The 121,896-nt window shown below is 39.7% G+C and overlaps 1 protein-coding gene across 2 annotated transcripts; it reads left to right on the forward strand.

Annotated features, from left to right (window-relative positions):
- The first annotated feature begins 2,955 nt into the window (after nt 1-2,955).
- Nucleotides 2,956-115,318, forward strand: MET (MET proto-oncogene, receptor tyrosine kinase). Of its 2 annotated transcripts, XM_014838330.3 has the most exons (21): nt 2,956-3,286; nt 29,484-30,697; nt 57,387-57,578; nt 68,056-68,190; nt 68,939-69,112; nt 73,719-73,879; nt 76,020-76,122; nt 76,234-76,370; nt 77,362-77,523; nt 78,296-78,395; nt 82,064-82,282; nt 88,606-88,752; nt 90,432-90,588; nt 90,788-90,928; nt 94,084-94,314; nt 96,245-96,325; nt 98,414-98,595; nt 101,548-101,657; nt 103,152-103,317; nt 112,832-112,968; nt 113,077-115,318. In XM_014838330.3, exons 2-21 carry the CDS (start codon nt 29,498-29,500, stop codon nt 113,285-113,287), a joined length of 4,146 nt encoding a protein of 1,381 aa, XP_014693816.3. In that variant the 5' UTR covers nt 2,956-3,286; nt 29,484-29,497; the 3' UTR covers nt 113,288-115,318. The 2 variants fall into 2 exon arrangements, with proteins under 2 accessions (XP_014693816.3, XP_070368338.1); XM_070512237.1 differs by lacking the exon at nt 90,788-90,928.
- The last annotated feature ends 6,578 nt before the right edge of the window (nt 115,319-121,896 follow it).

A 121,896-nucleotide genomic window follows, 5' to 3' on the forward strand; every position in this document is an offset into this window, starting at 1 on the left:
TAAAGACGGGGTCTTGTTTATAGCTGGGCACTACGTTATCCGTAAGTATGTGGACAAGGATAGCTCACGTCTTTCGAGCACTTATATTTTACCAGACATTATTCCATGTGCTTTCCTTGTAGCTCCTCATTTCACCCTCACAATAATCCTTTTATTATCTTCATTTTACAGATAAGGCACAGAGAATTTAAGCCACTGGCCTATAGTTACCTAGCTGGCAAGCAGCAGAACCTGGATTGAAATCCAGGCTGTCTGGTTCTAAAACCCACATTTTTAACTACTATGCTAAACTTGGAGATGTCTTGCTCCCCATTTGAGGGGTGTATTAGGTTTGAATGCTTTTGGCCAGAGGAGACAGAAACTCTGGCTAACTGTCTGTCATAAGTATTTTTCCACAAAACAAGAAATCTGGGAGCAGGTGTCTACTGGCATTGGTGCTGTATCTCAGCAATATCAGAGACCTGCTTCTCTCCTCAGGTCGTAAGAAGGCTAGCTCTTTGCTGGGCATTATATATGAAATGAAGAAAGCAAGAAGTGAGAAGGGGTGGTACCAGCTTATTAGGGAAACTAAACTCTTTCCCAGAAGTCCCCAACAGACTTCAGCTTAACTCCTCACCAGAATGACGTCACATGGTCATGTCTGGTTGCAAAGGTGTTTGGGAAAGCAAGTATTTCTCCTTTCCAGCCACAAGAGTGGAGGTAGGCAAGAGAATATCTATCTGGTTGGGAACAGGTGTTGGCTTAGACTGCCAACAGTGTTGGCCACAGGGGTTTGGTTTGGTTAGGAAAATACCAACAGAACTTCATCATACAGTGTGTCACCCATGCCATGGATCCAAGGAAAGTTAAACAGCAACAATTAAAGTTGGCCACAAAACCAAAATTGAATTGTAGAACTCCTATTAACTTTTTTTCTTCTTCTTTCCATTTCCAAATACGTGAATTTACTTTTAACTCTTTTTATGGTCAAATCTATCTAGGCAGTAAGTAAAAACTAACTATTTGATGTGCACACACATACTTTCAGTTATGCTATTCTTAGTTATGTTATTTTTATAAAATGTGATCTCCTTATTTAAAATTAATAAATCAAAATGATAACTTTTAATACAGTTTCAAAGCTGGATTCAAATTTGTCAGTAACTAGTAACTAGGAAACTTCAGAGCTAAAAATACATAATAGATTATTTGGATTTATAATCTATTTTATTTTCCAGTTTACACTGGCTTTTCTGGATCTTTCTACCACTTTAATTTTTTTCTTTTATATTTGTATCATGACACACAAACTCAGAAAACCTGTTAAGGCAACTACATAATGCAATCTAAAAATCCAGTTAACACATTGCTATGGAAACCAGGAAATAGAAACAGCACTCTAATCATGCCTTTGGACAACTATGGCTAATTGTGTGTGTGTGCGTGTGTGTGTGTGTAAATTCATTGGTTTATTCACCTTCTGTTGAAGTTGGTACTGAACCCCAAATCTATAATCGATTTGCCCATAAATAGACCCAGTGCCCTCCAACCAGTAAATCAGCCTTTTACTATGAACTGTAGTCATTGTTAAATCATGCCAGGTGATGTCAGGAAAACTTCGGTAGGACTGCGTTGTCTGTTTACCCGGGACAGACTGTGGCCTCTTGGCCCGGTGTGAAGAACACCTGACTGGGACTTGAGGGCTGGGTTCTAACGTCTCCTCTTTTACTAACCAGCTATGGGACCCTCTCAGGCACTCAGTTTCCCCATCTGCAAAACGGTTCAAGGCAGAGTTCTAGTACAATATTATGTAACAGGAACTTTCCTTTTCCATAAAATTGGGGAATTATGAGGTAATCTCTCTTGAAAATTGTAATTGTTCTATGTAGTCCCCAGTAAAGTGCCTGGCATATAATAAGATCTCAGGAAAACCGTAACTACTCCTACTGTATTTCCTTATTTTTCATTCTCTACTAAATAATTCCTGAACCTGCACAATGTCGTTTTGTCCTGCGACAGTCGATAACTACCAGATGCCCGCATGTGTCAGGGCCTTCTGAGAGTCAAACGGGACAATGACACGTCCTAGCAGGCAATGCTCTTCCTTAGATCCTGTTACCTTTGAGTGTCTGTTTTCTCCAGAAGGTTTATGTCAATTTCTATATTCAGACATGTGAGATATAAAAAGTTATCCTAATACAATGCACTAAGCCACTAAAACCCTTTTTTCACAAAGCATCATAAGATTTCAACATTCAAGAATTAAACTTTTGTTCTGTTTTGCTTGTTCATTGCTGTTTGCCTAGTTATTTAATCAGCCTGTTTCCTGCTACGGAAAAAAAAAAAAAAGAAAGAAAACGTTAAGAAACTGAAGTTTCCTCAGGGTTAAACTCCCGTGTTGTTCTTCCTTCCAGAAATTCGAGTTATGATAGTACGGGATCATGGTTACGCAAGGAAATCCTGGGGACAATTCGTGCATCCACTCCTACCTCCGCCCCGACAATGCACGCCTTGTTTCAGCCCTGCCCGGATCCCTCGGTCCCGGGGCAGCGCCCGGCGGCCGCCGAGCCTCGCGCCTGTCCCGCCGGCGGCGCGCGGGCAGCGCGGAGTGCGCGCCGGGGACGCTCGCCGCGCGAGCACCAGGAGGGGGAGACTCGGTCGCGCCGCTCTGCGGCGGGGCTCCCAGCAAACTGCCCGAGCTCGGAGAGGCGAGAGCGCGCAGCCAAGCGAGAAACTTCTCCCCCGAGAAAGTTTCACCTTGCGGGGGCCGGGGCGGGGGCGGGGCAGGGAGGAAACGCGACCCCCGCGGGGCCAGGCGCGGCGCGCGGGCGGCAGGAAGGGCGGGGGCCGATTTCCCCCTCGGGGTGGTGCTGGTCCGCACCTCAGCGGTCCTTGGACCCGCGGACCAAGCAGGCGGGCGGACGGACGGTGCGCCGGACAGACAGACACGTGCTGCGGCGGGCGGGCGGCGCGCTGGGGCGCCTGGCCGTGCCTCCAGCCTGGACGCGCCCGGGCCCGCGCCGATGCCCGGCTGAGTCACGGGCCGGGCAGCTCGCGGGTGGGAAGGGGCGGGGGGAGCGGCCGGAGAGCCGACGGGGCGCTCGGCTGGGCCCGGCGGCAGGTGACCCGGAGGTTCTCGCCGCCCGCAGCGCCCCGAGCGCTCTGTGAGCAGATGCGGAGCCCAGCGCAGGGCGCGAGCCAGATGCGGGGCGACAGCTGACTTGCTGCGAGGAGGCGGGGAGCGCGGAGCGCGCGGGTGGTCCCGGCGCGGCTGACTTCTCGCCCGGCCGGGTCCTGGCACTGCAAGGTAAAACTACAGCCCCTTCGGATCCCGTACCCACCCCTCGCCCCAGCGCTTCTGCTCTCTTTGTTCCCTTAAGAGACCCGACTACTGCTCCAGAGGACAAGACCAGGGAGGTGGGCGAGAGTTTAGGGGCTTCAGCAACTGAAGGATTGTGCCCAGGGGGGAGGTCGAAGCTAGAATGGGGCTTTTCGTTTTGGGGGGTCGCTTCTGATGGCCGCCTGTATGACTGGAGAGAGAGGGGCGCTGGGGTAGAGGGGGTTGTATGACTGTTATGGCCGGGCAAGTTTCAAGGCTGTGATCTGACTCAGCCCTTACAAAAGGGATCCGGTCACCCAGTCCCAGGGTGATGCAGCCGGCAAGGTTCGGGCCGCCGAGCGGTTTCCTTTTCCCAGCTCTCCTTTATCTGTATTACATGGGGGTTCTTCTAAGGGGCAGGTGTTTCTGTGAAGTTCTGAATTCTTCATTTCTAGCAAATACACAGGCTTGTGATTCATCGTTTTCACTCGTACCTTCTCTCTCTGCTGGGGCTCTGTGAACGACATCTGTCTTACTGGGTGAAGTAGATTATAACCAGAGGTCAGCAGTCTGGCTTGTACTGGTACTGACCCAATAATTAAAGCACCAGCGAGAGTATTTTCACCAACCATTGCCAATGCAGAATTTACTCCGAAGTAAGGTTTCCCATTTCATACCTTTTATGTTTTAAGAGTCATTTACTCGTGTGACAGTTGGAGAGGATTGCAGTGGCTCACACATGAATAGTTGCCCAGTGTATTTTGCCTTATCACCGTTTTATGTTCAAAGGAGCCCTGGGGCAGAATGAAATATTGTCAACTCTCTTAGGCAAAATAATCGGGATACTTTAATTGCCAAGTTAAGATGGTCGATGAATACGAGAGGATTGTAAAAACTGACATTGGAGAGAATATGGACTATCTGGACCCTCTCCTGAATGTTAAGAAGACTGTTCACATTTTGTAGAGTTTATGCTGTGGTGGAGGTTTATGCTGTCATTTTCATCAGCCAGACACATGCGCATTGCCATGCAAATGGATTCAGAAAAACATTATTTTCCTTTATAGCTAAACTATTATAGCTGACTAATGAATTTTGTCTGCATGAGGATGATCTGAAAATGATGTACATCATGTTTCTCTGTGCTACTGGGGCATAAATTGTGCTTTTATGTAAACTGTAAGTGATGCTTGGATTATTTACAGGTACAGAGCTTCCCTTTCTGGCTCTAAGCTTATTGGGCTTTGTTTTAACATGTAAACTTCCATAGTGGAACAGAAGTGAGGTGCTTTGGTTCCAATCATAGACTGCAAGTCTGTGGTGTATTCACTGTTCATTCTTTTTGAATGGCTGAATAAGACAGGTAAAATTTACGTCACTCATAAGAAATTTTTGTAGTACCAAAAATGTGTCTGATTGCTTATAAAATATACTGGTGTTTAAAAAATTCTGTTCAGGTTTCAGACTTAACAGTGCATAAGCCTATAGTTATTAACCTAAGTATATTTTGATTTTAGTATGATGGAATTTATGGCATATAAAAGATGATCTGCTGACTACTGCTTTTTCAAAGATGGCTTTGTTCTTAATACATCGCAGTAGAGGTTTACATTAGATGTGCACTCAGTGCCTTCAGAATTAGTGGATAAGGTTTATCTGAATGATAAAGATGTACAAGGTTAACCACAGCCAGTCAATATGAAAGCTCATAAGTAGTATTTTCATGACTTTTAAACCTACAATAAAAGAAAAATGACACTTTTCTAAGCATGAAAAATACCCTTATCTTATAAATTCCTTTTAAAATTATATAAGCATATGTCCCACTATAATCTTGAAATTTTTAAAAATTTATTTCAATGAGTTAGACTAAGAAATACATTTCAAACATCAATTTCTTTATCTGTTGATTAAAAAAATAGTCCAAAATAGCATTAGTCTAATTTTCCTTTGACAAATGTATATAATATCCTCAAATAAACTTTTTCTCAAACGTGGTCATCTCAGAACAAAGTGAATAACTCAAGCGGGCTAACAGGACACACCCCTTTCTGTAAGTGGCTGCGCCAGTGCCTATGGTGACACATCCATGATGTGTACACAGCTCCCTGCACATTCAGAGCTGCTCCCAACTCTCTGCCCCTTTCTTCCTCATCCCTTTCCCTTGGTTTGGTCAGAGCTGCTCCTAAGCCCTTCTATGCTTTTCTCCATTCCAATTTCATGGTTTCTTCTTCACTGTCATTAGGCTTAATGCTTCTCACCAGAACCATTTATGCTTTGTTTTCCCACCATCCATAATATTCTCTGTGGTTGTTCATGGAATAGCAAATTTCCTAATTGTGCCACCTTAAGGGGAGAAAATATGCAGAAACTCCAGGGCTGGGCAGGTAACCTCCTTTACTTCCATAGTGTGTGTTGAAACTGGTGTCTTTGACTCTGAGCCTTCAGGGCAGAGTTTCTTCAAGGGCTTTGCTCATTGGAAGATAGTCACCTCTTAGTAATAAATGGTAGATATACTGACTGTTGTCAACTCAGGATCACTTTAATTCCCTGTTCTTAACAGACGCTGAGTTGCTGCCAGGCCCACATTCGCCTCGCCGAAAATAGCTGAGGATTGTATGTTGAGCATCATATCTGTTTGGTACTAGGGGAACTTTTTTTTTTTTTGAGGAAGATTAGCCCTGAGCTAACTACTGCCAATCCTCCTCTTTTTGCTGAGGAAGACTGGCCCTGAGCTAACATTCGTGTCCATCTTCCTCGACTTTATACATGGGACGCCTACCACAGCATGGCTTTTGCCAAGCGGTGCCGTGTCCTCACCTGGGATCCGAACTGGCAAGCCCCGGGCCGCCGAGAAGTGGAACATACGAACTTAACCGCTGCGCCACCGGGCTGGCCCCTAGGGGAACATTTTTAAAAAGAAAGAAATGAAATCTCTGCCCTTGAAGAGTTTACAATCTACATATACAGATAAATGTCACACGTAGACACTAGAACCAAGATCCATAATTATTAAGGGGACATCACACAAGAATGACAATGTTAGAAGTCATCCTGTTTGCTGTTAAATAATAGACATTTTTTAGAAATCAAAAATTTCGAACTTAGAGACCTCTTAAAATTTTCAAGCTGTTTCTGAGTATATCATCTTTCTGATTGTACAACAACCTTACAAGATAGACAAGGCTGATATCAAAATCTTGACCTCCCCGTGTTATAGCCAAGGAAACTGTGTCCCTGAGCCTGGCCCTCATAATTCAACAGCACCACACAGCCTCTGCCCAGACATCAGTGAAGGTTGGCTATCTGATGCATTTTCCACTGAGAAATAGGTTGGGATTCTTAGGTTAGTGATAAATGATGACTAGAACATTTCTAGTCTCTGGGGTTTTTCTCACCTTCTCTTTCTCCAGTTCTCTTTTTCTCTCTTTCTCATTGTAGTAAAGCATACCAAGAAAGGCTCCATTCATATGTGGGGGACATTCTCCCATTATCAGATTAAGAGCTGTGAGTAATTTTGTAATCTATTCCTCTATCAGAAGGCCCATTCTCACATATCTCTCCAGCTGTGTTTAACAGTTTAGTATATTCCCCTTGGGATTCGTTTCAATAAAAACATTCAGTAAAATCAGACTGCTTTGCTTCTCAAGGGACAAAATAAAGTGTTTTTATAAGCTATAAAACGTAATTGAGAGAAAAATCACATGTGTGGCATTTATAGAAGGAAGTGTAAGCACAGTGACATAAAAAAACAGCTAACTGGCTAATCGCATACCTGGGTATACATATTTCTTCTGTGATTGTATAAATTTGTGCAAGTATGTTTATGCAGGTTACTCCTGTTGTTTTAATTTCTGTAATAAATTATGTAGCTGTAGGGCCCCTAGAAACTATGTAAAAGCTTATGAGCCGCAGAAATTATGTAATGGTCCGTAAGATTTGAAAATGTGTTTCTCCTAATATAAGGAAGAGCAATTATGAAATGTGGTCAGAGAATCACGGGTTCTAGTGAAAGCCTGGTTGCTGTACTCTAAGAATGTGATTGTGGATTTAGCCAATCAGCATAATTTGTTGTGCACCTACCAGGCATAATTCTAGACTCCGGCAGTGCAGCAGAGAATAAAACAGACAAAAGTCTCCAACCTCATGATGCTCTGTCCTGTGTTGAGGAAGGCAAACAAACAAAATACATAAATAAAACGTGATGTATGTGAGGTGGTGGTAAGAGCTACAAGGAAGCATGAAGTGGTGAAGGGGAGTAGGGACTGTCAAGGATAAGAAGGGGTCGGGTGGAGATTGAAAAATTCAGTAGTGGAGTCAGAGAAAGCCTCTCTGCAAAGGTGGCCTTTGAGCTAGAACCTGAAGGAGACAAGAGAAAGAGCCATGTGGATATCTGGAGCAGGGCTTCTATTTTGCATTCCTCAGGAGTGCCACTCTCATTTTGTTTTCTCTAGAATTGTGCAGTGCACAGCCTGCACAGCTGTATATGGAGTCCCTGTTTTTTATGAGAAGGACCTAGACAATGCCTGTCAAAGTTCACTGGGAAGGAGAGAACACATGATATTTTCCTGCAGTTCCCTGGTCCCATCCCCACACCCTATCTCTGATTGGGGATATTGCTCCACTCAGACAGTTTTCCTTCTTATTTTCTATACTGTGAGCCTGACCCACTGGGATTTGTTGAGAATAATACCCATAGGTTTTGTCATGGATCCCTTCCATAGTATAAATCTGGAGACAGCAAAGGAGGCAATTGCTGATGATATACAGCTTCTGTCTGCTGTGCACTTCTTTCTTTCCTTCTCTCTCTCCTTTCCTTTCCCTCTCCAGTGTTAAACTACTGTGTTGGATTTTCTTCATCTTTTTTTCTTTCCCCTTTATGCCCTGTCTATATCCTGTATCAGATTTGCAAACAGGTACCTAAATGGGTAAAACTAACCCTTTCACTAGGGACTGACGGTCTGCTCAGAAAAAGCCCTGCCTAAGAGGAGCAGCCACCACTTGGCATCATCGAAGTTGCCATGAGGTCCAGTGTGTGGCATGGGCCCATGTGGTGTTGTCTTTCAAATCTTCAGGAGAAGCTAGACTCTCTCAATTTTAAAATATTGACTCAGCATCTTTAAAACAGTGTGCAAGCTAGAGAGACAAAATGTCTGCAGGCCAAATTTGGCTCCTGGTGGTTCTCCTTTGCAATCTTGGCCCTGACCATACCTGCCAAGTGGTCCCCTGTGTCACCTTTAGGTGCTGTTGAATTTATCAGTATGCATGGCCAAAGGCCCCAGGACCGCTTCTGCAAAGTATTCTATCTTCTTGAGTTCTTAGATATTTTTCCTCTCTGGAAAATTAGCTTAGCAATTTAAAAAAGAAAAAGATGTTTTATAATTCATCATCTGTTGGCATATACTTATTTTTCTAAACTCATCAGCCCACAGTCTTTCTATCAAACTATGTATATTTCTAAACTAAAGGGTAATCTAGTTATCTCGTTCTTAAACTGAAGCAATGATTTTCTGAAACCTAAATTCATCATAACTTTATATGTAGATTTCATATTTCATTTCCAAGTTCTCATTCAGAATGAACTCTCTTTTTGCAATACTGGTGCTTTCCTTGTTTTGTTTTGTTTTTTTAGATCTGCCTGAACTTCATCAGTTGTTATTCCTTGACCATTGAAATTCAAAACGTTCACTGTGTTGGTTTCCAGTGCCCTTTAAAAGCCATCAGATCAGTGTTGCAATCTATTTTTCCAAAGGAATGAAACCTCACAGGTTGTGCACTAACTTGTTCCCTTTAATCCTAAAAACTCAGTGAAAAGCCCAGGCTAGCGGCCTTCTGGAAGGCCGATGTGTTAGAATGGAAGATTATGTACTGTATTTCTTCCTACTATTTTAAATGCAAATATAATGATATATCATGAAACACTGCACGTATTAAGATCAGTGGCCTTTTCCTGCTTTGAAATGATCTCGTGTTCCCCAATAATTGGAAATCTGCGGCAGCACCTAACATCCCATTTTGAAATTGTGTGTAAAAACAATAATAATAATAGAGAAATTAAAAAGTACTCTAATTGTTCTCTAAGACCACAGGATGTTTCTGATTTTTAATATTTTATTGAAAATATCAAGAAGAGCACTGAAAGCTGGAGACCTTTGAAATAATGTAGGCTTCACAGGCAGAGAAAGAGAGAGGTGGAGTGAATTTGTTTAGCGGAAGCAGGTTGCCTCCTTTGAGGCCAGATCATGTGGGAAGGCAAAATCCAGCCAAGTTCTGGGTCCATTAGACAACGCCAACTATCTTTAAAAAGAAGTTTTGGCTTTGCTTGGGACTAACATATGTGTAGACCAACTTTTTAGCTTTTAAAATTTAAACCTAGGGGTCTTTTAAAGGAAATTTAATCCATGTGTTTTTGATTCTCTAAATCCTAAATCATTACCCATAAACTGTATGTCTCTCTAAGCTCTTTGATGTCTAAGAAATCTTTGAAACCGTGGAAGGCCCTTTTTGTTCCAGAAAAATAGGAAGTTGGTTTTCACTAAGGGTCAGTAAACAGCATCTTCAAAAATCGAAGTTAGTTCTAAAATCCTGCAACCATGACAGAATGGATGTTTGAATGAGTGCTAATGCATTCTTCTGATGCATTGTGGAAAATATAAGTATTTTTGAAGACCTTGCTTACCAATAGTATTCAATTGTAATCTTTACTAACCCCAAGGAAATTATTTTGGCATCACTCCTCTTTCTACTGTAATGTAAATATAAAGTCCAAATATTTATCATTTTGTCTTGGCACACAGTAGGTACTCAGTAAATATTTTGTTGAATGATGAATGACTTTTTCTTCTTCCCGGAACCTTTCAGCTAATGTCAGTCTTTCCATTCAATATCAATATCCATCTGTCATGTCTTGCAATGAGATCTATTCCGAGTCAGTGACCTGGTTCGACAAATTTTAAAAATAAGCCACCTAAGGAAATATATGACATTTATTGAAATTCATCCTGTACCATGAAGCAACTGCCTTGCAAAGAGTGCTGAAAATAAGAAGGAATTTCTAGGCTAATTTGATTAAATATGCAGTTGTTACCATATGCTTTCTCAAAATTGATTTTTTTTTCCATTAAATGTTCTTGCCATTCTTCCTCGCACCTTGACTTGCTTACTGATTGAAAGCTATACACAGAAAAGGGCAGGTTGTTTGTATCTATAAGCAGGTTCACACAGGCTTAGAAAACATAATGCTGTAATCATAAGTTGCCATAATATAAGAGGGGAGAGAGAGAGGTACTCAACAATGAGTCGTGTTGGGTTTTACTCCAAATTACACAGATGACACATCTTTGACTCTATTATGTGGAGAAAAACACCTTCTTACTGTAGTTAGATTTCCTGTTTGTGAGTGTGTATTTTCTGCTAACTAGACTTCCCATGTGGACTGGCACAAATAGGTAGCTTGAAGTACAGTTGAAATGCATGTGATTAGAGTCCCAACTGCCATGGAGGTAGCAACTCTTCTCTAAAAGAAAGAAAGTGGTAATAGAAGAAGGCATAGTCCTGAAACATGCGAATTGAGATCTTTCTTGATACCATGCTGTGAATTTCTAACTGCTCATCACATTTTGTCCTCAGAAAACCTTCCTAATCAAAAGTGTATTGTTTCCATGTGACATCAGGAGGCCAGAATTTGGCAATTTCTTACGTCTTGGTGTGGAGAAGAAGGAAAGTTGTCTTATTATGGGCTTGAAATAGAGATTCTCTTAGGTGAACCTGGAGGTGTACTGAGTATGTATACCATCATTAAAGCTTGTTTTGAAATTTAATTTTAGATAGCTCTGTATGGGGAGTAATTTACTTATATAATTTTGACATGCTTAATTTTTATTTCAATGGTTGACCAAACCATTAGTAATAATCATGTATCAGTGTGTTTGTACACGTTCCTACTTAGATGATTTTCTAAACTTCAATTAATAGGTCTCACGCTTTGATAAATGAGCAGTCAGATGCCTCTATATTTTTACATTTTGAAAAATGTAGTTCAACTTCAATTTTTCATGATAACTCTCATGTCACAGATATAGAAAATAGATAATGAAGGAGAAGACCTGGAGGTTTTGATGGGGTATTGGATCCGTGAGGTTACGGGAGGGGAGAGGTAGGTGGACATGCTGGAGAGTCGTGGGCTTGGGTGCATTGCAAGTCGTGAAGAGAATGTCCCATTAGGAACCAGGCTGCCACCTTCCAAGTAGGAAGAAGGCTGGTCAAAACTGGGTGGGGATCAAGGGACATCCACAGGAAGATGGCAGAGCTTGTGATAAGCAAAGCCTAAACTTCCTCCATCTCTGTCACATGTGGTTTGATATGGGGAGACCCTAGACTGTCATCTCTTCATTCCTAAATCAGACCTCTTAGTCTGTCCTTCCCTCAGCTACCAGGAGGAATGCAGGATTCTGGAGCAGGAGCAGAAAGAGTGTCGGAGTCATGCCCTAAGCACTCTATTAGCTTCTCGCAAACACTCAAATGAAATTTCATTTTCTCAAAGGAAATCATAGTATTAAAAGAAAAACCACACAATCTTACAAATGTTTTACACTATTATCATGACTGTATTCATTTTCTAGTGGATCAGAGCATTCTAATGCATTTATCACTGTTGGGACCAAAAGTCATGACCCTAAAAACTATAATCCATAATTACTTTCCATTAGAATATCATCTAGTGTAGATGTGTATTAGTTTTTCTTGCAGATATTATCTTGAGGCCGTTTCTTTGGACCTTCATTATACAGAGTTCATGCTGGCGTGTGCATTGGAGTTGCATTTTTCATGTTCTAAACACAAACTCAGACAGTGGTCTGAAGATTCGTGGAAAGCTCATATCAGGGCCTGCCTTCCCTTCGTGTCTTTTTCTCCTCTGAGGGTCTTAGGTGGCCTGTCATCTCACTGGCCTCACGTTCAGGCAGAATCCCTCCAGCTCCTAAAGGGGCTACACTGTCCAAAGTGAGCCTATGGTCCAGCCACTATCTAGTTAACACAAAGACACCAGACAAATAGAGTCATTTAGGGCCTGTGGGAACCTTTGGGCTTAACATATTACCCTAGCTGTTTTTCTTTAATTGAGTGTAAAATAGTACAACAAATATTTTAAGTTCTATTGAAGTGTATAAAGAAGCAGCCAAGGCAAAGTTTGTTGACAGGAAAAAGGTTCCTCCTAACAGAAATCGATACGCACTTTGGACTTTTCAAAAATTCACTTTCTATCATGGCAAAGTTAAGATACTTCTAAATTTTATTTCACTCTCATTAACACACGCTGGGATTGTTCATTGAAATCTGTATGTCAAGGTCCAATGATTTTAAACATTCTTCTGGTCTTCATAGAGCTTACCCAAAAAAAATTGTTCTTTAAATCATCAGAAAAGTGCAGATAAAACCCCGGACAGTTTCATTAACGACAATGAAAGGCGACAGCCCTTGAGTCTATGTCATAAGTTGATTAATTACTTTCCAAATGTTATTAAAGATTCTGAATGAATAACTAGACGGGTGTTTAGGATCAAGGCTCGCTCACAATTCCTAAGTGGGTTTTAATTTTCAGAGTTAGATGATCATTATGTATGATTCATTTCTTTAACATCTTTGGACTGTTGGTTTTATTGGAAAGAAAAGAGAGTATCTACTTCAGTGTTTTTCTTTTTCCTGAAATTATTCCTTGCAGATTTCAATAAAACTGATTTTGAAATAAAATAATCAAATGCTGGCATTTCCTCTTAATAAAGGCCCACAGATCTGATGAATTATGTAAAAATTAGAAGGAATTCACTACACAGGTCATGATTATGGAATTATTTAATTCCCACATCTGCCTTGCTGACTGCTTGGACACTCAATGAGAACAAGCATTGTATGTTAGGATGAGTATTACCTCGAGCAAACTTTTATTCTTGTTTTGTTCATTTCCCATTTTCCCCATCCCCATTACAGTGATTTCAAATTTCCACCATTCTGTCAAGCTCTTGAATCTCTTTGGCTCCCCTCATTCTTAGTGTAATATGTTTTTGTAGTTTAGACAGTAAACAGAAGCCCATATGGTTTCCATGTCACCCATTGTTATCTCCCTGCTTCTGTCTCAAATGATAAAGTGGACTTTTCAACCTATGGTCTTGATCCCATCCTTCCCCACCAAATCGAGCACCCTGCTCCATCTATCCCATCCTCCCTACCCACCCCTCCTATCTTTTGAAATCTCCCTTACCTTTTTTCATTCAGCCCTTACTCAACTGGCTGTTTCTTCTAGAAAGAAATAAAACACATATGTTAGACGTTCTGATAGGTCTTTAATACACAGTTATCTTAAGTATTCACTCCTATTTCTACCTTAGCCTTTAAATAAAGAATTCTTCAAAATGAGTTTCTAAGTCATTTTCTCTATTCCCATTCATTCCTTAACTCATTCAACTCAAGCAGTGTGTTCCACACTCGCAAGAAAGTGTCCTCACTCTGATCACCGGTAGCCTCCTCTTTGCCACATCTGATGGATTTGTTTTAATCCCACTTGATCCCTCTGTGAAATTTGGCAGTACACATACATCTTGCTCCTCCTTTCTTGAAATTTCTTCTTTAGCTTCTGAAGTACCACTCAAACTCTTCCTTTTACCTTTAAAGTTTAGATTCTGGTCTTTATGGATCCATCTGAATGCCTCCTTTCTACTTACTGAACGTGTCCATGGGGAGGTCTCACTTACCTCCATAACTTCAGATACACTGATGGACGGGTGGTTCACACATTGCTCTCTCTGATTCCCTTTTTGCTCTATACCCTCATGCCCATGTTGTTAACTACCTTATAGACACTTCCACTTGATTGACCAACAGATACCTCACAGTTATTATCTGAAGTATTATTTTGGCCCCAAAACTTTTCTCTGCCTGTTTTCCTTAGCTTTGTTTATGACACCCAAGATAGACATTTGTGTAGCAATCCTTGACTTCTCATTCTTTCCTATGATCAAAATCTATGTTAAATCATTGTCACATAAATTTTCTCTCTTTAATATCTTTCTAGTGTTGTCCTTTCTTTCTATCATATCCATACCGCCAGAGTCTTTGTTCAGGATTATTCTTTCATGTGTTAATTCATTCCATTATCCATTCTTCGACAAATCTTTACCAGGTGCCATGCGATGGCATTATGCCAGGGGCTAAAAGTAGAGCTTACAGTCTACTGAGAGATACAGGTTAAGTAAATTACAACACAACATGATAAAGTCTATACAAGGGGAAGGCAGGTTTGATGTATTAGCACATAGGAGAGTTCCTAATCTCTTACTAGAGGGTGAGAGAAGCATCAGAGAATGCTTCCTAAAAGAAGTCTTACCTAAGATGAGGTTTGAAGAGAGAGTTTGAATTAACCAGGTGAAGATCAGGGCAAAGTGTTCCATAAAGAGGGGTCCACTTGTGCTGAGACCCAGAGTGGGAGAATACATAGCTTGCTGCAACAACTTGGAGAAGGGCAGGGTGGCTAGTGCCTAGATTTCTAGGGTGGCAATGGCAAGAGGCAAGGGTGGAGAGTTAGGCAAAAGCCAAATTATGCATGGGTTTTAAGCTGTGCTAAGGAGTCGAACTGTTTTTAAACGGAAAAGTAACATAATCAGTTTGTCATTTAAGAAAGATATCTCTGGTACGTTGGTGAATGGATGATCGGGGCAAGAATAGAGAGGGAAGGGCAGCTAGGAACCTGTTGTAATCCAGGCAAGAAGTGACACTGTCCTGACACTGCCAGTGGGGATGGAAGAAGATGGACATATTTAAAACACCTGTAGGTGGGAGTCAAGGGTGTTGTCCTGGAAATATGGGAAGTGTTAAGCACTGAGATAGGATACTGAGTGGGAGAGCAAGTTTCATGGGAGTAAATGGAGGTGCCAGAGGGAAATCCAACTGCTCCTTCTTAGTCTCTGTGTCATTCACCCTCTTCTCCCCAGCCTCTGAGCTCTGGTGTGCCCCAGCGCACAGGCCTCCTCCTCTCTTCATTCTCTACACTCCTTTCCTGGGTGGTCTCATCCAATCTCATGGCTTTTCATACCATCGATATGCAGACAACTTCCTAATTTACATCTCTTGTCCAGACCAACTCCAAGACTCAAATATTCAACTGCATACTCAACAGCCCCACTTGGATGCCTAAAAAGCATCTCAAACATAACAAAACTGAACTCCTGATCTTCTCACATCCCTGCCAGACTTGCTCCACCCACCAGCTTCTCCATGTCAGTAACTGGCAAAGCCATTCTCCCAGTTACAAAAGCCAAAATCTTTGGAGCGTTCTTGACTCCTTTTTTTCTCACACATCTCATATCCAAATCCATCAGCAAATCCTGTTAGCTCTGTCTTCAAAATATAACCAGAGTTCAGCCCCCTCCCATCACTCACTCCTTCCTCTCTGACCCATCGCTCACCTGGACTAAGGCAGCAGCCTCTCAACCACCCTCACTTCTCCATTTTTGCCCTGTCCTACCCCGTGCCACGAGCAGTCTTCTCCCACGTGCGGTCAAGGTGATGCCAATTCCAACATAATCACTCCCTTGCTCAACAATTCCCCATTTCACACCAATAAAAGCCCAAGCCTCACAGTGGGGCACAGGCCCTGTGTGCTCTGATTCTTTCTCCTCTTTGATTTCATCTTCTGGTCACTAAGGTCCAGGCTTACTGGCCCCTTTGCTGTGCCTCAGACACACCAGGCATGCTCTCAGTTTGGTCCTTCTTGCCTCTGACCAGAAATCTCTTTTCACATCTCAGATGGCTAAGTTCTCTCCTCCTTCAACTCGTTCCTCAAAAGCCACCTTCTCGATTTTTCAAAGCTACTGATCTCTCCCACCACCTTCCTTCTGGGTACTCCTGATGCCCCAACCCCTCTCTCTTTTTTTTTTTCACCTGTAACACTCATCAACTTCTAACATACAACATGATCAACTTAATTGTTATGTGTATAATTTGTTGTCTGGATCACCCTCCGAGAAACTAAGTTCTGTAAGAGCAGGAATGTTTGTTTTGTTTACTGGTGCACTCCAAGAACCTGGCACATAGTAGGGCCTCCATAAACATTTGTCAAGTTTAGTCGTAAATAGCTGTTGGACATACAAAACTGATGCTTGAGAGATGGGTTTCTGGACTTTCTGGAGATCTGGGAGTCTTCATTCTATCATTAATCTTCATTCCCTATTGCCTGAACAGATGCAGTGGCCTTTTGGCATGTCTTCTGGCCTCCAGTCCACTCTCTACATTGTCACCAAAATTATCTAATATGGTATGCTGATTTCCATCTTCTCCTTGAAACCTCCCAATGACTCTCCACTATAGATAAGGTGCAGGCCCCTCAACAGGACATAGAAAGGTTGCTGTGATGTGGCCCCAGCCTAACCTTCCAGCTTCACCCACACTCGGCCCAGCCCACACAGCCTCTATGCCAGTTACAGCATTCCGAACAGCCCTGCACATTCTCCCTGAGGTGCCTGTGTGTGGGTCCTCTGTCCCAAGTGTCTGTCCCCTGCCTCAGCCATGCCTGAGCAACTCCAATTTATCCTACAATGCCCAGCTCTAGTAATATCTCCACTCTGAAATACTCCTCAGTCCCACCTCTGCCTGCCGTAGTCAGCTCTTCTCCCCTCTGTGTTCCTCCAGGGATGTGCACCTGTCCTTGCAGCACCGCCTGGAGTGCAGCGGGCTGGGGTGCTGGGACTGCCAGCCAGTGAGCAGCACCTACATGGTTGAAAAGGGTTTTTTTCTTTTTGTGTCTTGCCCTCTCTTCTCTCTTTCTGTTTCTCTCTCTCCCTCTCTCTCCCTCAAACACACATACCCTCCACACACGCACAAACTGCCCCGATTTTTCCTTGAATTGATCAGTTACATAAACAGAGTTGTTTTTAAGTTGCCCTAACCTTTTGATTTATTGATTTTGTAAGATTCAGAGTGTTTACTGAGTTTTAGAAATTGGATTCTGTACTCACGTACTTATTTTTCTGTACTGTTCTATTTTTACTAGGATAGCTTTGCTTCACATTCTCTATTCGTTTAAAAGTAGTTAAGATTTTGGTAGAAAGTTTTGGCTGCTTTTTTTGTTGTTGAGGTAATGTGGATTTATAACATTATAGAGATTTCAGGTTTACATCATTATAATTTGACTTCTGTATAAACTATATCATGATCACCACCAAAATTCTAGTTTCCATCCATCACTGTGCAAGTGACCCCCTTTACCCATATCACCCTCCCCCACCCCTGTTCCCTTCTAGTAACCCCATATCTGCTCTCTGTATCTATGTGTTTGTTTATTGTTGTATTTTTATCTTCCACATATATGTTCTTTATTCTCTGATTACATATTGAACTCAACATAGTGTTATTTATATGCTTTTGATTTTTCTCCCAACACTGTTAGAATTGCATTATGTTCACCGAAGGAATCCACATCTGTACAAAATATGGCCAGGCTTGGCTGTTCCTTCCATTCACAGTGTTTTCATGATTTCTAGAACTTTTTTTCTACTTCGCCTGAAAAAGGAAATGTCATATACTAACAAAATTCACCTTGAAAAAGATCCCTAGTTCATTCCACTGCCAGAGAGTCCATTTGCCGAACTGATTTCCAAAAACAGTTCTCAGGTGTGAGCAAAATGGAATCCAGACATACCCTAAGAACTAAGTGAAAATAGTCAACGCCCACCTCGTTTGACCACTCCCCATTTCAGGGCCAGCGCAGGGCCTCTGGCACCCTTGTGCCTCTCCCTTTTGTCTCTTTGCCTTGATGTTGATTTCTCTTTCTTTGCGTGACAGCCACCGTGACAAGAATGGGGTCCATTCACCACCATTCCTCTGCAGCCGTTTGATTTCTGCTTTAGGTAACACCAGAGGAGATGGATTCGTTTTATAATCCCATCCTAAGCACAGTTCCCCTCATTTGGAATTTACCATGCCCTATGCCGAGAACATTTTCAAACACTGAGGGAGGGAAATGTCTGATTCATTAGTGAGTAATGTACCGGCTTCCTCTCCAACTTGTCTCCTTTCTGGGGTTCACATTCTGACTGTTCAGTCAGGTTTATCCTATTCAAATTCTGTATTTGAATGCAACTGGAAAAGGTTACTAGACTTATTTTATTTTAACTTACGCACTTAGAAAGATGTTTCTCAAATGTGGTTTGTGGATTCATGTTATTCAGTATTCCTGGATTAGTTGAACAAAATCTGGTAGCACTTCTGCACACTCTGAGCTACAAAATTACAACTATCCGTTAGGCTGAAAAATATTTTTCAGTGCTTTTATAGGATTTCAAGCATCTTAGCACTTTCTTAATGTTGGGGGAGTTCAACCTTCACATTTTCAAGGACAATGAAACATTCTTGTCTGACCTACAACTTATTAATGGAACAAAAGCCTATCCATCAATCAGGATTTTGACAGTTCAATGTATTTTCTGAACAGGACTCTTTACAATATGCACAATGAGATAAAACAAATGTCCTTTTATTCTTCTTTCCCAGAAGTTGAATACTTTCAGCCATTCTTAAAAGGACAAAGATGTTTACTAACAGATTATGAATGTATGAGGGATAATCTTGAGAATATAATGCAGTTCAATTCTTTTTATCTTTATTCTTACCATATCAGAGTTGGACAATGATCCCAATCATATATTACAACTAGAAAATACACAGTTGGCTTTTTCTTATGCTATGATTCAGTCATTTTCAACTTTTAAAATGTTTTTTGGAAGAGAAGGGATGCAGTATTGGATAAGAATCTGAATAAAAGCACTATTTAGGTCTCTTTCAAAGAAACAACATTTTTGTAACAATCAAGAATTAGTGTTTAGAGGAGCCCCCAAAACATTAATTATAACACGTGAAAATTATTCTTGTACTATGTTTAACTTTTTTTCTCTTATTGCTGCCTACATATGAATTTTTAATAAAGCTTGCTTATTATAAATTAAGTATGCAGTTCAATCTAAGAATACTTTTTCTGTTTCAGAAATTCATGTCAGTGACAGGCTGCCATATACACAAATCTACAAGCACACAAATCCTTGATTTTTAGTAGAAAAAAGTCTTTACTCCCTTTCATAGTTATACCTTCCCATGATATTTAAAACCACCTGGTAGGAACAGGTTACCCTGATCTCTTTGAAAACACCATGTTTTAGATACACAGGAGCAAAACAACAACAAAAACAAAAAAAATTGTATGCAGTGTTGCAACATGTATGTGCTACAGAAACCTTGAAAATACTATTATACCCCAACAGATAGGTTCAGTCAAAATCTTTTCAATCTAAGTTCTGTTAGTAAAAACAGTGATTATGCTGTTTTTATTTTTCTTCATTTGCTTACAACTAGGATTGTAAATAGATTTATGGGACATACTTACACTAAAAAATTATTCATTGCTTACCTGTAATTCAGGTTTAATTGGGCATCCTGTATCTTTATCTGCCAGACCTCAGTGGAGGTATGGGTTCGCTCTTTAACGAGGTAAAGTAATAGTTCTTTATTTGTTGTTCTTCCTTAGTGTAGAAAGCTCTTACCGTGGCCTTTGTCCTGGAGGACTACTTAAGAAGGACCTAAAGAACTTAAAATGAGTTTAGAGGAAAACTACAAGATAGCCAAAGCGTGGGAAAATAAGAAATAACACTATTTAAACTGTAGATGAGAGGACTAAGGTAATTACAGAGTCACCAAGTATTTGGAGTGGGCTCACCCGGTGGACTGTGCCAAGTTCCTCATTTTTGATGAGGGCAGGCTAAAACACAACTTAGGATGGTAAGCATAGTAGCTGTGTTTACTGAATGCCAGTATATGTTGCATAATTGAATCCCAGTATCTCTCATTATCTCTAATCCTCATGGCCCACCCACAAGACATGTACCATTATCCTCAGGTTTTAGCTGAAGAAACTGACACTCAAAGACAGAGGTACGTAAATGGTAAAGCCCAGATTTACATCACATTGAAATTGGTCTGACTATACTCTCTCCACTGTACCCCACCTCTTCTCCAGAAGGTTTTATGAGCTGTTAGGAAGAATGTTGTCACGCAAACCAGTCTGTAAATATTAGACATAAGATTGACTCATGGGTATTTTGGATCATTTCAGTGTGGTCATATAAAAGAGCAGTTGGATGGGCTGAAAACTGCTGAAGAGTTCTTCTGTCCTTCAACTTACTGTTACAAATCATCGTCAAGGCCTGGCTGCATTAGAAGGGATTTTTGACGTGGTGTATTGTTTTACCTTTCTAAAGTCAGTTTAGGCTTTTTTGATGATCGTAACACTGTGTTAAGTCTTTAGACATAAGAATCAAATGTCCAGCAAAGCATGTTTTAAAATTTGCTTTCTCAGCGGCCCAGTAGATCCATTCACTTTTCAACTTAGGTTACACATTTAGATTTTTGGTGTTTATCTTGCTATCTTCAAGTCCTTGGACTGTACACTTTTTGAGGGTGGAATTCTCAGTATCTAGACAACAGTGTGGTATGCAATGGGTGCTCACAAATATTTGATTAGTATTGTGTGATATAATATAACATGACTCTTTATAACCAGTGAGTGTTTATAAATACAGTATTTTAAATGTCATCAGGAATCTCCTATCGGAATCTTCTTTCCTTAACTTTGTTTTTATGGGCTCACTTTTAGAGTTAATGGGAATAATATAAATGTAGAAAGGGCTAAGAATTTTCCTTAGGATTTCACTCTGGCAAGTCCTCCTGGAGATTTACCCGTGACTGTTTTTATGACTGCAATTTCCTTAATATGGAGTCTCGGCAATTTCCATCATCATAAATCCCTTTTATACACTTAAAAGCAGAATTGAAATGTTTTCTAGTTTTTATACCTTGACTCTTCACTTAGATATGTTATTTCTATCTTGAGATTATGTTAAGTAACTATTATAGAAGAATTTGAAATTATATAGTAGGAAAAAGCTAGTATACCACCTCAGAAATTTTAACTAATATATATAATTCCAAATGCAAAGTGAAATATTTAAAGTAATTATTCAAGTGAATAAAGAAACCATCTTTTTCCAATTACTTGAGTATTTTACATAAAGTTGCTTTTATGCGCTTGACTTTGTGTTTGAATTTGCAGGTTTTTAGTATCTTCAAGTGGATCTTATTTGGTCAGGACTTTTTCAGGAGCAAGGAATAAAAGAATCACAGTGAAACTGCTGATTACAAAAAAAGAAAAAGGAAGAAAGGAAGGACAAAAAATTATACTGGTTCCCATTAGCTTAAGACTTGGTGGATACAGATGCTCGAACAATAACGTCAGTAACCTGCCTTTCTCCATGCCCGGGATCTCCTGCCCCTTGGGTCAGTGTCATGCTCAGGCAGGCTTTCTTCACGTAGTGGCAACTGCGCTAATCAGACACTCCAAATAACATCATCTTTAGTGCTCGTGATCTTTGAAGGAGAGAGGTCTTCTCCCAGTAACTATATTAAATCCCAAAAAAGACTCTGATTGACCTTACTTTGGTCACATGCTCCCTCCTGATGAAGCTCTGAGTCAAAGGAATAGAGTTCACTGAAAGGCCAGCCTGGTTTGCAAGCTCACCTTGTGGTAAGGGAGGTGGGCCATGTGATTGACAGCCCCATTCGATAGAGGAGGGAGAATTTTCAAAAGCGTCACTAATAGTAGAGACAGTGGGGGCTGGGCAGGTAAAAACAGATGTTTATTAAAATATTACACTTTTTGAATAAAAATCTTTTCCAAGAAATGCAAATAATTTGAAACAGTTCAAATAAGCAACATACTTAAACAAAAGGCATTAGAAATATACTCAGAACTAGATTGCATCATTATCACATTTAAGATAATATTTTATCCTCTTTGAATCTCAGTTTTGTTATCTGAAAACGTGGGAATTATCCTTAACCTTCTAAGAAATCATGCAGATTAGAAGAGATGATACTTGACAGTGTCTTGTAAACAATAAAGTACTATCTATATAGTTATCAAATATTATGATTTCTGAGAAAATCAATAAGAAAGCAAAGTTACCTGTGTTAAAGTTTGGAAAGTCTCTGTCTTAGAAAATGTATTTCATTACACCTGTTTTGTTTTTTCCTGAGGAATCAATACTTGAATACAACACATGTAGATGCTTTGCAACAGGTTCTTGCTGATGATGAGGACCGTGATGGTGACAGTAATGGTGGTGATAGCCATAGATAGCTATTCAATGAATTCTTAGAGAATTAAATGTATTGCTAGATTTCGAGGAGATGAAAAGACCAGTGTAAGCTAGTTTAGTGAGAAAAATAGAGGCAGAGAGATGGCAGACAGAGTTGAATAGCTGGTCTTAAGTTTAGGCTGAGCTGCTGCTCAGCAGCTAACAGAGCAGTACTCTTTAAAGGAAGTACTCCTAAATACCAATGGTTTAATGACCACGGTGCCATTGAGATAATCACTCCCAGGAAATGTTTTGCCAGTGAGATTATCTTAACTATCAACTGAAAAGAAAGAAAGAAATGTTTTATGGATGATTCAGTTTCACCTGCTATGTGCACATTTTAAGAGAATGAATTAGTCTGTTTGAATCATCTTTACGTGTTCCTTTTAGTAAGGAACTCAAAGTTGGCTAAGTGGCCAGCACTGTTACAGGAAGAAAGGAAGAAAAAACAGAAACAGTAAAAAGACATTCTATATTGACAGGCTGTTTCAGGCACATCACAGGAATAAAGGTATCGAGACAAAAATATACGAAAAGTGAAAGTATTTTTGGAGTCACTATCAATATACATATTAAAATTGCTCACCCAGCACGATCTGGCAGATTATAGAGATAGAGAAGAGAGAGCAGTACGTGCCAACCCAGTGGCATTGAAGTAAAATCTAATTGTACAAAAACAGTCTCAGAGCTGAAAATTATGAGAGTTCGAAAATACTTTGGAGTTCATTAGTTTAACCCAGGAATATGCTTATAAATATTTAATAACCATCCCTCCAGGGGAGGAAAAAAGCCCTGATTTGTGCAGTGTTTTCCATTTTCTTTCATGTCAATACTCCCACCATGGCTGATTTCAAGTTACCGAGACGAGGTCACTGAACGCAAGTTGGGAAAAGATAGGGCACAATAGGCTGTCATGAGCCAGTGTCAGAGGCTCCAGCACACAACTGGCTCAACAGTACAATTTCACAAATTGGAAGGCAGCTGAGGCCAAAGGAGTTGAGTGACTGGCTTTGAGTCATGCGACCATTTAGCTAAACTGCTGCAGCTAAAACTCAGGTTCTCCCCCACGCCGCCCCTCAGTATTGTGAACAGATGATGAAGAAAGGACCATGGCTGATTGATCGGTGAACCCGCCTGGCTCCCCACCCTCGTTAAGTTCCCCTTTAGGGGCCCCTATAGACCTTTCCACATTGAGTTTAAACTGTGGTCTGTCTGTCTGCCTTCCCTACTAGTCTGAGATCTCACTGACAATTGAAAAATATTTTATTTTTGTGTCTTCAGCACTCTGCACAGTATCTAGAACAGCAAATGCTCAAAAAAATATTTATTGAGGGCATGAACAAACAATAATAATAGAGAACATTTATTGGCCTACTCTGTGCCAAGCCCTGCTCTTAATGGCTTTTATGCATTAACGTATTGAATCCTCAGAGTGACCATCACATCAAGGTAGGTACTATAATCACTCCCATATTTCAGATGAGAAAATAGAGGCTCAGAGAAGTTATTTGCCCAAGGTCACACAGACAGTGAATGGATTCAGAGCCTGCAGTCTGTCTCTAGAGGCTGTGCACTTGACCACTCAGCTGTCACTCAGTTAACTGGCATTGTTATCAGGGTGCACAGCTCAGTAACAAACACTCCCAAAAGCATTCCTCCATTTCTTATGAAGGACACACACAGTTCCTGGAGAAGGTCTCATCTGACCAACACACACCATTGCTGATGGGGAAGAGCCTTAATTGGAATGATCAAGGAAATAGGATGTATAAGTTTTCTTATTATCTGAGGATTAAACGGAAACTCATATTGTAATTAAAAATCCTGTTGTTGACAATGGGCCCTAGTCCTATTTTTTTGCTTTAATAAAAAAATTACCCTGTCTTTGATTTCTCCATCTGAAAAATGGCATCATCGTTTGCTAGCAAGAGACTATAAAGAAGGTGTGGGAGACTGGGTTGCCAACTCCAGGGGTATTCTGCAAGTTTCTTTGCTTAAATAAAAAAAGTCTCCTCCTTCCCTACTGATTTTCTTATGATTTTCCATCTCATCAAATGAAATAACAAAAAAGCCCGTTAGTACGTTTGTACATTTTCTTGGATTCCAGTTAATTGACGTCAGTACCATGAATGACTTATGTACCAACCTTAAGATAAGAACCTTATTTTTAAAACATAGTATAATACCTCAGATTTTTTAAAAAACAAGATAATTTTGAAGGCTCTTTCAAGAAGCTTAGAAGAAAAAAAAGTCATTCACTCTCCACGCTACGTTAATGGGCATCAAGTAAGATGCAAATTGGCTACAATGCTTTTTTTTTCTTTTGGCAGTAATGGTTCATTTATTTTCTTCCTTTATTGTTTTTCCTAGAGAAAAATATGGTGATAAATTATTTATTAGGCTAATGTTCCCAATTTTAGAAGATACGCTGATACTATCGAGAAGTACATTTAATTTTTCCACATAATACATTCTAGAAGGCTTCAACGTGTATTTGCAGTTTATTTACAGTTTGTATTTGTCTTCTCATAGGACAGCTTGTCCCAAATCCTTTTCTTCTACTCCTTGTCATTCCCTCTACCAGCACCCAAAATTTTCTAGTACATTTCAAAACAATGAGGATTATATATAAAAATAGCAAGTACAACACCCTACGTTTATGTTTATATACGCTAAGTAATCAAGTGCTTTCAAAGATGAAATCTGTTTTTGATACTTAAAACAGCCATGTGAGGATGCTGGACCCTGGGTCTCAGAAGTGGGTGAATTGCCTGAAGTACACAGGCGGAGAGGGAAAGGGCCAGATAATTAGGCTTAGAGACCAGAGTTCCAACTGTCTAGCTTCTGCTCCAGTCCATGCTCCCTCTTAGCTCAGGAAGCTGCTTCAGTGTGAGTGAAGCCCTTAAGAGCCCAGACGGATTCCTGTCAGCCAGACGTGGGACTGAATCTGGTTCTGTGTGACTTTTGGCAAGTTTGTTCGTCTGGAAATGGAGAATAATACTACTTCCTACTGCACAGGGTATTAATGAAGAGTAAATCAGAGGGTTCAGCAGAATGCCTGGCACCTGGTATGTGCTCAATGCATGTTACTGTTATTTTTATTATTATATGGTTTGAACCTCTTCCAATTCTTTACCTTAATGAAGCTTTGCTTTGCCCTCTGGTCCAACTATAATTTTCTAGCCTTTAAAGCCTGTATCCCCAATCAGATGCCTTCACTTGGACCCTGAAATTCATGGTGTCCTTGACCTTCTGCCTTGGGTTTCTTCCATACCTCACAATGTGAAGAGGAAGTCATAATACATTGTGCCTTATCTTAAAGGAGCCCTCAGAGCTACTGTGCAATCCTTTCTTTCATTCCTTGCTGACCTCAGTCTGCCTGCCCTGCTGTAGGTATTCTGAACCTCCTCCACCCTGAAGTCCCTCCTCTGGAACCATCAATTTCAGCAGATGGTCATATACCCTAATTTGTTTTTAGAACATTGAGATCATATGCCCTGAACTCCTTCAGTGTCCCTGTATCTTTATCTGACTTCTCCTCCTCTCCTGCTGTCTCAGAAAGAATGACCTCTCGGGGGCTGGCCCCATGGCCAAGTGGTTAAGTTCACGCTCTCCGCTGCAGGCGGCCCAGTGTTTCATTGGTTCGAATCCTTGGTGTGGACATGGCACTGCTCATCAAACCATGCTGAGGCAGCGTCCCACATGCCACAACTAGAAGGACCCACAACGAAGAATATACAACTATGTACCAGGGGGCTTTGGGGAGAAAAAGGAAAAAAATAAAATCTTTGGGGAAAAAAAAAGAAAGAAAGAAAGAATGACCTCTCTTATGTTCAGGCCTCTTGGAAATGCCTCTTTTTGCTCCTTTGGAATGTTGCTCCAGCAATTTTTATCTCCCTCATTTGCCCTCTTTGGTTTCCCCGCTTCTCTAGGCTCACCTACTTGCAGTTCTCCTGACCATGCCATGAGCTCTCTCCTGCCTCTATGTCTTTGCACGAACTGTTCTGCCACTAGGAATTCCCATTCCTCATCCTCCTTCAAGGCTCAGCTCTAGCGTCATTTCCAGTCTGGTTGGCTGCCCTTCCAGCACACTCCCATAACTATCTGTCAACCACTATGCCTCCACCAAGCGACTGCGAGCTTCTAGAGGAAAGGAACCATGTCTCTGTATTCCCAGCACCTGCCACAGTGCCTGGCCCTTAGTACATGCCCAATAAGTGTTAGTAGAAGACAAGGAGATCTACAAATAAGCATATATCTTTTGTACAATTTAAGAATAAACTCCTCTTGACCTTGATATTGCCTTCTGTTTGTCCTTCCTTTGACAAACACTACTTCTTCACCACACATTCCTTTGCAATTTAGCATACCACTACTGAATCTGCTGAAATTACTCTCGTGAAGGTCAACAAAGAGCTCCTTGTGGACCATGTCCTCCTTCTTGAGCTCCTTGCCTCACTTCTGTGACACACTGCAATATTGGCTCTCCTGACACCTTACTGAACTTACCTTCCTTGACTCCTTCACTGGTTTCTCCATTGTGAGTATTCCCTAAGATTTGGTTCATTTATTTGCCTTCTCTTCCTTCACCTTGTCTGTCCACGAACATACTCTTCGTTTTAACTGTCACCTCTGTTCAGATAACATGTAAAGTTTGTCTGTTTCAACTAGAATCCCAATTGCTCCGCCAACCCAATTTCCGAATTTTCATTCCTTCTAGTGCAGAGATGGCAAATACTTGGCACTCATGCTTCCACTTGCTGCTGTCTCATCCAGGATGCATATTGTCTCACCCAAGACCGATCGTGCCACTTTCCCAGTTAAGGGTAGGCTTCTCCTCTGTTGCTTGGCACAAATGCTCTGTCTGCTTGGAATCTTCATTCTTCACTTATTCCAGACACCTGCTTCCTAGTGAATAATGTAACACCTGCTAATCATCCACGCAGGAGAACATTTTCACTCATTTCTCAGTAACACATCAAACTCACAGTGTTTAAAACCAACTTATCATATTCCGCAGTCTTTAGCCTGACTTCTCCTACCGACTACTCTAGTTTTGTAACTTGTTCCACTGTTTCCCAGATGACTGCTAATCATTGTTGCCTTCTCCTTTGTGAGCCACCAATTTAAGTGTCAAATCTTATTTGTTCAAATACGTCTCTCCTTCATCCCTTCCTTTCTATGGGCCACCATCTTGGTTCTGGCCCTTACTACTTTGTTAAGGGCTATAATAATAGCCTTCATATGGTCTTCCCATTACCAGATTCCCCCTGCTCTAAGCCACTTTGCCTCCAGCTTAATCTTTCTAGAGTAAAACCTTGGTTATATGTCTCTCCAGCTCAAAACCCTACAATGACTTTCTGTTAGCTCTTAAATAATGTCTGCAATTCCTATCAATTTAGTAAACTAAAATTGTCTTTGATTTTCGAGTCAAAAAGATTTGGATTCAAGTTCTGACTGATATACTTATCTGTTCTGTGATTTTGAACTTATTGCTTCATTTTTATTCACTCATTTATTCAACATATATTTGTTTAACACCTACTGTGTCCTAGGCTCCATGTCAGGTACTTGGGATAGAGTGATGAGCCAGCAGGCGTTGTCCTTGCTCTCCTGGACCTCACATATTTCTGATAATCATAGTAATCCTAAGCACAGGCCATGCCTCCTTCTCTTGATGCTTTTGGCTTCTGGTTTGTGCTATGTGAGGTATTATAATACTGTGTATCAAAGTTATTTGCATGTGGATGTTATCTCTTGACCTCATTGTAGGTTTACTCAAGGGTAGGCGCCATGTCATATTTCCCATAGTGCAAACACAGAGCCGTGTACATACTGGTTGCTAAGTGAATTCTGTTGTAATTTTGTAGACCCAGGGTTAGTCTTTGGCATAGTTATAATGCCCAGTATGTTTCTAGAGCCTCCCACTGTCCTGTCAGAATTTTGCATTAAAAAAAACATGTAATAGCTATTTGGTTTCTTTTCCTTCTAAGGCCTCTCCTTTCCAACCTACCACCCTGCCTATAGCTATTATACGTAGAACTCACAGTGTTTATAACTTGTGCACTTTAAGTTTTTAAAAACTGCATAACATCCACTCATGCTTCCTAGTAGAAATATTGTTCATGTGCATACAACGGAATGTTCAAATAATGTTCTTTTTATTGTTTAGTAGCTTTTGACCTGGTAAGAACAATATATTGTTTTTCCCTGAGAAATAATTCTAGGACTTTAGTCCTGAAGGTTATATTTTATTTTATACGTTTTCGGCTTGCTGTTTTTATGTTCCCAGTGATCTTACATTAAGTTAAGCATTTGTCTATCCAAAACAATAAGTCAACTATAGCCAAATTATAACCGTACCTTTCCTCTGCACACAAAATCCTATAAACAGCATGTGATCATATTGCTTCTAGAATTTATGATTGTTTTCTTCCAAAAGGAAGCTAAATTTAGCCTAGCAATTCTACATGCTCCCAAGAAAACAATGCCTGCTGTGATTTCTAGAATAAATGAATCTGAACCACAATTCCTTTACTTGACTAACTGAGAAAGTTTCAATATCAGCCTAGTCATTAACCACAGATATTAAACCACTTTAAACAACCAGCAAGGGGTTAAGAAAGGAATTTGCTGTGTTTCTGACTTCGTTGCTGAATGAGTCTAACTTAGTTGTTGTATCGTCCTTAGTACAGAACATTGTTTGCATCTCATAATGGTTCTCTAAAATTACTTGTTCATGGCTTGAGTTCTAAAATTAAACTATGTAGAGTCATGTCCAACCACACAATGCATCTTTATGTGAAACCAGCTAGAGTTTTTTGTTTTCACTCAATGTAAAAATTCCTGTTAGGAAGCTTTGTTTGTAATACTTTAACTGGTGTAGTCCTTTCAGTTTCTTCTTCTTTGTTTCTAATGGCAACTAAACTGCTCTTGCCTTGAACATGTTTTGGCAGATAAACATCTCACCATGAAGGCACCTGCTGTGCTTGCACCTGGCATCCTTGTGCTTCTGTTTACCTTGGTGCAGAAGAGCAATGGGGAGTGTAAAGAGGCGCTAGTAAAGTCCGAGATGAATGTGAACATGAAGTATCAGCTTCCCAACTTCACTGCAGAAACACCCATCCAGAACGTCGTTTTACACAAGCATCACATTTACCTCGGGGCCACTAACTACATTTATGTTTTAAATGACAAAGATCTTCAGAAAGTTGCTGAGTACAAGACTGGGCCCGTGCTGGAACACCCAGATTGTTTCCCATGTCAGGACTGCAGCCGCAAAGCCAATTTATCAGGTGGCGCTTGGAAAGATAACATCAACATGGCTCTGCTTGTTGACACATACTATGACGATCAACTCATTAGTTGCGGCAGCGTCCACAGAGGGACCTGCCAGCGGCACGTCCTTCCACTCAACAATGTTGCTGACATACAGTCAGAAGTTTATTGCATGTACTCTCCACAAGCAGAAGAGCCCCACCAGTGTCCTGACTGTGTGGTGAGTGCCCTGGGAACCAAAGTCCTGCTGTCTGAAAAGGACCGATTTGTCACCTTCTTCGTGGGCAATACCATAAATTCTTCTTACCTTCCAGATCATTCATTGCATTCGATATCGGTGAGAAGGCTAAAGGAAACGCAAGATGGTTTTAAGTTTTTGACAGATCAGTCCTATATTGATGTTCTACCTGAGTTCCGAGATTCTTACCCCATTAAGTATATCCACGCCTTTGAAAGCAACCATTTTATTTACTTTTTAACGGTCCAACGGGAAACTCTAGATGCTCAGACTTTTCACACAAGAATAATCAGGTTCTGTTCCGTGGACTCTGGATTGCATTCCTACATGGAAATGCCTCTGGAGTGTATTCTCACAGAAAAGAGAAGAAAGAGATCCACAAGTGAGGAAGTGTTTAATATCCTCCAAGCTGCGTATGTCAGTAAGCCTGGGGCTCATCTTGCTAAGCAAATAGGTGCCAACCTGAATGATGACATTCTCTATGGGGTGTTTGCACAGAGCAAGCCAGATTCTGCTGAACCAATGAATCGCTCTGCCGTCTGTGCATTCCCTGTCAAATATGTCAATGAATTCTTCAACAAGATTGTCAACAAAAACAACGTGAGATGTCTCCAGCATTTTTATGGACCCCACCATGAACACTGCTTCAATAGGGTAAGCCACACAGGTTCCTCACTTGGCAATTATGAGGTATAAATCAGAATAAGTATCAACGTAGAAAAGAATATCACGGACTTTTTAGTGCTTGGTAAACAGTCTTTGTCCAAAATATTTGCTAATTCTTTCCAAGAAGATTTAGGAGTTGAATCTTCATTTAAAAGTAAAATCATAGCTTGAGAAAAAGTTAATGTGGTAAGTAAAAGAAAATATAAAATATTTTGACAATTTGGGTTTGCATGTTTGCCAACACTTTTCAGATTATTAAACTTATTTCTCATATAACCTTTAGTAGTTCTGGTCAGATTTACACAAAATTTAACATAACAGCAATTACTGTAAAAAATAGTTATTGAGATCCCGATGCAAACTTTACAACCTTTAAGCTAAGACATTCGAGTTAATTGTGAGTTTTGAAGGCTTGTTGCTTATGAGGCCTCATTTGCTTACTGATATATAGAAAAATGATCTATATTCTTGGCATTACTTAAAGAAACTTAAAACAAAACAAAAAATATCTTCTAAAATGTTGGTAAATAAAACATTTTTAAATGTGCTAATATACCTCTCGGAATAAATTAGAAAACTAGAGAGGAAATTTTTGCTCCCACATCCCTCCTTTGGATCTTGACTTCAATCATGGACTTCCTACTTGCATAGCCATGTGTTTACCAAGTTCTAGTTTGGTGCTTTTTACCTGGTTGGTATTTGATATTTATAGATATAAATATTTTTGATTGATGATTATTTGTACTTACATGAAATGGTATTTTCACAGGAGATTTTAGGGAAATTCTTTGTTGATTTGATTTAGATATAGTAAAAACTGCCAGCTCTACCCAGAGGATTTATCCTGCTAGTTATCAGATCGCTTGGTGCCAGAGGAAGAACACCAAATTGTGAGACCATTGTGGTGTTGGGCTTTCTTGGTGTGAACCCAGATTTGAACATAAGGACCTGGCTCTGCCTCCTAACATAATGACCATTAGTGATCATAATTGGATGAGTAAATAGTATAGCTTTTCTAAAGATGATTTAACTTTGGAAGTGTACATCTTACTTACTCTAGGAGTTTTCAGTCTAGGTAATAAAGGTTATAATTGCAAGCAGGAAAGACATTAAACATGTCCTTGATAAGAGGAAGTATATAATTTGCTGAGGAGTACCAAGGGCATATGAATTCAGAAATATTTGCTTCACTTTGCTGAAATGTCTAGGATACTTCGTCAGATGGAAACTCCATGTAATTTTTTTATAAAGCTGAAAAAATATTGTCAAGAAAAGGAATTCATCTTTTAGTGAACTAAAGACATAACTTCCTTCCCTCTCTTGTCTATAAATATACATAATATACATACATATGTATCCCAACTAAGATTATTTTCCCGTGAGTATGTTTAACATGTGTTGCAAACTCTATAAGAAGCAATGGAATTTGTCACCAGGCTGCCCCTTTGTCTTCACTAGAAAATACAAAAGAATGAAAGGAAACAAAAGGACATTTAGAAACTTGGAATTAGGAAATAAAAGTGTAATATTAATAGCATTTCAGAGAAACCGCTTTTCCTGCATCCAAGAAATTGCTTCAGAAACACAAGTTTAAAGAGTCTATTAGGAATTCCTCCAGGGCCTCCAGAGCACATGACTTTGCTAGTTAAATCTTGTTCTGTTAAAAATTAAAAAGAGACTTTACCTTAGGAGGGTTTGTTGATATCTTATCTCATTATTTTATTTTACATTTCAGCCCCCAGATGTACAAGGACTTAGCAATTCTAGAAATTCTCAAAACACGTCTGAACTTTATCCTCCTCCTTTGACCTTTCTAGTGTTCCAGGGGGAACAGAAGGGTGGGAGTATCCAGTGAAATTCAGGTCAGTTTTATCACCCCCGAAAAATGCCCAAAATGCAGCAGCCACATCTGAAACCATTATCGCTCCCATCGCAAAAATTCTTGTGGGAATCGAGATGGAACTTGCCAACATAGTCTTCTTACAAGGGAAGCCAATTTTTGAACTAGTGAAAGTCCATAAAGACAAATAACCTCCAAACCTCCTCTATTTATTTGCATGTTCATCTCTTCTGGTTACTAAAGATCAAGATCTTCTGAGAATGAGACTACCTACATTCCCGGTTTTCACATACCGGTTCCACTGAAGGCCCTCAGATGGTTCCAGTAATCAACAGACAGTCATTGCCCAGCTTCATCTTAAAATGAAGGCACCTAGAGCCATTGCTTACGCAAAAACAAAATGATTTGCAAGATCAGACCAGTTGGGAAAGACTCTAAGCAGTAGGAAAGTCCATTTTGTCTTGGCATATTTACTTGGCAAGGCTATCAGGTGACTTAATAATTTCTTGGAACTGAGTTTTGGGTTGGCATAAAGTTTGGTGAGTAAACACATGTATTGTAGTTTTGTTATTAACATCTCTTATCCACGAGATCTTGACTGGGCACAGCCTCGGCGGGGGTTTTCTGGCCTTCCTTGAGCTTCCACCATGAGCAAAAAGGGTTTCTATCAGAGGATCAGACAGAGTCCCAGGAAACGGTCTTTTAAATTCTAGGGATCCAGCAGGTGTATCAGGCCTGATTGCTTATTTAAAATCACATAGTAGGTTGCTTTTCCCACTCTCACAGTTTATGAAATGTATCTGTGCAAATTCTTGTTATACATTTTCTCATATGATGACATCACTGAAGCCCTCTTTTGAGTCATCCCATAGTTTCCAAAGCACATCATCCTCACCTCTAAGTTACGTGTGCTTCAGAATTCTTTGATTCCACATGTAATGCTGTTTCTAAAAACTTATTTCAACACATGGGTACCCATTCATGTAATATTAGTGTTGATTATATTGGTTGTTCTATAAGAATAAGCTCTTCATCTTCACAATGAAACCATTTTCTGTTACTTTTTGTTGATGGTGGTAGTGGTGAGGAAGATTGGCCCTGAGCTAACATCTGTTGCCAATCTTCCTCTTTTTTCTTTTTCTCCCCAAAGCCCCATTACATAGTTGTATATCCTAGTTGTAAGTCCTTCTGGTTCTTCTATGTGGGATGCTGCCACAGCCTGGCTTGATGAGCTGTGTGTAGGTCCGCACCCAGGATCCAAACCGGTGAACCATGGGCCACTGAAGCAGAGCATGTGAACTTAACCACTAGCCACTGGACTGGCCCCACTATGTTACTTTTTTTTTTTTTTTGAGGAAGACTAGCCCTGAGCTAACATCTGCTCCCGATCCTCTTTTTTTTCTTGCTGAGGAAGACTGGCTCTGAGCTAACATCTGTGCCCATCTTCCTCTATTTTATATGTGGGACACCTGCCACAGCATGGCTTGATGAGCAGGGTGTAGGTCTGTGCCTGGGATCCAAACCGCAAACCCTAGGCTACCAAAGCAGAGCGTGTGAACTTAACCACTATGCAACCGGGCCAGCCCTCACTATGTTAGTTTTGAAAGGGATTCTTAAAGGGTTTGTTTACAATGATTTCCAACACTTCGAATTATGAGATTATACACCTACAAAGAATTGCTAAATCTTTAGTCTTAAATATCTTTGCTGCCTTTTTTACTCATTCATCATTCGACCTCTATAAGCATCCTAAATTAGTATTGACTGAAGTTGTTTTAGGCTAATGTGTATTCCCTAAACAGCACATTATTATTCAAAATAAAGTAATTAAGAAAATACCCCCATAATATGGAGATTGTACATCCCCAAATTTGGGGAGGAAAAAATCCTCACCTTTTATTTGGGGATAAGCAGTATTAAAAATTCTGTTCGTTATGGGGGCCAACCATATGGGGGCCTAGTGGTAAGTTCAGCATGCTCCACTTCAGCGGCCCAGGTTTGGTTCCCGGTGCCAACCTACACCACTCGCTGGCGGCCATGCTGTGGTGGCGACCCACATGCAAAATAGAGGAGGACTGGCACAGATGTTAGCTCAAGGCACATCCTCCTCAGCAAAAAAAAATCAGTTCATTTTAAACACATTAACCAGAATCTCCAACAGTATCATATAAGGAATCTATTAATATGGCAGTTATTCCAGGAAAAACTAGAATCAATACACATTGGCCCAATTTCCTACAACTGAGAATCAATATTAAATAAGGGAATTCTTTTAAATCCTAAATCAGCAAAGATCCTGTTCCCTGAATTATGATATACTTACTAAGAGAAGTGGAATAATACATTTTAGAAAGATCTTTAATCAAAATTGAAATAAAAAAAGAGTTCTTGAAATATCTCTCACCTACCCAGAAAATACAGTTATCACATTATACTTTTTCTTGCAATCCCATTATTAAAGTTTTGCTCTCTATATAAGCATTTAAAAGAATAAAAGTAGACTTGTAGCAAATATTTTCACCAACATCTTGGTCATCTTAATGACCAATGACTGATCAATTGAAGGCAAAAATCATGCAATTTGGTACCAGACATATGTGGATGGAAGTGCTGGCTTACTGCATACCAGTTGTGTGACTTCTGCCACATTGCTTAAATTCTTAGAGCCTTGGTCTCCTCATTTGTAATGTTCAGATAATAGTACCTACTTCACAGGGTTTTGTGAAAATTTGGAATGATGTATAGAAGAGTACCTGGCACAATAAGATAGCCATAAATTTAGCTTTTTGGGAGGCAACTTGGCCTAATGGAATGTGACTGAAGTCAAAGATGTCTGGATTCAAATCTGGACCCCATCATTTTCTACCTGTCTGACCATGAAAGCATTATTTAACCTCTCTGAACCCATTTTCCTCTGTGCAGGACTATTGTGTAGACAAGTGCAATAGTGTTTGTAGAAGTCCCTAACTTAGTCCTTGGCATATAATAAACAGCAGTTATTATTGTAAGAATACTTGTATAGGGTCGGCCCTGTGGCCTAGTGGTTAAGTTCGGCACACTCTGCTTTGGCTGCCCAGGTTCAGTTCCTAGGTGCAGACCTGCACCACTTGGCAGCAGCCATGCTATGGTGGCAACCCACATACAAGATAGAGGAAGAGTGGCACAGATATTAGCTCAGGGCAAGTCCTCCTTAGCTAAAAAAAAAAAAAAAAAAAGGAATACGTGTGTAAAGAAAGGAAAATTCAAATTTTTAGATTGTCTCCTGAAAGAGTCCTGGTCTGGTTCAATTGCTTATGAAGGTCTTTCACTTCTCTCCCTACCTGTTATGAGTGACCTATCTCCAAAATGCTTAATTTACATAAATCCTTTTTTTTTTCTTCTGCTGAGGAAGAATCTCCCTGAGTTAACATCTGTTGCCAATCCTCCTCTTATTTTGCTTGAGGAAGATTAGCCCTGAGCTAACATCTTTGCCAATCTTTCTCTATTTCTTTGTGTGTGGCACACCTCAACGGCGTGACTGGTGAGTGGAGCAGGTCTGCACCTGGGATCCAAACCTGTGAACCAGGCTGCCGAAGCGGAGCATACAGAACTTGATCCACTCGGCCACGGGGCTGGGCCCCATAAGTCCTTCTTAAAAAAGGAGAGGTGGGGAATGGTGGTGGTTTGGGGGTAGTGAAAATGACGATTGAATCAGAATTGTACTGTAGTCAAGCTAGAAGGTATAAGGTGTGCTCCTTTTCCAAACTTTCAATTCTAACTACCCATGCTACTATAAGATATTATGCTTGTGTAATTTGTTATACTCCGCATTCCAGAATTTGCAGATAATGCAGTTTTAGAAAAAAGTCAACCTCACAGGTTGTTTGTATCAAGCTTCCTTGTTTTTAAATATCATTTATACTCACATTCAAAGAGTAGCCAACTGCTTCCCAAAATAAAGGAAACTTAAAGTAGTAATTTTCCATCTCCGTTTCAATGAGTGCCAAAGTTAAAGGGTCACCACTCAGAGCCATCAAAGGAAGAAAGCAAAGTGATTAGAACAATTTTGAATGAAAACAAAATCAAAACAAGATGCAAACAAGGAATAATAGGAATAGGCAGAAAAATAAACATATAGTGATGTTTCTTTATTACTATTATGAAGATGATAGATGAGTAAAATTGGGTTACATTTAAGTTGTAATGGAAGAAAATAATTGCAGCCTTCCATCAGGAAACCACAAGGACCATTATTGATCTGTCATCCTCAGGGCATGTCTCCTAATATTTAATAAAAAAAAACCAAAGATTTATAACTCTTTATAAGCCATATATCTATAATCTCCCACACCACACCATTTGAACTGAGAATGTGGAGTCAATGTTACAAATAACATCCATGTAATTATACTGGTTTGGCATGTCTTATTTAAACAATCTAGCACTCTCCAGAGAACGCATTATGTTTTAGGGATGAAAAATGTGAAGTCAGATTTCAGGGTTTTTTTTTTTCACTTCCTATGCTCAGAAATAAGAGACTGTTATCCTATATGAAAAATGTTATTGAGGATTCTTCATTCTAAACACTAAATATCTTGGCCATATGCCAACTGTAATAGCTACCAAAGCAAAATCTTGCAGGAAAGAAAATCCTTAAAGTATAAGGATTCAGTATACGTTTTTAAAAAACCTAAGTACACCTTTATTAATTTTACACTTGACTCCTTTCTTTCTGTAAACTCTTCTTTATTCTCTCTCGGGCTCGGGGCCTCTCTGCTCCCTAACTTGTGTATTTGAATTCTCCATGCTACCCGTCCCAAGAAAAGTGGCATGTGGCCTTATTCTATTGAAAGGAATTTAAAATTATTTTCTTTCTAGAATTTTGTAACACTTTTTGAGATCACTGGGCACACCCTGAGGGTATTAGAAAATGTGTAACAGAGTGAACCATTAATTCCTTTTGCTTTTTTCCTCTCCCTCTTGCTGACCTTTATTTAAACCATTTCCTAGCTTATTCACAAGTCCACCCCAGGAAAGAATGAAAAAGCAAAGGCAAGACGTTTTTATAAGCTAACAGCAAAGAAACATAGGTAATGCTGAAACTGTCACCAAAAACGTAGTTGGGCTTTACCTGTGGATGATGTTGATTCATGATTGATGGATAGCATTTCCCACGTGGGGTGGGTATTTAAGCATTAACTGTGCCGAATGCATTTTAATTTTATTCTCCGTTGTTCTTAATGTTTTTTGAAGCAGGTGGTGTGATCTGTGTTTTATTTAAGTAGTTGATTTTTACACGAAGATTCATTTGGTAAAATAAGTGTAGTAAACAAAAGGAGTTCATGCAGAAAAGTTAACCTTAAAGTTGGTTTTTGAAAAGCTGAAGTGTTAATAGAACTTTGAAGACACGTCTCTAATACGTGATATTTCCATTGCCATACTACACACGATTAGAGACTTCTGAAAGCATGTGGGATCCTGCATTTTTATAAGAATATTCCTGGAGTAATAATGGATTTTCTCACTCGGAATAATATGTCAAATTTGGAGTGTTACACCCTTATTTCAGACTTCTATCTTATCCGCCACCGTCCCACCCTGCATTCTCACCTCCTCACTCTAATAAGAAAAATGAGGATCTGTCAGAATTTGGCTAGAAGACCCACTGGGAATTTCTGCCATTGCTTATTCATGGATTGGCACAGATACTGAGTCAGTGGGCACACGGAGTCCAGAATGACTCAGTGCCCAGATGTGCGGTGTAAGTGGCCTCTCCAGCAGCCAGGGAGGGCTGTAAAGGGCGCGTTTATCAGAGAAATAAAACCAAGGGCTCAGCTACTCTTGAAATTGTTAAAACTCCCTTGATTTTTTTTTTTTTTTAATAATAGTGAATGAAGTAAGTGATTTTAGGATCCTGGATACATTCCAGTCTGCTAATTATATATTTTTTTCTAAGTAAAATGTTCCAGGCAGGTTCATTTGCATGTGAATGACTTGCAGAGCAATGCTGACTTCCTATCCTCAAAGCTTGGGGAGGAGGTTTACTGCTCTTCACCCTAGACTTGGGCTGGTGCTGGAGCGGATGAAGTGTGTCTACCTTCTAGACTTCAAAATATCCTCTAGTTTTCCAAAAGAAGACGGAAAAATGTCTTACAGATGCGTTAAATATAGACTAAAGGCTGATTTTAACCATTCTTGATGTTCACAAATAGGAGAAAATGGCTTATGAATAGTATACTATAAAACAAACAAATAAAAATTCTGAGTTCACACTGAAGTCTGACTTCAGTTGTCCTATTTGGGTAAATCACCAAAATGTTCATCAATCAGAGGACATTAAAATGGAAAGTGATATTTCAAATCGTGCTCTAGATAAAAGGGGTGAATTAAGGTCAGTTTTGATTTGTAAAGCATTCTTTTCTCGAGCTGATTTTATGAAAATTAAGTTTGCTGACTTGTCATCTCAAAATACATGGATTATTCATGATTTGCTAGAATTTGTGTCCATGTCCCAGAAAAGTGTAAATCCGTATGACATTAAGTTTTCTAATGACATTTTAAATTTAAAATCTGATTAACACTTGCATCTAGCAGCCAGTCTACTAACTAAACTGTAGGTAAAGTGGTGCTCAGGAAATGGGCAGAATGCAAAGATTAAATTGGTCTGTTAGCTGAGCGAATCAATAGTATTTAGTGCTAATGCACTAAGCAGATTACAAGCACTAATGCAGTGGCAGTCAATAGCAAAAACGAATATCTCTAAAAATTATCTTGACAATAAAATGTGCAATATTTTCCATTTATTTTAAGCTAATTACATTACACGCTTGTTCTTCATCTTATTAGTTTAAGCCGAGTGCTAGAAGCCTAACCATTTTATTTAGTGCCTAAAACAACCAAAAACTTGTTATCATTGTTTTCATCAAGAGACAGGGGAAGGGATTTATTCCGACAACCAAGATTCAACAAGAAATTCAACAGCTCTTTCTTGAGTGCCTAACTCTGCTGGTATTACAATGGTGAATGAGATAGGCATGGGTCTCATTTTTATGAAGGAGACAGACTAGGAGAGGAAATGACAATAAACCATCAGTCACAACAATAAACCAATACACCATGATAATTTTTGAAATATACTGTGAGAGAAATAAACGTCTGTGAATGTAAATGAGGAGGAGCATGTTGATTTGGCAGTTTCTGTTTAAAGAAAAGTTGTCAGTGTGTTCAAACTTTGTCTTTTCTTTGATTTCTAAATGAATCAAGCTCCTTTTCAGTAAGTCATTCTTAGTCTGAAGAAGACAATGTGAAGATTTCTAGGAGCTGAGGGCATAATTTAGGTAGCACTCACTCTCACTGCCTCTCATTGCCCATCACTTTATCAGCTTTTTTGAGAATAGTTATTTCTTATATCAGTCCAAGTTGTTACTTTCTTGTCCCCCTCTCCTTTCTTCTGTGGCCGACACTTGGGACCCTATTTGTCAGAAGAACCTGTGTTTCTTGGGAGTGGAAGAGATTGTCCTGTTACCAGTAAGTCTTATGATAGAATAAATCATATAATTCCAAGAACACACAAAAAGCTCTTTTGAACTATCAAAATTATAAAAGTTGATAGAATTCAAGGGAATGTGATGTTGAGTGAGTCCAAGTCATATTGTCTTTCTGCATCTGTGTATTGTCCTCTGCACAAATGCATCCATTTTAGACCATTTCCTTCTCATGAGAATCTTGTGGCCTAGAGGGCTGAGTGAGAGACGAATGCTCCCGGGCCTCATGAGGATGTCATGAGCACCTACTGAACATCCAGGGACCCGCTCTCCAGTTAGTGCCTCCTTTGTGTTGTTCTAATGCATCCCTAGCTGCAGACACATTTTGCCTTTCTCTTTCATTTTAATCATTTTTATCTATATATATTTAATCATGCAAATATCTAAATAAGTTTAAGGTCTTAGAGGGCGGGCGGTTTGTCATGCTTCTTTGTACCTAAGCATATGCTTTGCAGACCCTAGACAACAGTGTTGATTTTACTTGACAGCAAATTTTGTCTTCCAAAAGAAATCTATATATTGACACGGTAAACAGAGACCTTCTGAATTGCTGAAGTGTTTGGATAAAAGTCCTTGATAAAATCTACAGATGTATTTTTATGACTGGATCATAAAAGGCATTGTTTTTGTCCTCTCCACAAACCATGAAGATTTGAAATGCAGGTGCAAAAAATATGTGTGAGGAATCAAAAGAAAGACTCACCTTTTTCTCTGTTCACTTTGTTCACTTTTGTTTGGCCAAGAAAGAAGTAGAGTTTGCCAAAGGAAAAGATGAGGGAATAGCAGGCGTTAATCTTCAGGGCTTATTCCTGTGCCTACAAGTCAGAGAGGTCACCGGCTTGCCCCTTCCTGAAGGCTGTAATTACAGGCAGAGGACTATTTATTTTCCAGTAAAGTGACCAGAATCTTGAATGTAAGAGATTGTTTATAAGAGTACAGTGTGTGCAGGAGTTATACAAAGCCTCAGGAAAGATAATAAGGAAGTGAGACTATTTTTCTTCATATATTCACTAATATGAGAAGGTCCAAGACTCTGGAAATGTTCTAAAGTGGAATAAAAGAGGTGAATATGAGGTCAAATTAGGTGATCCTGGTACTTAAGGCTCTGAGTTAAATGAATAAAGAAGAGAAATTTTTAATAGAATATGATATATTTGCTGATTCATTAAATGTAAACTTATTTGTGGCTCCAACATCATGGTAAACAAGAATCAGTAAATGTATTAGTAAGAGTAATTGAGAAATATTTCTAATTTAAAAAACACCAGTTATGTTTCGTTTATCTAGAGCCAATATGGAAAAAAATGGACAGTGTTTCTTGCTCTCAACTAAACTTACTCTCATTTTAGAAGAATCTTAGAAAAGGTATTGATTCCAAGTAGAATTGGGCAAAGCACAAGATCACTTCTGTTACTGGCCCAATATTAAGAATATTAGTCAGTGTTTGCAAAATGATGAGTAATATAAAAGTGGCAGTTTAACAATAGTAGGTATAACTTGTAATTAACATTGAAAGGTCAAAGTACAGGTTTTTGACGTGTACAAAGAGGACTAAGATATGTGGCTGCTTTAAAAAAATATATGATGGTAAATTGTGGCAATCTTTATAATATTTTCTATCTAATTTTTTAGAATAAAATGTTTATGAAAACATAAGCAGCATTTTCAAGTTTTTAGGCAAACAATGCTTTTTATGATCCTGGGTATGCACTAATTAGCTCCATGCTGCCCCTCCTATCTCCATTTGTTTCTAGTAGATTCTGCACAGGAAAGCATATTCTCCTCAGTATTGAAAAGTTGGAGTTTACTATTTGTCGCACAGTTATAGATCATAGGAAAATACGTACCAGGACTTTACCACACCTAACAAAAGAAAGTTCTTTATTAAAAAAAACCTCCAAATTATAATGGGATCTAGGGGAGCTGTGGTGTGAGCTAGATGATATTGAACATCGTATGACCCTAGTGATAAGATAACAATCCAATTGAATGCAGATGAACTCATGAAAAAAGAAGGATTATGAAATATTTGGAAAGTAAACACCTAAGTTTTCATAAGTAAATATTAATTTGGTATTTGTGTGAGCTTTAGATATGAAGTCTTTCTCTGCGTTCCCTGGGCCCTTGGAACCAACTGTTATTACTCCTGGAGCCTTATTTAATACTCTGTATGCTGGGGATTCAAGAACTAGTTAAGAAACTATCAAATTTTCTATTTTCTCTGCCACTATATAATAAAATCTCTGCTCCATGAGTGGCTGGACAATTATTTTAATAACAATGTTGGCTTAGCTTCATTTTACCTTTTTTGCTACTAGCAAGGCTTTCATTTTATACTCTAAACTCTGGGTAAATCACAAGTTAAACTGAACTATTGTTTGTTTAATGTTCTGTTTCCTTCTAACCTTATTCTTGTCTATCAACCTCAGCCCAGTTCCCCAGTGGCTCAGGAAACCCTCAAATGGGATTAAGTAATAGTTTACACAACCTCTCTCATTCATTAACCCATGTTGACATTCTCATTCTTTGTACCAACCTTATTTAAGACTTTCTAAAGCACCTTATCCAGCTGCTGGTTTGGGTGCAACTAACAACACCTATTTAATCCAGAAACTTAATATTTCCAAAAAATCATTCAGCTTATCTCAGCCTTCTTCATTAGCTCAATCTAAATCAGTCTGCTGCTTCTTTTCCTTTTTCAGAATAAAACCTAGCATCATTCATAGTAAATATGAAGTTTAAAAATCTTTACTACTTCTCTCCTTCTACATAAACACAAAGCAGAAACAAAAAATTGTATGTTATCATTCCAGACAAGTTTTGTTTTATTAGCATGTTGAAAATGATGCCAGTAAGATAACACTAGATCTTTCTGGTTCCATCCTCATCCCCGGCCAGTTTGTTTGTTTCCATACTGCTGCTAGAATAAGTAATCTTTCTCGAAAGCAAACCCATTTGTGTAACTGCATCCCTTATAATAATTTGAGCGCTCCCCAATGGTTTCAGAGTAAAATCCACATTCTTTAGTATGATATTTAAGGAATTTCTTACCTTGGCCCTGGATATTTCCTGGCTCTTACCAGTGTGGTGCTGGTAAATGTTTAACTCTGGGGAGAGAGGGATCAGAAGCCCCTGATTTGTAGTGTTTGCCCATTTGTGCGGTCTAAATACCCCCAACAAACCAACTTCAAGCTATCAAGGTAAAGTCACTGAACAAGAACTAAGAAGAAATGTTCACAGTTGTTTCTATAATTCCTAATTGGCTCTGTGTAAGCTCTATAATTGGCTCTCTATATAATGTACAAGATGGCTCAAGCACACCACTGCCACTCTACCCTATTCTCAATCTGTCTTTTTGTTTTTGTCAGAATATTTAAGTTCTACTCTCTTAGCAAATTTCAATTATTCAATACAGTGTTGTCAATTATCGTCACCATGTTATACATTAGATCCTCAGACCTTATTTATCTTTTTACTGATAGTTTGTACCCTTTTAGCAACCTCTCCCTCACCCACCACCTCCTGGCAACCACTTTTCTACTCTGTGTTTCTATGAGTTTGACTGTTTTTTTTAGATTCTACATGAGTGATACCGTGCAGTAGTTGTCTTTCTCTGTCTTATTTCACTTAGCATAAAAGGTTTATCTATATTGTCACAAATGACTGAATTTCTTTCCTTTTTAAGACTAAATAATATTCCATTGTGTGTGTATATCTATCTATCTATCTATCTATCTATCTATATATATATATATATATGCCACATCTTCTTCTTTATCCATTCATTCGTTGACAGACGTTTAGGTTGTTTCCATACCTTGGCTATTATAAATAATGCTGTAATGAACATGGGAGTATAGACATGTCTTTGAGATAATATTTTCATTTCCTTTGGATATATATCCAGAAGTGAGATTGCTGGATCATATGGTAGATCTATTTTTAATTTCTTGAGGAACCTCCATACTGTTGCCCATAGTGGCTGTACCAGTTTACATTCCCACCAACAGCATACAAGGGTTTCCTTTTTTCTACATCCTCTCCAGCATTTGTTATCTCTTATCTTTTTGATAAGAGACATCCTAACAGGTGTGAAGTGATATCTCATTGTGGTTTTGATTTGCATTTCCCTGTGATTAGTGATGTTAAGCACCTTTTCCTGTGCCTGTTGGCCATTTGCATGTCTTCTTTGGAAAAATGTGTATTCAGGTCTTTTCCCCATGTTTTAATTGGGTTCTTTGGGTTTTTGCTATTGAGTTTTATGAGTTCCTTGTATATTCTGGATATTAACGCCTTAATGGATATGTGTCAACCTGTCATTCTTGTAATTCCCAGATTCATCAGTCTCCCTCACAACCTGCCTTAACACATATCACTTTATCTGCCTCAGATTCCCTTTAACACTCATTTTGTCAGGTTAACACTTTCTCCTTATTGTTTACAACTGCACTCAGGCATTTCTTTCCCCTGGGAATCTTCTCTAGCTTTCCCCTCACCCCCATTCTGGATAAGCTGCCTTTCTTGACTACTCCAGTAGCACCCTTTGCTTATTTCTACCGTATCTTTTACCAAACTCTGTGCTGATATGTTCACTGGTTCCCTCATTAGCCCCCTGAAGATATGGACTATGGCTTTTATCTCCACTACCTAACACAATAGCTTGAACAAAATATATATTTATCAAATGAGTAAATAATTATAACAAAGCCCCCCATATTTCAAATAATGTAATAAATTGCCGATTAGTAAAACTAATTTTTAGATAAAACAATTTTTCATTCTCTCCCCCAAATCTCTAAAAACTAATTTATAGAATTGGGTAGTTTCCAAGAGTTAAATTAGCATTGAAGAAATTCGGGAAAGTTCCACTCACTACTACCTATGCCCTTTCCTTAGACACACACACACACACACACAGCCCTTCCTCCATCCTCCAGTTTGGGATGAAGATGTATCAAAGAACAAAGGAGAAAAATGAAAGGAGAAGAAAAGTGAAGAGAGGGAGGGTGAATAGACGGGAATTCCAGAGCTTTGTGATCAACTTTGGGAAGACACAATTAAAGCCATTAAAAGGAGAAAGAACAGAGTAACTTCTTTGCTCCTTAAGGCTTTCTTGAGCCTGTGAACAGGGCTTCCCCTCTGAGTGTGTGATACTGTCTGTGTGAGACTTTATTAAAAGATTGGCAACTGAGCTAACATCTGTTGCCAGTCTTCTTTTTTTTCTTGTTCTCCCCAAAGTCCCCCAGTACATAGTTGTATATTCTAGTTGTAGATCCTTCTAGTTCTGCTATGTGGGATGCCGCCTCAGCATGGCTTGATGAGTGGTGGCAGGTCCGTGCCCAGGATCCGAACCGGCGAAACCCTGGGCCACCAAAGTGGAGCATGTGAACTTAACCACTCGGCCACTGGCCCAACCGCTGTGTTAGACTTTAAACAACACCTTCTGGTGGATGTTGCTGAAGCAGTGGTACCCATAGAGGTGCCCTGCCATGAAGTTTGCATTTGGAATCCACACGTGTTCACTATTGCCCACCAATCTATGACTTCAAGTTCAAAATAATGTATGGGTTAAGGAAAAGAAGTGAAGGGTGACGGTCTTTTTTAATACCACTGTGACTGTGCCCGCAAGATTATACTTCACATAGCACCACCTTCCGAGGCACCAACTACATGCTGCTACAGGGAGAAACTTTCCTGATCTTGGCCTTGACGTAAATGCAGTAAGATTAGTAGAGAGTTTGGTAAGGGCCTCAGGGACTTTGGCCAGGGAGTAGGGTGGCCCACAGATTGAGGTTCTGGTCAGGAACAAGAGGAGGAGATGAGTAAAGAGTCTCACTGCACAATGGTAAGATGGAAGGAGGGATAGGAGGCGATGACAGTGATGGCAGGCTAGAATATAGTCATGGGTTTAAACAATATATCGGGCACAGCTGATGGACTCTGGTTTCATCCTTCTTTCACCTCTCCCGGCCCTCCACTAAGACATTCCTCAGCCTGTTTCTATTTGCGTGTGACACTGTTAGGCACACAGACCGTAGCTCTTATCACCTACAGGAAGAACTGCTTCTGTTTTATTGGTTAATGCAGGGTAATCGGTGTTCTGTCTTCTGAGTATCTCTTGTATTTCTATGAGTAAGTACTTTGAAATTTGTTTTCTTTTAACTAAATAGAGAAAAGCAGAAAACCTCTAACACTCAGCATTACAATGTGCCTCGCTTGGAACAACTTTTTTAATGAATCACTCTGTCACTCCTGGCTGTGATTGAAGTGCAATATGAAGGCTGCTAACCGAAACCACGTGGACTTGGTCTGTTTCAGATCTGATTCACGTTAGGAAATGATGATAAAGAAGCAAAAGTTTTAACACTTAGAATTCCACAGCCCCTATTGTTGTAGAATTCTGAGTCTTTTGAATCCTGGGGAGACCTTGAGAGGAGAGTGGATATATATTTATTTTATTTATATATAAATGCATTTGTACATGTTTATAAATCCATACACACATATACGTATAATATATTCTGCTCCAAGTATTTATCTCTTCCCTCTTCACTAATCTAACTTCTGTCCCGTCAAGACCTGGCTCAACTTCAGCCTCTGCCATGAGCCTTCTCTAGCCGTTAGTGCCACACTGATCTTATCCTTTCCTAATCTGATAGCATTTACTACCTGTACCAGTGTTTTTAGAACTTATCTATCCACTGTGTTCTTTGCCCTTTGCAATATTACTAGCTGTTTTGTGTATCTGTCTCTTGTCTTCCTGTGTGCATGGTACCTTCACGGGACATTGAGGAAACAGACTGGACTACAGGTAGAAGCATTTGCTAGGGTTGGCAAGCTGTGGCCTGTTTTTGTACACTTAGCAAGTTAAGAATGGTTTTTACATTTTTTAAAGGGTTAAAAAATAACACACAGGCAAAAACTAATGTATGCTCCAGAAACCCTGTGACACTCAAAGTCTAACATATTTGCCATCTAGCCCTTTACAAAAAAAGGGTGCCAACCCCTGCTTTAAAGCATAATGAAAAATAATAGTAGACAGGTAACAGGTCCAACCTTACTTACTAGCTGTAAGTAATTCTATTAGATAGGTGTGAGTGTTTCCATTTTACAGAAGAAGACCCGAAGGCTTGTTAATCTAAATAATTAGAATTTTAGTCTTTGTCTTTATAGGCGTTATGAAGAATCGCTAGACCATCAACAGCAAAAATAGTAATAACTATTTATGTAAGGGCAAGGACTTACGTCTTTTTTGTCTGCTACTGTATCCTTCTAGCACCCAGAACAGTATCTGTCACATGGTATGGTTTTGTATTCGTTTCCTAGGGCTTCCATAACAAATTACCACAAACTTTGTGGCTTAAAACAACAGAAATTTATTCTCACATGGTTCTGGAAACCAGAAGTCTGAAATCAACGTGTCAGCCAAGGTCGTGCTCCCTTTGATGGCTCTAGTGAAGAAGGCTTCCTGGCCTCTTAGAGTTCTGGTGGTTCCAGGCAGTCCTTAGGTTGTGGCAGACAACTTCAATCTCTGCCTCCATCTTCACATGGCCATCTTCCCTGTGTGTCTCTATGTGTCCTCTCCTCTTGTAAAGGCAACGTTCATTGAAGTTAGGGCTCACACTAAATCCAGGATGACTTCATCTCAAGATCTTTAACTAATTACATATGAAAGAGCCTGTTTCCAAATAAGGTCCCATTTTGAGGTTCCAGGTGAACATGAATTTTTGAGGGGACACTATTCAACCTGTTACAGGTCTCAGTAAATATTTTTGAATGACTGAATGAATGAAGGAAGTAACCATTTAATATATAGCTGGTACTGGATTAATTTCATTTAAACCTCAAAACAATTCTGTTATATAGGTATGTGTTTTTCCGTTTTACAGGTGAAGACCTGAGGCTTGGAGATCTAAGTATCCTCTCTAAGTTCTCACAGCTGGTAAGGGCAGGGCCAAACCTGAGCCCATGCCCTTCTCCAGTAGGCTAGGGTGATTACCACTGGACATGACCAAGGAGGTATTTGGGGAACATTACACTAAAAAGTTATAGGAGTGGACTTGAGGAAGGAGATTCTGGAATCAAGGAAGTCAGATTGTAGGAAGCCAAGTATGAGATTTCCTTTAATTCAATAGAAAAATATATAAGAGTTGATAGGTGGATATAAACAATGAAAGAAAAGGAAGAGTCAAAGATAGATGAGATCTCAGATTGAGGGAGAGGGTAGCTATTGATGCCATAAAGAAATAGGAAACTAGAAGAGGGAGTCATTTTGGAAAAAATGATGAGTTTGAATGTCACCAATGGTACATGCAAACTTGGCCTGAAGGCAGTTGCAGAGACAGGGCTGGTCCTCAGAAGACAGAGTGCTGCTGGGGTGTGAAGTTAGATCATTGCCACGAGGCAGCATCCATCACCTCATGAATCACCAGTGTTGAGCCAGCAGCTGGCTGGCCAGATGCCTGGTTATGCTACGTTCATGGCCATCTGAGGTTCTGCACACAGCCAGAGAAGATGCCCTTTCTTCCTTCCTAGAGAGGAAGCAACTCTTCCTTAACTGCCCCTCAGCTTTGCTCCCCTGCTAGAACTCCAACTGAGGTCTCAGGTTGTCGTGAACCATGGCTATTGAAGCCGTGAGGCAGGATTACTTCAAGGGGAGTTCGTGGCAGCAGAAGTGTTGGGGCAGCTTTTTTAAACTGTGCACTGAGCACAGCATCAGACCAAGTCCTCTTCATAGTGCAAAACAACGTAGTCAGATTCTTAGGGTTTGACTACACCACCCTAACAGTCTGGCTTTGTATTAAAGACCCCAAAGAGAAGCGTCTGCTCTGTCAGAGAGTTGACTCTTCTGCATTTTACAGAGAATCAGTCTTCATTGTTGAAATCTTAGACATCTGAGAACAGACTGAGAGAAGGTAAATATGTCTGAAAGAAACATAACCAGACACTGAAGTTCAAAGCTCTGTGCTTCTGCCTGCGGTCAGTTCCACACCACCCCCCTCCCAGTCCCACTGCATAAAGAGAGCACATGAATGAAATTTAGGGAAATAAGCTAAGTGGAATTCCTGAAATTAAAGCAATTGAGTTTTTAGCCAACTATATGAAAAGCCCTAGGCAAAGAGGAACTTGCTATTTTGAAATATGTATCCCCCTGAAAACCACAGAATTTGTACAAAGTATAATTATGAATAAAGTTTATATTAAATTGCTTCAGTTAATTATGGGCAGGGAGGGAAGAGAGCTGGTATGAGTGAACTGGCAAAGATTTTGCAAGATAGCACGTTTTTAAAAATCTGTCTGCAAGACTGATTTAAATTATCTATAGATGAGGTAAATCTGTCCTATAGATCAATTAAAAGAATCACTATTTTAAATATATCACATCCTTAATTATACTGAATTAAATGTAATTGCATATTCACTGCATGCATCATAATGTTAATTAGGGGAAACATTTTGAATCAAATACATTAAGCTATATACCACTTCAGTTTTCTTTTTATAAAAAAGGTGTATGTCTGAGGTAAAAAAAAGCTGGCAAGTTCTCATGAAAAGTTAAAGAAAGACTAAATTAATTATTGTTTCAAGGCTTACAGATTCTAGAGTAATTCCTGTTATTTAGCCCTATGACAGTATATAAGCTGTTGAGTTACGGAATCAAGTTTGTAACCAGTTTTAAAAAAAACAAAACTACTTACCACTGATCTCAGAGTTGATGTCATGTAATTATTTTAGAAAGAAATAAGTCTTGAAAAATTAAATGTTTTTCAAAACTTCTTTTAGAATAGGCATATGTATCCAGAATCTATTTAGGTTTGGGAGTAGCCTCTGCTGGGTGGGGGATGGTGACTGTTTACTCATGGCGTCCTAAACGTCCTGAGCAATCATTTGTTTGTTGTTTGTTGCGGGCTGATGGCAGTTTGGCGATTCCAAGCCCAGGGGAAGCTTTGGAAAGCCATCCATAGATCCAAGCGTGGTGGAGCTGGAAGAGAACTTTGAGATCAGTTTGCTCAACCCTTCCCTTTACAGACAAGGAGCATGTAGCCTAGTGCGGTGATGAAGACCCTGAGGCCATGGCCTAGGTTTAGTCCTGGCCCTGCCGCTGCTGGTCATGTGACCACTCTGTGCCTCAGTTTCCTCCTGGGATTCAGTGAATTAATATTTGGAAAATGCTGTGGAACAGTGTCTGACACATTGTGAGCACTACGAACAAATATTTGTTAAATATGTAAAATGAAACTCAGACCCAGAGAGATCAAGTGATTTGCCTGAAGTCACTCGACTCCTCACATTCTAGCTGGGGTAGGACCAGTCCTGTCCTGTAGGCATGCTGATTCTTCTTCTCTACCAGGTCCTCAGACCATCCCTAGAGTGTGGATCTGTCTCAGAAATATGTAGGAACCTGTAAGTAAGTGGCATGATGCAGCATAAGGACTATAGGATTTGAAATCAACAACTAGGATTCAAGCTCTGAATTTACTGACAACTCTCTGAACCTCAGTTCCTTCATCTGTAGAAATACGATGTTCATGACAAACGCAAGTCACAAACTTGTTGAGAGGATCAGATGAGATAATGTACTTGGGAAACCATAATCCACTACGCAGATGTTATTTAATATTATTAGTATGAGTTCCTGTGAGCTGAGAAAAGCCTTGAGAAGTTTCAGACCTGCTTAGGACATTAAGGAATTGGAGTGGAGAGATTTCTCAAAAGGCTCTCTACTTTCTCACTTCCCATTTATTCACTGCTTTCTTTTAATTTTTTTTCTTTAAATATTGGCACCTGAGCCAACGTTTGTTGCCAGTCTTTTTGTTTGTTGTTTGTTTGCTTTGTTCTTCTCCCCAAAGCCCCCCGGTACATAGTTGTATATTCTAGTTGCAGGTCCTTCTAGCTGTGCTATGTGGACGCTGCCCCAGCACAGCTTGATGAGCAGTACCTGTCCACACCCAGGAGCCACAGCGCCGAAACCCTGGGCCGCCAAAGTGGAATGTGCAAACTTACCCAGTCGGCCATGGGGCTGGCCCCTAAAATTTATTTTTAATATAATGTATTCATATATACAAAAGAATCATGTACTACATAATGTATATAATGTATTTGTGTTGTGTGTGTGTATGTTTGAAAAATAAAACAAATACGGATTTTTCTATCACTGGGCTTAAAGAAGAGACTATTACCAATGCCTTTGCAGCCCCCTCTGCATCCCCCTCAGTCATGTCCCTCTCCCTCCTAGAAAAGTGGGTAAATATCAATTGTAAATTGTCCATCTTGCTCTTGCCATTAGTTGCACTACACATGTGTATCTGTCTGAACAATATATTGTATTGAGTGAATTTTTTTTCTGATTTCTTTTTTCCTCTTGACTCAAATCTCAAGCTACATGGTATCTTCCTGTACCTTATACTATCCACTTTGTTTTTTGTCACTGTCTCCCCTCCCCTACCCAATAAAGCACATTACTTCCATCAGTCAAAAGACCTTGTAAAGAGAGACTTTAGAAGAGAGCCAGGCTTCAGGTTTACATGAGCAAGGAGCGGATATCAGTGACTAGCGGGAGGCGGGGCATCAGCTGCCAGAGCAAATGCAAGAATCCAAGAATGGGAAGGGTCTTGTGTCAGGATGGCCACTCTGAGATTCATTTCTGTCCTAGATGGTCACCCGACCTTCGCCTTAATGGAAGAAAGACTAAAAACATAAATCGAGACAGGTTTGGATGCCGTACTAAGGAATTTGGACTTTTCTTGAAGGCCTTTGGGGAACAACTAAAGTTTTGAAGCCGGGAGTGATGGCTCCTAACTGCTGCAAGGCAGTTGAGATAGGAGGCCAGAAGGCCACTGAGGAAACATCTCACCTGGGGCAGGGTGTGGGTGTGGCTGGAGGGCTGCACAGGAGAGACACTGCAGATGGGGTTTAGCAGGACTTAGCCGCTAGTTGGATGTGGGAAATGCTAGAGAAAGAGGAGTTGGTGATGACCGAAATTTCACAGTTACCTGGATGGAACATGGTGATGTTCATTAACCTAAATAGGTAACAAAGAGAACTAGACATGAGAGCCAAGCTGATTAGAACAGCCCAAAATGCGAGTGGTCATCCCTGTGCTGTTAGCCAGAAAAACATTAATTCCAGCCTTTCTCTCAGCAAAGGAATCAGGGGTCAGCAAATCTACATTTCCTACTTGGAAGAGTTGTAAGTTTTTTACATGTTAAATGATAACTTCTGTTCAATGATTCCAGCTCTCTGAGAGTTGTGACTTCTCTGACTTTCATTTTTTCATATAAAATGAGGAGCTGGAGTAAGATGGTCTCGAAGGCCCTTTCCATTTTTGTAATTGTGCAATTCTCAGAACTTTGCCCAGAATAGTAAACAGTAGCAAAAGAAATGCATGAGCTTGAGAATCAGAGAGAACTAAATTCTAGTGCCAGTTACAGTGAACTGGACACTGTGGCCACACCCTTGGCTGCCCTGAACCACCTCCTCCTGGAAATTGAGCGCAATAAAAGCTCACGGGGCTGCTATGAGTCCGGTTGATGTGAAAATGCCCAGCTCAGTGCCTGGCACAGTGAAGGTGCAGGGTAAAGATTCATTTCCTCCCTCCCTCCCTTCCTTCCTTCCTTCTTCCTCCCTTTGTTACTAAAGGGAGAGCATTAGTCTGGCTCCCCAACTCGTGCTGGGGTGAGACCTTCTCTGTAGACTCTTCTGCGGTGCCCCAAAGCAGCTGTTGTACCAGAGAACTGCTTTCCACCAACCTTGCTTAGTTTTACCCCAAAGCACAAGGCCTCCTGGCTTTGAGGGAAGTGGCAGTGGCAAGGAGACCTCTGGCAGCAAGTCTGTAGTTGCTCTTCCAGCTGGACCCAATCCTGCCCCAAATGCAACACCCAGGAGCTAACTGTGTATCACACAGTAGAAGCAGCCACCCCAGCATCCCTGCACAAGTAAGCAGCAAACATGTTCGCTCATTATCTTTAAGGGACGTAGTGAGTCAGACTGAGCTTTAGTGATATTTGCACAAGGCTTTACCTTTGCAATGCTGAGGCTTTGTAATGGTTAAAGTGCTACTCTTCAAGCTCAAAGACAGCCTGCGGCTCTGCAGGCCAATTCCTGCCACGCTGACCCCAGTCATGGAGTTTATCAGGATTCTCCGAGGGAAGAGACAACGAGTAGTCCCCTCTCCTACAGTGAACCCTGGAATGTCACTCTCTCCTGGATGCTAATGCCCCTACCCCTCTCCTGTAGATCTCAGCTATGGAGAAAGTGAAAAAGAAAAAGGTGGGGCTCCCCTGGCTTATGAATTTGAATGCCACCTGAACCTGACATGATGTTTGTTTTTTGGCTCCAAATTGCACAATTTTTCAAGGTAAAGGAGTTCCATAGATCCTAGTCCAACATTGTGCAATGTTTCTTTACTGAGGAATTTGTTTTGGGGGGAAATAGAGACATAACTTAATCCTGTCAGTCCTGGAGGAGGTACCGTTTAGAGAGCTTGTTATTTCCTGAAGGAGCAATCTTGAAATGCACAATATAAATGTTACGTTAACTCTGAGGCTGAGTTCTACGTTTATGCCTTACATGTGAGGAAACAAACACAGAGAAGCTGAAGTTCTCCTCATACTGCTCTCCTGCCATTTAGAAAAGATCAGCGAGTTCCTGCAGGTTTGCAAACACTCCAGGATCCATCTCGCCTCCATTCCCCAGCTCACCTTGCTCAGCAAGACAGACCACAGAGCAAGCTGGGTAGGCAGACGGGCTTTCTCTCTGGTTTCTTTGCATATGCCTTAATTTTCCAGCAAGTTGTTACTAAATACCTACTGTGTGCTGGGCATGATACACAAGGGGGATCAAAGATGAATGAGACAAACCCTGTCCTCTTGTTAATTGAAGGCTGCTATTAATTTACAGTGTAAAACTCTACTCCACACACAGCCAATTGTTTTCCATCCCAGTGAATCCATTATATCTCACCAGCACCGAACCCCAGGTCAAGTTTGAGGCTTTCAAGTTCCCAGAATGCCACCTAGACGTAGAAAAAAGTAAGAACGAGCAAGAGAAGGAACAAAACCACAGAAGCTGGCCCTGGAGAGCAGTCACTTCTATAATGGAAAACTTGGGATGGTGTTTGATTTAAAACTCGTCTCTGCTCCTTTAAGTAGCTTCGCTTAGCTCTGGCTATCTCTGCAAAATGGATGATTGATCACCGATAGAAACTTAATTACCAGTTAATAGGTTACTATTGAATTGCTGGTACATCTCAGTTATCTGCTACTCCTAAGAGCAATCTACAGTACTTTAGTGAAGAAAAGCTTCTAATTAAATAGTGACATTGCACTCATTAATATATCAAAATAAATGTCTAGAACTAGGGCATTTTATTAATTACAGGAGTCCGTAGGTTTAGCATCTGTGAGATTCTCTGCTTGCTCATTTATCGCCATTTAAAATGAAGAAACAGTTGTCACCAAATAAAACAGCATCTTAGGTGATTTTTAACCTTTAATGTCAATAGACATAAAAACTTTGCATTCTATGTGACAGAAGTCTGATGTTAAGAAGTAGGGTTATTTTACATAAGGATAACTAAATTTTTTATTTCAGTTTGTTCTTAAACATTAAGTTGGTTTGAAATATGCTGTGACAACTTTCTGATTATTATAAATATAATAGGGCAATAATAGAGAATTTCTAATCTTCAAATCATTTTCCTGGACTTGTAGCTGCATCCAAACGTGTGTAGAAATGAACTTTTTTCCTCTTTTTCTTCCAAGTTAGATTTTGTTTTCATTAATACATCTTCTTGCCCCCCATTTTCTGCCCCAAATTTACCAATTCACAACTATCTTGTTAAGACAGTCAAGATACAGTTCCTTTATTTGTCCGTTACAAACTGAAACTACCCCATTCCTGAAAAAATAGCTGTCGTAAATTGGTTCATATCTCCACACTCACTCCCCATCTACCCGTAATTGATTTACTTACTTGTTCATTCATTCAATTAATATTTATTAAACATCTACTATGTGTGATATTTCATCTACTGCCAGCGATATAGTGGTGAACAAGCAGGGTCTCTGATCGCAGGGAGCCACTTGCGACAAGTCTCACATCAATTATATATCACACAAGCAAATAGCAGTTGCAGCTGTAACGAATGCTAATGCCACATAGATAAAAGGTATTATGACAGTCTACAATAGAAGCCTTTGACATAGAAACATTTAACTTCAGGAAATGATGACAAGCTGAGATCTGAAGGAGGTGTAGGAGTTAACAAAGTGAAAGAGGTGGAAGGAGCATTCCAAGCAGAGGGAACAGCATGTGCAAAGGCCCTATAATGGAGGACACATGGCATATTTGGAGAACTGATAGAAGGCCAGCTTACTGGAGCACAGAGAGCAAGGGAGAGCATGGTCCAGGGTGAGTCTGGAGAAGTTGAGTAGGGGCCAGATGATGTAGGGCCCAACAGGCCATGTTGAAAATTTTGTCCTTGATCCTGAGTGCAATTGGGAGACATTAAGTGTTTTAAACAGAGTAATATGATGAGATTTGTGTTTTAAAAAGAAAATCTGGAGGCGAGCCCAGTGACGTAGTGGTTAAGTTCGCACACTCTGCTTCAGCAGGCCCGGAGTTTGCAGGTTCGGATCTTGGGTGCAGACCTGGCACCGCTCCTCAAGCCATGCTTTGGCAGCATCCCACATGAAATAGAGGAAGATTGGCACAGATGTTAGCTCAGGGTGAATCTTCCTCACCAAAAAAAAGGTAGAAAGAAAATCTGTCTGCAATATAGAGAAGGGATATGGAAAGAGATTGGATGAGATTGGATGTGGCAGGTCCAGTTGAGAAGCCATTGTAGTAGTCCAGGAAAGGGATGGGGTGGCTTGGAGGAAGGGTGACATGGTAGAGACAGAGAAAACTGGATGGATCCAAGAGATAGAAACTGCAGTTGGTGGAATTGGTGATGGACTGTATGTGGGGAGGAATCAAGGGTGATGCTTAGATTCCTGACTTGTGCACCTGGAGGAGTGGTAGAGCCACTTGCTGGGATGCATTTTATCGTAAAATCAGGCATGGAGGAAGATTGTAATTTCTACCTTGGTCCTGTTGAGCCTGAGGTCTTTGAGACATCTGAATGCAGGTTTCCTAGGCAGTTTGACATATGCCACTCAGCTCCGAGGAGAGGGGTAGCCTGGAGGTCCCAACGTGTGTGTCAGCTAACTAGTGATAGACGTCACAGGAGAGACTGAGATTGCCTGGGGAGTGTGAAGAGTGAGCGGAGGAGCAGCCCGAGGCTGGAGCCTTGAGAGACCCTGACACTGATGGCCAAGCATGGATGGTCCTGCAAAGGAGACTGAGAAGTAGAGGAAACTGGCAGACTGAAGCGTCAAGGTGCAAGGAGGGCTCCACAGTGTTTAACTGTCATATATTACTGAACAATATTTTTTAAAATCTTTCCCTTTAAAGTTGAGCCTAAAGGATAAATACCTGATTGAACCCTCAATTGCTTTTTAGTAAGCTGGCTACTGAGGGATTTGATGTGCCGCTTTTACATTTTTTGAGCCTTTTCACCCTAACGATGACAAATACTTAAGTGGTATTCTCTGCATGCTGGGTTGTGTGGTAAGAGAGCTCTATAAACTAGCCCATTTAATCTTTACAACAGCTCTATCAGCTAGGCATATTTCTGTAATTCCCTTGATTTTACAGATGGGGGAATTGAAACAGAGATAACGTGAATTTCACAAACAGAGAGAGATTATAGGGACTGTGGAAAGTAAATAAGCATTGGGGACCAGATTTGATGCAGGCACTTGGGTCTGGGCTTTATGCTCTGGGGGCTCCCCATGAAATATCTGTCACCCACCACCCCCCACTATCTCCCTGCACACAGATGCACAAAGGCACACTTTTTAAATTACAATGTCCTACTGTGACTCCAACGTTCATGATTATTTTAGTTGAACTTCATCTCATTGGACTTGCCTACTAGAAGCATTCCCTTTATGTCCAGGGCTGAGACATTTATGGTTTTGTTTTTCTTTTAATAGCACCAGCGAAGTTCCATCTTTAGGTATGCACATATTGAACGACAGTCCAAATTATGATAGTAAGGTTTGCCCTCAGTTTAGGGTCTATATATACACAACAGCACCTAGCAATACTGGAGCCATTTAGGTCATTAGAAATATTTCTGCCTGTCTGGAGCTATTTGCACAGTTATCCTTGCCATTTCCCTCCAAGCTCTGAAAAGACACACCAAAGAGTTTCTTACCAGCTTGTTCGCATCTGGACTCATTAATTCTATGACTACATTTTATTCCAGACACTTTTGAGAAATTCATCAGGCTGTGAAGTGCGCAATGATGAATATCGAACGGAGTTTACCACAGCTTTGCAGCGCGTTGACTTGTTCATGGGCCAATTCAACCAAGTCCTCTTGACATCTATATCCACCTTCATTAAAGGAAACCTCACTATAGCTAATCTTGGGACATCAGAAGGTCGCTTCATGCAGGTAAATGCTTTCTGAGAGTGACTGTGTGTCTGTTTTATCTGGATTTATGCAGTTAATTTGTATTTGTTTTTGTTTTTGCAGTAAGGTGTTTGCAAATATTGTAAAGTGAAAATCACAGTAGAAGCTAGAGACACAGAATGAAAGCAAAACAATGAAGCCTGGTCCACTTTTTAGGAAGTGTATGGCCTGTTTTTGTTAAATTCATGAAGCTTTCAGTTTAAATGTGGTTGCTTTAATTTTCTTGCCCAGAATGGTTTGAGTTTGGTTTTTTTTTTTTTCCATTCATGAATTCTATCACATGATTGGAAAATAAAATGAAACAATTAAAGAACTTCCAGGCGATGTTTTCCTATTTCAAGGGAAGCTACAGATCAAAGGAGAGCTATTGTGTGAACCGTGCGCCTCCATGAGAAGAAACATTCACATCATTGAGAAATATTGGCAGGAGTTAGGAAGGGACGTTATCATCAAAATCCCATTGTAACTCCAGCTCTCCTGATTCTGCAAAATGATGGGCTGAGACACAAAGAAGTTCAGATACTGGGGGAAAAATACCCGGATTTTGTTAAGAAATGCTCTTAATGGTTAGCAACAGTATTTCCATACAATAAAAGTTCACATTTCAGACTTGCAGTTGTTGTGTTTCCTAGATACAAGAATTATAGCACTTTGCAGAAATGAAAATGCTCTTGTGTTGGATCTGTCTTATGGCTTTAATGGTTATTAAGTAGAGCTTTCAACCTGAGTTCATTAGTAGATTCTTGATTAATGCAGGATGACGATGGCATCTATGGAAATGTTGACTTTCCACAAATACTAGAAGTATCTTTTAAAGAGAGATGCTTATTTCATAATTGTCTGGTATAAGTAACATCCTCGTCAGACAACGACTTCTAGTAAACCAATTGAGGACGAAGATGTTTTCCTGTGACTTGCCCGTCCGTATGTACATCCTCTATCTGTATTCTTTTACAAAACATTTTTAAAAATTCCACTGTCTTTATAGCAGTCTAGATATTGGTCGTTACCATATTTTAAATCATGTTTGTCCTGTACTAGTGGGCAGGGTGGAGCTTTTTCAAAGTCATAAAACATGTAAGTAAAACCTTCCTAGCTCAAAACGTATCATATGGATCCTGTTATCTAAGTGTTCCCACGCTTAGTCTCTCCTCCTCCCACTGCTTCACAGTTAACTACCCTTTTTCTCCCCCTCCTCCTACCCTCCCAGCTCAGTGTTCTTATTTACCCACCTCACACCGTTTAATTCTGTCCTTAGCTCCTCAAAATCTGAAGGAGGGGTGCCCGGTCCCCTCCCACACAGACAAGCACTCTAACATATTTGAAATATGGTCATATCTATTATCCTTGCAAAATACATAGTATTATGTTGTGTTTATGTGTTTTTAGTTTACATCGATGTTATTGTGCTGAATTCCGAAAGATTTGGAGGAGGATGAGAGAGGCTAACATCTATTGACTTCCTAATATATTCATTCTATTGATTTGCTTCCCTTTATCTTTATTTCTGCTTTTCTTTTTTTCTAAATTCTCTATTACCTCACCAATCCAGTTTCATATTAAGCAGCTTTCTATAGTCATTTTAGGTCTGACACTTTTTTTTTAAAGATTTTATTTTTCCTTTTTCTCCCCAAATCCCCCCAGTACATAGTTGTATATTTTTAGTTTGGGTCCTTCTAGTTGTGGCATGTGGGACGCTGCCTCATCGTGGCCTGATGAGCAGTGCCATGTCCTCGCCCAGGATCCGAACAGGCGAAACCCTGGACCACCAAAGCAGAGCATGTGGACTTAACCACTCAGCCACAGTGCCAGCCCCCACTATTTTACATCAAAAGGTTCCTGGCCTATTTCCAGATTCTAAAGTTCTAATGAAATCACACTTTTAGATAGATAGCTTTAATAACTGAATAAGTTGTGCTGTGTGACAGATGCCACCACCCAACTGATATGTCACTCATCAGTCTCATTATAACAACTGCTGTAACAGATGTTTTATTCTTGCCTCCCAGCATTTTCATAAAGGAAGCTGTAGTATGCCCATTACCTGTGCATCCAAAGCATTAAAGATGAAAATAAGTAAATAAGTAGATATTTATTTTCTGAAAAGTACTGATATCACTAATTTTTTTTAAAACCAGGTGGCTATTAATTCATTAAATACATATCAGGAATTTACTAACTTGGCTTTTACTAGGGAAATAAGTGAAGCAAAGGAAGCAGTGACACAGAATCTGCCTTTAAGGAACTAAAATTTTAGTAGGGGAGGTAAAAACATGTACCTCTTACCAAGACTACATGAGACAAAGACGTACACACAAAGGGCTTTCGAGACCCACAGAGAGAGGATCTATTTCTCTGATACTTGCCTAAGAGAACTCCATTCGGTAAAATTTTCTGTAAATAAACCTAAAGCATTTGGAGGATCAAGAATCAACGTTACTGAAATCCAGTTTGTTTACACCAAATACTATTGGAGGAGGAGTCAGGAGTGCAGCGAAGACATGGGGACCTTCTAGCTTAATCTGTCAGAGCAGTAATTACCTACCTAGTTCTGTAAATGTTTTGACTGCACTAAAGTGCTAAATCTGTTGGCCAGGCCTACGTTTCTGCAATTCATGTTTTAATAATACTACGGAGTTTCTGTTACAAAGTAGAATGGACATAATTTTTTTTTTTCCAAAGACAGCTGCCATACATGAAAAGGAACAGAAAAATGATTTTACTTCCTTCCTACCCTGAAGCCTAAAGGCAAAGTTGCTTTGCAAATGTTTTCTCCCAAGAGTTTGCAGCTGTTTCTGCCTTTCCTATTGTGCTTATGTTGAGCTCCGGCTGGGAATACAAGCTACAGCCCCAGCTGTCGGGTGCAAAGTGAATCAGGTATTTCACAGTGGTTATTTGATTAGAAAGAATTATATTGTTTAGCTAACAATATTTTATGTATGGCAGAGAAGACATTTTTGACATGTTTCTAACATTTAAACATGTGAAACTTATCCAGTACAGGTGCAGCTATGTATAAATACACTAATGTGTACATATATTTAAGTCTCTCTATCTGGAGAGTCATGTCAATATAGATATAGATTTCAAAAACAGTTTTTGTTTCTGTGATCACTCTCTTGGGATACTTTGAAGTAAAATAATATGATAAGCAATGTTTGAGATAGTGTACGTAAACGGTGAGAACGCGCCTTACAAATTTGGAGGGGGAGGGGATGAAGAAAAGAACAGGCTCGGGAGCATTAGCGCAGTGTACCCAGCTACATGGGAGAGGGAAGAGGGATTCTCGTGAAGATCACAGGACTAATCACAGGGATTGCCCACATCTCCCCTTCTGAGCTCCTCGTCTAATCTACATCCAAAAACAATGCTTGCTTGATTTTTTTTTTTTTTTTTTTACAGCTCTTGTATAAGGCCTTTAATCTCTAGATGCAAGGCATTGCTATTAAAATATTTGTGCATGACTGTCAGGCCAGGGAGAGTGAGTGGATCAGGGGCAGGGTGGGGGTGGGGAGGCACTTTCAAGACGTGTTTCAAGTTCAGCTCCACAAACATTCCCTGGGCAGCTACTTTGTCTGCATACAGTAGCTACTGCCTGGGCACTATCACAGCTGTCATTAGGTTCTTCGGCATCATCTTTGCTCCTCTCCCATCCCCCTTTTTGCTCTCTCCTGTTCCTTGATGCTGTTACCACTCATCACCCACAATCAATTCAATATGTTGACCTCTTGTCTTCAGATTCCTTTGGTTCCTGTGCCACCGTCATGGCATATCAGTGCTTTGTGTTGGAAGCCTGTGGCATATATTTTACTTTTGGGATTACTGCTATTTTAGAGTGTGTAGACACAGATCATCAATGCTGTGAGCATCCAGCAGAGACACAGCCAAATGAAACTTGAACTCGAACAGCATTTCTCTTTAGGGATTCCTAACTTACCATCTTTATATGTCTTTATAAAATGTTCAGATAAAAATATCATCTGCCTTTTTTTAATGGGTACATTATTGATTTAGTTACATCCCTAAAGAATGGTAACCTTGGTACATTTCTTTAGAAAATATACTCATGAGTTCTGAAATTTCTTTTGTGTGAAAAAGAACCAATTATAAATAATAATTTCAGTTATATCTGTAATCAAAAATTAAGCCCAGTTCATGTATAGTCACCTAAAATGAATAAATACATGCTCTTGAAATACATATATTTTATATACTGTTACATGTGTTACAATTTAAATGATGTTACAATTTAAAATACCATAAATATTTGAAACCATGAGATAATGCTAAACTTTTTTTCTGTTTTGGTTTTGGTAACAGGGAATAACTGGAATTTCTTGTTTGGGTGCTTATTTAAAAGAGTGGAGAGACATTTTAAGACATAAAATATATATATCAGTAGTATTTTTCAATTTTTATGACAGTGAAAATTCAGAAACAGATATCTTTGTGTGCAGATTGGCTAATCCTACAATCATTGTATTTGGAATATGACTTGAAAATATTATTTTAAAATTTTTACAAACTTGCTAGCTTATTTGGTTTTTAGATGCTTGAAATTTTTTACGAAAGTCTCAACCTGGTAATGACTCATTTCAACTCACTGACTCATTTCAAAAAGTTGAAATACACATCCATCAATCAGTACTGTAATAGTAAGAAAAATTGTTTTGTTTTCTCGTACACCTGCCCTTTGTAGTGTCAAGTTGGTGCAAAACCACCTCTGCCCATGTGCCAGAAAGAGTAAAAGGAAAGAACCCAATAAAACTTCATTTAATTCCGTTTTCACCACCTGGTACTTTGTCTTACCACTTTAATTTTGAGCTGTCAGCACCAATCAGCAACTTCTACTTCTTCTCACTTTTGTGTTTTTTTCTATTCTGTAAAACTAGATGTTTAGCTTGACTGAAACACATAACTCTACTCTTTGTATCTAATTTCCTTCTAAACAAACACCAATTTCTCTCACATACTGAAGAAGATAGTAAACCCAGAGCGGGTATCTTAGTTTGGGCTGCTGTAACTCAATAGCATAGACTGGGTGGCTTAAACAACAAACATTTATTCCTCACAGTTCTAGAGACTGGGAAGTCCAAGATCAAGGTGCCACCAGATCTACTGTCGTGGTAAGATCTGCTTCCTGGTTCATAGAAGGCCATCTTCTTGCTGTGTCCTTATATGGGAGAAGAAGGGCAAGAGAGTTCTCTGAGATCCTTTCTATAAGGGCACTAATCGAATTCGAGAGGGCTTCAGCCTCATGACCTGATCACCTCCCAACAGTCTCGTCTCCTAATACCAGCACCTGGGAGTGTGGATTTCAACATATGAATTGTGGGGGATGCAAACATTCAGTCCATTGCAGCAGGGAACAGGCAAGAGGCATCAGAAGTCATACCTTGAAAATGCAGATCAAACTATTGAAGATTATCTAAACATCTGAAACATTTAAAAACCCCATCCCTTCATCAAGGCTTAAGTGAGCATCTTATTTCAGTCTATTCAAATGTTTAGGCAATAAATGTGCTTTTGGGACCTTCCATGTGCCTGACTCTGTACTAGGAGCTACTGGGAAAGTAGACCCACTCCCTGGATCCCTAAGGTCACATCCAGTTATAACCCAGTCTGTTTATTAATGGTGTCATCAGCTTCACTCACAGTTTTTTCTCTCCACTCTCATTTTTTTCTTTGTCTCAAACTCCAATAATTTGCATCATTTTTCATTAAAAATAAAATTTTCCTTATTCCTTAACAGAAACCTTGTATTTTTCTTAACTTTTAAATTAGAAATCAATCTAGATAATATCAAAGTTTCCATTCAGTTCTATTTGCCTAGAAATATAACAGTGTGTTTTCTGTTTTTATGAAAGGAAAATTCACTTTGATCTTCAAAAATAGTAGGGCCGGGGAGTGTGCTGCATCTCCCACTCTGACTGATTCTCCTAGTGAGAATTATTTTTGTCCCTTGTGTGCCTCCCCCACGTCCAGCCTCTCTAGGACCGTGTTTTACAAAAGTCCAGTCTGACCATAAGGGGATGTTCTTCAGAACACTGGTTGGGAGGCTCAGCAGGTGATGCTCAAGTACTCAGTCTCAGGGAGGAGGAATGGGCGGAAGGCTGTGAACCCCCAGAAGTAAACTTGCCTTTTACTTAACTTAAGAGAACATTTGGCAGAGAAATACAAACCAAAACCACAATGAAGTACCACTTCACACCCACTAGGATGGCTATAATCAAGACAATGAAAAATAACAAATGTCAGTGAAGATATTGAGAAATTAGAACCTTCCTGGATTGCTGGTGAGAATGTAGAATTGTGCAGTCCCTATGGAAAATGATCAGGCAGTCCCCCAAAAGGTTAAACATAGAGTTACCATAAGACCCAACAAATCCACTCCTAGGTATATACCCAAGAGAAATGAAAATACATGCTCACACAAAAAGCTATACATGAATGTTCATAGCAGCATTATTCACAATAGCCAAAAAGTAGGAACAACCCAAAAGCCCAAAAACTGATAAATGGATAAATAAAATATAGTATATCCATACAGTGGAATATTATTGGAAATAAAAAGGAATGAAGTATCGATACCTGCTCCAACATTTATGAACCTTGAAAACATTCTGCTAAGTGAAAGAAGCCAGTCACAAAAGACCACGTATTGTAAGTTTCTGTTTAGAGGAAATGTCCAGAATAGGAAAACCAGAAAGTAGATTCGTGGTTGCCAGGGACTGGAGGATATGAGGGAATGGGGGGGGGGGGGGGGAGCCGGGGGCGGGAATGGCTAAGAGATGTGGGGTTCCCTTTGAGGTAATGAAAATGTTCCAAAGCTGATTGTGGTGATGGTTGCACAAATCTGTGAAACTAAAAACCATTGAATTGTCCACTTTAAAAAAAAATGAGAGTACAAATATCTTATGTGAAATTATATTCATCATTCTTTTAAAAAATTAAATTCTAAAACATCTTAAAAACAAAACTGTGTGTCGGGGGTGAGGGGATCTGGCCTTTATGTATTTGTAGATATATCACACAAAATTACTTTGTCTAGATTTATGAAATTTGGAGCCTAGCCACAAAGGTTGTGTTTTATTTGTACATATTTTTTTCCCCCATGTCCTCACCCAGATAATTTGAGATCATAGCCATAACAATCAAGTAAATTCAGATTCCTCCCTACTCCCTTGCCCCAAAACATTTTAGTCTTGTATTTTTTCAAGAGCACTAAAGAAAAGGTTTTGAAACCTAAATACTAACGATTAGTTGTTAACACAGTGGCAACACAAAAGATAATTGCCAGTCTTCTATTTCATACTAATTATCCTGTTTGCCAGCTGATTCATCATGAGAATTAGATTTAGATGCTAGATTCAGTTCCATCCCTAGAAATAGCTCCATGACAACCAAAAGGAATTCCTAATTTCTGGAAAACATTAGTTCAGGGGTATTTTGAGAGTTAAAGTGGTTGCTCAATTATTTAGAGTTCCGGCAATAAGAGAAAGTGGAGAATTAACGATAGAAAAGCATTCCTGGCATTTTATAGCAGTGGGTAACAACAGAGAGACAGCTAATGATCAACTAAGAAGGTATTTGCATCTGTGATACGACCTCTGCTCAAGATTCCAAACAGTCATCTCACTTTAAAAACACAGCCTTCATGTCTTCTCTTTTCGTCCCATTTCCTATACCAAGCCACACTCATCCCAGCTCAGGATCAAAAGTAGAGCTTGCCAGCGGTGCTGGTAACATTTTCCCTGTACCATCAAAGGCTGTTTAGATGTGGAGTCTTTCTCCTTAAGCACACTTAACTTGTGCAGCCAAGATTACTGAAACAAGGAGTATTTGGCAAGGCAAATACATTGTGAAATTTGTTTTAATGCTTTGACTCATGAGTGGCTCTGGGAGCTCAGATTTGAAGCTTTTTATCCGTATTTACTCTGGTGCTCCAAAAGTGTAGCAGTTGAGTGTTTAAAGAAGAGGTCAGGCAAACAGATTCTGGCATTAGATAAAGCTCCTTGAGAACCTGACTTTTGTATTTTCTAGCTAAAATTCTCTGTCATACTTTTTTTATGGAAAATAAAGTACCTATCTTGTAGAATTACTGCGAAGAGTAAACAAAATATCCATTTAAAGCACTTAGCGCAATGCCTGACTCAGTTACCTATTATGAGAGTGCCATATATGTGGGACTCTCCAGACAAGAAGTCTTTTTTTTTTTTCTGCTTTATCTCCCCAAACCCCCCCGTACACAGTTGTATATCTTAGTTGCAGGTCCTTCTAGTTGTGGGATGTTAGACAAGAAGTCTTGACAGGGGACACACCAAATCAATCTATCCTAGTTCCAGAGGTACAAAGAGCTTCTTTATGAAAAGACACCGAAAGGTTAATCTTTTCTGGGAAATGAATATTTGGATGGACGTCAGGTATTTGATAAAGTCAAAGATGATGACCTAGTAATTAAGAAGAGATTGCTTATTATATATATGGGAAATGACATTAAAGAGAGCTAGAAGATAGGAGAGAAAAGGGTACTAGAAGGTGATTGCTATGTAACAGGTCTGAAGAGAATGGAAGATGGAAGAGGGAGAGACACAAAATGCAAATATCCATAGGAAGGTTCATAGGGATAAATAGTCTTCAGTGAAGTGGAAAGCACAGGATGAGGTGGAGAACAGAGTCAGGGTATTAAGAAAGACTGGTGTTTTGTTTTGTTTTTGACTTGTGTGTGAGAGAAGGAATTTTTTTCACCTTTGCAGTTTGAAGTGATTGGCATCAGCCAGGGAAACATGAAAAAAGCAGGGAGAGGGGGTAGGAAAAACAAGATGTGGTGAGCACCAGAAGTAAGTTAAGATCGAAAAATTGGATAACTGAAATCTGGATAATTTGCGATAGAGGCTTTAGAAGTCTCATGTCCTGATACTCTGCTCATAACCAGCACCCAGAGGGAGGCAGGACTAGTAACTGAACTTCTTTTTACTTTGCCTGCAGAAGTCACAAATACCTATTTGGCTCTAAATTTAGGAATAACAGTAGTTTCCCTCCTTTCCCATCCTGGCCAAATGACCTTTCATCTGTCATTTAACTTCTGTGCACATATAGCCATCTTGCTTAATGGAGACGTTTTGAAAGGATTAAGTGTTGGGGGTAGAACAAATGTTAAATGAAAAATGTCATGATGTTTAACTCTTATGGCTCTATATGAGGTTGGTTAGTTTCTCTATTAACAGTTCACTTTCTGGCAGTAAATTAGGTACTTTGGGAATCTTCCCAAATTGTTTCAGGCTGCTTGACTCATTTATCATGTTGAAGAAAAAAATTATTACTGGTTCCCCAGAACATTTATATGTTGTGTGTGAGTTTGAGTACTAAGCAGTTAATTACTCCTATAATTTTCATTCCCATTTTACAGATGAGAAAGCTGGGGTAGAAGGAGTGGTTGTTCAAGTAATCCTAAACTCAAAGAGGCGCATGTTTGTCCTGTGACTTCATACCCACAGCAAATGAATGCACTTTCAATGAAACCTAAATGGATTTTGGGGATGTCGGGCAATTTCAAGCCCAGATCTGTGCTCAGCCTCCTGCCCCCTCATGTAGACGCAACCTTATGGCCTATTTAAGACTGAAAGTCTCTGAGGGCTCCTAAACTCTCCTGAAGTCTGAGTGTTCATCTCAGATGGTCATCCTGATTTTATCCCTGGACTTCATTATTATTGAGTTCTAACGACAGGTCAGATGGAAATTCTATAGCTGAGAAACATCCCAAATTAGAAATACCTGAAAGCAAGAATGACACCAGCCAACAAACCTTATTTCCAAAGAATTGTTAAAACCCTCAGGCCTCATTATACAAACAAGCCAAGAAGCAGAACTTTATTTATAATCCAAGTAATAACACATGATGGGACAATGGTTTATAAAAACTACAGCACTTCATTTCAAATTAGCTGAGGGCCTATTTTGACCTCCAAAGATCTATAAATATGGCTTAAGAGTAGCAAAGCTGGAACTAGAGCCAGGTCTGCAGACTCCCGTCCACTACACTTTCTATTATGTCAAGAGAAGCTGCCCAGTGGGAGCGTTGGGAGGATATTAAAAAATAATCCAGGATCCTTGTAGCATAAGTGAGGTCTTCTGTTCCAGGGAGAGTTTTGGCTCCTCCAGTTCCCAATACAGTCGTGAGGATTTGTCGCCATGTGCTGGCTGGTTGACTTGAAGATCTCCTTCCCTAGAAATCATTAAAAGATCATAGGCAAAAGTCTGTCCTGGGGGTTCAGATGAATTATCTTCAAGGCAGGAGATTAGAAGATGTCTTATTGATTTACAATGAGATAAACTGTTGGGCCTTTAGTTCAAATACCCACAAACCCCCCTAATCTGTTATTACCATATCATCCACGTTTTCCACTTATATTTAAACTGAGCTTGTTGGACTAAGGGTGTTTTCTGTTTTATTTCTCAGGTTGTGGTTTCTCGATCAGGATCGTTAACCCCTCATGTGAATTTTCACCTGGATTCCCACCCTGTGTCTCCAGAAGTGATTGTGGAACACCCATTAAACCAAAATGGCTACACACTGGTTGTCACCGGGAAAAAGGTAAGCCCTGTTCCCACAGGGAGGTTTCATGAGTGCAGGTCTTCCTGAATGGATATTTACAGCCAGCGTCATGTGGCTCTTTTTAAACTCTCTCTTCATCCTGGATTTACCTCGCCTCTGTCAAGTTCTTTCTTGAGTATTCCAGAGATCTTCCGAAATCAAGTTAAATTTTTATTCAGGGAAGATTGGACCTAGGGGAGGTTCTCGTCATAATGAGTACTTCTCCTTTTGTCCTGTATTTCTCAATGAGAAAAACAAACACAGAATGAGAATTCCAGTCCTACTGGCAGAACTCTAGGGCAGGCAGATGAATCCTGAAATGTGTGCTGGAATCTGATGCCAGCCAGTAATCCCTTTTCTCTGAGAGAAGGAGGTGCGTCTTGATGCCAGAATGATGTGTAAACTTACTTAGAATTTCCCAGGGGTCCAAGTGTGTTTTCCAGCAGCTTAAATTATATTCTTGTTATTTTAAAATCGTCTCAGACAGTGCAAAATGTTCCTACTAAATAGAACCTCTAATATTGCATGACAATGCTTGGGTTCACTGGACAGTAATGTTAACTTTTATCACGTAACAATAGAGGGAAGGAAGGAATTTGATTTTTTAATATTAATCTCTTAATTATTATATGATTTGCACACAGTAGATTCTGTAAAATTATATTTACATGTATCTTTGGTATATTTAGTTTTTATTTAACAAACAAACAACTCCTCTGGAAGCTCTTCCCATCACTTTTCTTCACAGATCACCAAGATCCCACTGAATGGCTTGGGCTGTGAACATTTCCAGTCCTGCAGTCAGTGTCTCTCCGCCCCTCCCTTTGTGCAGTGTGGCTGGTGCCACGACAAATGTGTGCGATTGGAGGAATGCCACAACGGAACATGGACTCAAGAGATCTGTCTGCCTACAATCTACAAGGTAGGAATCTCTGTCTGCTGACGTGTGTGTTTCTTGGTAAACACAAATAGCTTTAATGAAAAAAAAATCCCAAAATTAATTTTCTTGTTTAGCTGTAAGACATCAGCCAAAGCACCGTCTCCCTCTGTGTTATTTCTTTAGGGTGGCATTTGGGCACATCCCCCTGAGTCCTGCCCTTGGAGTGTTGACATCACGCTCACTAAGTAGATTCTCTCCTGGGCAATAGCTCTCCTTTAGTGCCGTGTGAATAAAAGTGGTAGCTAGTGAGCAGCATTGCTCCCCATTTCCTCACCCTGGGGCCTGTTCCCGCCTGACTCACCCACTCTCTGATTCCACACTACTCACTTTATCTACCAGGTGCCCAGACATGAGCCTCCACCACACATGGAGATCTGCTCATGGCATAACCCAGAACCCTAAGCTGAACCATGCAAGGTAGAGATCACAGCCATGCTGGGGCAGACAGGACAGAAGTTTTCTTCCTGTCTGACACATAGATGGTGGCCTGGACTCATCACAGATGAGACTAGAGGTTACTTATCAGGATTATGTGGGAGGAAAGTGGATGGTCGACACTCATGAGTAGCTGTGCGCCTTCTCTCAAAATTCCTGGAAGAGCAGTAAAGGAGCAACTGGTGACTATACTAACCTCTGTGCTCTGTGAGCCAATTCATTCCAAAAATATTTATTGAGTGCATACCACACAGCGGGCACTCTTCTAGACACTGGGGGGATACAGTCTGAACAAGACAAAGTGCCTCTTGCTATTAGAGAACTTAGCTTCTAGCAGTGGACTTCAGCCGTGACACTGTAGGCACGCTCTAACTCTCTGTTGCCCTGTTTGCTTAAGCATATATTTGGCACTATGAAAATCTCCCTGGCAGTTTTTTTAAATGTCTTAATCCAAATACACTGTGCTTGAAAATACTTCCCTGCCGAGGACCCAGTGTGTATTTTTTCTGTCTGCGTGTAGAACAGTTGGACTTTGGTAAATAGTTCTTGTGAAAGATTCAAGTTAAAGGTCTTGGTCGCCTGATGGAAGCCCAAGTAAACAAAGTGCGTGAGTTAGAACAAGAGACGCCCCCAGGCGCATAGCTGTTTTCATTTAGTTACGGTTTGGGCAAGATTTGTACTGGGTGAGTGGATTTTAAACCAAATCATTTTCTGTTAGGTGTGACACAATTAGTAAGACTTAGCTTGATCAGCCAGAGAATAAACCAGAAGATAGTAAGAAAACAAATTTAAATCTATACTGTAGTATCTATGCAGCTTTTTTTTGTTTAATATACTTTTAAAACTACATGCAATTGTATACTTTTTTAAACACACAGCCTTGGCAATTTGAGACACTGGAAATCTGAACTCAGCTAGTCCGTGAAAGAGAGATGGGGAGTGCATACACAATTAAATCACAACAATTTCATTGCGAAAATAGCCAAGCTGGTGTTTTAAATAAAGAGCAAGTTGAGAACCTCTACCAAGGACACATTTCATTTTGACCAATGTAGTTCCTTTTATGAGTCATGAAAGCGATATTAAAATGGTTAAAAACAGAGTAAATATTTTAGAATTTTCTGGAACCAGAGAATCTCTCATAATGTTTGAATCTCTTTCCTCTGTTACCTTTCTTAACTCCAGCACTCTAGTTGGTGATTTTAAAAGGTTGCGTTGCATCCTGCACGAGTCACTGAGGCTTGGGGCTGAACGGTTAGAGGGAAGCGGTGCAGCTGAGTCCATAAATCCCTTTCAGTTCATAGTTGTTAGAAAGATTTCATGCTGCACTAGAGCGTGACATTTAGCGTTCTTACAGCAAAAAATAAGATTATTCATCTTTTTCTTATCTGTCTTAAACTCTATAGGCACAAAACGCAGCTAATGTCTAGAGTTTCACTTTCCAATAAGTGTAAGTTAACCTGCTTTTCAAGGTACATAATGTTCAGTGGCTAAAATTCTTTGCCGTTCTACTTTGGAGAGATTTCAGGATTGCAAGCCCATTATTTTATTTCAAACATGTTATCTGATCTTGTCGTTAAAGAGCAATGAGAAATGCTTCAGAAAAGGAAGAGCATTTTCCAGTGTATTCTGAATTTATTAGGATAAAATTGTCACATCTTGTAGGATCAGATTCAATCCCAGTGAGACAGTAAAACGATTTATTAATTGATCAGAAGACTCAGATAAGAAGCTACAGTGATATCTTATGAGAGGGAGGGGTCGTGCCGGCAATACACTGTCACCAATATATCTGTGACTTTTTTCCTACTGAAGAGGCAAATTTTAACTTTCCAAGGTGTTTTTGTTGCTGTTTTTAGCTTTCTCAGGTATTATCTTGGTGGATTTTGAAAAAAAATGATCATTTCAATCATTTTCACCTGTGAAAGGATGATAGCTGTTTTTGTGGCTATTTCTCCCCTAATCCAGACAGGTGGGAGTCCAGCCTCTGTGGCTTTGTACAGACACTCATTTCCTTCCCACAGAGTTTCTCTGCCCTTCAGGATAACTCAGAGTTTGCCAGCCCATTGTTGGTTCTATCCAAGGGTGTGTAGTCCAAGACTACTTCCTTCCTTTTCCCCTGGAAGAGTGAACGTTACCCTGTAAGCTAAGGGGAAGATGCTCAGAAGCGCCCCCCTGCCCTAGTATTTCAGCCTGGAAAGAAAAGCTCAGTAGAGCTGGCCTTTTGAATCCTAACAGTCTAGCAGAGTTTTTATAATATCCATTTCTGTTGCCAGTGCACCAATTGAACACCTCTCAGTGTCTTTTCTTGAATCATCACCCACTCCTTTTTCCTTATTTAGAAAGTGATGATGTTTGTGGAGTGACAGACTTCAATTTTTACATAGAAAGCGGCAGGGGGATTCAGGCAGCGGGATCAGGCCAACATCAGCCTTGGGCAGCTGCTTTCAATGGGGGAGCCTCTTCATTAAATGAGGGAACAGCACTGTGTGGCTGCCTTGGGCAGGAGAGTCGGGGAGGATTAGCTGTCTGTTCTCTCCTACTGGATTTCTAACATAATAATAAACAGATATTTTTCCCCTAGCAGCTCTGATTTGGCTAGACATGCACGAGGTAAGTTTTCATGAAAGGCACACTGTGTAATGGATTTTATGGGTAAAACAGCTATCATAGAAGCATTAAGCTAAGACTTTAAAGGGGTTTGGTAACAAGGGTAAGTTAAGACTTTGGTTTGCGATTATTTACTTGGGAGGGATGGGAATGTTTGCAAATTGGAATTTTGCTAAAGGCCTTTCTAAATTGTAAAAGAATCACTTGGAGGCTTTCACTAACTGGCCTTAAGCAAATACCTTTCCTGGTTTTTGAGCTGCCTCTGGAGTAGTGCTGTGTTTTCCCACCATTGTACTTTACAGCACAATTTACAATGTGTCCCCCAAAAAGAGCACTTCCTTTCTCAATTGTCACAGAGCTGCTGAGGAGATTATTTTTAACGTGGAAATTTGTTTTGTCGTAATAGTTGTAGCCTAAAAACAGTTGTCTTATAGACTTCATAAGAGCTAGTGCCATCTTATGTCACAGTTGCCAAAGTTTAATTAATAAATTCAAATTTTACTTTTAACACACCAAAAGTGAGCCTACAATAATAAACATGAACCTATTGTTTATTTAACATTGAACATGGGATGAGGGAAAAAAATCAATCCTATGTAAATAATGTAAATAAATAAATGTAATTAGAAACAGTGCTACAATACAAATCACATTTGGGGCTCTCTCCAGTTCTTTTTTTATCTCTTTCGAATAAAAATAATATATTGTTTGCATTAAATATTACATCAGTTTGAAAAGGCTAAGTTTGTCAACCAACAAGCTGGTATATATCAAATAATGACCATATTTAAAGAAAAAAGAAAAATCACAAATCGGTAATAAATGTGAATTAACAAGTGTAAAGAAATAGATTCAGCTATTCATTTATTGGTGCCTGGCACATAGTGGATGATTTATAAAGAATGAATGAATGGCGTATATGTGTGGAATACCACCTATGTGTTTGTTATTATGATAGCTGCTGAATGCAACTGTGAAAACACTAGATACCAAAAGAGGTATTTTTACTGTGTGACTTTCTTCTCTGAGTGGGGAATACCATAGCAACAAAAATGTCGCACACACCCAGCGGGTGCACAGAGTGGGGCATATATTGGGACTTGGCTTCTAGGGCCCATGAAGGAGGGTTGAGCAGTTTGATCTGGAGGCCCATGAAGGAGTTATAATCAGAGTTATAAGCATGTAAGAGTCTGGGTCCAAAGTGTGTCGTCTTCAGCCTGGAAGATTCCTAGGAGACAAATACACTTCAGAGTGGCTCCAGAAGGCCCTGCATTCGCACCCAGGCTGAATCTGCTCTCTGTCCCATCTCTGGATCTCGTGGAGACAATTTGTTTCATCAGCATGCCAGATAGTTTTAACATTTGTTCCAGATTTTCTGAAATTTGTGACCCTTTTTTCCTTTAATGAAAATTCAGTTTCTTTAGTTGGTGGGAAAATGGAAGAAGTTCGGACCCTTTGAGGACAGATGTTTTGTTTGTTTTTCATACATATGAAAGATAATAATATACTGGGATTTTTTTCAAGTTCTATGTTGTTCTTGTAGGTTTTCCCAACCAGTGCCCCCCTCGAAGGAGGGACAACGCTGACAGTATGTGGCTGGGACTTTGGATTCAGGAAGAATAATAAACTTGATTCAAAGAAAACCAAAGTTCTCCTTGGAAATGAGAGCTGCACCTTGACTTTAAGTGAGAGCACGTCAAATACGTAAGGAGCTTAAAGTACTTTGCTGGGGTGTGGTGGGAAAACAGGTTTTGTTTTTGAATGAATACTTGTAAAAATTGCCCCAAAAGTCCATCTCTTGAATTAAAAAGGATCTTGGCCTATCCCGTCCCTTGTGGATATGTTTTGTTTATAATCCTATTTCCTTACCACGATTAAGGAGGGAGAAAGATGACATTACCTAGGTGAAGAAGAATCCAGCACTGGGAGTTTTTCAACCGTTTTGTAACAACTCTTCACAAATTGTCTGGTTAGATTTGAAAGAGTAGCACTAGTTGGGGGCGCTCTATCTTTAAAAGTCTTCAAATATAGAGTCTCCAACGGCTTTCTGAATAAAAGTCAGTGCACAGCTCAGTATAGTCCCTCTCTTCTAAATTCACTTTCTAACCTCAGAAAGGAGTGAAGCAGCTAAATCACATTTTTGAGACTTGATTTTTTTTTGATGATTTTAAATTTATATTTGCTCATATTTATTGGCACTGTAATATAAGGGTATATCTTATTTAGCCATTCCCAAATCCTGGGAGATAGCGATACCATTCCTCTTTTACAAAAGTGGTACCTAAAGTTCGGAGAGATGGAGTGTAGCTTAGCAGAGGTAATCCAGAGAGAAAGAGCCAAACAGCCCTTCAGACTTTACTCTCCTGATCCAAGACATCTGCTTGTTCTATATCCTACATGGACCTTGTGTAAGATCTGAATCTCATAATGAACAGAGAACCCAGAAATTTTTAGTTATCATGTAGTAACACCACCAAGCATTTAAGGTTTTATGGTTGATCCTATTCTATCAAGCGGTTATTTTATACCTAGTAGAATTCCTTCCACGGTTACACTAAGGTCTAAATCTACTCATTTTACTGAGATCAAATCAATTCATGTCATACTGTTTAGCTTAATGGCAAAACAAATTCATTCTAGAAATTCCCCTTATAAATTGTTACTCATTACATTACAAATTAGAGCCTGTAAAAGTGAAACATAATTTACTCTCTTCTTTAAAAGGTTATTTAATAAAACAAACTATATTTATACTTTTTCAGGACTATAATAAGATTGTTAATTCAAAAATAATTCTGGGGGCCAGCCCAGTGGTGCAGCGGTTAAGTGCACACGTTCTGCTTCAGCAGCCCGGGGTTCGCCAATTCAGATCCCAGGTGCAGACATGGCAATGCTTGGCAATCCATGCTGTGGTAGGCGTCCCACGTATGAAGTAGAGGAAGATGGGCACTGATGTTAGCTCAGGGCCAGTCTTCCTCAGCAAAAAGAGGAGGATTGGCAGCAGGTGTTAGCTCAGGGCTAATCCTCCTCAAAAAATAAATAAATAGATAAAATAAAATAATTCTATTGGTGGGGGCCAGCCCCGTGGCCAAGTGGTTAAGTTCACATGCTCTGCATTGGCGGCCCAGGGTTAGCTGGTTCAGCTCCTGGCTGCAGACCTACACACCACTCATCAGGCCATGCTGTGGCAGCATCCCACATAGAAGAACTAGAATGACTTACAGGTAGGATATACAACTGTATACTGGGGCTTTGTGGAGAAAAAGAAAAAGTAAAAAGGAAGACTGGCAACAGATGTTAGCTCAGGGCCAGTCTTTCTCATGAAAAAATAAATAAATAATTGTCTTGAAAATCACAATTTCATTATTTTTAAGTGATTTAAATAAGCACATCATGACAAGTATAACCACAGAGATGTACCTGTTGACATACTTTAACAAAGAGATAGGGTTTATTTATAATTAACCCAATGTTTCATATGCTGTTGAAATACCGTTTCTTTATCTTAAGTATGTCAAACATCATGCTTACAATTTTATAGAATTAGAGTTAGATTAGACTTAGATTAGACTAAGATTGAACTTTTCAATTGGTGAAGTCTGCATTGATGAGGTTAACATTTCCTGTTTTGTCTGTATAAATAATATAATGCAGTCAATACAAAGTTTAGCGTAGTAGTACAGAAACAGAATTACATCATTTTCAGCCCAAATGCTTACCACAAAACTCTGCTTGCTATTTGGAGTAGTCAGCTCACAATTTAGAGTTAATGTCCCTTCATATCAAACAGCCAAACCAGAAAATGCCTTTGGATTTGTAACATATTAAACTTTGTTTTTTTCAGGTTGAAATGCACAGTTGGTCCTACAATGAATGAGCGTTTCAATATATCCATAATTGTTTCCAACAGTCGAGGGACAGCACGATATAGTACATTTTCCTATGTGGTAAGTCTAAGCATTACTTTTCTCATGATCTAGGATATTTAATTGTAACTTAATCTATTTAGAGTTATAAACTTAACAAGTTACTTTGTTTTGTTTTTATCTCCCATTCAGGATCCTATAATAACAAGTATTTCTCCAAGTTATGGTCCTAAGACTGGTGGCACTTTACTTACTTTAACTGGAAAGTACTTAAACAGTGGGAATTCTAGACACATTTCAATTGGTGGAAAAACATGTACCTTAAAAAGGTGTTGTAAATTTACTTTTTGTTGCATCAGTCACGTCAGATTAATATCTGTACCTAACAAGTCAGGAAAAGGTTGTTCTTTTTTTGTGGAGAAATATCAAGATGTTTATTATTTACTCTCCTGCTTACAAAACTTCCTCCTTCCCATATCTATCTACTCCCTTTTGTGGATTTTTCTACCCTTCCCATATTGTTTATGACTTCCATTTTTAAGTTTTCTCCTCCCATCAACCTTCTATACTGTTATAGCTTAGTATCCTAGCTATGCTATGAGCTGTGAGATTCTGGTGATTGACAATAAATTAAAATAAACATTTCAATCAAGATTTACAATTAGACTAAGTCATTTTGGGGAGGTGCGAAAATCATGAGGGAGAGTGGGTTTGGAGGGAAGTTATGTTTTTGCTTGTTAGAGTTGGAAGAGCTCAGTTTAATCAACTACCAAAAGGATACTTTAAAAATTGCTTAAAATCTCAAATATTTTGAAGTCAAGGATGGCTTGTCTACCATAAGGCTGAGTCTGGGATCCAGTCAAATGCAAGCAGCCTACATTAGAAAGAGCTTTTTCTAAGGGCCCACCCAGTGGCGCAGCAGTTAAGTGCATATGTTCTTCTTCCGTGGCCCAGGGTTCACCAGTTCAGATCCCAGGTGCGGACATGGCACTGCTTGGTAGGCCATGCTGTGGCAGGCATCCCACATAGAAAGTAGAGGAAGATGGGCACGGATGTTAGCTCAGGGCCAGTCTTCCTCAGCAAAAAGAGGAGGATTGGCGACAGGTATTAGCTCAGGGCTAATCTTCCTCAAAAAAAAAGAAAGAGCTTTTTCTAGACCACATCAGGAAACAGCCTATGTTAGTAAGAGGTTTTTCTAGACCACAGCAGGAAATTCCCATTTGGGAGCCATTGAGTGATAGCCTCTTGATATATGGATATAATTCTAAAATATGTGTTTATCTAGTAGCTAAGGTTCGTTTTCTTAATTTTTTTGTTCAGTGTGTCAGATAGTATTCTTGAATGTTATACTCCAGCCCAAACCACTCCAACTGAGTTTCCCGTTAAACTGAAAATTGACTTAGCCAACCGAGAGATGAACAGCTTCAGTTACCGGGAAGACCCCATTGTCTATGAAATTCATCCAACCAAATCTTTTATTAGGTAAGTAAGAGTGTCTGATGAGTATAAGAAAATAATGAACATAAGGATGGTTTAGCTGTCGAATAGTGTAGAGGAATTGCAGTTTTATCTGTGGCTTTGATGCTGTTGCATTTCCTTTGAAGACTGCCTTTCCAAATCAGGAGTGAAAACTACATTCAAGGTCTGAGTACAGTTTGACTTTATCAGTGCTAGTTCACGAGAAGAAACATTTTATCCTATTCTATTACTTTTAAAATGGACTTCAGTAAGGCAGTTTAAAGTGGCACCATAGTATTTATGCTCTTATATTATGTACATGTCAATTCTGTACTAACCTTAGTGCCCAAAAGTGGAATCACCCTTTTCCCCTCCATTCTTCAGTATATTTTAGCCCTGCCTGCTTCACAGGCAGCTTTTCCCGAAATCAGACTCCCTTTGAATCAGTATCTCGTTGGACGCAGTTCAGGCTGCCTTGTTTCCGCTAATTCTATCAGTCTAGCAACAATAGTTCATTTTTCTTTGGATTTTTTTTCGGAGAGAAAAAATATTTCTTTTGCATATTTGGTGAATAAAAGGACAAATGAAGTTCTTCAGTTTATGAAATAAGTTTTAAAAACTATTTTCCAGTTAAATAAGTTGTTCCCAAAGAAGAGTTACCACTGAACTTCCATTTGCCTTTGGCTGTAACTTGCAATCACTACATGTGATTTAATTGAACTTCTCTCTTTAAATACTTGGTAGGGAAAGAACGTCTCACTATTGCTATTGCTATTTGTCTATTTTATTTTGCCAGTGGTGGGAGCACAATTACAGGTGTTGGAAAAAATCTGAATTCGGTTAGTGTCCTGAGGATGGTGATAAATGTACGTGAAGCAGGAAGGAACTTTACAGTGGTAAGTCCTTTGAATGATGGTTGTGCTTAAAGCTTTGCATCTGTGCCTCCACCACTGGCTTTCAGGGTACGTAGGATATTTTGGTTTTGCCTTTAATGTTTGCTAGTTACCTTCTTGCAGCAGAGGTCAAATAGTATTTTTTATTTGAAAACTAAAGTTATCTAGTCTTAGGCCAACATTGTAAAAAATACACACACACACATACATATATAATGTTTACACACAAATGAGGATCATCAACGAGAGGCAGTGTCTTTAAAGACAGGCGGTACAAATGGAAACCACACCATTCTCTGTCTTAGTCAGTTCGGGCTGCTGTAACAAAAATCCCATAGACTAGATGGCTTACGTAACAAACATTTATTTCTCACTGTTCTGGAGGCTGGGATGTCCAAGATCAAGGCACCAGCAGATCCTGGTGTCTGGTGAGGGCGCTGTTCCTGATTTGCAGAAGGCCATCCCCTCACTGAATCCTCACATGACAGAGAGAGGAAGAAGCAAGCTCTCTTGTGTGTCTTGGTATAAGGGCAGTGATTCTCTCGTGAGAACTCCACCCTCATGACCTAATTACCTTCCAAAGGCCCCATCTCCAAATACCATCACGTTGGGGATTAGAGTTCCAACATACGAATTTAGAGGGGCACACAAACATTCAGTCCGTTATTCCCCATCTCCCCCTTCTAATGCACCATAGAACATCAACCCTTTTGCTCTTAAAAACACCTTTGGGTAAAGCCTTTAATCTTGGAGCAGCATCCTTGTCTTTCTAAGTGGCGGGCACACCATGTGTTCTTACACCCCCTTCCTACCATTCTTCTTGGCCCTTTGTTAGCACATTATCAAGTAATGAGAAGGAGCGTTAGAATACTTATGTATGTCCTAGAGTGTGTGTGTTGTTTGGTATTTCTCTGCCTCTCCTCTTATTGCAAGGTCAATCATAATTAAATTGAATGCTTCCTTAAAAGTGATTAACCTATTTTGTACTTTAACAATTTAGATAGGTCACATTAAAATGATAGTTTTAGTTTAGACCTCATGAAGGTTGGAGTTATTTACAAAGATTTCATATTTTTGTTTTCATATTTCATATTTTTGTTTTTCACTAATATAAAATACCATAATCTAGTTAGACCTATGCACTCAACTTAGAATGAAAGTTTTAAGTGCCCCCTCTCAAGTAGGTTCTTGATTGGGTGGGTGATAGATTGAATTACAATGCTTTCTTTTAGATTCCCCATCCAATATTTCTTGAAGACTAAGGCCACAGTGTTCTTTAATTACAAAAACCAATTTGGGGCTAAAAATGTCAAGCCAGATCACCAAACAATAAGGTCATCTCCAATGAGATTTTTCTTGACCTTCTCAATCAGCCACATTGCATCACCTCTAAAGAGTATTATTAGATTTTTATCATACTCCTGAGAGATTGTACTCCAGGGAGTCACCGTATGAAGTAGAGAGCTTTGAAACCAATCCCTTCACACAGCCACAAACAAAGTTAGAATACCGCTGCTATTAATTTAAAAGACATCAGTTCTCCACAGCCAAACATAACAATTTTTCATTAACCAAATAAGAATATCAGTACCCCTCTTTGGTGTTGGCGTGTGACTTTTTAAAGTAGAAATCTGGGAAATTATTAGTTTATCTAATTCACACCGAGCGTATGTTATTAAAATAATGGCTAGATTTCCTTCCTTCTCCCTCACTAACATTATGATGACACGTAGACCTACTCTTGGCTTTGTTCATTCATTCGTAATCAAACATTTATTAAAAACCTCCTAGATGTGAGACGTGAGAGTAGCACATCCTAAGGAAGATTCAAACAATGGTAGAAGATAAAAATCTTGTATCTTTACATATCTGGAAACATAAACTTCTGTTGTTTTAGCCACAAACATATTAGTGCAATAGAACTATGCATTAGAATTACACAAGAAGGAAAAATTCAGTAGGCCTATTTGACTATTGTTTATGAAAACTACTTCATAAAGAGACATGTGTTCCTTCCATATTCTCTGCTGCTTATGGAATTCGAAGCTGACCATGATGAATTGCGCCCATTCATTATTTAATGAATAAAAACTCTTGGTCAGGTCTGATTTAGATTTATTGATCCAGCCACAATTATTTTTAAGTCAAACAAACTCAAATCTTTTAAAATAAAAATACAGATACTAATCTCCTTCTTAACAAAATGTATATTAATTTGTTAATATGCATTATGTCCCTCAGTTTATTGTATAGTTTCCCAATTTCTTGTTGTTATGCAGAGAATTATTGTAATGGAAGTAAAATTGTTCATTTCCATTTTTTAAGATGATAGGAACAAAAGCATTATAATATGAATTTGATACAAAACTAATATTTTATTCATATATCTATGTATCAGTTTCCTTTATCTACTTACAGCATACATTTTAAAATGTAGGATAATTTTTTAAAATTATTTTTAAAAGAAAATATCAAATACCCTTTTTTGTTTGTGCTTTTTATGTGTATCCTGAGTCCTTTTTCTATTGTAGGCATAAGTAATTGTTTTATCTCCAACTCTACTTGTCAAAGAAAAGGAAATCTAAGGGATGTTGTTGCTTGTTTGTCTTTTCCTTGGGGGAAAAATTCAACCATTTAACCTTAAATTTGCCACTTTGTGCTGCTGGTTTAGTCTAAGCACAATCAAGAGGAAACCACATTTTCCAATCTTCCATAAATCAGAATTCCAAAGGGGAAGATTTGAAATGAGAGATGAAAGGGCATGAAATAATAATAGCAGAGCCTTTGTAAAATAGAGAGCATAGGAAAAGATTTACCAATATAGAATATAGAGTGAGTCAGAAGCTGTATAGCATGGGAGTTAAGACCGTGAATTCTGGAGCCAATGGCCTAGGATTTGTGCTCCCTTCTCTGACATGCAGAGCTGTGTGACCTGGTCTGATGACATAAGCTGGAAAAGCTCAGTTTCTTCGTCTGTAAAATGTGGGTAACCATAGCACCTACCTCATAGCATTATTGTGATAATTAAATGAGACCAACCTTGTAAAGTATTTTGCACAAAACCTGGCACTCAGTAATTGATAACTTAAAACACAGGAACAAGATGACCTAACTACATAGATAATTGTAATGTGAACCATATGGTGCTTGGCGGTTGACAGAGCACTTTTTCATGTAGTCATGTCATGTCATGGTGAATGACATTTTAGTCTTTCTTCTTAAATGAGGAGACTGAGTTTCCAAGAAAGGGCCGTGCCTTCACAGCTTGGTTAGGTAAAGGTAGGATGTGCATCAAGGACTTCTAACTGCGTTAGGTCCAGCTCCCACTCTGCCATGGCTGTTTCATAAACAAGGAGGCAGTCCCTCTAGGTGACTGTCCTGTCTTCTTAAGGAAAAGAAAGTGATGGAGGGAGAGCCAGCTTCCGATAGGTCAGCAAGCTTATCCCAGGTAGTTGAAGCTCTGTGTCCCTTTGAAGACAGCATTGTGCGGATAATTTTGTGTCTCTCATGTTTCCAGAAATGTGTTCCTCAACATTAGGAAGTTAAATGCAGATTTTTTTTTCAAAAATTGTATCTTTTCAATTGATTATCTGAAGCAGTGAAATGTGGAAGTTACTATTGATGTTGTCAGCGATATTCTATCTACAGTGGATAATTGTGTCTCACTACAGGCATGTCAGCATCGCTCTAATTCAGAGATAATCTGCTGTACAACTCCTTCACTACAACAGCTGAATTTGCAACTCCCTCTGAAAACCAAAGCCTTCTTCATGTTGGACGGGATCCATTCCAAATACTTTGATCTCATTTATGTACATAATCCTGTGTTTAAGCCTTTTGAAAAGCCAGTGATGATCTCAATAGGCAATGAAAATGTACTGGAAATTAAGGTAAGAAATGCTTAAAATGTTCTCTTAAATCATCAACTTGAATTTAATTGACTTCATAGCTACATGAATAGAATTGCTGTACTTGGTGATTATCTTACACTCCATCAGCAAACACCTAAGCTCTGAAAAACAAGTCTTTTTGTCATAAGACTAAAAGGTAAGAATAATCGTGGACTGCTTTTTAATGAAGCGTTTAAAAACTCTTTCTTATGTATATATTAAAAAGTAGCAAATGTGGGACACAAATCCATTAAATAGGCTGCCTGTGATGCATTATCCTGCCAATGTTATGTATTTCCCCAGACTCCTAAATGTACTCATTATGAGATAAAAGGTAAGAGCCATAAAAGTGAAGGCAACAATTGTAGTTCTGTACTTCCTTGTAATACTTGGGATTATGTATCTGGGTGTGGTCATCTCTAAGCTGATTTATAAATGGAGCTGGTCTTCCTCTACTTTAGGAGTATCTTAGCCTCAAATGCAATTTAATTGGGGAATAACAGATCATCTTTTCTAACCCAGCCTGTTTCAAACAAAGAATACTAAAGCCCAGAGAGGTTAAGTGTTTTGACAAGTGATGAAATAGTCGCAGAACAAAGTCTAGAACACAGCTCTCTTATGTTGCTTCAGTCATTTTTACTTCAAATAGTAATAAAACAGGCAAAATGATGAAGACTTGAATTATCTATAGCCCCAGTCCTTAGAAACAGCAAAATATTTATCTTCAACATGTTGTTTTTGACGTTCAGAATTTTTTCCCTGAAAGATAGCCTAAATGCCAATATGAACAAACATAAATAGGATAGTCCTTGTTTAGATGTAACATAAGTTCCCAGAGATCATCTTCATCCAAGTAATAATACATTTCTACTGAAATTTTTCTGTTTTTTCAGTAAGATCTTATCTACAGCCAAATCCAAGCACACGTTCACACCCATACAAGTTTTCCAGCATTGCAATTGTGTTTTGTACGATAATTAAGCAAACCCAGCATGAAATGAAATGCAAGCCTGCTTCAGTGAGCAGTGTGTTTACCACAGCGAAGTTCTTTCATCTGCTTCTTTAATTAGTTTTAGAAAAGGAAAAAGAGCTTTTATCTCTTCTTTTTTTTTTCAATAAAACTAATCTAGTGTGACCTTTTGCTTTTAACAATTACCGTGTTTGCCATTTGAAAGATTCCATTTGGTTTTCCTTGATGAAAACAAAGGTTTATTTGCAAATATTTTTATGCCCAGATAAACTCTATTTTTCTGTTCCTGTATCTATGATGGAAGGATTAGAGATAAATGGTTCTTTATCTACCCTTCCAAGCACTGATATGGAGGAGAAAGCTTCTTTTTCTGTAAATTAAACACCCATTATTCAACATCCTGCAAAATTGTTGGACCAAGGAAAACACAATTTGACATCATCCTCAGCCTTTCAGTGCTATTCCCAACATGGCCCAAGGGGTCTCTGGAAACAAGACACAAAACACTTTCCTTTTTTTTGCCTATATACAGAATGACTCTTTTCTCTATCAGTGTATAGCACCTGTCATGCAACAGAGTGGCAATCTTGGGGAAAAGGGGCCAGTTAAGGGGGACTGTTTTTGTGTCATGATTCAGTCTCTTCCCATACTCCATTTCCTTATGTTTAAGAGGAAATCTTAAGGTATAAGAGAGTATTTGTGTGACAGTCCTTTAACACTTTCCCAGTCTCTAAAGTTGATCTCATTAAAACCTCTGCCTCTCTCAGGGCAGAAACAAAGGAAAGCAAAGCATGAGAAAAGAAAAGAGAACAGAAAGCCTCTCTGGGCAAGCATTGGACTGTTTTTATCAAAAGAAAAGATGCCGTTTTATCTCATGTTGTGCTCGTTCAATTACCATCCAAAACATGAGTGTGAAGTGTGTTTGTATTCTGTCAGTGAAAGCACGATGGAGAGAATCGTGTTTAGAGTGAGATTTGCTCCTCATTGCCAGCAGGAGTTCATGTTCCTCAAACAGCCATGCATACAAGAATTCCTTGGCAAAAAAGAGATTATGATAGTTTCCAGCCCTAGTTGTGAGAATTGCCTAAGTCAGCAGTTGGCCCAATGATGAACCATGGCCAAGAGGGCCAGCCAAGTTTAGATCAAGAGAACATAACGGAGACCAAGGATCAGTCACTCCTCAGAACGAACCAGAAACCCTATTGATTTGATGTGAGAGGTAGTTGATGACCAAGGCTTTGAGTCAGCCAGGTCCGATTGTGGACAGTGGTCAGCAGAAGTAGACGTCTCTTTGGGAGTACACATTAAGGCACAATGCTCATGTCAATAGCAGCTCACATTTGCATGGAATTTTAGTTAACACAGTACTTTGATGTATTATTTCCTCTGAGACTCGTGTGGACCTGTGAAGTTGGAAGGTCAGTGATGATGATCTCCATTTATAGATAAGTAGACAGAGTTTCAGAAAGATTAGGTGATTTGTCTTGGGTCACCTAGGGAGCAAATAGCAGAACTAGGACTCACACTCAGATTTCTTAATTAGAATTTGGTCTTCTTTCCACTAAATTACAGTACTTTCCATATTAGCTTTCATTTAATGGATACCAAAATGCCTTTCGTAACAGAAAAACTTTTCTAGCATATGGTATGTAGATACCTATACAATTCTTCAAGTGAAATAGCTCTAAACTCTTTACAAATACATAAAATCAATCCTATTTAAAGATACCCTGTAGTTTTCCCTAATTATCTTATTTTATGACGTTTTGTGCATGAGCATATTTTATGGAAAACAGAGAAGTACAGTATTTAATGCTGGAACAAGGACTGCCTGGCACTGCCCTGGGGGGTTATCTTATTCTGGAGCATATTGATGTATATGATAATAGAGATGCTTCAGAAGTCTAGTCTGGAGAAAGCTAAAACAGGAAAAAGGGAGCAGGAAGATCAGCTAAAGTAGAGAGCAGGGACTCGGGCTGTGACATGGTGAGCGCAAGAACAAAGGTTGGGAGCTCAGGTCAAGGCCTGTGTCAGTGTCTGGCATCAGAAGGATGTAGAAGGGACTGCAGTTCTGAGCCAACCCGTCCACCTGCTGCCCAAAGCCAGATTGTCTCCCTCCTCCTTCTGACCAATTTGCCTGCAACTATGGGCCGAATCCCAGTCACAGCCAGTGAGGCCAATTCTACCTCCAGATAGGATGGAATGAAGGGCTCTTTTCTTAGAGGTATTTGGCCCAGTGTCAAGACCTATTCTTATTGATGGTAATCATAAACTAGTATTTCCCTGTGCTGCACACAGGAATACGTATTCTGTGAAAAAAAACATTCCAGGGCACATAGGCAGCACCTGTGGTTTCACAGTGCCCCAAGAAGCCAGTGAAGAAACAAGCTTAATTTTGGTTTACCCAGGTTTTCTCAAATGACCTGGGAACTTTTCCCCCATAATGCCTGCTAACTTCCTGTGGACTCAGTTCTGAAGCTTTCTGTGAAGCTTTCTTTGGCCTGATTCCTAGGCTGGGGGACTTGTGTGGGTAAATCTCTCTCCTCACTACCACCACCAACTCACTGATTTTCTGCTGCCAACCTCCCTGGACCATTGCCTGGCTGAGTCCTGCTACCAACCTGCACCTCACAGCCTTAGCTGACTTTCCCAGACTCAATCTTGTGGCCACCTGAATGTCTGCAAACTTGTCAGACCTCTCCTGTTCTAATGCTATTTTTCAAATCCTACTCATTTCTATTCTCATCTGCTCTGTTCTGTAAGTAGCTCAGACTGGATCCCCTGGACTGAATCTCAGATAGAAACATACATCACACTTCATCAGAGTTGGAGAGGAAAGGGACAAGGAACATCCTAGTATGACACATTGAGAGAGAGTAATTAGTTTTCACTTTAGAAATATATTCATTTTAACGTTACAGTGAGAGGAAGAAACTCATATTCATCCTTATATTCTCAGTAGCTGGAACTGTGTCTAACATACAGTAGATGGTAAGTAGATTTTGTATCAAATGGAATTTGATTTGCTTCATGACCGAGTCCCTTCCTGAACCTTAGTTCTCAATGTGTAAAGCAGGAATGGCAATAATACCTCCTCATAATACTACCTCATAGTATAATACTCCTCATAATAATACCTACCTCATAGGGTATCCTTACAGGATAAAAAGAGATAACTATAACTCTAAATTGCTCTATGTGTATAGGTGATTAAAGACCAGAAAGTTCCTTCTATGTTGCTTTATTTAAAAACCCATATATTACCGTTTTAATGACTGAAGAACTGAGCCAATTTTGTAAATATGTTCTTCTAGTTAATAATAGTCAAGAATAAATAATGAGGGGCCGCCCTGTGGCCAAGTGATAGAGTTCATGCACCCTGCTTTGGTGGCCCAGGGTTTCACTGGTTCGGATCCTGGGTGGGGACATGGCACTGCTCATCAGGCCATGTTGAGGTGGCGTCCCACATAGCACAACCAGAAGGATCTACCACTCGAGTGTACAGCTATATACTGGGGGGCTTTGGGGAGAAGAATTAAAAAAAAGAGAGAGATTAGCAACAGATGTCGGCTCAGATGCGAATAAAAAAAAAGGAATAAATAATGAAAAAGTAAATAATAAAAGTTCTAAACATATCCAGTTTTTCCATAGTTCCATGGTGTTTATTTCAAATGACAAAAAGTAGCTTATACCTTATATCTTATGCATTTTTCTGACTCAGGCCCCTCTTTTATATAGTGGTGGGCTACCAGCTTCACTTCTGTGATATCTTGGATTGTAGATTTTTAAAATAATTACTAAACATACAAAGCTGATAGTAATTTCTTATGTAAGTCACTACTTACATGTTCCTTAATAGGCACAAATGAAAAGGAGTGCAGTTGTTACACCGTGTGATCTGTTTTTGTTTTAGAGAAGCCTTTATGCAACATCCTAGGACATCCTGAGCCCAGCAGTATTGGAAATGTAAATGCAGCATGTTCATCCCTTCCCCCAGCCTTCATTATTATCCAAGCAAGCAAGACACATTTTAGTCATTCCCTCATAAATCAAGACCTCAAGCTCTTTAATCTCTTTTCTTTGTCATTCGCTGAATTCCCTCCAATATGTGAGTGAATGCCTTGGCCCTCCTCAGACCTAACCAACAAGTTGTCATTTGAAGCCCGAAGGTGACCTATTAGATTTATGTGCTTCTACATCAAATTGCCCTGTGTGGCTGACCTGGGCCAATGGAGTACACATTCTGCCTCTAGAAATATCATAAGGATAGGATTTGTTTATATCCATTTTTTTTAAACTCCAGATTCATGTTATGAAGAAGTATTTTCTTTCAACTTCTTTTTCCAGAATAATATCTGACCTACCAATCTCTTGAGATCCATATGAGACAATGTATGTGAAAGCAGTTTGCCAAGTATTAAATATTATATAAAATGAAATAGCAGTACTATAGTTATTGCTTGCTGCTCTTTGTCCATAAGAAAAATAGTAATATGTTTTGATATATCTCTCCTCAAAGTAGTAGCTTGTTTAATAAATATCTGTACTCGTTAAGTCTTGATATGAGAAATTGTATCTATGTTTTCTTTTCTTTCCCAAAGCTGATTATTGGTTTTTTCAACAAAGCATTGATATTTTTTAAATGCTTGATGTTAACTTCAGTTAACTAAATATGTCAAATTGAGTAATTTTTTTAAAATCCTAATGTAGCTATATAATTGTTCAAAATGATGTAATCATGCTCCCAAATCATAAGGGTCATATAGCATCTTACAGGAATTTCTTTAGAAATGAATTCATTTATGTGTAGGATTCAACTGTGTTAGAAGGATGAAAAGAAACTGCCCAACTCAAACACAAAAGGAATATGTTAACGTATGTCTGTTAAGTCAGAATCTCTGGAGATGGGACCCAGGCATTAGTATTTTATAAAGCTCTCAATGTGATTCTAAAAGTGAAGCCAACGCTGAGTGTCAGGGCATTAGGCAGTGTTGGGCATCACGACAACTCAGTCTCTAAATTGTTTCCTTCTTGCCAACCATCAGTGCCCTTAGAAGACATCAGTAAGGTGATTATGGATGAGACATCATGTGAAACAAAAGTCTCCTTCCTTTTCTGTAAAATCCAATTTATGGAAAAGCTATATGCTATGATTCCTGACTAATCAGTGCCCTGAAATGGTTATGCTGTCTTCCAGCCATCCAAATTCCCATGAAAATGAGTATCATAAAATCACATGCCTTGGCAAACATCCTGGCCTGTGTTTGCAGTATATTTATATTCCTTCACAATTGTTAGCATTCCTGCAAAACTGAAGTGTTAACGACCTCTTTTTTTTTTTTTCTCCTTCCAGGGAAATGATATTGACCCTGAAGCCGTTAAAGGTGAAGTGTTAAAAGTTGGAAATAAGAGCTGTGAGAATATACACTCACATTCTGAAGCCGTTTTATGTACAGTCCCCAGTGACCTGCTGAAATTGAACAGCGAGCTAAATATAGAGGTGGGATTCCTGCATTCCTCTCATGATGTAAATAAAGATGCCAGTGTAATTATGTCACTTGCAGGCTTAAAATAAATCATTAAAGCTCATTTGTGTGTTGGCTGTGGCTCATCAGTTCAGCTTTGATTCTTGAATAGTTTTTATTTTAGAAATGGTGAGTTTTTTATTGCAGTCTTCTTCCCAAGCTTCAGAGGGTAGATCTCAAAAGTGCTTCCTAGCCACGCTGCCTCTCTGTCATGCCACACTCTTGCCAGAGTTGGCTGTAGTTCTCAGGAGGAATAAGGGGACATCCAAGGGGGCCCTTTTCCCCAACTCTCACCACCCCAGGAGGCCAGAGCCAGTGCACTGTGCCTTCCACAGTGATCGCAAGTGCATGGACCCCATAAGTAAAAGAATCTGTATGCACTGGACAAAGTAAACTAAGAATTAAACTATTTCACAGTAACATCTTTCAGGTAGACAGCTAAATCAGGTAACCTAGAACAGAGTGATCTTTTTTTAATTCTTTTTTGAACAGTTTTATTGAGATAGAACTCACATACCATACAATTCACCCATTTAGAGTGGTTTGGGGTATATTATTAATTTTTTTAATTGTGGAATATATAATATAAAATTTTCCATTTTAACCATTTTTTAGTGTACAATTCAGTGGTATTAATGACATTATGCAACCATCATCACCATCTAATTCCAAAAGTTTTTCATCACCCCAAACAGAAATTCTGTAACCGTTAAGCAGAATGTCATACCCCCTCCTCTTTCCCAGCCCCTGGTGACCTCTAATCTACTTTCTGTCTTTGTGAATTAGCCTATTCTAGATATTTCATGTAAGTGGAATCATCCAATATTTGTCCTTTTGTATCTGACTTCTTTTGCTTAGCATGTTTTCAAGGTCATCCATGTTGTAGCTTATGTCAGAATTTCATTCCTTTTTATGGCTAATATTCCATTGCATGTATATATACACAACACATTTTGTTTATCTAAGAATGAGTGATTTTTAAAGGGTTCTGAAGTTTTCTAAAAAGTTGTGAAATGGGAAAGTACCAAGAAAATTAGGAAATCTAAAGCTGAATCGTGAAATCAGAGTTTGGAATTCAGCAGGACTGTAAAGCCTAAGAATCATGATATGTTAGAGCCAGAAAGGACAACAGAGATTTTTTCTGTGTGTCAAAACTGAAAGAAGAATATTCTGAGACTTTATTATCCCATAATAGTAATATGATTATTTAACTGTTATGGGAAGTCTTCTCTGCCCTCCACCCCATCCTCCAGGACAGAATTAATGTCCTGTTGTTCTGTTTCTTAATATTTATTCATACTTCTATGGTACATAACACATTGTATTATAATTATTTGTTTGTGCATTCATCTTCCCTTTTAAACTTCAGTTCCTCAAGATCAGAGACTGTTTTTTTTCTCTTTTTATCCCTAATACTTAGTTACAAGTACAAATAGCCAAGTATAATATAAGTACTTTAGGGATCAGTAGCCCCTAATTATTTGAACACTGAAGCAGAATTGAGGAATGTCTTATTACTCTGAAGGCAATTATGCCACTTCTAGAACGGTAATAACCAGATGATATTTGGGGCCCAGAGAGACTGTGGTTCAATCTGTGTAGTATATTTTGTATCTGTCGTGGCTAAATTGTGACTTTTATTTGTCATTTTTAGTGGAAGCAAGCAGTTTCTTCAACCATCCTTGGAAAAGTAATAGTTCAACCAGATCAGAATTTCACAGGATTGATTGTTGGTGTTGTCTCAATATCAATAATACTCTTATTATTACTCGGGCTTTTCCTGTGGCTGAAAAGGAGAAAGCAAATTAAAGGTGCATATTTTTTTTTATTGTTTTTTGTAAGGAGTTGCCTTAAGAATACAGTCACTACGGTTTAAAATTGTCATAGATTCATGTGTGCTGTCTTATATGCAATCCATAAAACCCATGAGTTCTGGTCACTGGGTCAAAGTCTGCTGAGACCCATGATAGCCAAGTCTTTAACGAGCTCTTTCTCTCTCTCTGTTTTAAGATCTGGGCAGTGAATTAGTTCGCTATGATGCAAGAGTACACACTCCTCATTTGGATAGGCTTGTAAGTGCCCGAAGTGTAAGCCCAACTACAGAAATGGTTTCAAATGAATCTGTAGACTACCGAGCTACTTTTCCAGAAGGTATATTTCAGTTTATTGTTCTGAGAAATACCTATGCTTATACCTCAGTGGGTTATGGCATTGTTGTTTATTTTTGGTTTTGCCTTTATATTTTTATGAAAATATGAAAGAAGTATTTACCTCTTCTTTGGCCAAAGAAGTATTTAACTTGACACAGAATTATATGGCTCTTCTTTTTAAATGAACTCATTTATATGTTATGTTAGATTTTTAGAGTCCTTCAGCTTTCTTCTCAGAAAAAGGTTAATTTTGAAATCATTTGAGCAAAGGTAAGGTGTTTATCATCTGCGTGCAATGCTAAAAAATTATGAAGCTCTCTTTCACAACCCAGGAAGAGTTAAGATACAAAACTTAGATTTATTTAAATATAAGTTGGCACTGCTGCATTTTTTTTTTACCTGTTGGTCCTCGAACATTTAAATTATACCTTCAGTTCTCCTTTGAGGGACTCTTGATGAACTGTTAATACACAGCCTTTTACCCGCAGCATTCCAGGGCTTGAGTATAGTTTGAGTCTTATCCAATAAAAACCTTAATTATGCTATTAAAAAAGGAAGGGTTAACATCATCAGCTTTGCAAAACAGTAAGCCTGATAATGGTCAGATTAACCAGAGTATTTCACATTGTTTTATTTAAAATCTCCTGGTAAGAGCAAAATGTCTGTATTGTATCTGCTCCATTATCTTTAGAAGTTACAGGACGTGAGTCAAGTACAAGCATTTCCCTGGTTGAATATTTACCATTGGGCAAATAAAATGAGTCACAGATGGTTGAGGATACTGGAAAACTTAGAAGCTGCTCATCAAAACAAGTACAAGAGCAATGAGGCACTTAACATTTTATTTTTTGCCTTTTATTTTTTGAAGTTTGTGTTAGTTCTGTAGAGATGCATCTCATAAATATTGTCTTTGCCCACGTGACACCATTCACCTTTAAAAATCCATGCCATTAACACAGTGGACAAATCAAATCCAGTTTATAATTTTCATATTTAGATCTCTGTTATTTTATATTCACATTTAATAGCTCCAACCTGAGGTCATTAAAATTCACAATTAAAGTTTACATAATCTTCTTTCAACCTCGTTACTCACCAAACCTCTGTCATTGTTGCCAAGAAGCTTGTTTCATCCTTTTTCCTGCATTGCACCTGATTCTTGGAGACATGGGAAAGTAGGCAAAAGAAGGCCCTCCAGGGAGAAAAAGGAAATGCATAACCAGCACCTAATGAAGAAGCAACTACAGAGCCTTTCTCTAGCTGGTGGGGACCGCCTCCTCATCAGTCTTTCACGCAGACCTAGAGTGTCTGTGATGTTACACCAGAATCACACATTGATGATTTCAGTTGGTTTGTGCACGTTTGAACTTAGCCCAAGGGTCAGTAGAATTTCCACGCCAGAGGACTTCGCTATGTCTCACCGAGGATTTCCCTTGATGTCTGCGCCTCTGAGAATTCAGAACCCTGATCTCCAGGTGCAAAGGTTTAGGAAGTAAAAGTGAAGGAACTGGGTTTAGAGAGGCTCATTTGCATTTCCAGCCCATAGGGAAGGTTTGGAGACCCTGACTCTTTGGGATTAAAGGAACAGGCAGCCAGCTAGGCTCCCTTCTTCCCTCACCCATCCAACATCTCAAGTACTCCTCTGATAGTCTAGATCCTTCCTTGAAGATTGCATCTGTCTTATTTCCAGCTAATGATTCCTATAACTATAGGTGGCCCCCAAAGCTTTTCTGGCTCTACTGTTGAGATTTACTACTCTGGCCAAATTGATTTGTTATTAACCAAACTGTCCACTGTGGAAAATACTAAAAATGCTTAAATGGGGTTAGGAATAGTCTGGATACCATCAACTTTCTGTAACATGCCCCTCTCTCAAGTTCTGACTTTCCTGCTCATTTGCAAACAAACAATATTACCTTTTGGTTCCAGCGGGGACCTCCTACATAACCCTGTCCCCTCTCCCCACATTATATACTAATACATTTCAGTACCCTGCCTACCTCATCTTCAAGTCAGTTGCTTTGGATATGATGCCCTCTCCTTGACCTGCACGGATTCCCTGCCCGGTGGAAAGGGTAGAGAACCTGGTGGCTTTTCTGCCCTATTTGGCATTCTCAAGCCCACAATTTCTTACCCCTGAAATGGAAAAGCTTCACATTGCAATAGGGAACCTTGCCTGAGGCTCTTACAGATCTCTGGTTGTAAAGATCAACTTATAAGAATGCTGATACCTTTCCAAAGGGCCTCAACTAAGCAGTGGGCACAGCACGCTAACCCAGCTCCAACCTGCCTTCTCTAAACAGCAATAACACTAAATCTGCTACCATCACCGCATGATGGCGAGTTTACCACTAATGTGAAAAGCTTTCAGTTCTGAAAAGTTAGCCATTATTTATTTCTAATCATATATAAAATATTTCACTATATTTATTTTTCCTTGGCCAGGAACCCAGATAGGTTTCAAGCAATCCTAATTAATTCGATTAATAAACACTAGTCCCTCAAAAGGCATCTGTGTCATTTTCTTCTATTTGAGTTGGATTTTTGTGAGACAAGGCAGCTGCTTGACTACTTTTGCTGCTTCCCATTCGTAAGAATATAGTATATTAAAAAAGAAACCTCCAGCATGGCTTTTTGCTGTATTTAAAAAGAGAGATGTCTAAGGAAAGGAAGAGAGTAAACAAGCTTTCAAAGTTAATGCTCAGGAGCCGGCCAGGCGGTACAGTGGTTAAGTTCACATGCTCTACTTCAGTGGCCTGGGGTTCGTGGGTTCAGACCCCTGGCACGGACCTACACACTGCTCATCAAGCCATGCTGTGATGGCGTCCCACATACAAAACAGAGGAAGATCGGCATGGATGTTAGCTCAGGGATAATCTTCCTCAAGCAAAAAGAAAAGAGTGCTCAGTCTACTTAAAAGAAACTTCATAAACATTTTTTTTAAAACAGTTGTACATATACATCTTTTCCCAACTTACTGTGTTTATTAAACCAATTCTTTCGTAAAGCCTCTTCCTAGCCTCATTCAATGATAAAACCAGCATTTCTCTAATTTTAAAAATCAGCTTCATTATTAATTTAATCTGCTGCCCCTGTTGCATTCCCCAGTAAGTGAGGGTTTGCTATTGTTTCAAATAATGTTGCTTTATCTTGCAGACCAGTTTCCTAACTCATCTCAGAATGGATCATGCAGACAAGTGCAGTATCCTCTGATGGACCTATCCCCCATCCTAACTAGTGGGGACTCTGATATATCCAGTCCATTACTGCAAAATACCGTCCACATTGACCTCAGTGCTCTAAATCCAGAGCTGGTGCAGGCAGTCCAGCACGTAGTGATTGGGCCTAGTAGTCTGATTGTGCATTTCAATGAAGTCATAGGAAGAGGTAAGTATTTCCACTCAGCTTTTGGTTAAAGACCATTTTCCAGTAAGCATTTTATCTTCTGCCTTTGCAGATTAGGAACTTAGACAATGGTGAAAGCAACTGACAGAGCAGTGATAACAAGTGCTCCTGATTTCTGTTCTGCAAAAATACAGCCTTGCAAATCATATCCAGGGGGATCTGCCCCTGTGCATGGAGGCAATTTGATAATCTCCTGAACACATTAGAAATAAATCACATTCTTTCCTCACCTTTTTCATAATGGCAACTATAGTTTCTTGGAAGGTGCCATTTACTTCCTTCTAAAAATCATTCTTTTAAGTTCCAGTATTTTTACTCATACCTCCCTCCAGTCTTTCTTTACCCTGAGAACAGTGACTGACTCCATGAAGTCCTGGTTTATAGCAGTTTGTACACTGCTGGACAGCATCAGAAGACAGGGAATTTATAGCATCCCCCTGATCTGAAGCAACATATATCATCTCTACAATGCACTCCAATTTCTTTATACAAGGAGGAATGAATATTTGTAATAAGCCAGCCAGAGCAGCAGTAACAGCTAACATAACACAAGTATTTGAGGAAATGTTTAGCAGGAAAAGAAACCAACCAGAGGCTAGGAAATTAACTCCACTCTCCCCTTTTTTTCTAAAAAGCTTTTACCTTTAATACTGAATGGCCTCTGATCCCTTTCATTCAATATGTGCTGCAAGAGGCAGCACAGGCATCTGCCAGCGTGATGCAGAGGAAGGTGATGGGATGGTGTGCCTTGTATAAAAATGAGGCCTTCCCATTTTCCTGTGATAGCATCCACACGTTCCTCCATCCCATACTCCAGGTCTTAATCCTTAGCATGCTCCCCTTCCCAAATAGCAGCTTCGCTGTTAACAAACATGTTTCACATCAGAGTAATATATAGTTCTGTTACTGGTCTATAAATCCTAGTAATTGCACCAGCTTTAGAAGGTGTGCCCTCGCTGATTATGTTCTAATTCTACACATTGTAAAATTATAATTTTCTATTTTTATGGTGAAAAGTGCTAAAGTGGGAATTATTTCTCTTATGAAGTAATAATCATTAATGATTCTGTAATATGACTTACGTATATGTTTTTTTCCCAGTGGAATATGAGCCCTCAAGAGCATAGCTTTTATTTGATTCATCTTTGCATTACAAGAGGGGAGACTCTCGCCTGAGACTCACCTACTAGGCACTCAGGGAGTCCCGGAGGCTAGATGCATTAATTAGTGAGTGACTTACACAGCCATCAGACGTTTGGCACCTCTGGGGAAAATTACTGCCACTGGATGAAAGGCCACCATTGGGAAAGTGATGTGGCTAAAGCCAGAGAGAACTAGACAAAATGATTCAGAGTGAATTTGCTTCACTTGGGCCTCTTAGTTTCTGCCAACCTGGATTATGTGTTAACCGGTGACTAAGGGGGGAAATCCTTATTCTGTAATGCTCATCTTACTTCTAATGGTAACCTTTTTATTTCGTTTCAGTTTATTGGAATATAGGGAACTTATTTAATTGCATTTCTTCATGTGGATCAAACTTTATTTTCATGTTTAAAAGGTATTATTTGACTGATCCTTAAAAATATAGATTTCTTTTATGAGGCAGATGTTACTCCTGTTTTCAGTGGTTCCACTATGGTTGAATGTTTTATTATATTAGCCTTTAATAACAGTTATGTCACCTAAATTTTTTACCATGTATTAAATAATCATATTGCTTATGCCTTTGGGTACAATGTCTTACATCTAGTATATTCACACACACACAGTGGTAGTATTCAGAAGTAGAAGAAACAATGCACTTTTTTGCCATGTAGGAAAAAAAGGAAATGAAGATCATGAAGGACTTGATAAACAATTATTGCACAATTAAAAGTAATGCAGCACTAATCAAGTTCCCTCTTTCATGTAGGACATTTTGGGTGTGTATATCATGGGACTTTGTTGGACAATGATGACAAGAAAATTCACTGTGCTGTGAAATCCTTGAATAGTAAGTGATGTTTTATTTAATGGTGGACTACACTTTTGTGGTTTGCAAACTAGTCAATAGTTCATAATAAAATGTTGATTTAGGACCAGCCTTGTGGCCTGTGGTTAAGTTCTGTGCTCTGCTTCAGTGGCCCAGATTCAGTTGCCAGGCACAGATCTACACCACTTGTCTGTCAGTGGCCATCCTGTGGCAGCAGCTCACGTACAAAAAGAGGAAGATTGGCAGTGGATGTTAGCTCAGGGCAAATCTTCCTCAGCAAAAAAAAAAGAAAGAAAGAAAGTTGATTTACACTATCCCTTTTGGAAAAATCAGCGACTGCTGGAACTGTGTATCTAATCCTGAAAATTTTTTGGTCTAAATTCTTATTGAAATATTTCCTCAGAAATTTTCGTCAGAGCCCTCATAAGTAAGAGTGAGGGAGAAATGAGGTTCTTGGATGAGCTGAGCATCATTTAACTATGTTTGGCTTATGATATTTGTTTTGCAAGTGACATTTATGGAAACTATTGGAAGCATGTTGGCAGATACAGTAGTAATGACTCATTTTACCCAGAGGCATTACTATAATTATTTTTTAACCACAACTTTCATTAAAAAGAAAAAAAATGAAATAAGACAAACAGGAGAAAACTATGCTGGCAGAAAATTAAAAAACCGTAAATGTGGTAATACCTCATTTATCCGCATTTTTGGGGAATGAGGTATTCCACATAAATAAACTTCCTAAACAAGTGAAACTCACTCCCCCCCCCTTTTAATGCTAGAACATTTTAAAACATTTTAGCATTTATTGAGAAAATCTTTTTTAAATGGAAGGCATTCTCCATTTAAGAAACAGGGAATGCTTCCAAACATAAACTAAGTCTTTAATGATGACCAGGCATAAATTACTCTCTCATACAACCCAGTGGACTCCTCAGCTAGTTTTCCTGGCTCCACCTTTGCTGACAGGTCTCACATATAAAGTCAGTGTGCTTGCCTTTTCTAAATTTCTGCTTATAATTTGCAGCAGACTGAAAAATGTTAACCAGCTATATTACAAATTTATATTGGCATTAATAAGCTTTAAATGCACGAGAAGAAGATTTTCCTGAAAGATACGTTTGCCAGAACTCTTTCAGCCTTTTTTTTTACATAAATCTCCATGCTGAGCAGTGCTCTATATGGTTGATTTTGTTGGAAGTCTGACCACGAGGTAATTAAAAGAACAGTGTCTATGAAACCCAGCTAGAAAGTGTGATGGATTAAGTATGATTGTCAGTAAATTGGCCTCATGAGAGAGCACCACTGCCAATTGTACTCAGAACAATCCTAACACCAAGAAATCTTTCTCTGACCCTGGTGTGCATTGATCTCGATTCAGTCCAGATGGACTTCGAGGTCTCAGAATGCATTGCATTTGTAAAAGAATCTCGTCACTGAGACTGGTACTGGTCAGATTAATAAATTAAAGGCTGTTAACTCCTCATTGATGCTGACTAGTGTCAGGCCCTCAGGATCACTATCTGGAAGTGATTAGAAGCTATTATACCAAAAAAAGTCTACGTAGATATGACATTGTGGTCATATGACCGCATGACAGTAATTAGTCTTCAGATCCTCCTAGGCCAGGGATCAGAAAACCATGCCCCACCGCCTGTTTTCGTAAATAAAGTTTGTTGAGATTCAGCCACTTGTTGTCTGTGGCTGCTTTTGCACAACAACGGCAGGGTTGAGTATTTGCAACAGAGACCATAGGGCCCATAACGCCAAAAAATATTTACTCTCTGGCCCCTTAGAAAAGTTTGCCCCCTCCTGCCCTAGAAAATCAGTACAGAAACGGACTGAGCGGCTTCCTCGCCTTTTTCCGTGTGAGACAAACTGATTGCTAGACTCTATCTTACGGAAGTGGGTGTAGGTGGTGACTTGAAGGGGCAGCACTGGGTGACATCATTTACCCAGATGTACTCCCAAAAACACGCTGAGGACGAAGCCTCAGGGCAAGACGTCACCCTATGGTTTTACATTCCATTGCCAGCCCCATCTGAACTTGATAAAGTATTCGTTGTTCCATAATGAACTTAATGTCTTCACCGCTGGATTTCTCAGGAATCACTGACATAGGAGAAGTTTCCCAGTTTCTCACCGAGGGAATCATCATGAAAGATTTTAGTCATCCCAACGTTCTCTCGCTCTTGGGAATCTGCCTTCGAAGTGAGGGATCTCCACTGGTGGTTCTACCGTACATGAAACATGGAGACCTTCGAAATTTCATTAGAAATGAGACCCACGTAAGTGTATTACCAAGCTTGGAAGCCAGCCAGCCTTCCAGGATGTGCCTTATTTTGAACCTTTTTAAAAGCTTTTAGCTGAAGAAGTGCATGTAAAACGTTGGCACCATTCACATGTAAAAGACCAATTCAGTTCGCTTTTACTTCAAAATCCTCTATCCCAGTGGGAAGATAGTGATATCTAGAAGGATTTCCTGGGGGCAGTGATTCACCCGCCCTGCAAACAACCTTGCTCTACCATCCCCCTGATAGGTACATTTAGTCATGTTTGAGTGCCTGCTATATGCCAGAAACTGCATAGCACAGGAAACAGAGGCAGAATGAGCCTCAGCCCACGTGGAGTTTTAACTCTAGAAGGAAAGACATTGAAGAACTAATTACAAATGAGTCCTTTACTATTTCTAAAACTTGCCACCTGGTCTCCTGCCTCAGGACTTTGCACTTGCTGTTCCTGCTGCCTAGAACACTCTTCCCCAGAATATCCACGTATCTCACTTATTCACCAACTTCAGCCTTTTGCCCTAATGTCATCTTCAAAATGAGCCTTCCCTGAACTTTCTAAATTGCAGCTGACCCACCCCACCCCCATGCCTTCTGTCTGTTTCCTCTCCCTTGCTGTATTTTTCTCCATCACTCTTACCATCATCTTGATGCAGGCTCGGTGAGTCAAGGAGTCGAAAGAAAGATTTCTTGGACTCTCAAGGTCTGGCAGTAGTGCTCCTTTATTCAGAAAATAGCATGGAGTAGCATGGGGATAGGGCCCATGGGCAGGAAGAGCTGCAGCATGGGGACAGGACCCATGGGCAGGAGGAGCTGCAGGCATGGGGACAGGACCCATGGGCAGGAGGAGCTGCAGGCATGGGGACAGGACCCATGGGCAGGAGGAGCTGCAGGCAAAGTAGAGGAAGACTGGCACAGATGTTAGCTCAGAGCTAATCTTCCTCAAGCAAAAAGAGAAGGATTGGCAACAGATGTTAGCTCAGGGCCAATCTTCCTCCCCCTTCCCCCAAAAAATAGCACTATATGCATGCTCACATACACACACATCCCATTAGAATGCAACTCATGAGAGTAGGAATTTTCATGTATTTTGTTCACTGCTGTAGCTCTAACACTTAACATAGTATTCGGTACATGGACTCTCAGTAAATATTTGTTGAATGAATGAGATCAGGGTTATAAAAGAGGTTCTTGCAAATGAGAGTTTCTGAGTGACATTTGTGCCAGGACCTAAGGGGTGGGCAAGCAATGGCCAGGCCAGGGCAGGGAGGGAAGAGAAAGGAGTCCCCAGAACTGAAGTCACAGATGGCCTCACGCCCCTTCTTGGCTCCTGCGTCCAGGCCTCCGTGGTAGTTAACAGAGTAACTTTACTCTGGATCAAAAACAACTTCATAAACATGGGGTCAGGTTCTCAGAGGAAATAAGCTCTAAGATGGTAAAGAAATATCTTGTGTTCAGCCAAAAGAATAAAATACCCCCTGGTAGTGAATTTTGCAGGTAAGACAGATTTACCTTACAGAGCACAGAGCTGCTCTAACAAATCCCACTTTTCCACTTTAACTCTTGTCGTTACCCTGATGAGTTCCTCTGGTTGGCTGTGCTGCCTTCTCTCGGATGTTACTGCCCAGGATTAAAGCGTGATAGGGGTTTCCTATTATCCAGTACCTTGACCTTTTCTTTCTAGTCTGAGGAGTCTGTACTTGCTACAACCATGCACAGGCATGTCCTAAAGAGAAGCCTGACACGCAAGGAACTGGCCGCTCCACATGCTGTGTGCGTGAAGGGGGCTGCAGCCCTCCTTGCAGGGTCCCCATCGCCTGCCTCATGGGTTCACAAACTCCACAGTGGCTGCTGAAGAAGAGATACTCTTTTCTTAAGGACCAGGTGCCAGTAGGGCCACAGTGACATCTATGTGATTTCAGATATAGTTACTAAAGGCATTCCTCTGTCCACCCAGTTTTGAGGATGGAGTTTCTGGAGAATGAGATTTCCTGTTCTCTATGTGGGTCCGGGCCACTGGAGTTGTGGGCTGGTGCTTTAGTACCAGTAAGAGGGCTTCTGATAGGATTGGCTTCACTACAGCGTGGGCTTTAGAGCCTAACAAATTTAGGTTAAAATCCTAACTCTGCCACTTACCGTCTGAGTGGTTTGGGGTGATTTATTTCTCTCTGAACTTCCTGTATTAACCATGTGTATCTGATGCTCTGACCTGTGGGGCCTTGCTGAGCAGGGACGGATGGCCCCTCCCAGGACTAGCAAATTCCCAGAGACAATAAGCAAGTCACCTTCAAAGAACAGGGCTTTCCTAAGCAAACCAACCAGTCCAGAGCCCATACCCCAGCCACCACCTTTAAAGGGTGCGCTCACTCTGGGCCACTGTTCCCTTGCCCCAGTCACTTCAGGGCCAGGTACCACAACAAGGACAGGCCCTACACCCAGAGCCTGCTGAAATCGTTCAGACGAGCTAATCCTAAACCTGCTCACCCTGCCTCGCCCATTCCTTCCCACACAAATCACAATAAAGGCTCCAACCTGTTTTCCCCTCGCTCTCTCTGCCTCCTAACCAACCCCAGTGCCGTGGCATGCTCCCTCCTCTTAGGAATTGCAAGTAACAAACTATCTTTTCAGTGGCATTTGTCTCCCATCTGTTGGCCTCACCATACCTGAATAATAATAATAAAACCTACATTTTAAAACACCTCTATTTTCCCATCTGGAAAATGGAACCTGTATCACCCGCCTTACAGAAATGTGTAAGAGTTAGCCAGAATTTATAAAAACATGTAGCCTGGTGCTTTGCAAACAATAGGTACTTAATAAATGATTGCAGCCATCAACAGGGCACAAGTTATTATGTGAAACAAGATAACTCTTATAAATGCTTCAGAATTCTGAGATCATAGCTAGAAGAGTGGGTGTTTAGTTTATGTTTCCAATTCTCTTTGATTACAGAACCCAACTGTAAAAGATCTTATTGGCTTTGGTCTTCAAGTAGCCAAAGGCATGAAATATCTTGCAAGCAAAAAGTTTGTCCACAGAGACTTGGCTGCAAGAAACTGTATGTAAGTATGAGAATCTCTGTGCCCACAGTGCAAACTGAGTGACAAGGAGGAATCTGTTTCCCACTGTTCAAGCCTAGTGAGGATGTTTTCTCTTCTTATGCAAAAGTCCTTCGTTTCCGTTACCGTGTTAATCGGTATATGAGAACTGGGGATGTAGGTGGGACTTTCAGTCTTTATCAAATGGAGAATTTAAAAGGGACTCTCCAGAGGGGGTCTTAAACAGCTGTTGTGTGCTTTTGCTTTTCTTTTCCTTCCCACCGGTAGCCCCCAATCTTGTGGTTTCACACTGCATTAGTATTTGAGAAGGAGAATTTGATATTCAGCATTTTCCAGTGAAAAGGAGAGGGCTGGTGACACAAATACCAACATAGTATAACTTCCCAGAGTGGATTTGAAGTCAGCCTGCAGAAGCCCTACCAAAAATGGTATCTGGGAATGAATATACAAAGAACTTTATTTGTGTCTGGCTGCCTGGGCTGTCTAATACAACAGTCAACAATTTGTAATTGATTCAGTGCTTTTCCCCTGCACAGCACTGATTCATGACTTAGGGTATGTGTGAAGGAAAGAGCTGTGCTATTAATTTCCTACCTTGGTTTTGGTCAAGGTAACAACATAAAAGCCAGCTTAAACAAAAGATACGTAGCCTCAGATAGCGGAAATTGATTGTTGTCGAACCTTGCTGTTTTTCTTAGAAGCTTTACGACGGATCCTATTTCTCTGTTACCTCAGTGGTGGGATATATGAGTTTTATGTTCTAATCTAGACCATTTGAGAATGAAAAAGTGAAATAACAGTCACCTGTCATATCTCCCTCATGAAACTGAGTATTGCTAATAAGCTGACAAGGGGAGATTGGCAATTGTTTTGGGTAGTCAGTTGGCGTACTTGATTTAGCCACAAAGGAAAGCTGAGAGGGGGACCACTTTTACTACGTCTCCAGATCTATGTTAAAGCATAAAGGATTCTCTGGAGCTGGCCCCATGGCCGAGTGGTTGGGTTTGCACTCTCTGCTTCGGTGGCCCAGGATTCGCCAGTTTGGGTCCTGGGTGCAGACCTGTGCACTGCTCATCAAGCCATGCTGTGGCGGCATCCCACATAGAAGAACTAGAATGACCTACAACCAGGATATTCAACTATGTACTGAGGCTTTAGGGAGAAAAAAAAAAAAAGAGTAAGATTGGCAACAGATGTTAGCTTGGGGCCAAGCTTCCTCACCAAAAAGCATACTTTAAAGAAAAAAGGATTCTCTTATGCCATATCATTCGTAATCTCTTTCTTTGGCCTGTTTAATTTGTAATGTAAATGTAAAGCATTTTTATTCAAGAAGTCCATTGTAGTTTAGTGTTAGTCAATGGAGGCCCAATGAAGCCCTTCCTGCAGAAGTTATGGATTTCAAATACTGAAGTCGCTTGTTCTAATCAATAGATATTCAGCATTGCTGTAAATTATTCTATTTCAGCCACCAGTAATAACTTTTGTTTTTTTCTGTAGGCTGGATGAAAAATTCACTGTCAAGGTTGCTGATTTTGGGCTTGCCAGAGACATGTATGATAAAGAATACTATAGTGTGCACAACAAAACAGGTGCAAAACTGCCTGTGAAGTGGATGGCTTTAGAGAGTCTGCAAACTCAGAAGTTTACCACCAAGTCAGATGTGGTAACGTATTGATCATTCCCGAACCTTCTCCTCTTTTACTTTCATACCCCACATTTTTAGTAGTTTTATGGCTAATTTTTTAAAAAAGGAAACCTTCACCACTAATCTCAGTTTTCTTCATAAGTAAAAATGAGCTTGATTGTCTAATAGGTACCCATAGTATGGTTTCATGAATCCCTTTATTTATTCAAAAACATTTGTCTAGCAGGGCACCAGGCTAGGTGCTTGGGAAGCCCAGAGCTGAACCAGGCATGAACCGTGTCCTCCAGGAGCTTTGGCTCAGCAGGGAAGAGAAGGCATGCCCATCAATAACTGTCACATAAAGTAGACTGGGATTAGTCCAGCCACTCATAGCTCAAGGCGGGCAGGAATTCACTGTGAGAAATCTGGAAGCTATAACAGACAGGTCTAGCAGTGAAGGCATGATCCCTGCACCTAGCTAGAAACATGCTCTCCTTTATCTGCAGAGGTCATCCTTCTCTCATAGAACAAGCTTCAGAAGGCATGCACCTAAGCACTAAGGGTAGTGCTCACCTGAGCAGCCAGAGCCACTGCTCTGCCCTTCCACCCGGTGGAGGAGGTGGTGCTTGAAATGGGCCTTAACGGAGGATGGAATGAGCAACGAAATAAGAAATACCAATCCACATGAGGCAGAGGGGCAGGGAAGTATCTGCTTCTTTAAAGTTCTGAGGAAATAGTAAGCAGTGGATGATTGGGCAAAAACAGAAGGCGCAGAGGGAAGTTATGAGAGTAAATTGAGGAAAATATATTCATACTAGATCATAGAAGTCCTTAGCAAACTAGCAAGTCTGGAATTTATTCTCCGGCCGTATGGAAACATTAAAGTGTGATCAGATTACAGTCTTTCTTCATTCCGTAAGATGTTCTGAGAGGAGTGGATGCAGGAAGACGAAGTGAGAGGTAGAACTTGAAATAATAGAGAGGCTGTGAGAATGGAAAAGAGATGGAAAGAGAGGCATCTCAGAGGTAGAATTAACAATATTTAGCAAGAAATTGATAAAAGTCAAAGAAGAGCAAGTTATATACTGGTGCAATAACAAGTATGTGAAGCAGGAGAACAGAAGCCAGTTTAGGAAGAAAAATACCAGCTGAGCCTTGAACGTGGTGAGTTTGACTTGGGAGTAGAACGTCCGGGCAGAGAAGTCTGTTAGGCAGATGGAAATGTGCGTCTGTAGTCTGTACAACCTCTTTGGTTGTCTTGGTCAACTTGGGCTGCCGTAACAAAATACCGTAGACTGGGTGGCTTAAACAATAGACGTTTATTTCTCACAGTTCCAGAGGCTGGAAGTGTGAGATGAGGGTGCCAACATGGTCAGGTTCTGGTGAGAGCTTTCTTCCTGGTTTGCACACGGCCGCCTTCTCCCTGTGTCCTCACATGGGGGAGACAGCAAGAGCAAGCTTTCTGGTGTCTGTTCTTAAAAGGGCACTAATCCCATCATGAGGGCCCCACCGTCATGACCTCATCTAAACCCAGTTACCTCCCAGAGGCCCCACCTCCTAATACCATCACACTGGGAGTTAGAGTTTCAGCGTTTGCATTGGGGGTGGAGGAGACACAGTTCAGTCCATAGCAGAGGTCAAGGCTAGAAGTAGGGTTTTGAGAGTCCAAAAACAATTATTCAGGAGAACCTACATATATGAAGTGAGGGAGAAAAGCAGAGGTAGGAGAGTCAGGAGAAGAGACCATCATGAAAGGCAGAGGAAGAGAAAGTTTCGATAAGAAATGAGATATGATCAACAGGGTCCAGTGCTACTCACTGCACAAGAAGGATCTTGGAAGCTGAGTGACTTCGAGGTCTAGAGTGTGCCGAGGAGCCTGGGTATTGAGTTGAATTAAGAGTACACTTATTCTGTTGCATGTCGCAAGTCAAGAGGATTGTGATGTGTGGAGGTAGAGAAACATGAATCTTTCAGTCCTTGAGGATAACAACTGAAAAGGGAAAAAGTGTAAACAGTGGTATCAGCAAAAAGACGGACAGAAAATAATGTTAATGGAGGGCATAGGCCTCAATAGAGAAAGGGTTGCCGGCCGTTGAGAGAGAACAGGGCACAGGGATCTGAGGGCAGCGTTGGGAAGCGAGAAGTCATCTACCCTCCTCCCTGGGAGTTAGCAAGAGGGAGAGGTGTGGCCCCTGTTGGTAAGAGTTTCAAAGATATTTTAGTCTTCCAGTGAAAGCAGAATTTCAGTTCCTGAGGAAGTGGGGGAGAAAGAGAATAAGTTGAGGGTGACTGGGAGTTTATCTTCAATAAACAAGTGTGACACAGGATGTGGTGAACGACTGAGACTTCAGGATGGACGAGGATGTGATAGCACATGTTAGAGCTTAATGCCTGGGATTCTGATCCTGAAAGACTCTGAAAAAAATCAAAGAAGTGGGTACTAGAGAGTTAGGCTGGGGACGTGTTAGTGATTGTGGCAGGTGAAGGCATAAGATAGGGAGAATTAACCCATCTTCCAAGAACCTACATTTCACCCAGACTTGACTGTCAGTCTACCATTAAGAACCAGATCCAACTCTTACAACTCAGAAAGAAGACAACTCCATTTTAAAAAATAGACAAAAGATTTAAATAGATATTTTACTAAAGAGATACATGAATAGCTAACTAATAAGAATATGAAAACATATGCTCACACAAAGACTTGTACATCAGTGTTCAGAGTAGTAGTATTCATAGTAACCAAAAACCAGTAGCAATCCTAATGTCCTTCAACTGGTGAATGGATAAACCAAACGTGGTACATCTATACAATGGAACAATACCATTCAGTGATATAAAGGAGCTATTGATGCATGCTACAACATGGATAAACCTTAAAAACTCTATGTCGGGGCCAGCCCAGTGGCGCAGCGGTTAAGTGCACGCGTTCTGCTTTGGCGGCCTGGGGTTCACCAGCCCGGATCCCGGGTGGACCTACGCACTGCTTGTCAAGCCATGCCGTGGCAGGTGTCCCACATATAAAGTAGAGGAAGATGGACATGGATGTTAGCTCAGGGCCAGTCTTCCTCAATGAAAAGAGGAGGATTGGCAGCAGTTAGCTCAGGGCTAATCTTCCTCAAAAAAAAAAAAAACTTTTTGTCAAGTGACAGAAGACAGACTCAAAAGATTACGTGTTAAATGATTCCATTTAAATGAAATTTCTAGAAAGAGACAAAACTGTAGAGACGGAAAACAGATCAGTGGTCGCCTAGGACTGAGAGTGGGAGTGAAGATTGACTATAAATGGGCATGAGGGAACTTTCTGGGATGTTGGAATTGATCTAAAACTGAATTGTGATGATCATTGCACAACTATGTAAATTTACATCATCACCTATATACTTACAATTGGCAAATTTTATGATATATAAATTATACCTCAGCAAAGCTGTTAAAACAAGACAAAACAAAAAGAGCCTGATGAAATTTTGGCTGTTCAAGGCAAGAGTTGAGATTCTGAGCTTTTTGACAACCCCACAAACACACCCCTACCTCCACCAATATACTCACAGAGTACGGAGGCCAGCACTTCTCACATAGCAACTATCACTCAAATACTTGACTGGAAATTTACAGAGGCTTCTGTAGAAATGAAGTACTGTGTCTCTCTTCCTCTCATTAAAAGACACTATATTATATTACATAAGGGGTGAAACTGGGTAATCCCTGCACAGTGCTGCTTTGGCAAATGGTTATTGATTGCAAGGATAAATTTGCGTGAAGTTTCATTTCCAGGATAGCACAGTCTTTTGAATGTTGACATGGAACATTTCCAAAAGCATGTAATAAGCTCTATATATGTTGAAACCTACAAACAAAAACTTGCCTGCTTGTAGAAAGGTCCGCTTTTTCACAAATACTCAGAAGGAGTTCAGCTAAAGTCTGAATACTCTTGAAACTCATTCAGAAAAAATGGGAGTGCCACTATACTTGCAGTTACTCAAACCCAGTATTGTACAGTGTTTCACACTTAGCACAAATGCTTCCATTAAAGTCAGTATTGACTTCTCAGTTGTTCAACCAGCTGGCTTTTTCATACTGCTTCAGCATTCTGCAGCATTTAACATTGTCAACCACTCCTTCCTTCTTGAAATGTCCTCCTTCTTTGGTTTCTGGGACTCTGCACCATCTGGTTTTCCTCCTGCTTCTTGGTTGTGTTTTCTTTACCCTTGACAGCTTCTCTTCCTTCTTTCACATCCCACATCATACAACTGTCCCCCAGGATTTTGGTTTTCAGGTGTCAGCCAGCCTCAACAATTTCAACCATTCCCATCACCAGTCACCTTTCAACCTCTCTTTCTGGATGTTTTCCTCAGCCTCACAAATTTACCATGTTCAAAGTCAAATTCCTTCCTGCCAACTGTCAATTCCTCACTTCTTTATTTCCATTAATGGCATCTCCATTGTGCAATATAACGGCTCTTCACCCTTTTTAGTGTCCAGTTCTTCAAGTTGTGAAGAATGCATATAGTTGTATGACCACCACCACCAAAGCCAAGACATAGAACAGTTCTATCACCCCAGAAAATTTCCTGGTGCCTTTTGTAGCCGCTCCTCCCTTCTCCCTGGGACCTGGAAACCACTGGTCTGTTTTCTGGCTCTAGAGTTTTACCTTTTTAGAACGTCATATAAATGGAATCACAGTAAGTAGCCGTTAAGTCTGTCTCCTTTCACTCACCATAATGCCTTTGAGAGTCATCCATGTTGTGGTATCAGTGGCGTCAGTGTATCAGTAGTTATTCCTCTTTTTGTTTTAGTGGTGAGAAAACACATAACATAAAATCAACCATCTTAACGAGTTGTTTTTTTTAAAGATTGGCACCTGAGCTAACATCTGTTGCCAATCTTCTTTTTTTCCTTCTTCTTCTCCCCAAAGCCCCTCAGTACATCGTTGTGTATTATAGTTGTAGGTCCTTCTATTAACCATTTTTAAGTGTAGGGTACAGTAGTGTTAACTTTATGCACATTGTTGTGCAACTGCTCTCTCGAACTTCTTTATCTTGCAAAACAAACTCTATGGACGCTGAACAACTCCACATTTCCTCCTCCTCCCAGCCTCTCTGGCAACCACGATTCTACTTTCTGTTTCTAAGAGTTTGAATACTGTAGATACCTCATATAAGTGGAATCATGTAAAGTTTGTCTTTTTGTGACTGGCTTATTTTACTTAGCATAATGCCCTCAAGGTTCATCCGTGTTGTAGCATGTGACAAGATTTCCTTTTTTAAGGCTAAATAAATTCCATTGTATGTATATACCACATTTTCTTCATCTATTCATTTGGTGATGGACATTTAGGTTGCTTCCATCTCTTGGCTATTGTGAATAATGTTGCGATGAAAATAGACGTGCAAATACCTCTTCAAGACACTGATTTCATTTCCTTTGAATATATACTCAGAAATGGGATTGCTGGATCGTATGGTAATTCTATTTTCTATTTTTAATTTTTTGAGGACCCTCCATACTGTTTTCTATAGCAGAGTAATTCATTCCTTTTTATTTGTGAGTAGTATTCCATTGTACAGATGTCCCACATTTTGCTTATCCATTCGCCATTTGAAGGACATTTGGGTTCTTTCCAGTTTTAGGAAATTGCTTATATGTAATTATTACTTCTATAGTATTTTCTTAAAGGTTTTCATGTGAACATAATTTTTTATTTCTTTTGGATAAATACCTAGAAGTAGGATTACTGGGTAATAAGATAAGTGTATGTTTAATTTTATGAGAAACTACCAACTGTTTTCGACAGGGGCTGTATCATTTTATATTCCTAACAGTAATATATAAGAGTTCTGGTTGTTTAGCATCCTCACCAGCACTTGGCATTGTCAATCTGGAGGTTTTAGCCATTCCAATAGGTTGTAGTGCTGTCTCATTTTCTCTTTAATCTGTATTTCCCAAATGACCAATGATGTTGAGTATCTTTTCATGTGTTTATTTGCCATCTTTATACTTCCTTTAGTGAAATGTCTACTCAAATCTTTTGTCCATTTTTTTTGTTTTAGAATTTATTTTCTAAAATAAATAAATTTTAGAAAATCACTTTTTTATTGGGTTATTTTTTATTACTGAGTTGTTAAGAGTTCTTCATATATTCTGAATATGAGGTATGTGTTATCAGGTACGTGTTTTTGCATATATATTTTTCCAGTCTGTGGCTTGACTTTTCATTTCTTTACTGTTATCTTTCAAAGAACAGAAGTTTTAAATTTTATTCAAAATTTTATCAGTTTACCAGTTGAAAAATGTTATTAAGTTATCCATTTTTTCAGTCAATTGTAGTTTTCTACAAATTGTCTTGTATCTCAGTTTACCTACTTCTGAATGCTCACATTTGGCTGTCTCTATTCCCTGCTTGCCTCAGCAGTGTCCCTTTCTATCATTGTTTATAGCTTATAACACTCTCTCACATCTAGTCACTGCTTTGGTCTTCACCTTTGATAAAGTTAGGCAGTGATTCTTTAGATGAGCTTACTGCTGGTGCTCAGATGTTCAAAAAGGCTTAACCGTTCCCACAGTAAGCATGAATGGCAGAGCTCTCCTATCTTGAAACTAAAATTGACTTGTTTCCCTCATTCCTAATGCACATGCATTGTACACCCCCTCTCCCTCTCTCTCTCCCACCCCTTCTCTTCCCTCTTTCTTTCTCCCTCTCCCCTCCTCCTCCCTCCCTCCCTCCCCTCCTCCTCTTCCTACTCCTTCTTCTTTCTCTCTCTCTTTCTGTCTTCCCCCACCCTCCCCACCCTTCTTGGTCGTCATCATTCTCCTTCATCTCCTCACCCCTCCCCATCCTGTCAGTGCAAAGCTGTTAAGGGGAGTTTGGAATGCAGACAGTACTGTGCTTTTCCCGGAAACTGCCTCCCTCTCACGTCTCCAGTCCCTCGAGTCCTCCAACCCTCCTCTGATACCCAGTTATTGCTCAAATCCTATAGTTCCTCAGAAACTTATGCAACTCTCCCCCCTTTTTTGTGAATTTGCCTCCAGACAAACTTATAGCCTAGGCATTTAGGGAGACCTGATCCCAGACAAGTAATCAGCCTCGCAGAACTTTGGTTTCCTCATCCTTAAAGCATCTACAAAACCAATTACATTACAGAGTTGTTATAAGGATTAAATAAAACATTTTTTTTTTGGTGAGGAAGATTCACTCTGAGCTAACATCTGTTGCCAGTCTTCCATTTTGTTTTTTTACTGTGAGCTAACATCTGTGCCAGTCTTCCTCTATTTTGTATGTGGGTCACTGCCACAGCATGGCTGAATGGCTGGTGTGGGTCCACTCCTGGGATCCAAACCTGTGAACCTCGGCCACCAAAGTGGAGCATGCTGGTCTTAACCACTACACTATGGAGCTGACCCCAAGATAATCATTTTTTTAAAGGGCATGATGCCTGTGCTCAGCTCATTGTATGATACATACTCTCTCCCACCCCCCTAATTCTGGGTTCAGTCTCGGGGTTCCAGGTTGCCAGTGTGCAGTAGCACCTCTCACCTGTTCTTGTTCAGAAGCCTCCTGACTGGTCTCCGTACTGTGGATCACCTCCCCTATTTGTCTAAAGCGTAGTGTATACAAATGCAATGTCCTGGAGCTCAACTCCAGTCACGTCCCATCGATTTCAGTTTAACCCACTTTCAACATTCACAAACGTCCACAGCATGGTCCTGTTTCAACCTTATCTGTCTGCCGTCCTTTCATGTACTGCACACGTCAATCAGAGTGACCTGTTGTCCTGACAGTTCAAAAAAACACGAGTACTCTCACCCCTAGGCCCACTGCCTCCATCCAGAATGCTCTTTCTGCCCTCACAGTGCATGTACCTATTAAACAAATTCTCCCTGTTCTTCAAGACCCACTGTACTGTGACTTTCTTCCTAAAGCCTTTCTCATTACCCCACTGTTATCTCTTTGACTTTCCACATTTGTACCTCTTTTCTGTTATTGCTCTATATTACAGTTATGATATCTTACTGTTTTATGTGTCAGTTAGTTGCACAATACTCTTAGCCCTGTTAAATCAGCTTTGGGGCCTATCCAATAACTTGGACAGTAACCTAACTTGGACAGTAACCTAATCAAGGTTCACTAGATGCTTGTTAAATTGATTTAAATTTTAATGCAAATTCTGGAACTTGAAGGTTAACACAATGAAGTTGTCAGAAGTGACTCCTAGGATTTTCAAGCTTTGAAAACTTTGATTTTGAAAGGCTGCGGAAGACAGCAAAGTTACCTAGTTCCCACCTGGGAAAGAGTTTGTTTCCTCAATTTGGGTCAAGGCAGTCTTAAAGGGTTCTTGCACTTGGGCAAAGGGAAAGAGCCATTAAGGGAGATTTGTATCAACAACTACAGTGTCTGGTTTCTTTCTTTCGGTTGATCGCAAGGTTCAAGGACATGCTTTATTTTCCTTCCCGCTGCATATTACGAGCTACACTTCCTTCTCAGGGTTTTCCTACTCCACCTGTCTGGTCTGCATTCTCCTTCCCCTCCAAGCTTCTTTTTTCTCAGAGCCTCTTTCTCCCCCCATAGGCTTCTCAGTCCATGAGTGTCCTGGAAGTGTTGGCTAAGCAAGAGCTGACTGCCTGGGTCCTCTGCCCTGGCGTGACCCACACATGCTGACTTACCCTCATTGTGTCATTATCACCGTGGCACACGTCCAGGGGGAGATAATGTGTATGACCTGATCTATTCCTAGTGTTTTAAATCAAGAAATTGCGTATTTAGTGCAGTTTAGTAGACCAAGCAAGACCCAAGAGTCAAGAACTCTTAAATGTTTATCCTAGTGTGAATTCACATTTATTGAGGAATTTTTAGAAAGTCTCTTAACTTCCTGGTGTCCCTGCGGTCTTCCTATGAAGTACTGATACAACCGTTTTATACTAATCTCCTACTTTAACATTCTCAAATTACAGTTATTGTATTGAAATTAGTTTTCAGTCGAGAGACTTGCTGCCTAGCAGTTTTATAACTTCTGTTTTTAATATGGATTTTTACTTATACTGACTTAGATCTTTTAACATTAACTTTTAGATACCTTACGTTTCTTAAAGACTATTTACATTCATTTGTGAAATCCCACAAATTTAAATTTTGCAAGGCTTATTTGTCTTCTTCTTTTACTAATAATCTAAAATTGTGGTGAAAAGAGAAGGATAGAAAAGAGAAAGATTGGAAAAGAGAAGTATAGAAACATGTTAATGCTTTGATCCATAAGAGAGAACTTGAAGTTCATACTCCACTAACTACAGACGAAATCTTCCTCATCCTGTGGACTTCAGACAGTCTTTTTGAAAACTTTACATTTACTTGTGCTCTAAACTTTATCCAATTCTACTTTAAACAAGTCATAAAAAGTATAGTTTACTAACTGCCTTTAAGGAAATTTTTGCCCGAAACAGCAATAGTACTGAATATTCTAAGCCAAGTTTTAGTTATTAAGACCTACTGATCACCTTTCACATTTGTACAGTCAAACTCCTCTCACATGGACTCTCCCTTCCCTTGTTTGACTAGTGGTCCTTTGGCGTGCTCCTCTGGGAGCTGATGACAAGAGGAGCACCACCTTATCCCGATGTCAACACCTTTGATATAACAGTTTACTTGTTGCAAGGCAGAAGGCTCTTACAACCAGAGTACTGCCCAGATCCCTTGTAAGTAGAAATTCTGACAGAATCCTCTATAGCTCTTATGTTCTTTACTTTTGCAGAAATGCTTGCCTTCAAAGGGTCTCTCAGAGCATTTCTTCCTTTCTGAAACAGGTATGAAGTGATGCTAAAATGCTGGCACCCTAAAGCTGAACTGCGCCCATCCTTTTCTGAACTGGTCTCCAGGATATCAGCGATATTCTCTACTTTCATCGGGGAGCACTACGTCCATGTGAACGCTACTTATGTGAATGTGAAATGTGTTGCTCCATATCCTTCTCTGTTGTCATCACAAGATAACGTTGATGGCGAGGTAGATACATGATGGATGGGTACACCACTGGCCCCCTTCTGAGAAACATCACAGAACTGTCCAAACAACAGTCCACCCTTTGTCCAATGTTTTTTCACTGCCTGGCCACTGAAAGGCCACCAGATATTTTTTGCTTCTGCCAAAATTGCACTATTATAGGACCTTATATTGTTATTTAAAATAACTGGATTCTAAGGAATTTCTCATCTGACAAAGCATCAGAGCCAGAAGCTTTGTCCCCCAGGCCAGTGTCCAATGGCAACACTGCAGCTATGATGACACTCCTGTCACAGTCAAGCCAAAACCTGAATTCTGGGTTGAAATTTTTGAAAATCGGGATCTCTTCTGATTTCACATGAGGAACTGAGGCGATGAATTTTGAGGACTTCTTGATCACGGAAAATTCAAAAGAAGCGGTAGTGTCCAGGACATATATGGCAGCCCCAGGACCAGGCCGCTCGTTTAGAATTAAAGCGTTTCAAAGAACTTTTATATATTGTATGGTCTCTAACATTTTTTATTACTGATGTTGTCATTTGCCCATTAGGCAAACATTCTCTTTTAAATTTTTGCATACACATTCCTCTTATGGGAGAAATATCCATAGGCAACACAGTCAACATTTCAAAACAACAGGACATGAAATGTGTTTATAAATTAATAGGGATATTTACATATTGTACATAGATGACATGAAGAAGGTTTTCATAAAATAGCTTAGTCACAATGGAATATTTAGTTGTCGTTTGAAAATCAACTGTTTGAGAATGATGCTATTCTGATCTAATGAATGTGGACATTTAGATGTTTTGTCTATATTTTTTTTAAATGACGTCTCTGCAAATAAGATAAGTAATTTGTGATGATAAGTGTGTCTAAGGTAATTCAGCATGTTTTTAAAGCAGAATACATCTGACTAAAAGGTTCATTGGTTCCAAAAACAGCTCTCATATAGGGCAAAGAAATGATCAATGGCCTGGAATATTAGCCTCTTTCTCAGTGGCAACTTCCTATCCCCAAAACAGTTGGAGACAATAAAGCTTTTGGGGAGTCCTGTTTTGCATTAGGGTATATTTTGTGTTAAGCAAAACACATTTTAGGGGAAAAAAAAGCAATTGAAAGTTCTGGCCATTTCGCCAGGATGAACAGTTACTCTGGGCAGGACTTTTGTGATGTTTTGTTCTGTGGGACTTTGTGCTTACTACTGTATGGTGCATGTGGCACAGGATACTCTAACTGGTTTTGTCAATGTAAACATTTAAAGTATTATATTTTTATAAAAATGTTTATTTTTAATGATATAAGAAAATTTTCGTTAGGCCACAAAAATACTGCACTGTGAACATTTCAGAAAAGGTATGTCAGACTTGGACTAGTAACAGCATGGTTTCAAATGGCTGTAAATAATGATAAGGAAATCTACTGATTGCCAGTACACCCCACCCTCATTACATCACCAGGACTTGAAGCCAAGGGTTAACACAGCAAGCTATAAAGAGAATGCGTTACACTAAAACCCAATAGTAGAATTGGGCTATTGTTGCAAGAGAGTGATCACAACCAAAAGCTCTTTCACATTGGTGGAACTTACCAGCAGACACAAAGAATTGTACTGCAGAGATATTCCCATTCAAATGTTACTATATTTCAAAAGTGTAAAGAGTGATACTAATTCACAGAGTATTGTAAATGGTGGATGACGAAAAAAAAATCTACTCCGCAGAAAGAAATAACTATCTCTACCAATGTCAGGAGAATCAATGCATCAAGTATAGAAAGAACTTATGGAAACAACCCATCAACAAGACTACACACCTGTGTACATATGTTTGAGAAAGCTGCAATGTGAAAATCATGTTTGCTATTTATAAACATGTCCTTAGATTAATGTGTCTGGACAGATTGTGGGAATAAGTGATTCTTCTAAGAATTAGATACTTGTCACTGCCGATACCTGCATTTGAGCTGAATGGTACTTTGTATGTTAATAGTTGTTGTTTTGATAAATCATACAATTAAAATTAAGTGCTGTATCATCTTGTATACTAAGAGTTGGTTATTGCTAGTCATGCTTGATTGCCTGCTTTTACATAATGACACAGGATGTCTAAGATTGATTTCACCTGGCTGCTTCAAGATGGTCCATTTATGAGAACCTTAGTCAAGTTAATGCATGAGCAGCTAAACTAATTTGCATCCCTGAATCTCTGGAAGCCTTTGGGTTTCTAATTTGGCCCTGAGTTGCCAAATTACTTGCATTTCTCTGACAATCTTTCAACTGCTAGGGCACGTGGCTCCAGCAAAGTGCATCCGTGAACCAGAAGATATGACAACAGAGCTGCAACCCCACAGTTAGCATAGAAATACCTAGTTGAAAGTTGGAGGAAAGAGGCCTTCTTACCCCCTTAAAACTACCCTTTCCATCTATACAGGTTCCCACTGTTCAAGAGCCCCCGGTTACAAGAGCAACTACCTTCAGGCTGTCTCCATGAATATTCTTGTAATGGTAAGAGAACGCAGAGGTGATATTTCCGTCATCTGAGAATCATGTGGCACTTTGGAGCAATCTGATAAAAAAAGAACAACCCAAGTTTAAACTGGTGCTTACAAAATACAATGGGGGCTGATTCTTTATTGAGAGAGAATTCAACCCTTGTACCCAGCCAGACTGCCTCCTGGCCAAGAGATGCATTTCCATCGGAAGTTCAGTCAGACCCTGTGCCTCTGAAGGACAAGAACCTGTATCTTTATATCCCTCATGTCTGGCACATAGATTCTCAGACAATTGCTGAACTGAAACAGAATTTTCTTATCCTCAATCATCCACTTTAAACCACCACAGATACGGTTATTACCTATGTAGCTCCCATGATATTTTTTGAACACTGTTGGGGGGGGGGGTGTACCTTTCTAGGGAGAGAGGGATAAAAAGATATCCTTTTGCAAAGTTTTGCTTGATGCTCTGAATTTTTAATCAACACAGGATCTTTCACTTCACAATGTAGGCATCCATTGTGTTTTTGCTCTTTCTGACCTAGACAGCAGATTGCATCATAAAGAAATATGAGGAAGGGATATAGGGGCCGGCCCCGTGGCTGAGTGGTTAAGTTCACACGCTCCCCTTCAGCGGCCCAGGGTTTCACCAGTTCAGATCCTGGGCACGGACATGGCACCACTCATCAGGCCACGCTGAGGTGGCGTCCCATGTGCCACAACCAGAGGCACTCACAACTAGAATACACAACTATGTACTGGGGAGCTTTGGGGAGAAGAATAAAAAAAATAAGAAAAGGTTGGCAACAGTTGCTAGCTCAGGTACCAATCTTTAAAAAAAAAAAAAATGAGGAAGGGATATAAAACCTGTAGAGCAAATTAAATGTTTGAATGCTGACTTCTCCCATTGTTGATTGACCCAGTTTAGTTCAGGAAACCAGTTAGCATTATGTAAAAGAAATTGATTAGTATTCATTTAATTCAATTAATATTTATTGAGCATCTACATATGTCAGGCACTGTTCTAGGCAATGAAGACTGAAGAATGAATAGTCCCTCCCACCCCAAGGAATTTAATGAAAGAGACAAACAAAATTACTGCAATAGTGAGTGTTAGAATTATCATTTCTTACATTTGTAAACTCTCTTGAAGAGGCTTCACAGTTTATAACTGGAAGTTTGTACCTTTTGACTCCCTCCACTCATTTCTCCCACCCTCCATCCTCCTCTCTGACTACCACCATTATCTTCTCTGTATCTATGAGCTTGGTTTTTTGTGTTTTTGTTTTTTGTTTTAGATTCCACATATAAGTGAGATCGTATGGTATTTGTCTTTCTCTGACTTATTTCACTTAGCATAAAGCCCTCGAGGTCTGTCCATGTCGTCACAACTGGCAAGATTTCCTTCTTTTTTGTGGTTGAATAATATTCCATTGTATATATATATATATACCACATTTTCTTCATCCATTCATCCATCATTGTACATTTGTTTCCATATCCTGACTATTATAAATAGTGCTGCAGTGAACATAGGGGTCATATAGCCTTTTAAGTTAATGTTTTCATTTTCTTTGGATAGATACCCAGGAGTAGAATTGCTGGATCATATGGTAGTTCAATTTTTTATTTTTTATTTTTTGCTGAGGAAGATTTTCCCTGAGCTAACATCTGTGCCATTCTTCCTCTATTTCGTATGTGGGTCACCACCACAGTATGGCTGCCAATGAGTGGTGTAGGTCCACACCCAGGAACCAAACCCAGGCCGCCGAAGCATAGCACACCAAACGTAATCACTAGGCCATGGGGCCAACCCCTCAATTTTTGAGTTTTTGAGGAACTGCCATTCCATTTTCCATGGTAGCTGCACTAATTTACATTCTCACCAACAGTGCACAAGGGTTCCCTTTACTCCACATTCTCGCCAGTACTTGTTATTTCTTGTTCTTTTGATAATTGCCATTGTAACAGATGTGAGGTAATATCTCATTGTGGTTTCAGTTTGCGTATCCGTGATAATTAGTGATGTTGAGCATCGTTTCATGTACCTGTTGGCCATCTATATGTCTTCTTTGGGAAAATGTCTATTCAGATCTTCTGCCCATTTTTTAATTGGATTATTTGATTTTTTGCTATTGTGTTATATAAGTTCTTTAGATATTATGGCTATAACTCCTTATCAGATATGTTATTCATAAATATTTTCTCCCATTCAGTATGTTGCCTTTTCATTTTGTTGATGGGTCCTTTGCTATGCAGAAGCTTTTTGGTTTGATGTAGTGCCAGCTATTTTTGCTTTTGTTGCCTTTGTTTTTGGTGTCAGATTCAAAAAATCATCACCAAGCCCTATGTCAAGATGCTTACCGCCTATGTTTTCTTCTAGGAGTTTTACGGTTTTAGGTGTTACATTTAAGTCTTTGATCCATTTCGAGTTCATTTTTGTGTATAGTATAAGATAGTGGTCCAGTTTCATTCTTTTGCATGTGACTGTCCCGTTTTCCCAACACCATTTATTGAAAAGACTGAGCTTTCTCCATTGTATGTTCTTGGTTCCTTTGACATAAATTAATCGACCATATATGTGTGGGTTTATTTCTGGACTCTCTGTTCTGTTCCATTGATCTATGTGTCTGTTTTTATGTCAATATCATACTATTTTGATTCCGGCAGTTTTGTAATATACTTTGAAATCAGGGAGGGCATCACAGTTTAAACATACCAAAGTGAAGCTTCTTGGGCAAATAGATCAAGTTCTGACTGACTTTGGGCAAAATACTGCACCTCTCTCTACCTAAATTCCTCCCTCTGTCAACTAGGTTAATTCTACTTACTTCATAAGGTTTTTTGAGGACAAAAAACTAGTATGTAAAGGCACCTGCACACCATAGTTGCTCAATAATTGTGATATTATTATTATCTTCAGTCTCAGACAATAAGAGCCCATCTAAAGTTAGCCTGTGGTTGATTGAAAGGGAAATTAAGCCTGAAAGCGACCTTACAGATGTTTTAATCCAAATCCTTTACCCATCCTTCACCTCATAGCTGCTTTATGCAGTAGTATTTCCACCTCATCCTTGAGTATTGATATGGCAATGCGGGTGGGGGATGACAAGGGTGACAAGATGGTGGCACCTTTCCTCTTAGTGCAGGACACCTGAAGAATACCGCCATCCCTTCTTCTTTCTCCAAACTTCCTACTGTTCCTTTAATCACATCTCTGATAACTAGTTTCCTTTTTTCTGGTTTAGCCTTCAGACCTAGGATCCACAACAGACATGGAAAGGAAGAATCCACCTAAATTATAGGAAAGTTGCATGAAGGCACAATGACAGGAGTCACAATCCTCAGTATTCATGTCTAGAGATTATTACTGTTGCTTGTTTGACTCACATGCATGGTTAATGATCATTCAGATTCAGGAAAAAGTAGACTAAATACAATATTGTTTTAGTTATATGGTGTGTGTTTGAAGATAAGGAAAACTTCATTAATGTTGTAATCCATCTGGATGACTAGGACCAGACATACCCAGGTAACTGCACAGACACGATTCACTCTTGTGGCGCTTTAGACAATTTCAGGAGATAGGTATGCAGACATTATGCCCCAAAGGAAGAAATGCATTGCTTTTCATCCCATGAAATGTTTTTCCTCTTCATACTTAACGTTTTTCTTCAGGACTATCTCAATTCCCTATCTATCAAAAATTGGAAATAACTTCAGTCATAAACCAGTGAAATATTTCAGTTGGTGAATTGAAGGTAATAAAACAAAGGCTTGCCCAAACTGTCCTCTGTTGTAAATTACACCAGAGGTCTAGATTACGTCAGCCAAAGGTATCGATCACCACGCTGAGAGGTTTATAACTACTATTGACTTACCATGTGACCCTGGAGCAGAAATCTAGGAAAATTGCAAAAGCATATCTACGGTAATGAAGAGCCCATCATTAATAGGACTTACTGTTCTGTCAGCCAGCGAGTACTGTGTTGGCTCCAAGGCAAATATTTAACAAATGCTGGAAACAGGAGGAACTTCTGTCTTCTCCCTTCTCTCCTTGCATGCTTCTGAGCTATTCTGATGAATGTGTTTTCCTTCTTATCAATAAAAAGTGTAGATCCAAACATCCAAATAACTCCTAATCCTTTATTATTATTTTTTAACAAAGGGCTAGCTCCTCATATAGACCAATTTAGAATAGGGCTCAGGTCCTATTGTCCTGGGCAGTTAAATGCTACCTGATTAGGCATTCTGAAAACTAGACAGCATGAAAGAAGCAACTCCAAGCTGAAAATGGCCATATTTAGGATGCTTAAAGAGAAATTTTTAATTTAAACTCTTAACATTATTTTGAAGCACTGGATCCGGATTACTATGATAATTAATTTTTATCCTTTTCTTGAAAATAAGCCCTTTGTCTTTATGCATTCACTTTTTCACTGTCACATGTGTACATTCTTTTCACCACATGAGTTCCAAGCTGGCAGAAACATCCACTAATCCGTAGATCTCTGGGCTGGAACGACAAAAATGCATAAAATTTTACCAGGCCGAAAGAGATCAACTTTAAAAATCTTTGGCATCCAAACATGTCAGAACTGTTTTTTGCTGACTCCCCAAACCATTTGTGTTCCCCATTATGGTCCATGGGATCTGTAATCTCAGTTCCTATTTTATTGGGCAGCTTGGAATTTTTAAGCACCATATTTCACTTACCTCTCTTGGTTGTTTATAATTTTCACAGTTGTTTTATGAGTGTTCTTTCTGTCTCCCATCCTAAAAGCACTGGAAAGTGGTAATGGCCACACCGCTCCCTGCCAGCCAAAGCCCTCACTTTGACGTTTGTCACTGTGCTCCAGGGACATCTGCTCTTTCCATTAGAGTCACACTGGGCCCTCCCTCCTGTAGCACTGTGACTAAAGCACCACCTTATTCATCAGGGGCAACAGTCCTTGTAAACAAGAATGCCAAATTCAGAGCCTTTGTGAAATCCTGCCCTTCTCTTCTGAAGTCAGTCGCGTGACCTTCAGAGATTATTTCAGAAGTCGCAATAAAGAAAAGTTACAGAGAAACCAAAATATCCTATCGGGATACTTCTGCAAAGCTGTTTCTAATTTTAGTTAGACTATGAGAATTAAACACAGGGAATTTAACTTCGCTTTGGTGGTAGCCAAAGGGTCTATGGAAACACGTGGATAAAGCAAGAAATCACTCTCGCAAAGATACTGAAAAAACTTGTTTCAGAAAGCAAATATCCAGTGTTAAAACTACAAAGATATTTTTTCTGAAAATGAACTTAATTGGTAAAAATAATAATGAGAATAATAATGATCTCATCCCAAGACATGTCACAGGAATTGATGACTGTCTGGAAGCTAATGGGCTAAGGGGACGCTCTGAGGAATTAGTCTTACTTAGTGAAATGCTGTTAGTTTAGTAAACGAATGCTTAAAATGACAGAAATTTCAAAATCAGAGCTGCTAGCATTGAGCCTGGTTGATTCACAGAAAAAAAAAAAAGCTAATGCAAAATGTGTCATGCGTTGCTCTTACTCATTTTTTTAATTCACTTGTAATTCAGGAAAAATATATATTCTTTATAATTGTTTTCTTTCATACATCTATCTCCTACTTTTACTCTGAGGATATGTTTACTTTTGGATTGTTTTATTGACAGAGATTTAACCTGTGAATAAAAATGTGACTCCCCCTAATGCAGGCATATCAAGTTTAAAATTATGATTGCTCTGAATCATCGTATTTTTAAATAGTCTGATGTGAAGAAAATGTGGATCCTCCACGTGGGCTTTAGAATATTGTCTCAAATTATACTTGGCTTGGAAGTCATTACTCAACGTCTTATTCCAAGATTATTCTGACAATTAGCTTCCTAATTCTGCCCTCTCCATATTGACTCTTCCTTATGATCTAAAACCAGCTGCCAAAATTATATAATATATCTGATTACATCATTTTCCTGCTTGAAAACCTACGCCCATTCCTAGATGTTCCCTGCATCAATTCAATTCTTTATGTTGTTATGTCTCGTTTTGTTTCTTTTTTTTATAAAATATATCCACATGGAAAAAAATTTTAATTAGACAAAAGGTATAAAGTGGACAGGAAATA

This window comes from Equus asinus, chromosome 1, assembly GCF_041296235.1.
Source record: "Equus asinus isolate D_3611 breed Donkey chromosome 1, EquAss-T2T_v2, whole genome shotgun sequence".
NCBI lineage: Eukaryota > Metazoa > Chordata > Mammalia > Perissodactyla > Equidae > Equus > Equus asinus.

What these genes read in the sequence shown, in the direction of transcription:
- MET (XM_014838330.3), top strand. Translation starts at nt 29,498, where the DNA reads ATGAAGGCACCTGCTGTGCTTGCACCTGGCATCCTTGTGCTTCTGTTT. An exon ending in AGTGAGAGCACGTCAAATAC is followed by an intron (nt 73,880 to 76,019) that starts GTAAGGAGCTTA and finishes TGTTTTTTTCAG; the next exon opens with GTTGAAATGCACAGTTGGTC. An exon ending in AAAATGTACTGGAAATTAAG is followed by an intron (nt 82,283 to 88,605) that starts GTAAGAAATGCT and finishes TTCTCCTTCCAG; the next exon opens with GGAAATGATATTGACCCTGA.